This window comes from Aulonocara sp. 'chitande type north' Nkhata Bay, linkage group LG18 (genome assembly GCF_057382095.1).
Source record: "Aulonocara sp. 'chitande type north' Nkhata Bay isolate Kocher_YH1m ecotype deep benthic linkage group LG18, A_spYH_male_GT1.1, whole genome shotgun sequence".
NCBI classification, from domain to species: Eukaryota; Metazoa; Chordata; class Actinopteri; order Cichliformes; family Cichlidae; genus Aulonocara; species Aulonocara sp. 'chitande type north' Nkhata Bay.
The window spans coordinates 2,280,845-2,420,229 of record NC_141361.1 but is presented as its reverse complement, the minus strand read 5'-3'; the positions used below and the strand labels follow the sequence as shown (position 1 = coordinate 2,420,229).

The 139,385-nt window shown below is 42.6% G+C and overlaps 5 protein-coding genes and 2 pseudogenes across 6 annotated transcripts; 6 read left to right on the top strand and 1 right to left on the bottom strand.

The window, feature by feature from the left end:
• The first annotated feature begins 9,127 nt into the window (after positions 1 to 9,127).
• Positions 9,128 to 12,370, top strand: LOC147307611 (uncharacterized). The gene has a single exon (XM_086271570.1). It carries the CDS (start codon positions 9,128 to 9,130, stop codon positions 12,368 to 12,370), a length of 3,243 nt encoding a protein of 1,080 aa, XP_086127696.1.
• A 13,790-nt stretch (positions 12,371 to 26,160) lies between these two features.
• Positions 26,161 to 26,922, top strand: LOC147307610 (uncharacterized; the record flags this gene model as incomplete). The annotated part of the gene is made up of 1 exon (XM_086271568.1): positions 26,161 to 26,922. A coding segment is annotated over one exon (762 nt), but the record flags the coding sequence as incomplete, so codon positions are not given.
• On the bottom strand, positions 26,211 to 31,015 carry LOC147307609 (G2/M phase-specific E3 ubiquitin-protein ligase-like). Its single transcript, XM_086271733.1, has 8 exons — positions 30,680 to 31,015; positions 30,301 to 30,436; positions 29,608 to 30,101; positions 29,116 to 29,426; positions 28,829 to 29,004; positions 28,309 to 28,481; positions 27,913 to 28,127; positions 26,211 to 27,650 (listed from the first exon to the last, which is right to left on the bottom strand). Exons 1-8 carry the CDS (start codon positions 30,886 to 30,888, stop codon positions 27,391 to 27,393), a joined length of 1,974 nt encoding a protein of 657 aa, XP_086127859.1. The 5' UTR covers positions 30,889 to 31,015; the 3' UTR covers positions 26,211 to 27,390.
• A 5,465-nt stretch (positions 31,016 to 36,480) lies between these two features.
• LOC147307607 (uncharacterized) lies at positions 36,481 to 81,798 on the top strand. The gene is made up of 3 exons (XM_086271678.1): positions 36,481 to 36,570; positions 72,242 to 72,354; positions 76,583 to 81,798. The coding sequence occupies exons 2-3, from the start codon at positions 72,255 to 72,257 to the stop codon at positions 79,930 to 79,932; spliced, it is 3,450 nt and encodes a 1,149-aa protein (XP_086127804.1). The 5' UTR covers positions 36,481 to 36,570; positions 72,242 to 72,254; the 3' UTR covers positions 79,933 to 81,798.
• On the top strand, positions 49,124 to 66,060 carry LOC147307608 (cytolytic toxin-alpha-like). The gene is made up of 3 exons (XM_086271954.1): positions 49,124 to 49,227; positions 54,723 to 54,832; positions 63,317 to 66,060. The coding sequence occupies exons 2-3, from the start codon at positions 54,736 to 54,738 to the stop codon at positions 65,761 to 65,763; spliced, it is 2,544 nt and encodes an 847-aa protein (XP_086128080.1). The 5' UTR covers positions 49,124 to 49,227; positions 54,723 to 54,735; the 3' UTR covers positions 65,764 to 66,060.
• A 5,533-nt stretch (positions 81,799 to 87,331) lies between the features above and the next one.
• LOC147307606 (cytolytic toxin-alpha-like) lies at positions 87,332 to 110,733 on the top strand (annotated as a pseudogene). The gene is made up of 5 exons (XR_015126025.1): positions 87,332 to 87,595; positions 87,692 to 87,769; positions 90,434 to 90,489; positions 91,625 to 91,737; positions 108,065 to 110,733. The product of XR_015126025.1 is annotated as a cytolytic toxin-alpha-like (transcript).
• Positions 110,734 to 113,054: 2,321 nt separating this feature from the next.
• LOC147307605 (uncharacterized) lies at positions 113,055 to 127,716 on the top strand (annotated as a pseudogene).
• Positions 127,717 to 139,385: the final 11,669 nt, after the last annotated feature.

Sequence of the window (139,385 nt, the reverse complement as noted above, 5' to 3'; positions counted from 1 at the left end):
GGCAGAAATACTATGCCTTAGTAGTAATACTATGACATAAAAGATATACTATGGTTTTGCAGACATACTATGATTTTGCACAAATACCATGATTTGGCACAAATGCTATGATTTAGCAGAAATACTATGATTGGGTACAAATACTATGATTTGGCAATAATACTGCATTTTAACACAACTACTGAGATTTGATTGAAATACTATGATTTAGAAGAAATACTATTACTCCATACAAATACGATGCTTTGGGACAAATACTATGTTTTGGTTCCAATACTATGATGTTCAACAAATACTATGATTTGGCACAAGTACTATGATTTAGTACAAATACTATGATTTGGCAGAAATACTATGCCTTAGTAGTAATACTATGACATAAAAGATATACTATGGTTTTGCAGACATACTATGATTTTGCACAAATACCATGATTTGGCACAAATGCTATGATTTAGCAGAAATACTATGATTGGGTAGAAATACTATGATTTGGCAATAATACTGCGTTTTAACAACAACTACTGAGATTTGATTGAAATACTATGATTTAGAAGAAATACTATGACTCCATACAAATACGATGCTTTGGCACAAATACTGTGATTTGGCAGAAATACTATGACTTAGTAGTAATACTGTAACATAACAGATTTCCTAAAAAAAACTATGAAATTGCAGTAATTCTATGACTTGGCAGAGATACTACGTTTTAGTACAAATACTATAACAATGCAGAAATACTATGACTTAGTAGTAATACTATAACATAACAGTTCAATGTTCTTGCACAAATACCACAATATGGCAGAAATACTATGTTTTACCACAAATACTGTGATTTGGTATAAATACTGCGATTTGGCACACATACTATGATTTGGCAGAAATACTATGCCTTAGTAGTAATACTATAACATAAGAGATATACTATGGTTTTGCAGACATACTATGTTTTTGCACAAATACCATGATTTGGCACAAATGCTATGATTTAGCAGAAATACTATGATTGGGTATAAATACTATGATTGGGCAGAAGTACCATGTTTCAGTACAAATACTATGATTTGGCAGGAATACTCTGGTTTAGCAGAAATACTCTGATACATAATACAGTGATATTACAGTATACAAATTCACACAAATACTATGATTTGGCAGAAATACTATGACTTAGTAGTAATACTATAACATAACAGATTTCCTAAAAAAACTATGAAATTGCAGTAATTCTATGAATTGGCAGAGATACTACGTTTTAGCACAAATACTATAACAACGCAGAAATACTATGACTGAGTAGTAATACTATAACATAACAGTTCAATGTTCTTGCACAAATACCACAATATGGCAGAAATACTATGTTTTAGCACAAATACTGTGATTTGGTATAAATACTATGATTTGGCACACATACTATATTCCGCAGATACACTATAACATAACAGATATTCTACAACTTAGTAGTAATACTATAACATAACAGAATTATTATTTGGGCACAAATACCACGATTTGGCAAAAATGCCATGATTCAGCACAAATATGATGACATGGCAAAAATACTATGATTGGGTACAAATACTATGATTTGGCAATAATACTGCATTTTAACACAACTACTGAGATTTGATTGAAATACTATGATTTAGAAGAAATACTATGACTCCATACAAATACGATGCTTTGGGACAAATACTATGTTTTGGTTCCAATACTATGATGTGCAACAAATACTATGATTTGGCACAAGTACTATGATTTAGTACAAATACTATGATTTGGCAGAAATACTCTGATTTAGCAGAAGTACTATCTTTTGGTAGAAATTCCTGCTAAAAGGTAGTATTTCTGCGTTTTAGCATAAATACTGTAATTTGGCATAAATACTATGATTTGGCATAAATACTATGCCTTAGTAGTAATACTATAACATAAGAGATATACTATGGTTTTGCAGACATACTATGTTTTTGCACAAATACCATGATTTGGCACAAATGCTGTGATTTGGCACAAGTACTATGATTTAGTACAAATACTATGATTTGGCACAAGTACTAAGATGTAGTAGAAGTACTTTGCTTTAGCAGAAATACTATGATTGAGGAGTAATACTTAAACATAGGAGAAATACTGATACACAGACACACATACACAGACAGTAAAGGGAACAGGAGCTGTTGAGTCTGGGCTTGGTATATGTAGGTCAGTTAAATTAGCTGCACCTGCTGTAGTCAGCCCTTACACACACAGACACAGAGAGAGGTGTGAGTTTTCTTCAGTGTATTTCTGACATTCAGGATTCCCCTCGAACAAATGGCCATAATTTCCTAACCGTAGAGGCTAGAACGGTCATTCAGACATCGTTTTGTTCAGAAGAGATGGGGGAATCTTCAGGTCTTCTTAATTCAGAGATAAAATATAAATTATTAAAGATATATGACTTGTAATACACTGTAACTGTGTAGAGGCGAAGCAAAAACTGCCTTGACTTGCTCTCAAACAACCTTTGGTAACTCTAAATCTATATGGAGCATCAAAATCATTCTTTCACCGTAAGAAACAGCAGGCTTTGGTGAACAGTCATGGAAATTTTCAGGGCTCTGTGGAAATCCATCGAAAAGATATGATGAGAGAAAAAAGTGCCTCATTTCCAGAATTTGAAATCTGATGAAATCTGAGCGAGGGACAAATTTCCACCCCTCAATCAAGTCTAACTCATCTCAGAACGGTAATAGGTGAGAAAATAATTCTTGAATTGTGAGCATCAGGAGTGTCTGAAGATATACAGGGACAAGCCTTATGTCTTAACTCCGCTTCATTAAGGAGATATGACAATTTGAAAATGCCTCTCATTACAGAAATCCAGCGGTGATTTTGAACAAACTCTCCATTGAGTTTATATGGAGAGTTTTCACACTTTGTGTTACTCTGAGGAGATTTGCAAAATATCTATGAGTCCCACAACAATGATAGGGGCATTTTCTGAAAGCCAGCAAAAATACCTACGTTTTGATGTATAATTTGTGGGGCTTGAGTGGAAATTGAGCGAGTAGCAAGAAGTTGTTTGGACATGAAGAGAAAATTCAAACAGTTTCACTGTCCCCTCTGAGTTAATTGCATAGCAACCATAGCAACGCATGTATTTTCTGAAAAATCACAATTTTGCCACTAAAGACTTAAAGAGAGATAAGATGAAAACGGTAGAAGATCTGAAAAAGCTGAATCACACAGGAATAGCCCAATAATTTGAGAACGTTTTAAAGTTTGAATGGAGTTTCTAGGTGAAAGTATGAGGCAGTAGTTAAGTTTCAAAGACAAGAAAGTTTTAGCAGAATTGTGGAAGTTTCCCATTCATTTCAATGGGACAAATTAAAGGAAAAAAGTGTAATATTTTAAAAAGTATAATAGTAATAAACACCAAAAGTCATAGCCGGCATTAGCAGAAAGAGCAGAACAGTTTAGAGTTTGAATGGTGAAAATAGCACAAAAATTGTGGAAGTAGATCCACGGCGAAAAGTGTACGGAAACACCCGGAATAATAAAGAATAAAGAGAAACAGGAACTCAATAGTGTGGATGCCTATTAAGGCATCCACACAATAAAGAAGAAAGAGAAACAGGATCTCAATAGTGTGGATGCCTGTTAAGGCATCCACACAACTAGCTGCTGTAATCAATGTGCAACTGACAGGGCCTAAAGATAACATAAAGATAAGAACATCTTCCCTGATCCTCATGAGTAAAGTCAGTCACTATTAAAACTAGAAAAATTTGCATTTCCTGCGAAAATGCAGTGTGGATGCCTTAACGGCTGAAGATATCTGCTGAAAAAAGCTGAAAAAGTTGAAACAAAAAAAAAAAAAAAAAAAGATGCCCTGAGCAGGATTCGAACCTGGCCCTCCTGGTCAAAGGGCAGCTATTTAGCTCACTGAGCCAAACACTTTCTCACAAAGAAAAGGTGGAGAGATTGACAATTGTGCTAGCAGAATTTGGGCAAAAAAAACGGGGTGAAAATTCTGCTGAAAAGAGTTCAATCAGCAGAATTTCTGCTGAAAAGAGGTGAATGAGCAGAATTCTGCTGAAAAGAGGTTTTTTCTGAAAACAGCAGAAAAAACTGAAAATTATACTGAAAAGAGTTGAATGAGCAGAATTCTGCTGAAAAGAGGTTTTTGCTGAAAAAGAGCTGAAAAAGTTTGGATTTGTGCTGAAAAGGGGTTAAAAAAACTGAAAATTTTGCTGAAAAGGGGTGAAAAAAATGAAATTTGTGTTGAAAAGAGTTTAAAAAAAGTTTAACTGTTAAGTGAAAGAAATGTTGCCATAAGCTGGATTTGAACCCAGGCCTCCCAGTCTGAGAACGGATGCTTATCTCACTGAGCTAAAACAGAGCTCAGCCCATCATGCAAAATCAGTGACCACATTGATAATGTGTTCCATTCATTTCAATGGTCAAAAGTCATAACACACATCAGCAGAAATAGCAGAATTTTTTAAAGTTTAAACATAGTATTTCTACTAAAACTTAGTATTTATACTAAATAATATTTTTTTCCTGCCAAATCATAGCATTTGTGCTGGAACACAGAAAGTTCCACCAAATCATACAATTTGTACTAAAACATTATTTATGATTTAGCAGAAACATTGGGACTTGGTAGAAATACTATGATTTACATGAAATACTTTGACTTAGCAGAAGTACTACAATCTAGGAAAAAAGTACTAAAGCATAGCAGAAATTCTATCATTGAGCAGAATTACTAGGATTTAGAAGAAATACTAAGATTTGGCACAAACACTGATGTGGCTCAAGAACCTTTATTGTGCAGTTATACTATGATTTGGAAGAAATACTATACTTTGGCACAAATACTATGATTTGGAAGAAATACTATGTTTTAGCACAAATACTATGATTTGGCTCAAATACTATAACTATCCTCGGTCAGAAGGAGAGGCTGACATCCAGGGATTAGATTACCACAGGTGGAGTTTATTGCGGTCAGATGGATGGTACAGGGAGGTATGGCATACAGTAGGAGGATGTGGAGAGGTGACATGGTGTGGTTTCTATGATTAAGAACAGGGTATGCATTACAACATGCATACAGATTAAAGATTAAGAAAACTGGTAACAAATTCCTCCACTACAAATCAGTCTGATGCCACTTTTTACAGGGTTCCCGTTTACTAAGGCACTACCCAAAAGGCGCCACAAGAGGGCACTCCAACACAAGAGATGACCTATTTACACTGATGCACTTAGTAAACAGCCCCTACTTAGCCACTACATAATACAGTGATATTACAGTATACAAATTCACACAAATACTATGATTTGGCAGAAATACTATGACTGAGTAGTAATACTATAACATAACAGATTTCCTAAAAAAAAACTATGAAATTGCATTCATTCTATGACTTGGCAGAGATACTACGTTTTAGCACAAATACTATAACAACGCAGAAATACTATGACTTAGTAGTAATACTATAACATAACAGTTCAATGTTCTTGCACAAATACCACAATATGTTTTAGCAAAAATACTGTGATTTGGTGTAAATACTACGATTTGGCACACATACTATATTCCGCAGATACACTATAACATAACAGATATTCTACGACTTAGTAGTAATACTATAACATAACAGAATTATTAATTGGGCACAAATACCACGATTTGGCAAAAATACTATGATTGGGTACAAATACTATGATTTGGCAATAATACTGCATTTTAACACAACTACTGAGATTTGATTGAAATACTATGATTTAGAAGAAATACTATTACTCAATACAAATACGATGCTTTGGGACAAATACTATGTTTTGGTTCCAATACTATGATGTTCAACAAATACTATGATTTGGCACAAGTACTATGATTTAGTACAAATACTATGATTTGGCAGAAATACTATGCCTTAGTAGTAATACTATAACATAAGAGATATACTATGGTTTTGCAGACATACTATGTTTTTGCACAAATACCATGATTTGGCACAAATGCTATGATTTAGCAGAAATACTATGATTGGGTACAAATACTATGATTTGGCAATAATACTGCGTTTTAACAACAACTACTGAGATTTGATTGAAATACTATGATTTAGAAGAAATACTATGACTCCATGCAAATACGATGCTTTGGCACAAATACTATGATTTGGCAGAAATACTATGACTTAGTAGTAATACTATAACATAACAGATTTCCTAAAAAAAAACTATGAAATTGCAGTAATTCTATGACTTGGCAGAGATACTACGTTTTAGTACAAATACTATAACAATGCAGAAATACTATGACTTAGTAGTAATACTATAACATAACAGTTCAATGTTCTTGCACAAATACCACAATATGGCAGAAATACTATGTTTTACCACAAATACTGTGATTTGGTATAAATACTGCGATTTGGCACACATACTATGATTTGGCAGAAATACTATGCCTTAGTAGTAATACTATAACATAAGAGATATACTATGGTTTTGCAGACATACTATGTTTTTGCACAAATACCATGATTTGGCACAAATGCTATGATTTAGCAGAAATACTATGATTGGGTATAAATACTATGATTTGGCACAAGTACTATGATTTAGTACAAATACTATGATTGGGCAGAAGTACCATGTTTCAGTACAAATACTATGATTTGGCAGAAATACTCTGGTTTAGCAGAAATACTCTGATTTAGCAGAAGTACTATCTTTTGGTAGAAATTCCTGCTAAAAGGTACTATTTCTGCGTTTTAGCAGAAATACTGTAATTTGGCATAAATACTATAATTTGGGATAAATACTATGATTTGGCACATATATTATAAAATAACAGAAATATTTGGCCCCAAAACCATGATTTTATCACAAATACCATGATTTTGCAAAAATACTATGAATTGGCAGAAATACTATGATTTAGCAGAAGTACTAAGATGTAGTAGAAGTACTTTGCTTTAGCAGAAATACTATGATTGAGGAGTAATACCTAAACATAGGAGAAATATTGATACACAGACACACATACACAGACAGTAAAGGGAACAGGAGCTGTTGAGAGTCTGGGCTTGGTATATGTAGGTCAGTTAAATTAGCTGCACCTGCTGTAGTCAGCCCTTACACACACAGACACAGAGAGAGGTGTGAGTTTTCTTCAGTGTATTTCTGACATTCAGGATTCCCCTCGAACAAATGGCCATAATTTCCTAACCGTAGAGGCTAGAACGGTCATTCAGGCATCGTTTTATTCAGAAGAGATGGGGGAATCTTCAGGTCTTCATAATTCAGAGATAAAACATAAATTATTAAAGATATATGACTTGTAATACACTGTAACTGAGTAGAGGCGAAGCAAAAACTGCATTGACTTGCGCTCAAACAACCTTTGGTAACTCTAAATCTATATGGAGCATCAAAATCATTCTTTCACCGTAAGAAACAGCAGGCTTTGGTGAACAGTCATGGAAATTTTCAGGGCTCTGTGGAAATCCATCAAAAAGATATGACGAGAGAAAAAAGTGGTTCATTTCCAGAGATTGAAATCTGATGAAATCTGAGCGAGGGACAAATTTCCTACCCTCAAACAAGTCCAACTCATTTCAGAACGGTAATAGGTGAGAAAGAAATTCTTGAATTGTGAGCGTCAGGAGTGTCTGAACATATACGGGGACAAGCCTCATGTCTTAACTTCGCTTCGTTAAGGAGATATGACAATTTGAAAATGCCTCTCATTAGAGAAATCCAGCGGTGATTTTGAACAAACTCTCCATTGAGTTTATATGGAGAGTTTTCTGACTTTGTGTTACTCTGAGGAGATTTGCAAAATATCTATGAGTCCCACAACAATGATAGTGACATTTTCTGAAAGCCAGCAAAAATACCTACGTTTTGATGTATAATTTGTGGGGCTTGAGTGGAAATTGAGCGAGTAGCAAGAAGTTGTTTGGACATGAAGAGAAAATTCAAACAGTTTCACTGTCCCCTCTGAGTTAATTGCATAGCAACCATAGCAACGCATGTATTTTCTGAAAAATCACAATTTTGCAACTGAAAACTCAAAGAGGGATAAGATTAAAACGGTAGAAGATCTGAAAAAGCTGAATCATACAGGAATAGCCAAATCATTTGAGAACATTTTAAAGTTTGAATGGAGTTTCTAGGTGAAAGTATGAGGCAGTAGTTAAGTTTCAAAGACAAGAAAGTTTTAGCAGAATTGTGGAAGTTTCCCATTCATTTCAATGGGACAAATTAAAGGAAAAAAGTGTAATATTTTAAAAAGTATAATAGTAAGAAACACCAAAAGTCATAGCCGGCATTAGCAGAAAGAGCAGAACAGTTTAGAGTTTGAACGGTGAAAATAGCACAAAAATTGTGGAAGTAGATCCACGGCGAAAAGTGTACGGAAACACCCGGAATAATAAAGAATAAAGAGAAACAGGAACTCAATAGTGTGGATGCCTATTAAGGCATCCACACAACAAGTTGGCAGCCATGATGCAACACCTGGAAATCCGCACCAACTCTTAGAGCGCTTTTCCATTTGGAGCTACTCAGGTTGGCTTGAGTCGACTCAGTCTTTACGATTTCATCATTAGCTGGTAATACCTGGTACCAGATACTTTTTTTGTACCAACTGCATGTCACTGATTGGCTGATCAGTGACATGTAGTCTTTTGACAGCGGCGTCACTAAATTAGTTATTAGAACGTTTCCCTCACGAAAATCCAAACTGCCATTTTTGACATTATTACTGTCATTATCTTAAATACTGAAAACTCAGATGCAGAGCCTGAACTCTTCATCTGAAAGAACTCAGTTAATCTGGTTCATCCAGACAAACAAAATATTTGTGCTTCATTTACTATTTTGATTTCATTTTGGTGAATAAAGAAAAAGAGATGAAAAACAAAACAAGGAAAATCATGAAATCAACAGCAAAAGTTTGACAAGTTTGCTCATAGAAAGACACCGCTCTGTGTATTTATTTTAAAATTCACATTTTTTAAAATCATTTTTTAACATTTATTTTAGAATTTGATTTAATTGATGGAGTCCTGGTAGTACTTTTGTTGCTTCTTCTTTTGCAGGAATGACTCTGTGGGATCGTGATGACCTGATGAAAGATGTTGGAGAAAGACCGCAGACCTCTAATGATTTTGAAATTGTTGCATCTGAATCAATTTCAGACAAATCTTCAGCTCTAAATGTTGATGCTTCACTGAAGGCAAGTTTCCTGGGTGGACTGGTTCAGGTTGATGGATCTGCCAAATATCTGAATGATAGTAAATCTTCCAGAAATCAGGCCAGAGTAACACTGAAGTACAAGGCAACCACAAAGATCCAGGAGCTGTCCATGAATCATCTTGGAAGAGGAAACGTGAAGCATCCATATGTTTTTGATCAAGGCTTAGCAACACATGTAGTCACAGCTATTCTTTATGGAGCACAAGCTTTCTTTGTGTTTGACCGTGAAGTTTCTGAACATGAAGATCATCAAGATGTTCAGGGCAACTTGAAGGTGATCATCAAGAAGATTCCCTTACTTTCTGTAGAGGGTGAAGGTTCCCTGAAGATGGAAGACAAGGACAAAGAAAGTGTTCATAAATTCTCCTGTAAATTTTATGGAGACTTCTGTCTTCCAAAACCACCAATAACCTTTCAAGATGCAATAACAGTCTACCAAAGCCTGCCAGGATTACTGGGAGACAAAGCTGTACCAGTGAAGGTCTGGCTGCTGCCACTGACAGCTTTAGATTCTTCTGCTGCTAAACTCGTCCGTCAGATCAGTACAGGATTAGTTCAAGAAGCACAGACAGTCCTGGAGGACTTCAGTGAGGTGGAAATGAGGAACAATGATGTACTGGGAACCAGCACTGCACAGCAGTTCCCACAGATTGGTAAAAAGCTTAAAAGTTTCAAAGAAATGTGCTCTGAGTTCAAGCTGGAATTCCAACAGACTTTGGCCAAGAAGCTTCCATCAATCCGAGGAGGAGGAGAAGAGGAAGCTGAGCTTGCAGAGATCCTGAAGAAGAGACATTCTTCACCTTTCAGCAGCAAAAACCTGAACGAGTGGATGGACTGTAAAGAGAGAGAAATCAGTATCTTAAAATCTGTCACCAAAAAGATGAAAAACACCAAAATCATCGCATCTAAAAATCATCTGTATGAAGAAGAGCATGTTGTGTGTTTTGTTTTCACCTCTCTGGGAAAGGATGAACCATACCTCTCAGCTTTATCAAGATACTTAAGAGGAAAAACCAACCCAGACCTTCAAGATCCTCACACTTATGATGTAGAGAAGGAACAATGGTACGCCTCAAAAGAAGTAACGGCTGAAATGAGGAGGAAAGCAAAACTCTTCAGTGATTTTGCAGAGGCCAACGAGGAGAACAAGAACATGAAGTTCCTGACAGTGGGGTTAACTAATGAGACACAGGAAGGTTCCAGCATCTACCTTTATGAAGGTGGATTTACTGTCAGTGAGAACTTTGAGCCTCCTTCAAAGCCTGAAACTCTGACAGCAGCTGACATAAACCACAACAGTGTGACACTGAAGATTTCTCCACCCAGATTTGGAGCAGAGAACATCACCTCCTACTCTGTTGAGTACTGTGTCAGTGGAGAGGATGGATGGCAGCAGAAGACAGAAGCAAAGGCTGAAGAAGTCACAGTGAGAGATCTGAAGCCAAACACAGAGTATGTGCTCAGATGCAGAGCAGTGACCTCAGCAGGTGTCGGGCCGGCTAATAAAGTTTCTATTAAAACTTTACCCTGCAGCCCTCCTGGAAAACCTCAAGCTCAGCCATATTCAAGTGAGATATCAGTGAGCTGGGAGAAACCAGCTGAGCTCGGAGAGGATGTGCAGATATTGGGTTACATGGTGGAGTATTCAAAAACAGATGAAAATGAGGAAGCTCTGCAGTGGAACCAAACACAGTCAGCAGGTGAAAAGGTGATCCTTTCAGGTCTCCAGACAGAGACAGAATATGCAGTCAGGGTCAGATGTGATTGTGGTTCAGCTGGAAGAAGCAAAGAAAGCATCACTGTTAAAGTCTGCACAACATTTAACCGCCTCGCTGAACTTCTCAGGATTAAAAGTAAAAAGATCAAATCTGATTCCCCCTCAGTTTACAAACTGCCTCTGACAGAAGAACACATGAACATAGATGGATGCAGGAAGTTTAACTTTGGAGAAGAAAGCACGAGGCAGAATCGTACAATAATGCTTTTTGGAGCGACAGGATCAGGAAAGTCCACTCTGATCGATGGGATGATCAACTACATTGTTGGTGTCGAGTGGGAGGACAGTTTCAGGTTTAAATTCATTAATGAGGATCAGCCAACATCACGAGCTCACAGTCAGACCTCTGAAGTCACTGTTTACAAAATCAACCACCAGGATGGATTTCAAATCCCGTTCTCTCTGACCATTATTGACACTCCAGGCTTTGGAGATACAAGAGGCATAGAAAGAGGCAGAGAGATCACAGAGCAGCTACGTAATCTCTTCACTTCCTCACATGGTGTCAGTGAAATCGATGCTGTGTGTTTTGTAGCTCAGGCTGCTTTAGCACGAATCACACCAACACAGAACTATGTGTTTGATTCAGTGCTCTCAATCTTTGGCAAAGATGTGGCAGAAAACATCAGGATCCTGGTGACAATTGCAGACGGTCAGCGACCTCCAGTTCTAGAGGCGATCAATGCTGCAGGAGTCCCATGTCCTAAAACAAAAGACGGACTGCCGGCTCACTTCAAATTCAATAATTCAGCACTTTTACCAAACAACAGATCAGCCGAACGAGACAGAATGAGTGATGATGATGAAGAAGGTGAATTTGATCAGATGTTTTGGAAAATGGGGACAAAAAGCATGAAAAGGTTTTTTGCTGCTCTGAATAAAATAGAAACTAAAAGCTTGACACTGACAAAGGAAGTCCTCAGAGAAAGAAAGCAGCTCGAGAATCTGCAGGAGCAGGTGAAACTTGGGTTAGCCAAGCTTGAGAAGATAAAAGAGATGAGTGATAAACTTAACTATCGAGCAGGGAGTTGGCGATACCCGGGAATGCAGAACATATTTGCTGTAAAACCTCAGGCTCAATATGAAGTGATGAAACTGATAAAGAAATCTTCCAAGTGTCTGAACAGACTCAAAGAGATAGCACTGAAGGCAAACCCTCTGTCCACTCCAGAGTACATCGACATGCTTATGGAAGGAGAGAAATCTGAGGGCAAAGAAGGCTGGAAGAGACGAGTTGAGTCTCTGATGGAGATGAAAGGAAAAGCAGAGCTCATGGCTGAAATAGAGCAAGGAGAGAAACTCCTTCACTGAACATTCATGTGATCACAAAGAAGAACAAAGAAAAGGTCGAGACCAGTTTGAACTGAGATGATAAAGATCTGAACTCAGTCGATGAAGACAAACGACACGTAAAAAATCTCATATTCACTGTTTGCTGCCTGATAAGATCTCATTTTGAACTGATTTATCTTTAACATAGAAGTGTGATTATATTTTATTGGACTTTACAATGTTCAACTTTTTACTTTTTGTTTTCCGCATATTTTATATTCTTTAACTTTGATCTAATATTAAGTTTATTTTCTCAGTGACTCCTGATGTTGATGTTTATGGAGTTTTTATTGTGTTGATTTTTATGCTTTTATTAAAAAAGTGTAATTTTACTTTTTGTTTACTTTCCTGTAATTTTTCTGTAATTTAGTTGCTTCATAAAACACAGTAAATGTTTATCAGCTATCAGGGCGCTGCTAGGATCAGAGCTTTGAGGGTGCTGAGCACCCAGAGAGCTGACCAGCCAGGCAACAAACTTTACTCGGAGGAGTTTGAGACCGTCTCTGTCAGTCCCTGCATCCTTAAATGTCTCCAGTTGTCCTGAGTTCTCTCTGACTGTCTCCTTGGTGCATTTAAACCCCTGTTCCTCCCTGTCCTCGTCGTCTGTTGTCTTCGTCTCCGTTATCAGGCATCATAATTTTACCATCTCTGTGCAAGTCTGCAAATTTCTTTATTAAACCATAAGATTCTTAAATTCATCAAGTCTCTCTGTGCCTCGGTCCTCGTCACAAAACATGACATCACTGTTTTGTACATTTTAACACAATTTAATCCCACATTTTGAAAAGTCTGTAACAAAACCATCAAATCTGATAAAGGTTATTTAAATGCTGCAAAAGAAGAATGGATTGGAATAAAAAATATACAAATCCTAACCTAATAAAGGTTATCTTATCTTATCTTATCTTAATTACTGGGAGAATAATGAATGATGCTCACAGTGAGTAAAAAGTAAACTGAGTGCATTTTTGGACAGAGATTCACTTTTCATGTGTGTGTATAATAGGTACATAATAGGTACACGGGTACATAAAAATAACTGCAAAAACAGAAGAATCCTTGAAATCTACGAATGTACAAAATAATGATAAAAGAATTATAGAAATGGAGGAACCTCTGCCTTTGGTACAATCTCTACAATGTATGAAAAGATCTTTACTGCAGATTCTACTATGGCTCTGCACAGTTTGTATTTTATTTTAACCAATGTGACTTTTCATTTTAGAAACAGATTTCAATTTTGTGTTGTAAGATTTATGAGTTTCATGCTTTCATAGTGCTACTTGGGAGAGCTTGACATTTTCTCAGTCACTGTAAAAAGTGTGAGAAACACTGATAAGTGTATGTGTGCTTTTGGAAAACATTTAAAGCTGCTGCACAGAATCTTTGAAACAAGCTTAAAACATTTTTAGAATATAAACAGAGCTTTAATATCAGACATAAAATTGCAGAATAAAATACATATGGCAGATAAACCCATACTACAAATAATGATATCAGCTTGGAAAGAAGTAATAAAAATTGGTGGTTTGGAAAATGCCTCTAAGGTTTTAAGATGGTGTGCATATGATTCAGATTTTATTCCAAATCAATATGATAATAGATTCAAAAACTGGATTTCAAAAGGTATAACCAATTATTATTCATTTGTCCATAAGGGTGCATTTCAAAGCTTTGAATCTTTAAGGAGCAAACATGACTTGGGATCTGATGCTTTTTTTAGATATCTACAGATCAGAAATTATTTTAATCAAAACTTAAAAGTGAACCTAAACGAATTACAATTTGTAGAAACATTCTTATTACTAACCAAATCTGAAGTGCAGAGTAAAATTATTTCTAAACTATATAACAGCATCCGGCGATGTAAAAATGACAGCACTCTGTATGTTAAAGCGAAGTGGGAAAAGGAGGGTAATTTGACAATTACAGACAAGTGTTGGGCTCACGCATGCGAGATACAGTGGGCTACCACTGGGTCTAATGTTTGGCGTGAATTTAGCTGGAAAAACATTTTGAGATTTTTCATTACCCCTGCTCAACAAAGATATCGAGGAATTGGTGATAAATGTTGGAGATGTGGGGGAGACGTAGCTAACCATTTCCACATCTTTTGGGACTGTAAAGTTATTCGCCAGTATTGGTCTCTAATCCATGATCATTTACAAAATGTTTTTTCATTTGTTTTTCCTTCCTTTTGAGACCATGTTTTTGTGCAATGCACCAGTGGATAAACTGAATTCCAACGACAGAAGACTCCTGTATATCCTTCTGGCCGCAAGTAAAAAGCCTCTTACGAGAAGATGGCTTAAGCCTGAACCACCAACGATAGAAGACTGGATCCATTCTGTACAAGTGTCATTTTCTCTTAAACTTCAGAGGGATACCGTCTACGGAATATGGTCTAAATGGACAGACTATGTTAAGCATATGAGGTGTGATTTTGCGTATGATGTTACAACCCTGAGTACTACGTAAACCTACCTGCCTCCTAACCCTAGTTTTTTTTGTTTTGGTTTTTTTTTTGTTGTTGTTTTTTTGGGTTTTTTTTGTTTTTTTCTTCTTTTCTTTTCTCTTCTTTTTTTGTCTTCTTTATTTTTCAATTATAAGTTAAAATGTGACAGCAAAGAAAATGTAAAAAGGTAATAATAAGATAATAATAAAGATAATAATAAAAAAAAAGAATATAAACAGAGCATCTGCTTCTCTCTACAGCTCCTCACTCCACCAGGGCTGTTTGGCACTTGGACCATCCCAGCCTTGCTGTATTGGTCTATTTGATTCGCCTTTGCTTTTATTGTTTATTTTATTTTATTTTCACTTGCTACACACGGGACAGACTTGACTGGGGAAAAGAAAAGGGAGAAAGAAAGAGGGAAAGAAAAACAGTGGGGAAGAGGAACAAAACAAACAGACAAAAAATATACATATCAATCACCTGGATCAGCTGTTGAGAAAGAAAAAAGAGAAAACAAGCAAAGAAAACGAGAGCAACATAATAAACAACATCACGATGAACTATGGGAATATGACAGTAAATACTAAATATTAAACATTATTGTGCAGCACGTAAGATCGACAGCGCACAGTGTGCTTTGAGGTAGGAGCCAAAAAGGGTGTAGTTTGTGTGTGTGAGCACCCGTGTGTACACCTGTGAGCATGAGTGCGCTTGTGTTTAACAGGTTCCTTCATGTAATGATCTGCTAGAGCAGACCTTCCCAAAGTGTGGGGCCCGCCCCCTAGGGGGGGAGCAGAGCCATTGCAGGTGGGGCGCAGAATGAAAAGGGGGGAAAAAACAAAACGCTTGGACACTGCTATCACCGGGCGCCCACAGAAACGCAAAGCAGGAGATGAAACATCGTTGAATATGTTTCCAAACCAACTTCATTCTAAGCCAAAGACTAGAAAATATGGTGAAGCAAATCTTCCCTTTGGTTTCACCTGCACAAGAGCCGAGGTAGGTCTTATTAAAACCCGATCCTTTTGTCCCCGCGATAGAACAGAGAAAACCCGACTCATAGTGGTCAAAACATTTATATTTCTTTTTATTCAATCATCTTCCAGAAGAGAGAGACAGAGAGAGAGCCCTGCACAGCCCCAAAGCTAGTTGCAGAAACTCTAACATTAGAATTTAAAAACGTCTCACATATAGGTGTTATTTTGGTACTTTACACGTCACACAGTTTCGATACAAACACTCCTTATATGGTACAAGTTCCTCTTTTCTGTCTGGCTTCCTGTATTTATTAATATACTTGTATAGCTCTACACTAACTTCCTGCTTTTCAGTCTGGCTGAGCACTTAGTTTATGAGTCTAAAGGGGCCTTGCTGTACAAACCTTCATTATTAAAGTACATAAAACAATATAATAAGAAAATAAGCCTTAAAATCTATATTTAAATCTCAACATCATATAACCAAAAGGCTTTGAATAAATAATAGTAGATAGGTCTGGAATGATTTTCACAAAGCCTTCTTAAGAAGAATATTTCTTATATAGGACCAATGTTCCCTCTAAGCTGCGCTGGCTCGGTCTCTGCGCACACAAAATCTGCGTTGCGCACAAAAAGTGAAGCCACGTTAATGACAACGTGCACAACCATTGGAGATGTGAGCAGGACAGACGGAACAACTGATGGGAAAAGTGTGGACTTTATACCAGTTTTTAAACTGTGTTGATCGGCCACGTAAAACCAGAGTTATGATAAAATATCTGCAATGTTTGTTTTTCTTCCTGAATACTGTCGTTGTTTATATTTACTGCGGGAAGAAACGGTAAAAACGCCTGTGAGCAAAGACACCCCCCCCCCTCCCAGCCTTTCCTATTGGTGGAAAAATGCACCATGTGGACCAATCAAAACAGGATATGGCAACATGGCATTTAGTTGTTTAGGGAGGGGGAAGTTTTAGGAGTGACGGCGTGTTTGAGATGTGAGAGATTTGCAATGTTTAGCACAAATCTTGTGTAGTTAGTGTGTAGTTAGTGTGTAGTTAGTGTGTAGTTAGTGTGTAGTTAGTGTGTAGTTAGTGTGTAGTTAGTGTGTAGTTAGTGTGTAGTGTAGTCAGTAGTTTTGTTGTGTGTCAGAACAATGAGGCGACTGCTGAGTGTTACAGGTGTTACAGCAGTGACACATCTGCTGCTGTCAGGCCTGCAGGTATCAGGCTGTTGTTCTCCTTCATCTCATAGTGGACAGGAATTATTTTTGGAGCGGCACAAATAATTTGTGTGGCATCAGATTTGATGCAGAACAGCTGATTGTTCTGTAAATAGTTTGAAATGTTTATTTGAAAAACGCCTTGGCTGCATTTTCAGGTAAACAGCTGCAAAAAACTTTGTTGTTTGCATAACAAGGAAACATTGATTCTCAGCCAGGCCAAGTGTGTTTACTATATTTGTTAAAGACGGGTTGTTTACAACGTTTTGGCAGCAAAGACGGGCAGAGAGGCTCCCAGGTGCATCTTTAGCAGGGTCAGGTTTATTTAACCCTATGCTTGGACTTGTCACCGTGGCCATAACATGATCAGAGGTTACTTATTGACCCTAACAACTACATTTCAAACAGTACTGATCAACAGGTGCTCATACAACAAGTGGCACAGACTTTATTAATATATTTGTAAATAATATTTGACCTAAATATATGAGGTGCCGTAAGGGACATTATTACTGAAACGCTCTCACACACACTACTGAAACGCTCTCACACACACTACTGAAATGCTCTCACACACACTACTGAAACGCTCTCACACACACTACTGAAATTTTACCTCTCACACACACTACTGAAACGCTCTCACACACACTACTGAAACGCTCTCACACACACTACTGAAACGCTCTCACACACACTACTGAAATGCTCTCACACACACTACTGAAACGCTCTCACACACACTACTGAAATTTTACCTCTCACACACACTACTGAAATGCTCTCACACACACTACTGAAACGCTCTCACACACACTACTGAAACGCTCTCACACACACTACTGAAACGCTCTCACACACACTACTGAAATGCTCTCACACACACTACTGAAACGCTCTCACACACACTACTGAAATTTTACCTCTCACACACACTACTGAAACGCTCTCACACACACTACTGAAACGCTCTCACACACACTACTGAAATTTTACCTCTCACACACACTACTGAAACGCTCTCACACACACTACTGAAACGCTCTCACACACACTACTGAAATGCTCTCACACACACTACTGAAACGCTCTCACACACACTACTGAAATTTTACCTCTCACACACACTACTGAAATGCTCTCACACACACTACTGAAACGCTCTCACACACACTACTGAAATGCTCTCACACACACTACTGAAACGCTCTCACACACACTACTGAAACGCTCACACACACACTACTGAAATGCTCTCACACACACTACTGAAACGCTCTCACACACACTACTGAAATTTTACCTCTCACACACACTACTGAAACGCTCTCACACACACTACTGAAACGCTCTCACACACACTACTGAAACGCTCTCACACACACTACTGAAACGCTCTCACACACACTACTGAAATTTTACCTCTCACACACACTACTGAAACACTCTCACACACACTACTGAAATTTTACCTCTCACACACACTACTGAAACGCTCTCACACACACTACTGAAATTTTACCTCTCACACACACTACTGAAACGCTCTCACACACACTACTGAAATTTTACCTCTCACACACACTACTGAAACGCTCTCACACACACTACTGAAACGCTCTCACACACACTACTGAAACGCTCTCACACACACTACTGAAATGCTCTCACACACACTACTGAAACGCTCTCACAGACACTACTGAAACGCTCTCACACACACTACTGAAACGCTCTCACACACACTACTGAAACGCTCTCACACACACTACTGAAACGCTCTCACACACACTACTGAAATTTTACCTCTCACACACACTACTGAAACGCTCTCACACACACTACTGAAATTTTACCTCTCACACACACTACTGAAACGCTCTCACACACACTACTGAAATTTTACCTCTCACACACACTACTGAAACGCTCTCACACACACTACTGAAACGCTCTCACACACACTACTGAAACGCTCTCACACACACTACTGAAATTTTACCTCTCACACACACTACTGAAACGCTCTCACACACACTACTGAAACGCTCTCACACACACTACTGAAACGCTCTCACACACACTACTGAAATTTTACCTCTCACACACACTACTGAAACGCTCTCACACACACTACTGAAATTTTACCTCTCACACACACTACTGAAATGCTCTCACACACACTACTGAAACGCTCTCACACACACTACTGAAACGCTCTCACACACACTACTGAAACGCTCTCACACACACTACTGAAATGCTCTCACACACACTACTGAAACGCTCTCACACACACTACTGAAATTTTACCTCTCACACACACTACTGAAACGCTCTCACACACACTACTGAAACGCTCTCACACACACTACTGAAATTTTACCTCTCACACACACTACTGAAACGCTCTCACACACACTACTGAAACGCTCTCACACACACTACTGAAATGCTCTCACACACACTACTGAAACGCTCTCACACACACTACTGAAATTTTACCTCTCACACATACTACTGAAATGCTCTCACACACACTACTGAAACGCTCTCACACACACTACTGAAATTTTACCTCTCACACACACTACTGAAACGCTCTCACACACACTACTGAAATTTTACCTCTCACACACACTACTGAAACGCTCTCACACACACTACTGAAACGCTCTCACACACACTACTGAAACGCTCTCACACACACTACTGAAATTTTACCTCTCACACACACTACTGAAACGCTCTCACACACACTACTGAAACGCTCTCACACACACTACTGAAACGCTCTCACACACACTACTGAAATTTTACCTCTCACACACACTACTGAAACGCTCTCACACACACTACTGAAATTTTACCTCTCACACACACTACTGAAATGCTCTCACACACACTACTGAAACGCTCTCACACACACTACTGAAACGCTCTCACACACACTACTGAAACGCTCTCACACACACTACTGAAACGCTCTCACACACACTACTGAAACGCTCTCACACACACTACTGAAATTTTACCTCTCACACACACTACTGAAACGCTCTCACACACACTACTGAAACGCTCTCACACACACTACTGAAATTTTACCTCTCACACACACTACTGAAACGCTCTCACACACACTACTGAAACGCTCTCACACACACTACTGAAACGCTCTCACACACACTACTGAAATTTTACCTCTCACACACACTACTGAAACGCTCTCACACACACTACTGAAATTTTACCTCTCACACACACTACTGAAATGCTCTCACACACACTACTGAAACGCTCTCACACACACTACTGAAACGCTCTCACACACACTACTGAAACGCTCTCACACACACTACTGAAATGCTCTCACACACACTACTGAAACGCTCTCACACACACTACTGAAATTTTACCTCTCACACACACTACTGAAACGCTCTCACACACACTACTGAAACGCTCTCACACACACTACTGAAATTTTACCTCTCACACACACTACTGAAACGCTCTCACACACACTACTGAAACGCTCTCACACACACTACTGAAATGCTCTCACACACACTACTGAAACGCTCTCACACACACTACTGAAATTTTACCTCTCACACATACTACTGAAATGCTCTCACACACACTACTGAAACGCTCTCACACACACTACTGAAATTTTACCTCTCACACACACTACTGAAACGCTCTCACACACACTACTGAAAGTTTACCTCTCACACACACTACTGAAACGCTCTCACACACACTACTGAAACGCTCTCACACACACTACTGAAACGCTCTCACACACACTACTGAAATTTTACCTCTCACACACACTACTGAAACGCTCTCACACACACTACTGAAACGCTCTCACACACACTACTGAAACGCTCTCACACACACTACTGAAATTTTACCTCTCACACACACTACTGAAACGCTCTCACACACACTACTGAAATTTTACCTCTCACACACACTACTGAAATGCTCTCACACACACTACTGAAACGCTCTCACACACACTACTGAAACGCTCTCACACACACTACTGAAACGCTCTCACACACACTACTGAAACGCTCTCACACACACTACTGAAACGCTCTCACACACACTACTGAAATTTTACCTCTCACACACACTACTGAAACGCTCTCACACACACTACTGAAACGCTCTCACACACACTACTGAAATGCTCTCACACACAATACTGAAACGCTCTCACACACACTACTGAAATTTTACCTCTCACACATACTACTGAAATGCTCTCACACACACTACTGAAACGCTCTCACACACACTACTGAAATGCTCTCACACACACTACTGAAACGCTCTCACACACACTACTGAAACGCTCACACACACACTACTGAAATGCTCTCACACACACTACTGAAACGCTCTCACACACACTACTGAAATTTTACCTCTCACACACACTACTGAAACGCTCTCACACACACTACTGAAACGCTCTCACACACACTACTGAAACGCTCTCACACACACTACTGAAATGCTCTCACACACACTACTGAAACGCTCTCACACACACTACTGAAATGCTCTCACACACACTACTGAAACGCTCTCACACACACTACTGAAATTTTACCTCTCACACACACTACTGAAACGCTCTCACACACACTACTGAAATTTTACCTCTCACACACACTACTGAAACGCTCTCACACACACTACTGAAATTTTACCTCTCACACACACTACTGAAACGCTCTCACACACACTACTGAAATTTTACCTCTCACACACACTACTGAAACGCTCTCACACACACTACTGAAACGCTCTCACACACACTACTGAAACGCTCTCACACACACTACTGAAATGCTCTCACACACACTACTGAAACGCTCTCACACACACTACTGAAACGCTCTCACAGACACTACTGAAACGCTCTCACACACACTACTGAAACGCTCTCACACACACTACTGAAACGCTCTCACACACACTACTGAAATTTTACCTCTCACACACACTACTGAAACGCTCTCACACACACTACTGAAATTTTACCTCTCACACACACTACTGAAACGCTCTCACACACACTACTGAAACGCTCTCACACACACTACTGAAACGCTCTCACACACACTACTGAAACGCTCTCACACACACTACTGAAATGCTCTCACACACACTACTGAAATGCTCTCACACACACTACTGAAACGCTCTCACACACACTACTGAAATGCTCTCACACACACTACTGAAATGCTCTCACACACACTACTGAAACGCTCTCACACACACTACTGAAACGCTCTCACACACACTACTGAAACGCTCTCACACACACTACTGAAACGCTCTCACACACACTACTGAAATGCTCTCACACACACTACTGAAATGCTCTCACACACACTACTGAAATGCTCTCACACACACTACTGAAACGCTCTCACACACACTACTGAAATGCTCTCACACACACTACTGAAATGCTCTCACACACACTACTGAAACGCTCTCACACACACTACTGAAATGCTCTCACACACACTACTGAAACGCTCTCACACACACTACTGAAACGCTCTCACACACACTACTGAAATGCTCTCACACACACTACTGAAACGCTCTCACACACACTACTGAAACGCTCTCACACACACTACTGAAACGCTCTCACACACACTACTGAAATTTTACCTCTCACACACACTACTGAAACGCTCTCACACACACTACTGAAATTTTACCTCTCACACACACTACTGAAACGCTCTCACACACACTACTGAAACGCTCTCACACACACTACTGAAATGCTCTCACACACACTACTGAAATGCTCTCACACACACTACTGAAATGCTCTCACACACACTACTGAAACGCTCTCACACACACTACTGAAATGCTCTCACACACACTACTGAAATGCTCTCACACACACTACTGAAACGCTCTCACACACACTACTGAAATGCTCTCACACACACTACTGAAATGCTCTCACACACACTACTGAAACGCTCTCACACACACTACTGAAACGCTCTCACACACACTACTGAAACGCTCTCACACACACTACTGAAACGCTCTCACACACACTACTGAAATGCTCTCACACACACTACTGAAATGCTCTCACACACACTACTGAAATGCTCTCACACACACTACTGAAACGCTCTCACACACACTACTGAAATGCTCTCACACACACTACTGAAATGCTCTCACACACACTACTGAAACGCTCTCACACACACTACTGAAATGCTCTCACACACACTACTGAAACGCTCTCACACACACTACTGAAACGCTCTCACACACACTACTGAAATGCTCTCACACACACTACTGAAACGCTCTCACACACACTACTGAAACGCTCTCACACACACTACTGAAACGCTCTCACACACACTAATGAAAACCAAGAGGATTTCAATTGAACAGGAAGGCATTTTAGCTGCACAGGAAGGTGAGGAAAAACAAATAACACATTAATGCACAGCTAACACCGCGGTGACGTCGACAACAGTCTGTTAGAGGTATAATTGAAAAATATTTTGCCTTCATCAGTGACTATCCAAACATTGTTGTAGGGTAGCAGCCTATTGCAACAAGTCGGGGCATCCTGGCTATGCTAGCTGCCCGTATAATCTGGAAAGACTGTGTCTGACAGTACCTCATCTACAATGAAATTACATCAGATCCTTGTCATTTTTTACATACTTTCTTTGTTTTTTGAGGTGAGAACCAATGAAGAAGATGTTGAAAGATTTTTTACTTGTGCTCTGCAATGTATTGGGGCGCTCCAAAATGAAAATTCGGACAATATCAGACAAGAGCGGCTTTATAGAGAGCTAGATGATCATACACGAACTCTATCAGAATTTCTTGCTGCTGTATCTCGATATGATCCCAATAATAGGGTTGCCACCAACCTACTACAATCCTTGTATAGATGCTTTTGCAGCTTGCTACATGAATATGATGCTAGACAGAGATCTGCTTATGTGACCCACAGATTGTTACCCCCAACCACCTTGAGTGGTCATCCAGGTCGGCCACGATACACTATATCTGCTGAACAGATTTCTCACTTTGTTTCCATTGGTATGACATGGCAGAGAATTGCATCATGCTTTGGAATAAGTCGAAGAACCCTGTACAGACACAGACAAACTTTGGGAGTTGAGCCATTAAGCTATGTGGATATTTCAAATCAAGAACTGAATGGCCTTGTGACGGATATCCTACAGAACACTCCAAATGCAGGGGAAGTATACATTCTTGGAAGTCTGAGATCTCGTGGCTTAAGAGTTCAACGTTGGAGGGTCAGACAAAGTCTACAGGAAGTGGATCCTATTGGACGTGCATTTAGACGTCGTCATGCGATAAGGCGAAGGATCTATAGTGTTCAGGCCCCCAACCACTTATGGTAAGTTCACTGGTTTGAAACAAATGATCAGGCCTTGTGTTTAAAAGTATTAACACAATACATCAAAATTAATGGTCCTTCATTCAAAACATTACTGAAGTTAATCTATATGATCAGCATAAGATAATAATAATAAAAAAATAACAATAACCAAAAAAACTGAAATTGATATAAGTATGTTAAATATTTGGGGGATTCATAGTACATCAATTTAGATGTTGTCTAATGTATATACTGTTGAGTTGTTTAATCCTTTATTTTACATCACAATTTTAATCTCTAACATCAATTGTGCCAGGTAAACGTAGTGTGGAAAAAGACATTTTATGCCACTGTGTGTATGTGTGTGCACGTGTGTAGGGCTGGGTATCGTCACTGATTTCTAGAATCGATTCAATTCCGATTCACAAGGTCCCAAATCGATTCGATCCACGATTCGATTTAATTCGATTCGATTCGATTTAAATCTGGGAAATTTTGACAGTCAGAAGTATAATTCAGATCAGAACATTTACATATTTTTGTATCTATAAAAAGGAAGCTGACACTCGCAAGACTTTATCCAAGGTGTGAGCATCACAGCAGATGCCTTTGTGTCAAAGTAGCTGAGGATAAAACACAGAAAAACATGAAGGTTTTCCTGGCCTGGGATTTTATAAAAATATTCTGCAGTACATCAAAAACGAAAGAAAACCATTAATTAATGAACATTACCTCTGACGTTACAGCGGTTTTATTAGACACACGGCTAAGCATTTTGCATTTTGAATAATTTTAAAAAGTTTCAATTTGTTCAGTATTGAACAGCAGAAATGAGGTTTTCTTTTCGGAAGAATGTAAAAGGGAAAAAAACAGCGGCCGACAGCGCTGTAAGCAACAGTAGACTTGTGCGTAACAAGCAAGCGAATAATGAAGAAAGCGAAACTGTTCGGGGGGGGGGGGGGGAGAGGGGGGGAGGGAGAGAGGGAGAGAGAGAGAGCTGCGCATCGCAATGGAAGCAAAACAGTAAAAGAGTGAATTCATGACGATGTTTATGTGAAGCGTTTGGATCTTCTTTTGCTGCTGGTTCGGTCAATATTGTTTGGAGAGAGATCAAACTAACAGCTTTAGAATCAGCGCATAAAGGGCGTGAACACAAAGCGCGGACCCGGATCAGCGAGCTGTCGGCTTTCAGCCCCGACTGTGAGAAAGGCGACATCTAACTGATTCTGATCCGCGGGTCGCGCTGTGTGTTTAAGTCTATGTGCAGAATCCCTGTACCTGCTCTCATTTACTGTTTGGTGGTTCTTGAAATTTTGTGAGATGTCACCAGAGATTCTGGCATTTCGGACAAAATAAATTTATATTAAAAAATCGATTCAGGATTTTAATGAATCGATTTTACGTTATCCAAGCCAGAATCGATTTTAATCGATGAATCGATTATAAAAACCCACCCCTACGTGTGTGTGTGTGTGTGTGTGTGTGTGTGTGTGTGTGTGTGTGTGTGTGTGTGTGTGTGTGTGTGTGAGAGAGACAGAGGTGTGCTGTTGTTGAAGTAAATGTACAAAATGAAACCTCTAGTTTTTGTTTAAGTACAGGGTCAGGAATTCACTACTAAATAATATGAACAAACATGTGGAACTGTAGTAATGCTTTCTGATCTCTCAACAGGCATTTTGACGGCAACCACAAATTGATTAGATGGCGCTTGGTCCTGCATGGCTGTGTTGATGGCTTCAGCCGAACTATCATATACTTACGTTGCTTATCCAATAACAGAGCCTCAAGTGTCTTGTCATTATTTTTGGAAGGAATACAAAACTTTGGTTTGCCCTTAAGGGTCAGGTGTGATCATGGTATGGAAAATATACAGGTTGCTCGTTTTATGTTACAGAGAAGAGGAGTAGGCAGTGTTATTACAGGTGTTTCAGTACATAACCAAAGAATTGAAAGACTGTGGGCAGAACTCAACAGAGTTGTATCAAGACACTTTATAAATATCTTTAACTTTATGGAAGAACAGGGTATGTTGGATTCACTGAATGAGCTACATCTTTTTTGTCTGCATTATGTTTATTTGCCAAGGATTGAAAGAGCATTAACAGAATTTGTCAATCAGTGGAACAACCATGGTCTCTCTACACAAGGAGGACAGACCCCTCTTCAGCTGTGGCATACAGGTGTCACAAACAATGTGGGAATCCTGTCGTTTATAAATGACATTTTTCATGTTGATAACTATTATGGCGTTGATGAAGAAGGGCCATTACCAGAACTTCAAACAAACAATAATGTCAATATTCCAGCTATTGACATCAACATAAATGAGACTGCAATGAACATAATTCAACAAGTGAATCCATTAGAAAATGATGGAAATCATGGAATAGATGTGTTTTCTTCACTTTTACACCTTCTACATTAAATAAAATATTTTGCAAAAAATAAAAAAAGATATATAAAAAAAACATTTCAGAAAACATATGTGATCGAAACTAACATATTGAAACCATTTTCTTTAAAATGATAAAATGACAGCTCTGTTGTCAAACAGAAACTGACACAGGCAGAAGAATAAACAGACACAAAGACAACCAAATCAAAAACCGATGGACATACACATGAAATGAGTAAAGTGACACAAATTTTGTATATTCAAACTCAACAATCTAAATTAACTTCTGACGTGCTGTTAAACAATTGGTATCTACCTGTATGAATCCTGAAGAACAATCACTTCTTGTCAAATTGATGTCTTAAAACATCAATTTGACTGAAGCAGGTAAATTTGGAAATATTAAAACCTTAACAAGTTAATACTCAATACTCACTTTGAATCAAAAGAGAGACCAATACAAAAGAGAAACACGCAAACTCCTCCAGCATAATGTGTTCATACCCTGCCAAAGCCGTAAGTGTTACCTAATGCAAAATCAAACTTCTCCTTGAACAGCTGGTATGAAACATGCAGTGGCAGCCTAATGCAGTTAACACACGTGTTGGCAAGAGGGAAAATTGGTGTAGAAGAGAAGTCATCGTCTCCTCTATGAATGAACTCAATCGAGGGTGCTGGGGAAAAGCCAATAGGTGGCACCGCAGTTGCTCCAGTTGCAAAGGCCAATATCTTCTGTAATTTGGAAGGTCCTTCTTCTTCTGCATAAAACAGAGAAGGAAAAAAGTGTTAAAAGGTTATTTCATTTGGCCAACATAAATTGTCAGTGAGTACAAATCTAAAGCAAGAATCTTAATGACTGTTATTGCAATGACTATAGAGCATGCTTTTCATCTTTCAATAACAACCAAGAGGGTAATGTGGTGTTATTGTTATATGAGTATGTCATTTAAAATAAAGATTTCAGAAATGCTAACCTATAAATCGTTACATCTATTTATTGTGCACTAAAGTGACAATTACCTTCTGCATCTTGGAGATAGTCTCTCCAGAAGGTAACAACTGTCTCCTCAGCAGCTCTTCTGTTGCTTCCTTCTGGAGATAGATGAATGTTGAAAAGATCATCCACCTGGTCAGCAGTCAGCATATGTGGCTCATAGCAGAACAGCAGGCGAAAACTGTCTGGATGCCTCCTCATTTTCTCGAGAACCCCAAGAGTTTTCAGACCTTCACAAAATCTGGATAAACAGCACAAAGAAATTTTATTCAATAATTCTGCAATTTCATGCTTCTAAGTTAATTGTATATTATCAATTTGGCACAATCAGTTATACTAGGTTATTAACTGGCCATTTTGATTAATAGGTAAGATTTTTATCACATTTTAATTAATCTGAAAAACACAGAATACCAAAATACCTTTGAAATGGACCTTGAACCCTGTGGATGACCTGAAACATGACAATATCATGTACCAGCAGATCCCTGTCTCTTAGTGAACGCATAGGCCTCAGGCATCCTGCATTGGCCAAGTAATCAAGCAGAGGCTCTTTTGACTTTTCAAGGTCCTCAAGGGTTGTACTTTGAGATATCTAGCATCACAAAGAGCAGAGGAAGGGCTTGTTATGGAAGTTACTCAGTAGTCTTATAACCTATTAGAAGGAACCCAGCCACCAGTGGTCTACACAATCACAATATGCCCGCGCGTACATTGGAAGTCAAATGACTACACATATTTTTTTAATATGTTTACAATGTGCTTAAAAAAATGATAAAATATACTCTTTCGTCTACCCTTATCTACTGAATCTTAGTTTAATATAAACTTGGCATTCAGCAATGGCCAGACTGATCCGGATAAACATTCCCTGCAAAAGAAAACTGGAACACAAACTATTTTCAATTCACTATAAGATTTATAAAATAAACATATAGAGACCTTTCGGACTTTTTCAAAGAGTTCCAGGTCAGCTATGTCTTCCAGGGCTGGATTTGCTGAATTTCCAACCAGAAGGGAAAATACTGTTGGTGACAGAAAGTTAGGTGGTGGACCACCATGTACCAAGCTCACTGCAATGGCTCTCCCAGAGATGTAGTACCAGTCCCCTCTGAGAGCTGCAAAGCAACAGAATAAAAGGAAAAGCAAAATTGTCAGTAATGTTGCCTGTAAAAATAAATATCAGTTAAACAGTTCCCACTATTAATCTTAGAAAAATAGGTAATTACCAGTACTGTCAAGAGCCAAGTTCTTGCAGTTTTCTTTCCCCTCAAACATGGCTGACCTGGCAATGGTGTCCATCAATAGTCTCAAGAATTCCCTCCTTGGCCCACCTAAATCAACCCCTTCCTCATTTTTCCCCATATCATCTGAGAATTTCACACAGATCATCAAGTTGGGATCATAAGATAGCCTTTGAAAACCACGCAAGGCTCCCTCCCACACAGCAGAGCGATTTATATTAAATTTGCACTGCTGTTTTGTGCTAATTTTGCTTGATAGTTCCAGCAGTATCTCTTGAACAGGGACTTTTTCTGCACTAAAAAAAGAAAATAAAACAGAAAATAAAATATATCAGCCATGTAGTCATGTTACAGAATTTGAGAATATGTGTCACACTGATCATAGAGAGTTAAAGCTTTAAAGGTTTATATTGATTTGACAATTCTGGAAAGCCCAAATTATGTCTCAAACTCAAATTCTGTATGTTTGTTACTCACATCTGATTCTCCAAGCTCGCAATTATAGCTTGATTTAAATCCTCATCATCTGAAGAATCGCCAGAAAGCGATGCCACGAGAGTTAAATATGAAGAATAATCTTCATCATTAACGCTCATGGCAGGGATGTCTTCACTTCTTGCATTGAAATCTCTGCTGTGACTGCTTGTGCTAGGTTTGTCATCACTTCTTGCCATGTAGCCTTCATCACAAATGCTGTTCCCATCACTTCCTTGCTTTGCTCGTTGCCTTTTACCAACACTCCTTCGAATACAGTTGGTCCCAGTATCATCTTCTTCATCACTGCTAGTGCCAGGGTTATCACCTTTAACATGACTTCTTAACCTTGTAGTGACTTGGCTGCTCATGTCTTGTTGGATTTTTGAACTATCAACTTCAAAACAATCATTGTCACTGTCCTTATCAGTTGCACAACTGCTTAATGCTGATTTGGAGCTGATGTGGGAAGGATCTTTGTCTTCATCTGATTCACTCTTCAACAGAAAAAGACCAAAAACATATATCAAAAGCAAGTAATTATAGCTTATCTTAAAAAGATTAAAATAAGAAATATCCATATTGATTGCTCCCAAACACTTGTTTTAAATAAATATATTCTATTTTGTTAGAAGCCCAATTGTTGACATGTTTTTTCCCAAATCATGATTACTTTTCATTCTTTTAGTAACTTACTAAAAGTGTCCTTGATGGCCTTACATAGAGGGCTTTGGTTTTAAAAACCTTTAGGATCAGCATCCCATTCAGCTCCTGACCAACTTGGAGCTTTGGAGACACCAGCTTATTGCCACAAGCCATTAGAAACTCGAGGCTACAAAAAATAAATAGGGACAACAGCAATTGCTAATTAGTTAAATATTTTAAGTATTAGTTAAATATTTTATTATATATTGTTCTGTTTGTGTGTATGCTTTTATGACTTAAATTCTACTGGTATAGTCATATGTTTTTATAATGATGAATGATATTTTAAACTTCTTTACTTTGGTATATTATCTTTAAGTACAAGTCATTACATGAATACACACAGTAACAATAAACAATAGTATTTTACCTGACATCCTCTGGAAGGCGTTCACCAAAGCTTTCCTTGAGGTGTTTCACGACAGTTTGGTTGTCCCAGGTCTTCTGGAATTCAAAAGCACTGAGGATGTGCCCATGTTTGTGTAACCATAATTTTGAACCTTGTTTGCACACTACTCCCCATGATGGAGTTGGAAGTAGTATAACATCTTTGTTGAAATGGTCATGCTGCTGGGCCATAGCTCTGAAATATAAATATTAGATACCATAAACAACAGCAAGTGATAACTAATAATACTGAGATGCAGACAGCAGAACACTATCCAAACCCCTACACAGAATGCTTTCATAGACAAAATTGTTGTAGTTAGGCAAACATAAGGGTTAATTTTATATACTTTTTTTTATACTTTTCCGAGAATACGTGCTTCTTTTGTGGTTCGGACTCCTTCTGACATTTCTTTGGAGGTGGAGGAAAACCAAAGTAATTCCTTAAAGGAGCTTCTTCGACATCTTTAAGAGTTCTAAACAAATGTCTGTCCTCCTCCAGAAAATCCTATGTACGCAAACACGCGTTGCAACTTCTTATCTTGTGCGTGTCTTTTGTTTTGACAGCGAATGCGCACCTGCGGACCACTTATGTGCAGCCCTGGTTATTTAGCTCGTCATTGCAGCCACAGAAATTCTTTTGTCCATGAAACCATAAAGCTGCACTTTCTTTTTGCCTTATAGTCTGATTTGTCATAACTTTTGCATTTTGTGGTAAGCTTTTCTTTGGCTGTCACTTCTTCACCCTGACCTGTCTTATTTGGCTCAGCAGAACTAAAATATAAATCCTGCTGCTTTTACACACACACACACACACACACACACACACACACACACACACACACACACACACACACACACACACACATAACGCTCAGCGATTCTCTGCGCGATCAACCTCTCACATGTTTAAGCTGCGGGAGATTTCACTTGTCATGTTTGCATAGTAAGCTAACGATTGATAAGACGATGTCAGAGGAATTGGTGCGCAAATTATCATCACTCACCAATCAGTGCTGTCGCTCTCTATACACAGTTCGCGTGATTGCAAAGTGAAAGCAAAAAACAAGCGCAAATTCAAACGCGATTTCAATATGTCACATATTGACAGTGGCTCACCGATGCCAATGACATAATTACCCAGCTACATTTCCGAAAGAATGCAAAAGCATAGACATATATTTTTCCTTCCTACGATAGCCCGACGGGCAGGGCAGAGATAGATTTTGGTAGCCTGGAAAAATCGCTAGCCCCGGGACGTCGGGTTTCAGTAGTGTGTGTGAGAGCGTTTCAGTAGTGTGTGTGAGAGGTAAAATTTCAGTAGTGTGTGTGAGAGCGTTTCAGTAGTGTGTGTGAGAGCATTTCAGTAGTGTGTGTGAGAGCGTTTCAGTAGTGTGTGTGAGAGCGTTTCAGTAGTGTGTGTGAGAGCGTTTCAGTAGTGTGTGTGAGAGCATTTCAGTAGTGTGTGTGAGAGCGTTTCAGTAGTGTGTGTGAGAGCATTTCAGTAGTGTGTGTGAGAGCGTTTCAGTAGTGTGTGTGAGAGCATTTCAGTAGTGTGTGTGAGAGCGTTTCAGTAGTGTGTGTGAGAGCATTTCAGTAGTGTGTGTGAGAGCGTTTCAGTAGTGTGTGTGAGAGCGTTTCAGTAGTGTGTGTGAGAGCGTTTCAGTAGTGTGTGTGAGAGGTAAAATTTCAGTAGTGTGTGTGAGAGCGTTTCAGTAGTGTGTGTGAGAGCGTTTCAGTAGTGTGTGTAAGAGGTAAAATTTCAGTAGTGTGTGTGAGAGCGTTTCAGTAGTGTGTGTGAGAGGTAAAATTTCAGTAGTGTCTGTGAGAGCATTTCAGTAGTGTGTGTGAGAGCGTTTCAGCAGTGTGTGTGAGAGCATTTCAGTAGTGTGTGTGAGAGCATTTCAGTAGTGTGTGTGAGAGCGTTTCAGTAGTGTGTGTGAGAGCATTTCAGTAGTGTGTGTGAGAGCATTTCAGTAGTGTGTGTAAGAGGTAAAATTTCAGTAGTGTGTGTGAGAGCGTTTCAGTAGTGTGTGTGAGAGCATTTCAGTAGTGTGTGTAAGAGGTAAAATTTCAGTAGTGTGTGTGAGAGCGTTTCAGTAGTGTGTGTGAGAGCGTTTCAGCAGTGTGTGTGAGAGCGTTTCAGTAGTGTGTGTGAGAGGTAAAATTTCAGTAGTGTGTGTGAGAGGTAAAATTTCAGTAGTGTCTGTGAGAGCATTTCAGTAGTGTGTGTGAGAGCGTTTCAGCAGTGTGTGTGAGAGCGTTTCAGTAGTGTGTGTGAGAGGTAAAATTTCAGTAGTGTCTGTGAGAGCATTTCAGTAGTGTCTGTGAGAGCATTTCAGTAGTGTGTGTGAGAGCGTTTCAGCAGTGTGTGTGAGAGCGTTTCAGTAGTGTGTGTGAGAGCGTTTCAGTAGTGTGTGTGAGAGCGTTTCAGTAGTGTGTGTGAGAGCGTTTCAGTAGTGTGTGTGAGAGGTAAAATTTCAGTAGTGTGTGTGAGAGCGTTTCAGTAGTGTGTTTGAGAGCGTTTCAGTAGTGTCTGTGAGAGCATTTCAGTAGTGTGTGTGAGAGCATTTCAGTAGTGTGTGTGAGAGCATTTCAGTAGTGTGTGTGAGAGCATTTCAGTAGTGTGTGTGAGAGCGTTTCAGTAGTGTCTGTGAGAGCATTTCAGTAGTGTGTGTGAGAGCATTTCAGTAGTGTGTGTGAGAGCGTTTCAGTAGTGTGTGTGAGAGCATTTCAGTAGTGTGTGTGAGAGCGTTTCAGTAGTGTGTGTGAGAGCGTTTCAGTAGTGTGTGTGAGAGCGTTTCAGTAATAATGTCCCTTACGGCACCTCGTATAAATGGGTCTTGTGATTTGAAGATTTAGGTTAGATGCGTATCACAGTGGTTCCATTATATAAACACTCCGGTGTAGGTGTATATAGTGTATACGAGTATATATAATTACATAGTATATATGTGAGTATATGTCCAGTGTATACAGGTATATATGCCATAAAAACATTCCACAACATGGGGATATCACCGGGTAAACGCCAGAAAGTTCTTAATATTTTATTGGTCAAGAGAAAGAAGAATGCAGACTGTGTTTAAATCAACCTCACAAATGTCACAGATCAGTCAGTAGGGCTCCTGAAAAGTCTGTGACACATCTGTGTGAACATCACCAGTTAATTTGGAACACTGGTCCCCTGACACAGAGTAATGTAGTGTACAAACAACCTCTTGCAAAAACAGCTGGCAGAACATAGAAGAGCTCATTGGTCCAGGACTCCACAGTCTATTCACACCTACAGGCTAAAATTCAAGTGTTGCAGCAGCTCAGGATTACAAATAAATCTTCCCAAGTTCAAAATTAAAAAGTTAAAGTTACAAGTCTAAAACAGCAAATACATGTGTGTATATTCATATAAAACTGAACTTTAAATTGAAAAGAGTATGAGAAAGTTTCAAGAATGAGACATGTATATGTATGAACTAAGCATGAATAAATTTAAACTGCCATAATACAGTGTGGGTGCTTAAGCTGTTCTCAAAAGTCTTTTTCTTTCCTTTTTGTAAATCCTGTATAACAAGTGTGACTTGTGGTTCTCCCTGTTTACAGAGGAAGCAGGTCACACATTCCTGAGAAATCAGTCCCTCCTCTCTGTATGTCCTATAAAAGCCAAAGGCGGGCAAAGTTTGTTCCTTACAGAGACGTCAGAGGCAGAACAACCTGAGAGACCAACTCCTGTGTGCAGTGAGTACTGTGGTTACATATTTTATTTGCTTTCTGACTGTAGTTATCTTTTGAATAAAAGCTTAATCAGTATTCATATCAAGTCAGTTTTTTTTTTCTTATAACAGAAAACAGTTGAAACCTTTAATTTTCTTACTAAAAATCATTTACCTTCATCAGCTTTTTCAAATAATCTCACTTTGTCAAATCACATTTTGACGCTATATAAATAAAATTGAATTGAACCTTCTGTGAATGGTACTCATGGCCACTGAAAACACAACAGAGTCAGCTGTTACTAACTAACTACTACTAACCCAAGTTGCCTACCGATGCATCCATCAGAGCATGAATGTGTGTGTGAATGTTAGTTAAGAAGCACTAGCTAACAGCTTAGGAAAAAGTGCTTGTGCAAATGGGAGTGATTGGATGAATGTACGAGTTCTGTAAAGCGCTTTGAGTGCACATGATAGAGTAGAAAAGCGCTATAAAAGAACCAGTCCATTTTCCATTTATCAAAATCTCATCTTTAAGGTCTCACATTCACAGGCAGAGTTAGACCTAGATCTGCCTTCTAAGTTCTCTGCTGTTTTTCTGCAGTTTGAACCTGGGAATTTTTCAGTCTTAAAGGAAGCAATCGACCATTTAAGACCTTATAATACTGATGGATGTCTCTGTCCCACTGCAGCCTTTGCTTAACCGGTCTTTAACATCATGTAGACAGTTAACACAGACCTTTCTCACCCTAAACGAAAATAAGACTGAAGTTATTGTTTGTGGAAGTGATGCCCCTTTGGATAAGTTAACTGATACGTTCGGTCCTCTTGCTTGTCATCACTTCCACACTGTAAGAAATGTCAGTGTTTTTAGATAGATCTTCAAATTAGAGAAACAAGTGTCCACAGTTGTCGAAATCAGTTTTTATCAGTTATGTGAAATTGCCAAAGCGAAGCCTCATCTTCCTCCTAAAGACCTAGTAAAACATTTATGACTTCATCACCTCTAGACTGGACTACTGCAATTCTCTCTACTTTGGTCTTTAACACTCATCTCTCCATCACTTGCAGTTCGCCCAAAATGCTGCTGCATGTCTTCCAACAGGTGTTAGAAAGTCTGAACTCATCACTCCAGTTTTAGCAAATTTACACTGGCTCCCTGTAAAATATTGTATTGATTTTAAGATGCTTTTACTTACTTTCGAAGTTTTAAATGATCTGGCGAGCAGTTACTTAAGCAAATTCCTCAACATATATAACCGCAATAGAGCACTGAGATCTTAGTACAGCCCAATAAAGGAGATGGGGCCTTCACAGCTGCAGCACCTAGACTCTGGAACATCTGCCACTCAATATTTGTACTTAAGAGTCTATACAGCGTTTCAAATCGCGTTTAAAACTCACTTTTTATGCTGGCTTTTGATTCAAGTTTGAGTTCCATCAGGTTTGTTTTATGTTCGTTTTGTTTTTATGTTAAATATGTTGTCATTGAAGAAACTGTTTTTACCAGAGACCAGACTGCATCAAATTTATTGTTCTGAATATTTCCAGTTTTGTTTTTGGAGGAACTAAATCTGCAGGTTTCACCAGAGAAGCTTCTGTAACTGGTCATTAACAGCTCTGTGGGAGTCAAGGTGGTGGAACGATATCGCAGACGTTCAATTTCAGAATTGTTACGAACCAACAGGATACACATGCAGCCCATGCAATAATGTTACTTTAAAATGTTTCCACCTCAAAGGGCCGAGAGAAGCTCAATAGGTGAAATTTTATATAAATCGTTTTCTGAAGCAGTTGAAACATAGTAAGAACTGAAATATATTTAAGAACTAATTCAACAATACTTTATAAGTAAATACTTCACACATATAATTTAATTGGTGTTCCTTAAATACAGTCTTAGTAACATGAATAACCTCAACTTGCTCTCACAGATTTATTTGTGTCCATCGTTGTTAGTGCACGTCCATGTTTTCTAACATGTGGAAGGTCCTGAGTGTGAAACCAGCTGCTCTGTTTGTAAATTTTTTTTCTCTGGTTTTCCCTCCTGGTTAAAGCTGCAGCATAAAGCTCAGACTATTTCTGAGAAATCAGAGTTCTTCCTGACCTTCCCAAAGGAACAATAGCTGGTGGAGTGTGTTCCTGTCAGGGACTTCATTCTGCTGTGAGTATGTGGTTTGACTTGTTTTGTTTGTTTTAGATCTTCCTGATTCCTCATTGCTAAGATTTTTTTTTAATATTTTTGTTGTGAGTCACAAGGCATTTTCAGGTTATTTCCTGTTCAGACATTTTTTTAATATAATTTGCATATTACGTTCGTACCACAAAACTATATCAGCCAAATGAACTCCGAGCTGCTGTTTTATAAAAGAAATGTCCATCAGCTGTAGAGACGCTGTAGCTTAAACTGCCTGTTGTCATTCTTACAGTTTCAAATACTGTCTCTCTCAATCTCGGTGTGGCTGTAACTCAGGAGGTCACCGACTAATCCGCAGGTCTGCATGCCAAATATTCTTGGGCAACATCAAGTTGCTCTCCAATGCATCCACTGGAGTATGAATGTTAGATAGAAAATACTTGCATAGAAAAAAAGTGCTTGTGCGAGCAGGTGAATGAGACAAGTTGTGCAAAGCACTTTCAGTGCTCAGAATACAAAGTGCTGTATAAGAACCAGTCTGTTGGCAACCTTGTGGTTTAGAAGAATCAGAATCAGAAAGGGTTTTATTGCCAAATGTTGAGCAGGTTTACAACATTAGGAAATTGCTGCGGTGCTTCAGTGCAAACATACTGTCATAAATTACGTTTAAATAGACATGAAAATAAAAATAAGAATAAGAATTAAAAGTGCTAAGTAGATAGATATATACATGATATATACATGAGTGCAGGTGGTGATCAGTGCCAAACATGGAATGATGCAGTGAACACAGCGTAGGGTCATGTGTTAGTGGTGGGAACAGTCATACGGTTATTGTTCATGTGTCCGACAGCAGAGGGGAAGAAACTGTTCTTATGGCGAGAGGTTCTGGTGCGAATGGACCGGAGCCTCCTGCCTGAGGGGAGCAGGTCAAACAGACTGTGTCCAGGGTGAGAAGGGTCAGCTGAGATCCGAGCTGCACGCCGCAGTGTCCTGGAGGTGTACAGGTCCTGCAGAGATGGGAGTCTGCAGCCAATCACCTTCTCAGCAGAGCGCACAACACGCTGCAGTCTCTGTTTGTCCCTGATAGTGGCTCCAGCGTACCACACGGTGATGGAGGAGGTGAGGATGGACTCGATGATTGCAGTGTAGAACTGCATCATCGTCCGTGTTGGCAGGTTGAATTTCTTCAGCTGCCTCAGGAAGTACATCCTCTGCTGGGCTTTCTTAATGACGGAGGTGATGGTGGGCTCCCACTTCAGGTCCTGGGTGATGGTGGTACCCAGGAAGCGGAATGAGTCCACAGAGGTGATGGGGGTGTCAGTCAGGATGATGGGGGGGAGTGGAGCTGTGTGCTTCCTGAAGTCCACAATAATCTCCACTGTCTTCTGGGCATTCAGCACCAGGTTGTTGTGGCTGCACCAGGACACCAGACGTTCAACCTCCCTCCTGTAGGCAGACTCGTCCCCGTCAGAGATGAGCCCAATAACGGTGGTGTCATCTGCAAACTTGATTAGCTTGACAGACTGGTGGGTGGAGGTGCAGCAGTTGGTGTACAGGGAGAAGAGCAGAGGAGAAAGAACACAGCCCTGAGGGGAGCCGGTGCTGATGGTCCGGGAGTCTGAGACATTCTTTCCCAGCCTCACGTGCTGCTTCCTGTCCGTCAGGAAGTCAGTGATCCACCGGCAGATGAATCACTGACTTAGACCACTGAAGCTTCAGCTTTCTGTCTTCTCACCAATGAGAGGAGCAGTGTGAGCGAGAGTGACTCACACTCTCCTTTGATTACATTTACTGGACTATTGTTATATTATTGTGTATGATATGTTCGCATCAGTGTTGAAAAGATATGCACATTATATATTTGTTTTTATTATATAGGTTTTTATTTGTTTAAATACTAATGACAATGAAGTGACCAGTGCTGTCAGCGTTGATCTCATCAAAATGACGTTAACCCCATAACCACATTAACGCGGCAAATCTCCGGTAGCTCGTAAACGCGTGAGCACCATGCAGCCCTACGCATGGGGCGATCCACGTCAACTTGCTTACGGATATTTGCCGCGTTAATGCGGTTATGGGGTTAACGTCATTTTGATGAGATCAACGCTGACAGCAATAGTTTATACACCAGAGGGTCTGATTGTTGGGTTTTCTCTGTATTATTCTGGTCTTTACTGTACAATGTAAAGCACTTTGAAGTAACTGTTGTTGTGATTTCGTGCTATATAAAATAAACTCGATTTCATTAAAAAATATTTAGATTAACAGTTTTCTGGAAATGACCTACTGCCAACGTACGATACTCGTGAAGAAAAACTATACAAAATGTGTTTAGAAGCATTTCAAATGAAGCTTTGCAGTAGATGTGGATCAATAAAGAGTTTTAATGCCTGAACCTGCAGCTGTTTGCTTTCCAGTGGATCCACAGCTGTGCAGGATCACCATCTACTGATGTAATAAGGTTTTATCTTAATATTGTCGTGGTTTTAGGCAAGGATTCAAGCGACACCTTGTAGAGCACTCAAACTCCGACCTTTATTGTCTACTTCCTGTTTCAGAACCCCCTTTCACAATAAAACAGGTTATACTCAAACAGATTACACCACATCCTCCTTTCGCTGAAAACATCAAACTTACAGGAACATTTACAGCATATATGAAAACTGTACTCTCTTTTTTTTTCTTAGAACCTTTCATAGAAACTTTTCTTTCTCTTCAACCTTTTTTCCTTTACTTTTAAACCCATGTTTTTCTTTTTTGTTTTGTTTATTTTCACAAGTCCAGTCTTTGTGGTTTTTTGACAACCCTGCCAGCCCTAGTTCTGACAGGACCTGGGTCTTCTGTCTTAGGAGTCAGAGTTGTAGTCGCCGATAGGTTTGAAGCAGGCAGGGCGTTCTCTGTTGGACTGAGAGGCGTAATTGGGGTTTGTAACTTTGGTGTGGCATCTGGCAATGGCTGGAGGTGATGCCTATTTCTCCTGATGGCTCCTGAAGGGGTCTCGACAATGTATGAGCGGGGTGTGGAGTGAGAGGAGATGACAGTCCCTTCACGCCTAGTGTCTGTAATCCACACTGGTTGTCCCGGTGAGAGTGGAGGAAGTTCTGTCACACGATGTCTCCTGTTGTACGCAACACTGTCCTTCATCACTCTCTCTCTCACTTTTGTCAACACTGTAGCCTTGTTGGGCAGGCTGGGATTGAGCAAAGAAGGAAGCTGGGGAACTGACGTGCGCAGTCTTTGTCCCATTAGTAGTTGCGCAGGGCTATATCCATTAGCCAATGGGGTTGCTCTGTAAGCTAGAAGTGCAAGATATAGATCTTTTGTTTTCTTTAGCAGACTTTTCACAGTTTGGACATGACGCTCAGCCTCACCATTGCTTTGTGCAAATCTTGGACTGCTTGTTACATGTCTGAACCCATAAGCTGCTCCAAAGTCTTTGAACTGTTGGCTTGAAAACTGAGGTCCATTGTCACTGTAGAGAAACTCTGGAATCCCATGTCTGGAAAAGATTGATTTTAGATGCACTATAACATCCTCCGATCTTGTGGGAGTAAGTTTGGCTATTTCCACAAATTTAGAGTAGTAGTCCACCAGAAGCACATAGTTGCTGTTGTTAAACGTAAAAAGGTCTGCTCCAACTTTTTGCCATGGTCTCTCAGGGAGTTGGCTTGGCATTAAGGGTTGCAGGAAGCATCTGCAGACAGTTTTAACTCTTTGTTTGGGTCATAGAGTGCAAGAATGGGAGTTGACGTCAGATCGCCTTTCAGCTGATTGAACGCTTTTTGCTGTGCGCAGCTCCAAACCCACTGATTTTTCTTCGAGAGCAGGTCTCTTAGGGGCTTGTCTTTTTCGGCCAGTCCTGGGATGAATTTGCCTAATTGGTTAAGCATCCCGAGAAAGCTGCGCACTTCACTGGCGTTTGACGGCTCTTTCATTGCTGTGATCGCTCTAATTTTGTCTGGGTCTGGCTGTACTCCCTCCGCAGACAAAACGTGTCCGAGGAACTTCACTTCCTGTTTGCTAAGGTCACATTTCTCCAGGTTTAGTGTGACACCGGCCTCTTGGAGTTTATTGAGCACTATGTGCAGCCTGGCGTTGTGCTCCTGCTGATCCTGTCCCCAAATGAGGATGTCATCCATGTGACAAACCACACCTGGCAGCCCATTAAGGATCACTGACTGTTATGGCCCGTCTAGGCGCGGCCAGACCACAACATAAAGGGTGATCCATCCCCGTCCAACCCCAAGCAGCACGTCACACACTTACTATTTTGTGACAGTGATTTATTTACAATAGGTGCGGTTAAACAAAGGAAGGGAGCATATCATAGCTTCAGGGTGAACCCAAGGCCAAAACAACAAACAAAAGTAGCCTATCTCAGGAGTAAACGAAACTTACCTACTCAAAGGAACTAAACAAAACGACAATCACTTTCCTCCCTACCTAACAAAAACAGGAGAAAACTGATCAACCAAAAAGGCGGTCCACCCCTACATGCTCTTACATTACATAATACGTCGATACAGTGACCGGTCTGCCGGCTGGGTTGGGCCGAGGATGAATGACTGGGCGGTCCCTGGCGGGCTCTTCTTATCCGCTGTTTCCCAGTCCTCAGCCAATCGGTGTGAGCCATCCACCCTGGATGCACCAATCCCGGAGGAGCACCTGGATACTCAAATCCACACACAATTATGGTCACAGTCGTAACACTGACATTCTACGCTGAAAATGTTCTGGGGCTGACGCTATTCCAAAGGGAAGTCTGTTAAAGTGGAAGCGCCCAAAGGGTGTAATGAATGTTGTGTAGTGTGCTGACACTGGTGACAATGGAACCTGCCAGAAGCCTCTGTTTGCATCTAACTTACTGAAGACTTTTGCTCCCGCCAGGGATCCAAGTGTCTGTTCAACCGAAGGCAGGATGTACTTTTCTCTGCACACTGCTTCATTGAGGTGGGTGAGGTCAACACAAATACGCACAGAGTCGTTTTTTGTTGGCACTGGGACCATACCTGCACACCATTCTGTTGGTTCTTCAACTCTGCTGATTACTCCCATGAACTCCATTCTTTCCAGTTCCCGTTTCACCTTTCCTAACAAAGGGATGGGGACCCGTCTTGGTGCGGCCAGGGAAGAAGGCACAGCATTGGGTTTCAACTTAATCGTATAAGGTTGTTGCATTAAACCTAATCCCTGACACAGCTTTGGGTAGTTCTCATTCAACACATTCATGTCAATACTGTCAGCTCTACACACAAGGTTCAGCTTGACACTTGTTGGCCTGCTTAACAGTGCTATGTGCAAATCTTTGATAATGTAGACATTTTCCTGTATTTCCTGTTCACCTTTGCAAATTGTTTCTCTGCTCATACCCAACACATCAAGTGGAGTACCACCTGGACCAAACAATGGTCTATCTGGTTTACATAACTCTGTCTCATTTTGGTTTATGCAGTAATACATCTGGGCTGGGATAACAGAGACGTCAGCTCCTGTGTCCATCTTAAATCTAACTTTGTGGTTTCTGATAGTAAGGTCTGCATACCAAGGATCTGAACCTGCGTCTACAGAACCAAGAAACACGGGTGTATCATCACTTTTCTCTGTTTCTGTCACATGCACAGATTTAACAGATTTACACACTTTACTGAAGTGTCCTCTTTTACCACATGAGTGACATGTTGCATCTTTTGCTGGGCATTGTCCTTTACCATGCGCAGGGGTTTTCCCACACCTGTAGCATGATCTCCCATTTGGTGTTTTGTCCTTTGTTGTGCATTTACGTTCTCTTCGGGGTTTGAATGTTGAATGCCTTTGTTCCCTGTGCTTCGCTGTCACAGCATCTATTTCCATCTTATTTTCCCCTCTGATGTCTGTCTGTTGTTTTTTGATGACTTCAGACTGCCGGGCCTGATTAACCGCTTTCTCCAATGTCAAATCTCTGTCGATTTGAAGTCTCTCCGCTAAGCTGATGTCCCTCAGACCCACGACGAGGCGATCTCTTATTAACTCATCGTGCAGTGCACCATAACTGCAGTTTTCAGCTAAAGCATAAAGTGCGGTGACAAACGAGTCAACAGTCTCATTAGCTTGCTGTGTTCTTTGATTAAAGCGGGCTCTCTCATAGATAATGTTTTTCCTGGGAACAAAGTACGTATCCAAAGTGTCTCTTACAAAGGCAGCAGTACAAAGCAGTATGTCCGATAAAGGTTGCCCTCGGAGGATATCATCTGCTTCATCCCCCATGCAGTAGATGAGTGTGTTCACCTGGTTAGCCTCTGAGCTAAGGTGCAGGTTGCTTGCAAGTCGAAATCTTTCAAACCTCCTTATCCACTTTTCCCATTGCTGTGGCTTTGAGAAATCAAACAGCTCGGGAGGCTGGATGGTGAATGTGGCATTCGGGGGTAAGTTGGCGTTAGCATTATAGCTGCCGTTAGCTTGCTGGTGGGGCGGTGACGTGCGAGGCTGTGTAGCTGTTGCGCTAGCTCCCGCTTCTTCGTCCGACATCTTATCGTCTGGAGGAAAAACTCTTTACCGCTCCCAAAGCCGCTTGCTGTCACTCCCCGATGACAAGGCTCTTACTGCAATCCCACTTCTGACACCAAGTCGTGGTTTTAGGCAAGGATTCAAGCGACACCTTGTAGAGCACTCAAACTCCGACCTTTATTGTCTACTTCCTGTTTCAGAACCCCCTTTCACAATAAAACAGGTTATACTCAAACAGATTACACCACAAGTATGTAAATATATAAGAGGTGTTATTGACAGTCATAAACAGAAACAGTTTGTTTCCGTAAAACTGAACGTGCAGCATTTTACAACCTACTACACTGTCACTGTCTCACCCAGGAGGTGCCAGGTGGAACTATTCCAGATGTTGTCAGTTATAGTAATGGGTATAAAAACAAACAGCTGGACAGCAGAAGAACCAGAAAAACATCCTCAAAATTTTTCTGTGTTTTCCAGGTTAGACTGAAGAATGGACGGTACATCAGGTGAGATGGAGGTGGCAGCGCTCGGTCGGCCTTTCAGCGTCGGGATGCTGTACGACTGTCGCAGTGACTCGCTCGTCACTGGTAAGAATTCACATGTAAAAATTCTTTATGCATCACAAACTTTCGTTTTTTAAAGCCAGTCGACTGTAGAATAATATATATATAAGTCTGGCCTAAGTCTTCTGTTGATGACGGCAGCAGTCCAGGACTTGAGTTAATTTTCTTTAAGTTCCACAGAAGAATTGGTTACATCAGAGCTTGCCAGGCTTAATCCAAATGCAGTGCAGCCATACGTGAACTTACAGTTGTAGAAGATACGGTATATGTGACTATGAGCATGGTTTTCTGGAAACAGAAACAGGCAATTCTGTAATCAGTAGAGTCAAAAGTAACTAAGAAACAATCACAACACATCATCTACTCAACACAGAGGTATTTAACAATGTCCACAAGGGGTCACTGTAGACCATAAAGACCATCAGCTGAAGCAGCAGATGTGAGCCCAAACAGGTTCCCATCACTCCAGCCTTTCTGCCAGTAAAAGTAGCCACGCCCCTAACTCCAGTATCAGATACGTGTTATAAAATAATTCTCCGGTAGCTCGTAAACGCGTGAGCACCATGCAGCCCTACGCATGGGGCGATCCACGTCAACTTGCTTACGGATATTTGCCGCGTTAATGCGGTTATGGGGTTAACGTCATTTTGATGAGATCAACGCTGACAGCAATAGTTTATACACCAGAGGGTCTGATTGTTGGGTTTTCTCTGTATTATTCTGGTCTTTACTGTACAATGTAAAGCACTTTGAAGTAACTGTTGTTGTGATTTCGTGCTATATAAAATAAACTCGATTTCATTAAAAAATATTTAGATTAACAGTTTTCTGGAAATGACCTACTGCCAACGCACGATACTCGTGAAGAAAAACTATACAAAATGTGTTTAGAAGCATTTCAAATGAAGCTTTGCAGTAGATGTGGATCAATAAAGAGTTTTAATGCCTGAACCTGCAGCTGTTTGCTTTCCAGTGGATCCACAGCTGTGCAGGATCACCATCTACTGATGTAATAAGGTTTTATCTTAATATTGTCGTGGTTTTAGGCAAGGATTCAAGCGACACCTTGTAGAGCACTCAAACTCCGACCTTTATTGTCTACTTCCTGTTTCAGAACCCCCTTTCACAATAAAACAGGTTATACTCAAACAGATTACACCACATCCTCCTTTCGCTGAAAACATCAAACTTACAGGAACATTTACAGCATATATGAAAACTGTACTCTCTTTTTTTTTCTTAGAACCTTTCATAGAAACTTTTCTTTCTCTTCAACCTTTTTTCCTTTACTTTTAAACCCATGTTTTTCTTTTTTGTTTTGTTTATTTTCACAAGTCCAGTCTTTGTGGTTTTTTGACAACCCTGCCAGCCCTAGTTCTGACAGGACCTGGGTCTTCTGTCTTAGGAGTCAGAGTTGTAGTCGCCGATAGGTTTGAAGCAGGCAGGGCGTTCTCTGTTGGACTGAGAGGCGTAATTGGGGTTTGTAACTTTGGTGTGGCATCTGGCAATGGCTGGAGGTGATGCCTATTTCTCCTGATGGCTCCTGAAGGGGTCTCGACAATGTATGAGCGGGGTGTGGAGTGAGAGGAGATGACAGTCCCTTCACGCCTAGTGTCTGTAATCCACACTGGTTGTCCCGGTGAGAGTGGAGGAAGTTCTGTCACACGATGTCTCCTGTTGTACGCAACACTGTCCTTCATCACTCTCTCTCTCACTTTTGTCAACACTGTAGCCTTGTTGGGCAGGCTGGGATTGAGCAAAGAAGGAAGCTGGGGAACTGACGTGCGCAGTCTTTGTCCCATTAGTAGTTGCGCAGGGCTATATCCATTAGCCAATGGGGTTGCTCTGTAAGCTAGAAGTGCAAGATATAGATCTTTTGTTTTCTTTAGCAGACTTTTCACAGTTTGGACATGACGCTCAGCCTCACCATTGCTTTGTGCAAATCTTGGACTGCTTGTTACATGTCTGAACCCATAAGCTGCTCCAAAGTCTTTGAACTGTTGGCTTGAAAACTGAGGTCCATTGTCACTGTAGAGAAACTCTGGAATCCCATGTCTGGAAAAGATTGATTTTAGATGCACTATAACATCCTCCGATCTTGTGGGAGTAAGTTTGGCTATTTCCACAAATTTAGAGTAGTAGTCCACCAGAAGCACATAGTTGCTGTTGTTAAACGTAAAAAGGTCTGCTCCAACTTTTTGCCATGGTCTCTCAGGGAGTTGGCTTGGCATTAAGGGTTGCAGGAAGCATCTGCAGACAGTTTTAACTCTTTGTTTGGGTCATAGAGTGCAAGAATGGGAGTTGACGTCAGATCGCCTTTCAGCTGATTGAACGCTTTTTGCTGTGCGCAGCTCCAAACCCACTGATTTTTCTTCGAGAGCAGGTCTCTTAGGGGCTTGTCTTTTTCGGCCAGTCCTGGGATGAATTTGCCTAATTGGTTAAGCATCCCGAGAAAGCTGCGCACTTCACTGGCGTTTGACGGCTCTTTCATTGCTGTGATCGCTCTAATTTTGTCTGGGTCTGGCTGTACTCCCTCCGCAGACAAAACGTGTCCGAGGAACTTCACTTCCTGTTTGCTAAGGTCACATTTCTCCAGGTTTAGTGTGACACCGGCCTCTTGGAGTTTATTGAGCACTATGTGCAGCCTGGCGTTGTGCTCCTGCTGATCCTGTCCCCAAATGAGGATGTCATCCATGTGACAAACCACACCTGGCAGCCCATTAAGGATCACTGACTGTTATGGCCCGTCTAGGCGCGGCCAGACCACAACATAAAGGGTGATCCATCCCCGTCCAACCCCAAGCAGCACGTCACACACTTACTATTTTGTGACAGTGATTTATTTACAATAGGTGCGGTTAAACAAAGGAAGGGAGCATATCATAGCTTCAGGGTGAACCCAAGGCCAAAACAACAAACAAAAGTAGCCTATCTCAGGAGTAAACGAAACTTACCTACTCAAAGGAACTAAACAAAACGACAATCACTTTCCTCCCTACCTAACAAAAACAGGAGAAAACTGATCAACCAAAAAGGCGGTCCACCCCTACATGCTCTTACATTACATAATACGTCGATACAGTGACCGGTCTGCCGGCTGGGTTGGGCCGAGGATGAATGACTGGGCGGTCCCTGGCGGGCTCTTCTTATCCGCTGTTTCCCAGTCCTCAGCCAATCGGTGTGAGCCATCCACCCTGGATGCACCAATCCCGGAGGAGCACCTGGATACTCAAATCCACACACAATTATGGTCACAGTCGTAACACTGACATTCTACGCTGAAAATGTTCTGGGGCTGACGCTATTCCAAAGGGAAGTCTGTTAAAGTGGAAGCGCCCAAAGGGTGTAATGAATGTTGTGTAGTGTGCTGACACTGGTGACAATGGAACCTGCCAGAAGCCTCTGTTTGCATCTAACTTACTGAAGACTTTTGCTCCCGCCAGGGATCCAAGTGTCTGTTCAACCGAAGGCAGGATGTACTTTTCTCTGCACACTGCTTCATTGAGGTGGGTGAGGTCAACACAAATACGCACAGAGTCGTTTTTTGTTGGCACTGGGACCATACCTGCACACCATTCTGTTGGTTCTTCAACTCTGCTGATTACTCCCATGAACTCCATTCTTTCCAGTTCCCGTTTCACCTTTCCTAACAAAGGGATGGGGACCCGTCTTGGTGCGGCCAGGGAAGAAGGCACAGCATTGGGTTTCAACTTAATCGTATAAGGTTGTTGCATTAAACCTAATCCCTGACACAGCTTTGGGTAGTTCTCATTCAACACATTCATGTCAATACTGTCAGCTCTACACACAAGGTTCAGCTTGACACTTGTTGGCCTGCTTAACAGTGCTATGTGCAAATCTTTGATAATGTAGACATTTTCCTGTATTTCCTGTTCACCTTTGCAAATTGTTTCTCTGCTCATACCCAACACATCAAGTGGAGTACCACCTGGACCAAACAATGGTCTATCTGGTTTACATAACTCTGTCTCATTTTGGTTTATGCAGTAATACATCTGGGCTGGGATAACAGAGACGTCAGCTCCTGTGTCCATCTTAAATCTAACTTTGTGGTTTCTGATAGTAAGGTCTGCATACCAAGGATCTGAACCTGCGTCTACAGAACCAAGAAACACGGGTGTATCATCACTTTTCTCTGTTTCTGTCACATGCACAGATTTAACAGATTTACACACTTTACTGAAGTGTCCTCTTTTACCACATGAGTGACATGTTGCATCTTTTGCTGGGCATTGTCCTTTACCATGCGCAGGGGTTTTCCCACACCTGTAGCATGATCTCCCATTTGGTGTTTTGTCCTTTGTTGTGCATTTACGTTCTCTTCGGGGTTTGAATGTTGAATGCCTTTGTTCCCTGTGCTTCGCTGTCACAGCATCTATTTCCATCTTATTTTCCCCTCTGATGTCTGTCTGTTGTTTTTTGATGACTTCAGACTGCCGGGCCTGATTAACCGCTTTCTCCAATGTCAAATCTCTGTCGATTTGAAGTCTCTCCGCTAAGCTGATGTCCCTCAGACCCACGACGAGGCGATCTCTTATTAACTCATCGTGCAGTGCACCATAACTGCAGTTTTCAGCTAAAGCATAAAGTGCGGTGACAAACGAGTCAACAGTCTCATTAGCTTGCTGTGTTCTTTGATTAAAGCGGGCTCTCTCATAGATAATGTTTTTCCTGGGAACAAAGTACGTATCCAAAGTGTCTCTTACAAAGGCAGCAGTACAAAGCAGTATGTCCGATAAAGGTTGCCCTCGGAGGATATCATCTGCTTCATCCCCCATGCAGTAGATGAGTGTGTTCACCTGGTTAGCCTCTGAGCTAAGGTGCAGGTTGCTTGCAAGTCGAAATCTTTCAAACCTCCTTATCCACTTTTCCCATTGCTGTGGCTTTGAGAAATCAAACAGCTCGGGAGGCTGGATGGTGAATGTGGCATTCGGGGGTAAGTTGGCGTTAGCATTATAGCTGCCGTTAGCTTGCTGGTGGGGCGGTGACGTGCGAGGCTGTGTAGCTGTTGCGCTAGCTCCCGCTTCTTCGTCCGACATCTTATCGTCTGGAGGAAAAACTCTTTACCGCTCCCAAAGCCGCTTGCTGTCACTCCCCGATGACAAGGCTCTTACTGCAATCCCACTTCTGACACCAAGTCGTGGTTTTAGGCAAGGATTCAAGCGACACCTTGTAGAGCACTCAAACTCCGACCTTTATTGTCTACTTCCTGTTTCAGAACCCCCTTTCACAATAAAACAGGTTATACTCAAACAGATTACACCACAAGTATGTAAATATATAAGAGGTGTTATTGACAGTCATAAACAGAAACAGTTTGTTTCCGTAAAACTGAACGTGCAGCATTTTACAACCTACTACACTGTCACTGTCTCACCCAGGAGGTGCCAGGTGGAACTATTCCAGATGTTGTCAGTTATAGTAATGGGTATAAAAACAAACAGCTGGACAGCAGAAGAACCAGAAAAACATCCTCAAAATTTTTCTGTGTTTTCCAGGTTAGACTGAAGAATGGACGGTACATCAGGTGAGATGGAGGTGGCAGCGCTCGGTCGGCCTTTCAGCGTCGGGATGCTGTACGACTGTCGCAGTGACTCGCTCGTCACTGGTAAGAATTCACATGTAAAAATTCTTTATGCATCACAAACTTTCGTTTTTTAAAGCCAGTCGACTGTAGAATAATATATATATAAGTCTGGCCTAAGTCTTCTGTTGATGACGGCAGCAGTCCAGGACTTGAGTTAATTTTCTTTAAGTTCCACAGAAGAATTGGTTACATCAGAGCTTGCCAGGCTTAATCCAAATGCAGTGCAGCCATACGTGAACTTACAGTTGTAGAAGATACGGTATATGTGACTATGAGCATGGTTTTCTGGAAACAGAAACAGGCAATTCTGTAATCAGTAGAGTCAAAAGTAACTAAGAAACAATCACAACACATCATCTACTCAACACAGAGGTATTTAACAATGTCCACAAGGGGTCACTGTAGACCATAAAGACCATCAGCTGAAGCAGCAGATGTGAGCCCAAACAGGTTCCCATCACTCCAGCCTTTCTGCCAGTAAAAGTAGCCACGCCCCTAACTCCAGTATCAGATACGTGTTATAAAATAATTCTCCGGTAGCTCGTAAACGCGTGAGCACCATGCAGCCCTACGCATGGGGCGATCCACGTCAACTTGCTTACGGATATTTGCCGCGTTAATGCGGTTATGGGGTTAACGTCATTTTGATGAGATCAACGCTGACAGCAATAGTTTATACACCAGAGGGTCTGATTGTTGGGTTTTCTCTGTATTATTCTGGTCTTTACTGTACAATGTAAAGCACTTTGAAGTAACTGTTGTTGTGATTTCGTGCTATATAAAATAAACTCGATTTCATTAAAAAATATTTAGATTAACAGTTTTCTGGAAATGACCTACTGCCAACGTACGATACTCGTGAAGAAAAACTATACAAAATGTGTTTAGAAGCATTTCAAATGAAGCTTTGCAGTAGATGTGGATCAATAAAGAGTTTTAATGCCTGAACCTGCAGCTGTTTGCTTTCCAGTGGATCCACAGCTGTGCAGGATCACCATCTACTGATGTAATAAGGTTTTATCTTAATATTGTCGTGGTTTTAGGCAAGGATTCAAGCGACACCTTGTAGAGCACTCAAACTCCGACCTTTATTGTCTACTTCCTGTTTCAGAACCCCCTTTCACAATAAAACAGGTTATACTCAAACAGATTACACCACATCCTCCTTTCGCTGAAAACATCAAACTTACAGGAACATTTACAGCATATATGAAAACTGTACTCTCTTTTTTTTTCTTAGAACCTTTCATAGAAACTTTTCTTTCTCTTCAACCTTTTTTCCTTTACTTTTAAACCCATGTTTTTCTTTTTTGTTTTGTTTATTTTCACAAGTCCAGTCTTTGTGGTTTTTTGACAACCCTGCCAGCCCTAGTTCTGACAGGACCTGGGTCTTCTGTCTTAGGAGTCAGAGTTGTAGTCGCCGATAGGTTTGAAGCAGGCAGGGCGTTCTCTGTTGGACTGAGAGGCGTAATTGGGGTTTGTAACTTTGGTGTGGCATCTGGCAATGGCTGGAGGTGATGCCTATTTCTCCTGATGGCTCCTGAAGGGGTCTCGACAATGTATGAGCGGGGTGTGGAGTGAGAGGAGATGACAGTCCCTTCACGCCTAGTGTCTGTAATCCACACTGGTTGTCCCGGTGAGAGTGGAGGAAGTTCTGTCACACGATGTCTCCTGTTGTACGCAACACTGTCCTTCATCACTCTCTCTCTCACTTTTGTCAACACTGTAGCCTTGTTGGGCAGGCTGGGATTGAGCAAAGAAGGAAGCTGGGGAACTGACGTGCGCAGTCTTTGTCCCATTAGTAGTTGCGCAGGGCTATATCCATTAGCCAATGGGGTTGCTCTGTAAGCTAGAAGTGCAAGATATAGATCTTTTGTTTTCTTTAGCAGACTTTTCACAGTTTGGACATGACGCTCAGCCTCACCATTGCTTTGTGCAAATCTTGGACTGCTTGTTACATGTCTGAACCCATAAGCTGCTCCAAAGTCTTTGAACTGTTGGCTTGAAAACTGAGGTCCATTGTCACTGTAGAGAAACTCTGGAATCCCATGTCTGGAAAAGATTGATTTTAGATGCACTATAACATCCTCCGATCTTGTGGGAGTAAGTTTGGCTATTTCCACAAATTTAGAGTAGTAGTCCACCAGAAGCACATAGTTGCTGTTGTTAAACGTAAAAAGGTCTGCTCCAACTTTTTGCCATGGTCTCTCAGGGAGTTGGCTTGGCATTAAGGGTTGCAGGAAGCATCTGCAGACAGTTTTAACTCTTTGTTTGGGTCATAGAGTGCAAGAATGGGAGTTGACGTCAGATCGCCTTTCAGCTGATTGAACGCTTTTTGCTGTGCGCAGCTCCAAACCCACTGATTTTTCTTCGAGAGCAGGTCTCTTAGGGGCTTGTCTTTTTCGGCCAGTCCTGGGATGAATTTGCCTAATTGGTTAAGCATCCCGAGAAAGCTGCGCACTTCACTGGCGTTTGACGGCTCTTTCATTGCTGTGATCGCTCTAATTTTGTCTGGGTCTGGCTGTACTCCCTCCGCAGACAAAACGTGTCCGAGGAACTTCACTTCCTGTTTGCTAAGGTCACATTTCTCCAGGTTTAGTGTGACACCGGCCTCTTGGAGTTTATTGAGCACTATGTGCAGCCTGGCGTTGTGCTCCTGCTGATCCTGTCCCCAAATGAGGATGTCATCCATGTGACAAACCACACCTGGCAGCCCATTAAGGATCACTGACTGTTATGGCCCGTCTAGGCGCGGCCAGACCACAACATAAAGGGTGATCCATCCCCGTCCAACCCCAAGCAGCACGTCACACACTTACTATTTTGTGACAGTGATTTATTTACAATAGGTGCGGTTAAACAAAGGAAGGGAGCATATCATAGCTTCAGGGTGAACCCAAGGCCAAAACAACAAACAAAAGTAGCCTATCTCAGGAGTAAACGAAACTTACCTACTCAAAGGAACTAAACAAAACGACAATCACTTTCCTCCCTACCTAACAAAAACAGGAGAAAACTGATCAACCAAAAAGGCGGTCCACCCCTACATGCTCTTACATTACATAATACGTCGATACAGTGACCGGTCTGCCGGCTGGGTTGGGCCGAGGATGAATGACTGGGCGGTCCCTGGCGGGCTCTTCTTATCCGCTGTTTCCCAGTCCTCAGCCAATCGGTGTGAGCCATCCACCCTGGATGCACCAATCCCGGAGGAGCACCTGGATACTCAAATCCACACACAATTATGGTCACAGTCGTAACACTGACATTCTACGCTGAAAATGTTCTGGGGCTGACGCTATTCCAAAGGGAAGTCTGTTAAAGTGGAAGCGCCCAAAGGGTGTAATGAATGTTGTGTAGTGTGCTGACACTGGTGACAATGGAACCTGCCAGAAGCCTCTGTTTGCATCTAACTTACTGAAGACTTTTGCTCCCGCCAGGGATCCAAGTGTCTGTTCAACCGAAGGCAGGATGTACTTTTCTCTGCACACTGCTTCATTGAGGTGGGTGAGGTCAACACAAATACGCACAGAGTCGTTTTTTGTTGGCACTGGGACCATACCTGCACACCATTCTGTTGGTTCTTCAACTCTGCTGATTACTCCCATGAACTCCATTCTTTCCAGTTCCCGTTTCACCTTTCCTAACAAAGGGATGGGGACCCGTCTTGGTGCGGCCAGGGAAGAAGGCACAGCATTGGGTTTCAACTTAATCGTATAAGGTTGTTGCATTAAACCTAATCCCTGACACAGCTTTGGGTAGTTCTCATTCAACACATTCATGTCAATACTGTCAGCTCTACACACAAGGTTCAGCTTGACACTTGTTGGCCTGCTTAACAGTGCTATGTGCAAATCTTTGATAATGTAGACATTTTCCTGTATTTCCTGTTCACCTTTGCAAATTGTTTCTCTGCTCATACCCAACACATCAAGTGGAGTACCACCTGGACCAAACAATGGTCTATCTGGTTTACATAACTCTGTCTCATTTTGGTTTATGCAGTAATACATCTGGGCTGGGATAACAGAGACGTCAGCTCCTGTGTCCATCTTAAATCTAACTTTGTGGTTTCTGATAGTAAGGTCTGCATACCAAGGATCTGAACCTGCGTCTACAGAACCAAGAAACACGGGTGTATCATCACTTTTCTCTGTTTCTGTCACATGCACAGATTTAACAGATTTACACACTTTACTGAAGTGTCCTCTTTTACCACATGAGTGACATGTTGCATCTTTTGCTGGGCATTGTCCTTTACCATGCGCAGGGGTTTTCCCACACCTGTAGCATGATCTCCCATTTGGTGTTTTGTCCTTTGTTGTGCATTTACGTTCTCTTCGGGGTTTGAATGTTGAATGCCTTTGTTCCCTGTGCTTCGCTGTCACAGCATCTATTTCCATCTTATTTTCCCCTCTGATGTCTGTCTGTTGTTTTTTGATGACTTCAGACTGCCGGGCCTGATTAACCGCTTTCTCCAATGTCAAATCTCTGTCGATTTGAAGTCTCTCCGCTAAGCTGATGTCCCTCAGACCCACGACGAGGCGATCTCTTATTAACTCATCGTGCAGTGCACCATAACTGCAGTTTTCAGCTAAAGCATAAAGTGCGGTGACAAACGAGTCAACAGTCTCATTAGCTTGCTGTGTTCTTTGATTAAAGCGGGCTCTCTCATAGATAATGTTTTTCCTGGGAACAAAGTACGTATCCAAAGTGTCTCTTACAAAGGCAGCAGTACAAAGCAGTATGTCCGATAAAGGTTGCCCTCGGAGGATATCATCTGCTTCATCCCCCATGCAGTAGATGAGTGTGTTCACCTGGTTAGCCTCTGAGCTAAGGTGCAGGTTGCTTGCAAGTCGAAATCTTTCAAACCTCCTTATCCACTTTTCCCATTGCTGTGGCTTTGAGAAATCAAACAGCTCGGGAGGCTGGATGGTGAATGTGGCATTCGGGGGTAAGTTGGCGTTAGCATTATAGCTGCCGTTAGCTTGCTGGTGGGGCGGTGACGTGCGAGGCTGTGTAGCTGTTGCGCTAGCTCCCGCTTCTTCGTCCGACATCTTATCGTCTGGAGGAAAAACTCTTTACCGCTCCCAAAGCCGCTTGCTGTCACTCCCCGATGACAAGGCTCTTACTGCAATCCCACTTCTGACACCAAGTCGTGGTTTTAGGCAAGGATTCAAGCGACACCTTGTAGAGCACTCAAACTCCGACCTTTATTGTCTACTTCCTGTTTCAGAACCCCCTTTCACAATAAAACAGGTTATACTCAAACAGATTACACCACAAGTATGTAAATATATAAGAGGTGTTATTGACAGTCATAAACAGAAACAGTTTGTTTCCGTAAAACTGAACGTGCAGCATTTTACAACCTACTACACTGTCACTGTCTCACCCAGGAGGTGCCAGGTGGAACTATTCCAGATGTTGTCAGTTATAGTAATGGGTATAAAAACAAACAGCTGGACAGCAGAAGAACCAGAAAAACATCCTCAAAATTTTTCTGTGTTTTCCAGGTTAGACTGAAGAATGGACGGTACATCAGGTGAGATGGAGGTGGCAGCGCTCGGTCGGCCTTTCAGCGTCGGGATGCTGTACGACTGTCGCAGTGACTCGCTCGTCACTGGTAAGAATTCACATGTAAAAATTCTTTATGCATCACAAACTTTCGTTTTTTAAAGCCAGTCGACTGTAGAATAATATATATATAAGTCTGGCCTAAGTCTTCTGTTGATGACGGCAGCAGTCCAGGACTTGAGTTAATTTTCTTTAAGTTCCACAGAAGAATTGGTTACATCAGAGCTTGCCAGGCTTAATCCAAATGCAGTGCAGCCATACGTGAACTTACAGTTGTAGAAGATACGGTATATGTGACTATGAGCATGGTTTTCTGGAAACAGAAACAGGCAATTCTGTAATCAGTAGAGTCAAAAGTAACTAAGAAACAATCACAACACATCATCTACTCAACACAGAGGTATTTAACAATGTCCACAAGGGGTCACTGTAGACCATAAAGACCATCAGCTGAAGCAGCAGATGTGAGCCCAAACAGGTTCCCATCACTCCAGCCTTTCTGCCAGTAAAAGTAGCCACGCCCCTAACTCCAGTATCAGATACGTGTTATAAAATAATTCACCCGTGGCTACTTTTACTACGGACAATACCTACAACCACGATTACCGACACTAACAAGCTGATCTACAATACAATACTAATAACCAATAAAACAAAGTAATAACAAACCAACAAACACGAAAACACCAGACATTATGATACAGACTTATAGTTTGTTTTTCCTCGGTGCGCCTGCTCGCTGCTGAAGTCAAAGTAAACTTTATTGTCATCTCCGCTACATACAGTCCAGTAGATAGAGAGACGAGACGACGAGGCTCCAGTTACAGCAGTGCAAGTAAACAAACAATATATATAAGAAGAGTAAGAAAATAAATATACACTTTAGGACTCGGGGTAAAGGGATCAATAACAATTTAAAATGTATAATTTATAGTTTGATGATTTAAAGTCTCACACACAACCCGTGGAAAGGGGAGGGGGCCCTGCTGCTTCCAAATAGAGCACATTTCATTCATACTGTTGTAAATCCAAGCTCATTATGGATTAATGATTTGAATCCTGGGTTCAAAGCCATCAGGTGCTCAGTTTAGAAAAAAGAGAAAAGAAGAGGAGGAGAAACGAGCAAAAGATGCAGGTAAGCAGATGTGTGATTGGATAATGGCAGCTCATCCTGAAACAATCAGAATCAGAATACTTTATTAATCCCTAAGCAAATTATGTGAGTTACAGTTGCTCCAAGAAGATATGGTAAAAATAGCAACAGTAACAGACTAAGCTCCAAACAATACATTATGTTACAGATTTTAATATTAATTAGTCATTGTCAGTTGTTGATTTGTCCTGTTCTCATTGTGTGACGAGTTATGATGGCTGTCTGGTAGCTGTTTGCATACTGTAACATTCACAAGAACCAGACGGTTGGGTCTCAGTTTGTCCGTTTATTAGGCACATAAGCAAGCGGGTTGCTAACTCAGGGGAGAGCGCCCTCGTGCTACACCTCTCTTCAGCCTGGCACACACACATAACACCGAACAACCAGGTCCCCCCTCCCCTTCCTCTACACCACCCTCCCTACTTCCTGCAGCACAACCAAACATGAATCTTAAAGGAACAACAACAGTGTGCAGAGATAACCAACATGTCACTGTACAATAACACTTAACCATCGTTACACTGCCCCCCCAGCAATAAGTTCCTCGTCCCCGAGGGAACGACACAGTCTCTGAGGCGGGGTGGTAGCCTACGTTCCCTCCTTGACCTCCTGAGCCCCTGAGGTGGACGCGGAGCTTCGGGGCTTTGGGGTGAAGAGTCCGAGGGAGGGGAACGCAGCCCCGGTCGGGGGCCCCTCTGAGCAGGGTCATGGACGCTCTGTACACGTCCCTCTGGAAAGGAGGGGAGGGACTGCCCTCTGTAGGGGGTCATCCGGTCTCTGTGCAGCGCTACTATCCTCCCCCTAGGAGGCAACTGCACCCTGTAAACAACTTCCCCCACTCGCTCTAGGACGCTGCAAGGCCCCACCCAGCTGCTATCCAGTTTAGGACACCGTCCCTTCCTCCTCTTTGGGCTGTAGACCCACACCAGCTCCCCAGCACGGAAGTGCCTCCCCTTAGTGGTGATGTCGTAATTCCTCTTTTGGCGCAGGCCTGCCTTCGCCAGCTGCTCTCGGGCGTAGGAATGTGCAGAATCCAGCCGGTCCTGCAGCTTCCTTGCGTAGTCCCGGCCCGGTGGTGCCTCTGGCGCGTCCGGGGGCTTCCCAAAAGCCAACTCTGCAGGAGTTCTCAGCTCTCTCCCTAACATGAGCAGGGCAGGCGTACATTGGGTGGAGTCCTGCACTGCTGACCTGTAGGCCATGAGGGTAAGGGGAAGATGGTAATCCCAGTCCCGTTGGTGTTCTGAGGTAAGGATGGCTAGCTGCTGGGCCAGCGTCCTGTTAAACCTTTCCACCAGCCCATCGCTTTGGGGGTGAAGTGGGGTGGTGCGGGTCTTCTTAATCCCAAGGCGTTCACACATGGCAGCAAATACCTTGGACTCAAAGTTACGCCCCTGGTCACTGTGGAGGATCTCTGCTGTTCCAAAGCGGCTGAACATCCCCTCCACTAATACATCAGCGACAGTCTCAGCCTCCTGATCTGGGATGGCATATGCTTCCGGCCACTTGGTAAAATATTCCATGGCCACAAGAACATAGCGGTTTCCTCTGTCTGTGCGAGGAAATGGGCCCATGACGTCCACAGCTACTCGCTCCATTGGGGCTCCTGCTGGTTGCTGCTGAAGCTGAGCCCGGGACTGGTCCTGTGGCCCTTTGTGTGAGGAACATGCATCACAGCTGCGGCAAAAGTCCTCCACATCCCTCCGCTGTTGACCCCAGTAATAGCCCTGGCGGAGGCGGCGGAGAGTCTTGGAGACCCCAAAGTGGCCGGAGCCAGTGCTCCCATGGCAGGCTTCCAGCACAGCTGACCTCAGCGACCTTGGCACCACAACCTGCCACCTCTCCTCCCCCGTGGCAGGATCCTTCCAGGTACACTCCAACACCCCCTCCTTCAGCCTGAGAGCTGCAAACTTGGCCCACAGCCCCCTGGTACAGATGGAAAACCCAGTGACCTCATCCCAAAGGGGTTGCTCCCCCTTCTCCAGCCACTGCAGGACCGGCAGCAGGTCCGTGTCTTGTTCCTGCCATGCCCTCCACTCCGCTGCATCCACCACCAGAAGAGCCCTGCAGGCGAGCTGTGCTGCTCCGTCTATTGTCGTGAGTTCCCGCTTTATTTCCTCTCGCTTCTCACAGTAACGGCAGCCAGCTGCAGCACATGGGCGGCGAGAGAGGGCATCTGCGTTAGAATGGTGCGTCCCTGCTCTGTGCTCCACAGTGAAATTGAAGGCTTGGAGCTCCTCCAGCCAGCGAGCCACCTGTCCCTCTGGCTCCCTGAAAGACATCAGCCACTGAAGGGCAGCATGATCAGTTCTGATAACAAATGCTGTGCCGCACAGGTAGTACTTAAAGTGTCTCACCCCCGCCACCACAGCCAACAGCTCTCGTCGTGTGACACAGTAGCGCCGCTCACTCCTGTTCAGGACCCGGCTGAAGTACGCCACCACCTTCTCCCCTTTCGGCCCAACCTGCGACAACACCGCTCCCAGCCCCACATTACTTGCGTCAGTGTCCAGGACAAAAGGCAGGGTGGGGTCAGGGGGGGGCAAGGACTGGGGACTCTGTCAGCGATCTGCGGAGGGTGTCGAACGCCTGCTGACAGTCCTGGGTCCAGATGAAGTCACGGTCCTTCTGCAGCAGGTGGAAGAGTGGTGCGGTTATGGAGGAAAAGCCCTTCACAAACCTCCTGTAATAAGACGCCAGTCCTAGGAAGCTTTTGAGCTGTTTCTGGTCTGCTGGTGTGGGCCACTCGGTAATGGTGTGAATTTTTTCCTCCAAAGTGCTGATGCCCTCACGACCCAGCTTGTGGCCCAGAAACTCCACCTCCCTCCTCATGAAGTGGCACTTGTCGGGATGCAGCTTCAGGCCTGCAGCCGCCACCCTCTCCAACACTTGTCTCAGGGCATCCAGGGCAGCATCAAAGGAGCCCCCGTGCACTAGAAGATCATCCAGGTAAACCAGACACCATTGCCGTGGGACGCCAGCCAGCACACTGTCCATAAGCCTCTCGAAGGTCGCAGGAGCGTTGCAAAGACCAAAGCTCAGGACTTTGAACTGCCATAGTCCCCTGTTAGTGCAGAAGGCTGTCTTCGGTCTGGATTCCGGGGACAGTGGCACCTGCCAGTAGCCACTCCGCAGGTCCAGGGTGGAGAACCAGGAGGACCCGGCTACTAAGTCGAGAGACTCATCAATCCTGGGAAGGGGGTAAGAGTCCTTCTTCGTCACTTTGTTGAGTGGTCTGTAGTCCACACAGAAACGCATCCTAGGACTTTTTTTCTTAGGCACCATCACCACCGCGGAGGCCCACGGGCTATCAGATGGCTCTATGATGCCCGCCTTCATCATTTCACACAACTCTCTGTCCGCAGCCTCCTGATGAGCCAGGGGCAGGCGGCGGGGGCGCACTTTAATAGGCTGGGCATCCCCGGTCTCAATGATGTGCTCTACCAAGTGTGTCAAGCCAACACCACTTTCTTTCAGGGCAAAAATGTCACTAAACTCTTTTAGTACCTGCCATAGACTCTCTTCCTGCTGTGGAGTCAGCCCCTCACAGTTCTTTGACCAGATACTCCTCACTGCTGAGAGCCTCTCCTCCTCCTCCGCCCGCTGTTCTGCTGGCGGGTCTGTAGGGGTCTCTGCGGTGGAGGTGGACGCCGCGGCAGATGCTGTGCAGACCGGGGGAGGAATAAGCGGCACCTTCTTCCCATCAGGGAGTACGAGGAATCCTTTGCCTAAGTCCAGTACACCACCAATGGCTCGTAAAAAATCCAGCCCAAGGATGCAGGCGTCCTGCACGTCAGCCACCCAGGCAGCATAAGACACACCGAGGTCCCCCACCTTGAACTGGAACACTCCCCTCCCTCTCATTGGGGCCAGATCACCGGTCACAGTCTTAAGTTGCACATTAGTCGGTTGCACAGCAGCTCCGGTTGGGACAACATCGGGTCGGACCAGCGTTGCATTGGACCCCGTGTCCAGCAGGGCCGTACAGGACACCCCCGCAATCGTCACTGGAACATGGCAAAAGCCGTCAACCTGGGTCCAGCCCACAGCGATGGCCGCACCGGGTGGAGGTGGTGTGGGGATGTCGTTCTCCCAGGCCCGTGTACTTCCACCTACACGGGCCCGTGGGCGTTTCCCTGAACCGCTGCAAGCTTGGGGCACTGCCTGATGAGGTGTCCGACTTGTCCACATCCCCAACTGCACAGGCCCGCTGGCATCTCCATCTGTTCCACAGGTGCTGACACAGCCCTCACCACGTGTGCGTCATCAGCGCCCCCAGAGGATCCTGCAAGCATCTCCCTCTCCAACGCTAGCTCCAGGGCTGCACTGAGTGTGGCCGGCTGAGCAAGCTGAGTTTGCATACGGAGCTCTTTAGGGCTCAGGGCCTGCAGGAACTGGTCCCGAGCTAACTCCGCCTGCACTGATGGTGGCATGCTGTCATACGCCCTCCGGCAAAGGCACTCGACTTCATGGGCCAAAATGCGGAGGGGCTCACCTGGCAATCTGCGTCTGTTGTGGAACTCCGACCTCAGCAGCACTGGTTGGTTATACTGCCCGAAGCGCCTCTGAAGTGCTCCGACCAGAGCATTATAATCTCCCCTCTGCTCCTCGGTCAGCAGCAGCAGGCATGCAGCTGCATCCTCACACGGCACAAAGCCAATTGGAGAGCTTTATGTTCCTCAGACCAGCCAGCTGCAACAGCTAACAGCTCGAACTGTGCGATAAACACTTCCCATGGCGTCTTGCCGCTGAACTTAGGCGTTTTTATATTCGCTGCAGCTTGCTGGGCGCCGCCATGTTTGTTTACATCACGTGACGGCGCGCCAAGCGAGGTCGACTCCTTCCCGCCGGAATCGCGGCCGCTGTGCGAACAGTTCCCGAGCCTAGTCAAACCTGGAGAAAATCCAGCCTCGGCAGACAGCCGCAGCGCCGTTTCCCTCACTCCATGGGCGGGCGCGCGCGGACGAACCTCCCTCTCCTCCCTCTCCTCCGTCTCCTTCTTAATCCTGCCCGGCAACATCCTCGTCTCGTAACGGCAAGCGTCGCCAGCAACAGGGTGTCGGGCGTTCTGGGGTTCTTTTTTCTTTCTTCACTTCTGACACCAATGTAACATTCACAAGAACCAGACGGTTGGGGTCTCAGTTTGTCCGTTTATTAGGCACATAAGCAAGCGGGTTGCTAACTCAGGGGAGAGCGCCCTCGTGCTACACCTCTCTTCAGCCTGGCACACACACATAACACCAAACAACCAGGTCCCCCCTCCCCTTCCTCCACACCACCCTCCCTACTTCCTGCAGCACAACCAAACATGAATCTTAAAGGAACAACAACAGTGTGCAGAGATAACCAACATGTCACTGTACAATAACACTTAACCATCGTTACAATACAATGCATACTCTCTCTCTCTTCATATGTGTGTGTGTGTTTCTCTGGTGAAATTCAGTATGGTTCCGACAAAAGTTCTATGTTAACCCTCTGGGGTCCAGGGTATAATTGGCTGTTTTTGACTACTTTTAATTTTACCTCTATATTTCACCTTTAAAATATGTTTTTCTTGCCTTGTTTGGTATCATTGTTTTCAGCACAACCTCAAATATCTGAAATTTGAGTTATTTTTTCATTTTAGTATACTATATTAGCACAGTTGATCTAAACTCAGACAGGAAATTCAAAATCCGAGTAAAAAAAAGTTATATTTTTTACTGTAAAACCCACAAACATGTTTAACGAATCATTTTCATAGCTTGAAATGCAAATAGAAATTGTACATTTCTAAAAAATTATGCACAAGTTTTGCAAACAACAAAGTTATATGGTACTATTTACCTAAAAATGCAGCCAAGACCTCAGGCGTTTTTTATATAACCATTTAAATCTATTTACAGAACAATCAGCTGTGCTGCATCAAAGAAGAAGGCACACAAATTATTTGTGCCAGTCCAAAAAATGTAGTTTGTGTTCAGTATAAGACAGAGGAGAACAGCACAGGCCTAAACCCTGCAGGTCTGACAGCAGGAGGTGCATCAGTCCAGTTTTCCATGTTGGAACAGCGTTTACACTGGAATCTGCCTTTGACGGCTTTTTTAGAGCAAATATGAAATTCAGCAGTATAACTGACACACAATACAAAACAATAACTACACAACACACTAACTACAGCCTCCAAACACGCTAAACATCACTAATGTCTCACATAGTGATACCCGCTTTCCGTTGTGGGTGTCACTCCTAAAAACTTCCCCTTCTCCCTAAACAACCAACTGGCGCGCCAGAGGGAGTCTTCGCCCAGGGCGCCAAACAGGCTAGAACCGTCACTGTCTGTTGGGACTAACTCCCTTTTGGAGCCTTGTGGCACCCAGAGGAACTGTAGTGTTTAACATTTCCAAGTTTCAGCTCCACAGGTTGCCTCGTGGTTTTAACTGCACCCAGTTGTGTTAAAGTGATCCGGACTGTTCCTTTGTCCTGCTAATTTTTATTTTTACAATTCTCAAAGAAGGTTCAAACTGAGCCTTCAAACAGAATTAAAACCTGCTGCTTGCTCAAAGTTGTTGGATTCTAGCAGATTAGTGTTTGAAGTCCTCTGGAAACAGCCAAGGTTTTATTATTCCTGCTTCTGACTTCTATTTATGCCTTTTTGTAAAAGAAAAAACAAAACAAAAACAAGCTCTAACTAGCTGCTGTAATCAATGTGCAACTGACAGGGCCTAAAGCTAAGATAAAGATAAGAACATCTTCCCTGATCCTCATGAGTAAAGTCAGTCACTATTAAAACAAGTTGGCAGCCATGATGCAACACCTGGAAACCCGCTCCAACTCTTAGAGCGCTTTTCCATTTGTAGCTACTCAGGTTGGCTTGAGTCGACTCAGTCTTTACGATTTCATCATTAGCTGGTAATACCTGGTACCAGATACTTTTTTAGTACCAACTGCATGTCACTGATTGGCTGATCAGTGACATGCAGTCTTTTGACAGTGGCGTCACTAAATTAGTTATTAGAACGTTTCCCTCACGAAAATCCAAGCTGCCATTTTTGATATTATTACTGTCATTATCTTAAATACTGAAAACTCAGATGCAGAGCCTGAACTCTTCATCTGAAAGAACTCAGTTAATCTGGTTCATCCAGACAAACAAAATATTTGTGCTTCATTTACTATTTTGATTTCATTTTGGTGAATAAAGAAAAAGAGATGAAAAACAAAACAAGGAAAATCATGAAATCAACAGCAAAAGTTTGACAAGTTTGCTCATAGAAAGACACCGCTCTGTGTATTTATTTTAAAATTCACATTTTTTAAAATCATTTTTTAACATTTATTTTAGAATTTGATTTAATTGATGGAGTCCTGGTAGTACTTTTGTTGCTTCTTCTTTTGCAGGAATGACTCTGTGGGATCGTGATGACCTGATGAAAGATGTTGGAGAAAGACCGCAGGCCTCTAATGATTTTGAAATTGTTGCATCTGAATCAATTTCAGACAAATCTTCAGCTCTAAATGTTGATGCTTCACTGAAGGCAAGTTTCCTGGGTGGACTGGTTCAGGTTGATGGATCTGCCAAATATCTGAATGATAGTAAATCTTCCAGAAATCAGGCCAGAGTAACACTGAAGTACAAGGCAACCACAAAGATCCAGGAGCTGTCCATGAATCATCTTGGAAGAGGAAACGTGAAGCATCCATATGTTTTTGATCAAGGCTTAGCAACACATGTAGTCACAGCTATTCTTTATGGAGCACAAGCTTTCTTTGTGTTTGACCGTGAAGTTTCTGAACAGGAAAATCATCAAGATGTTCAGGGCAACTTGAAGGTGATCATCAAGAAGATTCCCTTACTTTCTGTAGAGGGTGAAGGTTCCCTGAAGATGGAAGAGAAGGACAAAGAAAGTGTTCATAAATTCTCCTGCAGGTTTTATGGAGACTTCTGTCTTCCAAAACCACCAACAACCTTTCAAGGTGCAGTAGAAGTCTACCAAAGCCTGCCAGGATTACTGGGAGACAAAGCTGTACCAGTGAAGGTCTGGCTGCTGCCACTGACAGCTTTAGATTCTTCTGCTGCTAAACTCGTCCGTCAGATCAGTATAGGATTAGTTCAAGAAGCACAGACAGTCCTGGAGGACTTCAGTGAGGTGGAAATGAGGTACAATGATGTACTGGGAACCAGCACTGCACAGCAGTTCCCACAGATTGGTAAAAAGCTTAAAAGTTTCAAAGAAATGTGCTCTGAGTTCAAGCTGGAATTCCAACAAACTTTGGCCAAGAAGCTTCCATCAATCCGAGGAGGAGGAGAAGAGGAAGCTGAGCTTGCAGAGATCCTGAAGAAGAGACATTCTTCACCTTTCAGCAGCAAAAGCCTGAACGAGTGGATGGACTGTAAAGAGAGAGAAATCTACACTTTAATGTCTTTTACCAGGATGATGAAAAACACCAAAATCATCTCGTCTCAAAATGATCTGTACAAGGAAAGTCTGAGTGCAGAGCATGTTGTGTGTTTTGTTTTCACCTCTCTGGGAAAGGATGAACCGTACCTCTCAGCTTTATCAAGATACTTAAAAGGAAAAACCAACCCAGACCTTCAAGATCCTCACACTCATGATGTAGAGAAGGAACAATGGTACGCCTCAAAAGAAGTAACGGCTGAAATGAGGAGGAAAGCAAAACTCTTCAGTGATTTTGCAGAGGCCAACAAGAAGAACAAGAACATTAGGTTCCTGACAGTGGGGTTAACTAATGAAACACAGGAAGGTTCCAGCATCCACCTTTATGAAGGTGGATTTGCTGTCAGTGAGAACTTTGAGCCTCCTTCAAAGCCTGAAACTCTGACAGCAGCTGACATAAACCACAACAGTGTGACACTGAAGATTTCTCCACCCAGATTTGGAGCAGAGAACATCACCTCCTACTCTGTTGAGTACTGTGTCAGTGGAGAGGATGGATGGCAGCAGAAGACAGAAGCAAAGGCTGAAGAAGTCACAGTGAGAGATCTGAAGCCAAACACAGAGTATGTGTTCAGATGCAGAGCAGTGACCTCAGCAGGTGTCGGGCCGGATAATCAAGTTTCTATTAAAACAACTTCAAGCTTGACACTGACAAAGGAAGTCCTCAGAGAAAGAAAGCAGCTCGAGATTTCAGTTGAGAATCTGCAGGAACAGGTTAAACTTGGGTTACGCAAGCTTGAGGAGATAAAAGAGACAATTGAGACATTTAAAGAACATGAAGCAGAGATAAAGAGACATGAGAACTTTGAATTTGAAGTTACTGTCAAAAAGCCTGTTCAGGAGGACATTTCTGGGACTGGAAACTACAGCACCAACTGTCAGCAGTGTCATGTCACCTGTCACTATCCCTGTCCCATAGCAAATGATGCAGATAAAAGAAAGTGCACAGCAATGGGACCAGATGGATACTGTACTCAGTGTCCAGGCAAATGTATTTGGAATGTACACTTTAATCAGAAGTACAGATGGGGCTATAAGGACATTAGAGAGAAAAGAACACTAAAGGAGCTGAAAGAAAAGTATGAGAGAGCCACAGGGGAGAAGATGACTGTTCAGAAAGTGATTGATAAACTGAAGGCTGAGTACGACTGTTTGCATGCTGAGGTGATGAAACTGATGGAGAGATCTGCCAAGTGTCTGAACAGACTCAAAGAGATAGCACTGAAGCCCAACCCTCTGTCCACTCCAGAGTACATCGACATGCTTATTGAAGGAGAGAAATCTGAGGCTAAACCAGGCTGGAAGCAACGAGTTCAGTCTCTGACGTCCATGAAGGAAAAAGCAGAGCTCATGGCTAAAATAGAGCAAGGAGAGAAACTCCTTCACTGAACATTCATGTGATCACAAAGAAGAACAAAGAAAAGGTCGAGACCAGTTTGAACTGAGACGATAAAGATCTGAACTCAGTCGACAAAGACAAACAACACGTAAAAACCCTCATATTTACTGTTTGCTGCCTGATAAGATCTCATTTTAAACTGATTTATCTTTAACATAGAAGTGTGATTATATTTTATTGGACATTAAAATGTTCAACTTTTTACTTTTTCCTTTCAGCTTCTTTATATTCTTTACGTTTGATCTAATATTAAGTTTATTTTCTCAGTGACTCCTGATGTTGATGTTTATGGAGTTTTTATTGTGTTGATTTTTATGCTTTTATTAAAAAAGTATAATTTTAATTTTTGTTTACTTTCCTGGATTTTTCTGTTGCTTCATAAAACACAGCAAATGTTTATCACACATATGAGAGCAGCTGTTTTATCCTCTGTGTGAGGGGATGTAGTTTTACTAACTCAGACGTGTCATTTACACATTTACAGCTTCATTTTCATTTGCTTCCTGAGCACTCGTGCTGCCGGTGTGTTAGCTTTATCTAAGTAAAACCCTTTGCTGGAACAAAGAGACGATCCACTGCAGGGGCAAAACAGCGGTCCACCTAAAGAAAAGGCTCTTATACTCAAACAGATACAGATGTGTCTGCCGTACCATATATCAGAAAGAGAAGATACAACCTCTCTCATGACCCTCGGATGTATGTGAGGTATGTCAGAACACTCTGGAAAAGGAGTGAACGTCCTCCCATCTCATAGCACACAGAGTCTTACTAAGGATGAGACCTTCTATCAGTATGCAAACAGTTATAGACTCTAAGCATATATGATTATGTTTCTAAGTACAAATGTCAATTCTAAAATCTCACTGTGACACAGCGTTTGTTCACAGTTAAACATTTATTCAGCCAGTCCTGTCATTAAGTTGTGTTTGATTAAACAGAGACATGAATCCCTTTGTTGTCGTGTCAGGAGCTGCACACTGTGGTGACCTGTTGTGACAGGAAGCAGCTGGAAGTCACTTTATTAAGATCAGAATTCAGCGAGCTGATTGGTCCATATTCTCTCATTTGTTAGCAGGTGTCCTGATGCTTTTAAAGTAATAATTTGATCTCTGATTCATTAATAATTACTCGAACCTGCTGGATTAGCTTTAAGATCATGGTCACATGATCATGAGTTTGTGAGTGTAATGTTCTCATTAACATAAAAAGCTGACCTGCAGGATGATTTTGGTGAACAGGCCTCTCAGTCAGCATCACTGATCTGCTTCAGTCTGACTGCTGAGCTGGAAAAAAGCCGAACCTGAAGATTTTATTCTTCATCTTAAACATGTCAGCTCATCAGATAATGCCTGCATGCTTCTACACTGTCTGCTGTTTGAAAACAGATTTCACTGCATTTAATACCAACTTGAAGTTAAATGTGACTGAACAACATCAGAGGTAGAAGAAACACAGAGAGCTGTGGTCTGAAGACAGATGAACACAGCGTGTGAGAAATTGTAATCTTTACAAAAAAGTTCCAGTAACTGTTTAGGAATTACAGACATTTTTATACACAGTCCCTCATTTTCAGATACTCTAAACTGACTAACAAGTAGTTTGATAATTATGATTTGATCAACTGGTCCTGAATCCAATTGACACCCTCTTCTCAACGAGAAGCCTGAGGTTGGGGGAGCCCGACTATCCTGGAGGGACATTCCCTGCCAGATACATGATGGACAGGTGGAGGAACTGGAGGGTCATGTGCCTGGCGGGACGGTCGATCTAGGACAGGACGAGTATCTACCTTTTTGGAACCATGATAACAGGGTTCTTGCTGATCTTAGCTGGCTTGGACCTGTGTGATGGACCGAGTTGAAAACAGGAGGAGTCACAGGAATTATTTGAAAAATAGGGTTGGCATTTAAACCAAAAATTATATTTACAAAAGTAATAAATGTTGAGCTCATAAAAGAGGTAAAAGAAACAAAACTCAACTCATGTAAAACCACAACTTAACAAACCAACTGACTGCCCAAACAAACATAACTGACCTAAACAGGAAATGACACACAAGGGTATATCTAATGGCTGATCAGACCACTATGACACATGAGGGGTAACTAAACAAAACACAACTGTAAACAAGAAACAATGCAGTACAGTCTGGTTTGATAATAAACTAAACACCAAAAAAGAAAATCATTAAGCCCTAAACTCAAATATTTAATTAAGGGCAACTACTTTGTTTTTACATTAAAGAAAACACACACTCTCCCCCTTCAGCAGGAAGCGGTGGTGCAGTCCAATTATCCCTGTTGCATTTAATGCTTTCACACCCTGGCCACCACATTTTGTCTGGCAGCGACTTCAGAGTGTGGCCATGGGTTTGTCCATCACAACCACCTTTCTGATGATCACCATCATCCCATGAGGCAAGCATGGAGCTCCAGACCGAGAGCGGCTGATGGTCATTTGATATTTCTTCCATTACTAAATAATCACACCAACAGTTGTCACCTTCTCACCGAGCTTCCTGCTGATGTCTAGTAGAACGTTCCTGGCTTCTTCAGGTCTACGGTCTTATCTGACATCCTCTGACAGATTTATGGTCAGATTTATAGATGTCAAACTGTGAGTGTTAAAAAACATTTCCTGAAGATGAAAGTTGAATTTCAATGTTTTTTTTCTCTTTGTGCTCCAATCTGTTCAGTAATGTTTAATTAATGTGCTTGTTAATATTACTTGAACGTTGTCTCGTCTGTCATGATCAGTAGCAGCAGCTGCAGTGTGTTGGTGCCACAAGGGGGCAGCAGAGTTTACAGCCGCAGATATCAGACCGTTTGCGGTTGGAGTTGTTTCCTCTCAGAGACCAAGAGGCAGACGACAGAACAACTTCAGAGGATCGACGAGCTCTGCTGTGAGTACACTGTGAGTCATCATGATGAATGATAAATGATCCAGGTTGATCAGTTAAAGAGGCATTTCAGTCAGACAGACTGTCCGTCGTCATTCAGGGAGTGAAACGCTTTCATTCCGTCAGTGTTTTATAACCAGCGAGTGAAACTGAAAGCGAGTGCTGCCATTAATCAGCTCAGATAAAACAGGACGACCACACAGTAATGGAGTTTATTTATTTAATCCCAAATGTGGGATGACTGTGTCACTAATGTGTGAGTGTGGATGATAGTCTGTGGAAAACAAAAAGCAAACAGAAACCGAAACAAACAAACTGCTGGGGAGGAGAGATGGAGAAGGTTACAGGGTGTGGTCCAGCAGTCAGATTTCCTCAGGAAAGACGATAGCTGAGTGGTCAGAGCACGCTTTGAATAGTCCAAAAATTACCTCGTACCTCCTTCTCCTTAACATTTTTTCTTCATCACAGTGGGAAACATTACAAGGTCAAGGAAAGGTATTAAGGAGGATTTTTAAGGACTTAAAAACGAGAAGGAACTACAGTGACAGAAGATGGACTACAAAATGTGCATCTCACTCTGTGTTCTTCAATTTATATGTTATTACCACTCACAACTATATTAAAAAAAAATCATGGTAGCAAACAAAGTTATAGTTGAGTCATATAACACTGAGATTTATGTAATTGTATAATAAGGGCCCAAAAACTGCAGGTAATAATATGGAAATCCAGCCCGGTAGTAAGGTGGTAATAGTTCGGCAGCAAGGCAGAAACAAGAACGTAATAATGTGATAATTACTGGTGGAGGACATGTTTTCTGTAGGCTACCTGTTCATTTTTCTTTAGCTTTATTTATATTAATGTACACATCTCCAGTTATCCTCTGCTGCTGAGACAGTCAAATTAAGTTCTTCAAATAAGGTTCTTGGGAAATGATCTGGAACATTGTGCAACCTCATCAAATGGGACTGGATCATAACAGTTCGATGTGAAGGAATGCAGAGTGATCAGCTACTCTGTGGATTTGGAGCAGAAATGTCCCGAGCTCCTCACAGGAAGATTACAAAATGTGCACATCGACAAAGCAGATGGTCTAGTTCATACAAACACAGCAGCGGTCCCCAACCCCCGGGCCCCGGACCGGTACCGGGCCGCGAGAGTTGAGGCTCATACTGCACAGAAAAAATAAATAACTTACATTAATTTCATTTTATTTATTATCTGACTCTGAACAGTGTTTTATTTTGAAAAAGACTGAATTCTCTCATTTACTTCCGTCTATGACTGACTCTTGACGCATGTCAAGATACATTAGTAGCTAATATTAAACCTCCAAGCTAGCAAAATGAGTAAAAAACAGATGTCTTTGGAGGGTTTCTTTGCAAAGGGAAAAAGGCCCAGTGAGGAGGCAGAAGAAGAGTGTATGACAACCACTAAGAAAAAGAAAGCTGTATTTAACAGACAATAACAAAATACCTACTTGAAATATGGATTTATCGCGACAGGCGATTCCCACGCACCAAGCCCGCTCTGCATAATATGCAGCGACCGGCTCTCCAATGAAGCAATGAAGCCTTCAAAACTGCTTCGTCACTTGGAGATCAAGCACCCAACATTAAAAAACAAGCCTTTGGAGTATTTTGAAAGAAAAAAGCGGGAACAACAGGGACAGAAGCAATTACTGAGGGCCTCCACAACAACAAATACAGGTGCACTGAGAGCATCATACTTGGTGGCTAACCGTATTGCTAAGGCTAAAAAGTCATTCACTATTGGTGAAGAATTGATCCTTCCTGCCACTAAAGACATTTGCTGTGAACTTTTTGGGGAGGTGGCGGCTGAAAGGATAGCACAGGTGCCTCTGTCGGCTAGCACTGTTACTCATCGCATTGATGAAATAGCAGAGGACGCTGAGACACAGTTGTTGGAGAAAATTAATACATCACCATGGTACGCTTTGCAGGTTGATGACTCTACAGATGTGGACAATAAGGCAATACTACTTGTTTATGTGCGATGCCTTTATCAGGAGGATGCTGCTAATAAAGTTACACAATTACACAGTGAATTCGCGTGTAATATTATATTTACAAAATACCACAGTTTTTGTCTTGGTCGTATCATTTTATTTTGTTGTATTTATCCGTGACACCTGCCGGTCCGTGAAAATATTGTCTGACATTAAACCGGTCCGTGACGCAAAAAAGGTTGGGGACCGCTGCTGTACAGTGCAGCGAGGAATGCTCAGACCTCTACATCGGAGAGACCAAACAGCCACTTCACAAGCGCATGGCACAACATAGAAGAGCCACCTCCACAGGACAAGACTCAGCTGTCCATATGCATCTAAAGGTCAAAGGTCACTCTTTCGAGGATGCCAATGTTCACATTTTGGACAGAGAGGACAGATGGTTTGAAAGAGGAGTGAAAGAAGCATCTATGTCCACTGTGAGCGACCATCTTTGAACAGAGGCGGGGCTTTCGACACCAACTCTCTGCCATCTATAATCCAGTTTTGAGTTCCCTCCCCAGACGCCTTAACGCCCACTCACATCCTGGGCCATCTGACCTCAGGAAATCACATGATTAGGTGGGGCCAGGTTTCACAATGAACACACCCGAAACTCTGGCTGATTGTGACCCACACCCAGTTTCACACCTTGGCTCATGTGATTAGAGGATCATCAGGGGGTCCTTTTGTCCCTCTGTGGGGGGTCACTCCCACTAGGTTTATATCTGGGACTCTCCACCATTTGACCTTAGAACTGAAGAAGCTTCTCAGGTTAGAGGTGAAACGTCTTCAAGTAACTTAAAGAAGTCCAGACGCTTTTCTTTCCAAGCTCCTTAGGTTACAAACAACAGTACACATGGGCACCACCTGTAACCTGACAGTGTTACTTTGAAATATTTTTTAATAATTACGTCAAAGGCTGAGAGAATCCGAAAGCTAAAAGGTGGAAATCTTATAAGAATTAATTTTCTAAAGCAGTTAAAACTCAGTAAGAACTAAAATATGTTTAAGAATTAATTCAACAATATTTTATAACACATAACGTTTAATCAACAGTCCTTAAATACAAACACAGCAACATGAATAACTTTGATGTTTTTTCTTACAGATTCTTGTGTCCATAGTGGTTAGTGTTGTTCTCTAACATGTGGAAGGTCCTACTGTTTTTGGTTTTGTATATGAATTAATTTATTTATAATTAATTATACAATTAATTTAGTTTAATTAATCAATAAAGAGTTTTAATGCCTGAAACTGCAGCTGTTTGCTTTCCAGTGTCCACAGCTGTGCAGGATCACCATCTACTGATGTAATAAGGTTTTATCTTAGTATGTAAATGTATAAGAGGTGTTATTGACAGTTATAAACAGAAACAGTTTGTTTCCGTAAAACTGAACATGCAGCATTTTACAACCTACTACACTGTCTTTGTCTCACCCAGGAGGTGCCAGGTGGAACTATTCCAGATGTTGTCAGTTATAGTAATGGGTATAAAAACAAACAGCTGGACAGCAGAAGAACCAGAAAAACATCCTCAAACTTTTTCGATGTTTTCCAGGTTAGACTGAAGGATGGACGGTACATCGGGCGGTGTGATGGAGGTGGCAGCGCTCGGTCGGCCTTTCAGCGTCGGGATGCTGTACGACTGTCGCAGTGACGCGCTCGTCCCTGGTAAGAATTCACATGTAAAGATTCTTGATGCATCACAAACTTTCATTTTTTAAAGCCAGTCGACTGTAGAATATATAGATATATATAGATATATATATATATATATATATATATATATATAGATATATATATAGACTTCAGTTCAGCATTCAATACAATCCACCCCTCACAACTCATCAGGAAACTGACAGACCTGGGTATCAGTTCCCTCATCTGCAAATGGTTACTGGACTTCCTGACCAACCGCCCCCAACATGTCCGGCTGGATAACCACTGCTCATCTACCATCACGATGAACACCGGTGTACCACAAGGCTGTGTGATGAGCCCTTTCCTCTACTCCCTCTTCACCCACGACTGCAGACCTGCTGATGGTTCCAACACCATCATTAAGTTTGCAGATGACACCACGGTGACTGGCCTCATCAGTGACAACGATGAGGCCGCCTACAGGGAGGAGGTGGATCGTCTGGCTGAGTGGTGCGACACAAACAACCTGCTGCTTAACACCGAGAAGACCAAGGAGCTCATCGTGGACTACAGGAGGAATGCTGACCCACATCCACCCATCCACATTAAGGGGACGGCTGTGGAGCGTGTGAGCAGCTTCAAGTTCCTGGGAGTCCACATCTCCGAGGATCTCACCTGGACGACCAACTGCTCCAAGCTGGTCAAGAAGGCTCACCAGCGCCTCTTCTTCTTGAGGACTCTGAGGAAGAACCACCTGTCCTCAGACATCCTGGTGAACTTCTATCGTTGCACCATCGAGAGCATCCTGACCAACTGTATAACAGTCTGGTACGGGAACTGCTCTGCCTCGGACCGGAAGGCGTTGCAGAGGGTCGTGAAAACTGCCCAGCGCATCGCCGGAGCACCACTTCCTGCCATAAAAGACATCTACAGGAAGCGGTGTCTGAAAAGGGCTGGGAAAATCATCAAAGACCCCAGTCACCCATCACATGGACTCTTCACCCTCCTGCCCTCTGGGAGGCGCCACAGGAGCCTCCGGACTAAGACCACCAGGTACCGGAACAGCTTCTTCCCCACAGCTGTCAGACTCCTGAACTCTGCCTCCTGACATCTGACCCACGTTAACTCATGGACTGAACATACACACACCCACAATGGACAACTGTACCCTCAAACACACAATAATAACATGGACTGAACCACCACTCACAACCACCAGCACTTTATATACCTCTGTAGAAATTATCCACACCCTCACTTATCTTAACTGCACTACTGTATAGCTCTGTGTAAATAATCATTCTGTACATTCGATAATCTTTAATCCTACAACTGTTTACAACTTGCATAGTTCCCATTTCTGTATAGCTGTATATCTCAGATTTCTGTAAAATTATTTATTTCATATTCTGTATAGTTTTTCATATTTATATCCTGTTCATATCCTGTACATAGCTTGTACTCACTACAGCCTGTACATACTGATAGTTATAGAATATTCACAACATACTTCATACCGTGTACATTATAACATACCATAATAGACCCATTTCTGTAATATACTCACATATCTATATTATTGCTAATATATATTGTAATATATCTATATCACTAAAGCACTTCTGGATGGATGCAAACTGCATTTCGTTGCCCTGTACCTGTGCATGTGCAATGACAATAAAGTTGAATTCTATTCTATTCTATTCTATTCTATTCTATTCTATATATATACATATATGTATATACATATATGTATATGTATACATATACATGTATATATATATATGTGTGTATATATATATGTGTATATATATGTGTGTATATATATATGTGTATATATATATGTATATGTATATATATATGTATATGTGTATATATATATGTATATGTGTATATATATATGTGTATGTGTATATATATATGTGTGTATGTATATGTATATATATGTGTGTATGTGTATATATATGTGTGTATGTGTATATATATATGTATATATATGTGTATATGTATATATATATGTATATATATGTGTATATGTATATATATATGTATATATATGTGTATATGTGTATATATATGTGTGTATGTATATATATACATACACACACACACTAGGGGTGCAACGATATTCGTATCGATATTGAACCGTTCGATACAGTGCTTTCGGTTCAGTACGCATATGTATTGAACAATACAAAATTTGTAATTTATTTTATCAACTTTCCTTCTGACGATGCTGTCTGTGTTGAGCGCTCAGTGAATCTGCGTTCGACTACTCCGACTAGGCTCGACAGTGCAGCCTAGGCGGAGTAGTCGAACGCAGATCCACTGAGCGCTCAACACAGACAGCATCGTCAGAAGGAAGAGCGCAGGGCAAGCTAGCGAGACAGACGTTAAGCTCTCCTTGCAACATGGACCTCCCCCACCCTCATTCAGATCTGGCGTTTGGAATTATTTTGGTTTTCATGTGACGTATGACCCTGAAGGTAAGCGAGTCATGGACTAAAGTAAAACAGTATGTTGGATGTGCCACGCAATGCTCAATTACATGGGTGGGAACTAGTGTGTTAGCGCAGTTAGCTCGTTAACGTGTTGGCCGTCCAGCCCCATGCACGGGGCGATCGGCGGTAGCTCGTTAACGGAGATTTGCCGTGTTGTGGCGTTAAGGTCATTTCAACGAGATTAACGCTGACAGCACTAGTGGGAACACAACGAATATGACTGCACATTTACGCCGACATCATCCTAGTGCAAAGACAAGTGGAAGAAGAAAAAAAACAAGCAAGCATGCTACTAACTTTAGCCAAGTCATTTAGACCGCTGTTAGCACATGATTCTCCTTATGGGGACCTGATATGTTTAATATGCTGCTGAGAATATAGCCCAGAAGAAGCGTATAGTATAGCTTTTATTTTGGAAAGAGCCATTTCTCTGTAATAAACTCTGTTTTCCAAAGATGAGTGATTCCTCAATCAGATACAGGGCTCGCAATATCGCTAGCCCGACGTCCTGGGGCTAGCGATTTTTTCCAGTCGGGCTACCAAAATCTATCTCTGCCCTGCCCGTAGGGCTATTGTAGGAAGGAAAAATATATGTCAATGCTTTTGCATTCTTTCGGAAATGTAGCTGGGTAATTATGTCATTGGCATCGGTGAGCCACTGTCAATATGTGACATATTGAAATCGCGTTTGAATTTGCGCTTGTTTTTTTGCTTTCACTTTGCAATCGTGCGAACTGTGTATAGAGAGCGACAGCACTGATCTGTGAGTGATGATAATTTGTGCACCAATTCCTCTGACATCGTCTTATTAATCGTTAGCTTACTACGCAAACATGACAAGTGAAATCTCCCGCAGCTTAAACATGTGAGAGGTTGATCGCGCAGAGAATCGCTGAGCTTATGTGAGTCCGTGTGTAAAAGCAGCAGGATATATATTTCAGTTCTGCTGAGCCAAATAAGACAGGTCAGGGTGAAGAAGTGACAGCCAAAGAAAAGCTTACCACAAAACGGAGAAGTTATGACAAATCAGACTATAAGGCAAAAAGAAAGTGCAGCTTTATGGTTTCATGGACAAAAGAATTTCTGTGGCTGCAATATGACGAGCTAAATAACCAGGGCTGCACATAAGTGGTCCGCAGGTGCGCATTCGCTGTCAAAATAAAAACACGCACAAGGGTTAGGGTTAAATTTAAAAACTGTACTTTTGAGTTAAAATATATATTTCTAATTTTAATAAATGACAAATTAAAAAGGCATTAGCTGGTAATACCTGGTACCAGATACTTTTTTAGTACCAACTGCATGTCACTGATTGGCTGATCAGTGACATGCAGTCTTTTGACAGTGGCGTCACTAAATTAGTTATTAGAACGTTTCCCTCACGAAAATCCAAACTGCCATTTTTGATATTATTACTGTCATTATCTTAAATACTGAAAACTCAGATGCAGAGCCTGAACTCTTCATCTGAAAGAACTCAGTTAATCTGGTTCATCCAGACAAACAAAAGATTTGTGCTTCATTTACTATTTTTATTTCATTTTGGTGAATATCACAAAAAGAGATGAAAAAAAAAACAAGGATAGTCATGAAAAAAATCAACAGCAAAAGTTTGACAAGTTTGCTCATGGAAACACACCGCTCTGTGTATTTATTTTAAAATTCACATTTTTTAAAATAATTTTTTAACATTTATTTTAGAGTGTGATTTAATTGATGGAGTCCTGGTAGTACTTTTGTTGCTTCTTCTTTTACAGGAATGACTCTGTGGGATCGTGATGACCTGAAGAAAGATGTTGGAGAAAGACCGCAGGCCTCTAATGATTTTGAAATTGTTGCATCTGAATCAATTTCAGACAAATCTTCAGCTCTAAATGTTGATGCTTCACTGAAGGCAAGTTTCCTGGGTGGACTGGTTCAGGTTGATGGATCTGCCAAATATCTGAATGATAGTAAATCTTCCAGAAATCAGGCCAGAGTAACACTGAAGTACAAGGCAACCACAAAGATCCAGGAGCTGTCCATGAATCATCTTGGAAGAGGAAACGTGAAGCATCCATATGTTTTTGATCAAGGCTTAGCAACACATGTAGTCACAGCTATTCTTTATGGAGCACAAGCTTTCTTTGTGTTTGACCGTGAAGTTTCTGAACATGAAGATCATCAAGATGTTCAGGGCAACTTGAAGGTGACCATCAAGAAGATTCCAAAATGTGCTATAGGAGGTGAAGGTTCCCTGAAGATGGAAGACAAGGACAAAGAAAGTATTCATAAATTCTCCTGCAGGTTTTATGGAGACTTCTGTCTTCCAAAACCACCAACAACCTTTCAAGATGCAGCAGAAGTCTACCAAAGCCTGCCAGGATTACTGGGAGACAAAGCTGTACCAGTGAAGGTCTGGCTGCTGCCACTGACAGCTTTAGATTCTTCTGCTGCTCAACTCGTCCGTCAGATCAGTACAGGATTAGTTCAAGAAGCACAGACAGTCCTGGAGGACTTCAGTGAGCTGGAAATGAGGTCCAATGATGTACTGAGAACCAGCATTGCACAGCAGTTCCCACAGATTGGTAAGAAAATGAAAACTTTCAAAGAAATGTGCTCTGAGTTCAAGCTGGAATTCCAACAGACTTTGGCCAAGAAACTTCCATCAATCCGAGGAGGAGGAGAAGAGGAAGCTGAGCTTGCAGAGATCCTGAAGAAGAGACATTCTTCACCTTTCAGCAGCAAAAACCTGAACGAGTGGATGGACTGTAAAGAGAGAGAAATCAGAATCTTAAAATCTGTCACCAAAAACATGAAAAACACCACAATCATCTCATCTGAAAATCATCTGTACGAAGAAGAGCATGTTGTGTGTTTTGTTTTCACCTCTCTGGGAAAGGATGAACCGTACCTCTCAGCTTTATCAAGATACTTAAAAGGAAAAACCAACCCAGACCTTCAAGATCCTCACACTCATGATGTAGAGAAGGAACAATGGTACGCCTCAAAAGAAGTAACAGATGAAATGAGGAGGAAAGCAAAACTCTTCAGTGATTTTGCAGAGGCCAACAAGAAGAACAAGAACATGAAGTTCCTGACAGTGGGGTTAACTAATGAGACACAGGAAGGTTCCAGCATCCACCTTTATGAAGGTGGATTTACTGTCAGTGAGAACTTTGAGCCTCCTTCAAAGCCTGAAACTGTGACAGCAGCTGACATAAACCACAACAGTGTGACACTGAAGATTTCTCCACCCAGATTTGGAGCAGAGAACATCACCTCCTACTCTGTTGAGTACTGTGTCAGTGGAGAGGATGGATGGCAGCAGAAGACAGAAGCAAAGGCTGAAGAAGTCACAGTGAGAGATCTGAAGCCAAACACAGAGTATGTGTTCAGATGCAGAGCAGTGACCTCAGCAGGTGTCGGGCCGGATAATCAAGTTTCTATTAAAACAACTTCAAGTGGCAGAAACAAAGAAACATGTTTGGCAGAAAAACTGAGAGATAAAAGTGAAAAGATCAAATCTGATTCTCCCTCAGTTTACAAACTGCCTCTGACAGAAGAACACATGAACATAGATGGATGCAGGAAGTTTGACTTTGGAGAAGAAAGCACGAGGCAGAATCGTACAATAATGCTTTTTGGAGCGACTGGATCAGGAAAGTCCACTCTGATCGATGGGATGATCAACTACATTGTTGGTGTCGAGTGGGAGGACAGTTTCAGGTTTAAGTTAGTTGATGAGGATCAGTCAACATCACAAGCTCACAGTCAGACCTCTGAAGTCACTGTTTACAAAATCAACCACCAGGATGGATTTCAAATTCCGTTCTCTCTGACCATTATTGACACTCCAGGCTTTGGAGATACAAGAGGCATAGAAAGAGACAGAGAGATCACAGAGCAGCTACGTAATCTCTTCACTGCTCAGCACGGTGTCACTGACATTGATGCTGTGTGTTTTGTAGCAACAGCTTCTTTAGCACGACTCAGAGCAACACAGAAATACGTGTTTGATTCAGTGCTCTCAATCTTTGGCAAAGATGTGGCAGAAAACATCAGGATCCTGGTGACATTCACAAACAGCCAACGTCCTCCAGTTCTAGACGCAGTAAAAGCTTCAGGTGTCCCATGTCCTAAAACAAAAGACGGGCTGCCGGTTCACTTCAAGTTCAATGATTCAGCCTTGTTTGCAGAAAACACATGTGTCAAAAAACGCACAGATGATGCTGTTGATGACAATTACAATGACGATGAAGAACAATATAATCATGATGAACATAATGCTGATATTAGCTTTAATGAGATGTTTTGGAACATGGGGACGAAAAGCATGGAGATATTTTTTGCTGCTCTGAATGTGATTCAAACTAAAAGCTTGACACTGACACAGGAGGTCCTCAGAGGAAGAAAGCAGCTCGAGGATTCAGTGGAAGATTTGCAGGAGCAGATTAAACTTGGATTAGCCAGGTATGAAGAGTTAGAAAACACAAGACAAAAACTTGGTGAACACGGGGAAGAAATCAACAGAAATAATAACCCTGAGTTTACAGTCGCTGTCATGAAGCCTTATAAAGCTCGTATTTCTGGTACAGGAAACTTCATCATCAACTGTCAGCAGTGTCATGTCACCTGTTACTATCCCTCCTCCACATCCAGGGATTCAGTAAAGGAAGGCTGTGAAAAAGCTGCATCACGTGGATTCTGCATCAAGTGTCCAGGCAAATGTCACATTAATGTACATTTTTTACAGAAGTACAGTTGGGAGTATCAGAGAGTCAGAGAGAAACAAACAGTGAAAGAGCTGAAAGAAAAATATCCAAAAACCAACAAAGATCAGACAGTTGTTGAAGGACTGACATCAAACCTGTGGGATGAAAAGCGTCATCTGCGAAATGAGGTGAAGACACTACTGCAGAAATCTGCTGAGTGTCTGGACAGACTGAGAGAGATATCAGTGAAGCCAAACCCTCTCTTCACTGAAGAGTACATCGAGCTGCTTATTAACGGAGAAAGATCAGAGACCAAACAAGGCTGGGAGGAACGAGTTGGAGCACTGAGAGACATACAAGGAAGGGGCGGTTTTAGTTTTTTCAAAAGTTTTGAAGCTTTAAAACCTTTTTAGTCGTTTCAGACTATTTTTTAACAAGTAAATGGCCTGCATTTGTATAGCGCTTTTCTAGTCCCTAAGGACTAGTGCTTTACACAACCAGTCATCCACCCATTCACACACACATTCACACACTGGTGATGGCAGCTACATTGTAGCCACAGCCACCCTGGGGCGCACTGACAGAGGCGAGGCTGCCGGACACTGGCGCCACCGGGCCCTCTGACCACCACCAGTAGGCAACGGGTGAAGTGTCTTGCCCAAGGACACAACGACCGAGACTGTCCAAGCCGGGGCTCGAACCGGCAACCTTCCGATTACAAGGCGAACTCCCAACTCTTGAGCCACGATCGCCCTGTTTTATGTCACATTATGTCAGATAGTTTCAGCTCTGCATGAACACTGAACCCTGCATGTGCTGTAATAGGAAAGTGAACTAATACAAATTCAGCTGTTCTCCTAAAATAGTAAAACATACTGACAGCACAAACATGAGAGTTTGGATCAAATTCCTTCACAATAAGAGTCTGTGATTTTCCCAAGTAGATTTCCACAAACACAATTAATTCGTCCTAAAGTTAAAAAAAGATCAAATATAAACACTGCAAAGTTTAAGAATAGTGAAAGAGTATAAAGAGTTATTTACAGCGCTGTATATTTTCTTAGCAGTGGGCAAAAAAGAGATGATGGAAAATGAAAAGTATGGACAGAAAATTACATTTGCAAATGTTTACATGATAAAACATATCTACAGTAAGCAATAGGGCTGGGTATCGTCACTGATTTCTAGTATTGATTTGATTCGCTTTGAAGCGGGGAAATTTTGCCTCAGACAGTGAGAAATATTATAATTCAGATCATGCATCAGTACATTTCCATATTTTTATGTCTATAAAAAGGAAGCTGACACTTGTGAGACTTTATCAAAGGTGTGAGCATCACAGCAGAGGCCTTTGTGTCAAAGTAGTTGAGGATAAAACCCAGAAAAACATGAAGGTGATTTTCCTGGCCTGGGATTTTATAAAAATATTCTGCAGTAGATCGAAAACAAAAGAAAACCATTAATCAACATATGAACATTACCTGATGCTGCTGAAGTGAAGCAGAGCAAAGTTACAGAGGTTTTTATTAGAGACACAGCGGAGAGTTTTCTCTTCGGAAGTAAGTAAAAGGAAAAAAAGCGTCCGACAGCCTGTAAACAACGGTAGACTTGTGCGTAACAAGCAAGCAAATAATGAAGAAAAGAGATTTTTAGACGGGAAACTGTTCTTGAAGTAGAGAGAGAGCTGTGCATGAAGTGTGATTTTATTTCGTGGCAAAACAAAAGTCAGAGTGAATTCATGACGATGTTTATGTGAAGTGTAGTTTGGATCTTCTTTTGCTGCTGGTTCGGTCAATATTGTTTGGAGAGACATCAAACTAACAGCTTTAGAATCAGCACATAAAGGGCGTGAACACAAAGCGTGGACCCGCCGACAGATCAGAGTCAGCGAGCTGTCGGCTTTCAGCCCCGACCGTGTCCGTGCCGTCGGTGAGAAAGTCACATCTCACGGACTCTGATCCGCGGGTCCGAGCTTTGTGTTTACGTCTTTGTGCAGAAGCCGTGTTCCTGCTCTCATTTACTGTTTCAGCTGTTTGGGGTTTGTTGAAATTTTGTGAGGTTTCACCAGAGATTCTGGCGTTTCGCGCAAAATAAATTTATATTAAAAAATCGATTCAGGATTTTAAAGAATCGATTTCACGTTATCCAAGCCAGAATCGATTTTAATCGATAAATCGATAATCAAAACCCAGCCCTAGTAAGCAAAGACCTGCTGCGTAAGTGTAATAAAATCTGTTTTTGTGAGCATGTCTTTATTATTGTTTTAATTTTTTTCTCTTACCTACAAGTTTCTGTCTGTTGCATTAATATATTTTCTGTTCTGTGTGAAAAACATTAAGCTGATTTCAAACAATAAAAAGTCAGAGTTGTTTTATTTGATTTCCATAGTTGAGTTTTTCCTTCTGAGGTTTCAGTCGTCACAGCTGCAGCATGATCCAACGTGTCTCTGACTGTGGGGCAGGAAGGTGCATCTGATATCTGGAACTAATTTAAGTCATTATGATATTTTTTTTTTTGGAGGGGGGGGGGGGGGGGTTCAGTACTAATAGTAAAATTCTAAATGTTTTTTATGTTCAACAACTGATAAAAATTTGTGGTGTGAACTTTTTTCAAATACTGTGACATGGCAGAAAAATCCCCAAGGATCACAGAAATAGGTGCAGAGTTTATCATCCACACAAGATCAGCTGATCTGTCTGAGAACCTGGAGGATAAAGTTTTACAAAGTCCTGCAAAGGTTTCACTTTTAGAGCTGCAGGTTCTACAGCTGTGATCACTGTGCAGTGCATGCTGGTCAACTGTATCTGTGGTCACAGGAATGTAGTCAGTGATGGCCTGAAAGATGAAACTGGCTGCAGTTTGTGGATTGCACTGAAACCACAACCTCACAGCATGATGGGATGATGACAGAGCCGGCCTGATGTCATCAGATGCTGCATTTAAAAATTATGATCAGCTGATTAAATGCTGTGAACAGTTATTACCTTGGAAGAAGTATTGTTGTTTCTCAAGGAAATAAAAAAGAGCTCATAAACTGTGCACATCATTGTTAAATATACTGGTAGTGTGGTAACATTGGACTTCTGATTTATTACTGATTTAGTAACACAATCTTATATTTAACATTTTATTACATCATCATAAACAGCTGCAGATTAACAGTGATGGGAATAACGGCGTTTTTCAGTAACGAGTAATCTAACTAATTTCTATTAATATCGTTACAACGCCGTTAGAGTTACTAAGAAGAAATGCGGTCGCATTACTATTTTTCAGCAAACAGACGGTTGAAGCTGTGTTCAGCTTACCGCACCTTATATCAGTTGCGCGGAAGTAGCTGTAAGTAGGGCTGCTCAATTAATCGAATTTTAATCACGATTACGATCCTGGCTTTCAACGAATGTGAGTGAAGTTGGCCCCCCCACCTTCTTCAAATCAAACAAAAGTGGTATCAAACGTTTGTGCTACGTTTGTGCTGCTAAAATTGTCGTTTGTGCTGCTTCTGTTTTAAAGATATTAATGAAAATGTAAAGGTCAAAAGGTCAACCAGCCCCCCCACATTACCCAAATCAAACAAAATTGATGTCAAACGTTTGTGCTGGTTTGTGCTGCTAAAATTTTTGTTTGTGCCACTATTATTTTAAAGATATTAACAAAAATTTCTATTCAATTCAATTCAATTCAATTTTATTTATATAGCGCCAAATCACAACAAAAGTCACCTCAAGGCGCTTCATAGACTTGGCACCCGGAGGTGTAGCAAGTAGAGCTTCCTCTTCGGTTCTCTCTGGAGAAGCTGGATTAGCAGAGGCTCCAGGGGAAGCTAAGGGGTCCTGAGAAGGTACCTCCATTGTAGCAGGGCTAATTAAGATACCCAACTCGATTAACCCCTCCAACAAAGCCTGCTTAAGATCCTTCTTCACTCCATGTTTTGGTACGGAAAGTTTATACTGGGCAGCAATACTTAACAAGTCATCTTTGCGACACAAGTCAATTTTTTCAACGCTAGGTTGATTAACAAAATCAAGCAGGTCAAAACTCATCTTCAACCACAACCATGAAACGTAACCACCCTAAAATCACGACACACTTTCATTAATTTAGGTTGTCCACAGCATAAAAATATCCCGGACGAGCCCCCACTTGTGTTACGTCCCCCCCACCATGGTGGAGGCAAAGATAGGAAGGAGACAGCAACACTGGACAACCACAATCAATGAAGGAGGAAGACAACAGAACAGTTAAGAATCAGGCAGGATTTATTGGTTGCTTGCCTTGATAGTCAAACTTAACAAAAGAAAAGAGGTGGGGGAGGAGGACTGGGCGGTTGATCCAAATCAAAGAAATTAATAAAACAAAAAGAGGTCGATAGCTTCCAGGGCCTAACTGAAACAAAAAATGCAAAACAAAAAGCCTACCTAGCTACTCGACAAAAGGTCAGTGAAAACATACAAGAGTGGTACCAACCGCATAACCTAGTGTGACTAACAGTTTAAAACCTGCAACCAGTGTATAGGGTACCCCAGCTTACCTGTCCAGCCTCCCACCACACACAATACAAAGAAGCCTGTTCACAAATGTTTGTCATAAAGCAGCAGCCACCAGCTGGCCAGGGAGCTGCTCATTTGTAGTGATCCTCGGAGAGTGATTGGCCACCTGTGCCCAGACCAGTCAATAGACACATGCCAATCAACTTTGAACTGGCCAATAGGTGGAGGCTTGACACCTGAAAGATAAAAAGTACACCAAAAGCAAAGCCACATCTCTTGGCACGTAACAAGCATCCTTCCCCTGAATTCGGACACAGCATATATAATTTCCTCTTTGTCCTCTTCTGTTTTACTGGCAGTTGGCAATAGACCCTGTGCACGAGAAAATGCTAACTTCCTGGTTTGAGACCGGATGTGGGGTTGTACATTTCCGGTAGCTTTACTTTGTAGTCAATCGCTACTGCGAAGATATACTCCAAAATCATATCCAAAACTGGAAAACGGAAAGATCGTGTTAAGTTACAAAGAGCAGAAGGTGGGAACACTCACCACTGTTGTGTCATAAAAAATCTTATGATCAATTTTGACGTTTAAAGAGTTTAGATCGATCAGTTGTTTACATCCCTCAACACAAGCAGAACTGCATCACTGCAGCAGAAGACACATCGTCCACACTCAGAAGCACATCTCTGTATAGTGACTGGTCTCATGATCTAAACAGGCAAATGTTCAGCATTCAAACTACAGGTGAACAATAGTCAAACCAGATGTTTCCCCGTTATGTCGAGATCAGCTAGTCAAGTACACACCTACACAGCATGTTAACAAACCGTGAAAAAAGCCACACAAAAAATGAACGACTGCTGGTAAGGGTTTCTATACATTAGTATTTACGAAGGGTATGTTGTGACTTACCTTCAAAATTACAGCGGTCCCTCGCTATAACGCAGTTCACCTTTCACCTCGCTGTTTCACGGATTTTTTAGTGCATGCTTCTTTTTTTTTTTACGTCACATTGTGTCCTGATCGCTGCAGACGATCTCCTCCATGACGTCTCTCCTGTACAGTACAGAATCGCTGCATCGATGCTAGCAGTGTGACTCTGAAGTGCAGTACTGTATGTCCACGAAACGCTTTGCACCGTCAAAAAATAAAATTGGCGACTTGGTTTCACCTATCGCTGGTTATTTTTAGAACATAACACCTGCGATAAACGAGGGACAGCTGAGAAATATAACATTTGAATCCCTTTATTCTTTTGCCCTGAGGCGCGGGGAAAAATATCGACAAGTCGATGAACATCATTTACAGATATATTGGGTAAATGCCCGAGACATCTATAGAAATGTAAATCGCCGCTTGATTCATTCATTTGCTTAACTTGTTTTGAACCGTAACCAAGGCACGAATAGGACACCGGAAACAAAGCTCCCCACAGGAGTAGCATATGCTAACGTGCACATAGTCTATTCATTTAATTAGAGGAAGAAGTACTGCCCTCTATTGGAAGAGAATGTAATTGTTCTGTCTATTATTCACGGCAGTCGCTTAGAGTACTAATCAGGTGAAACCAGATAATCTTCCACGGCATACCTGATCATTTCTCACGGCACAACTCTGTGGCACGGCACAGTGGTTGGGAAACACTGTCTTAGAGGACAAGAAGCAGAAGTCTGTATTTCCATTTCAGCTGCTGAGTTGGAGAGTGGAAGCAGAAAAATGCCCATCACCTTATTAAGAGGTGCCCAGCAGGTATAGTGCGTCATAAGTTGTGTGGATGAGGACCCTTATGCAAATTCACAGGCAGACAGAATTCCTCGGTTTATCCAGGCTGTTTCCAGGCTGTACAAAAAGGAAAATGATGTAGCCAGTTAAGAGAAACTGCGAGCAGCATTCAGCTTGAAGAGCGCAGTCAACCTCGAGAGCATGAAACTGCAGCAGAGCTCACAAAGCAGACACTCTCGACTGCACGATGGCTTCTTTGTGCACGTGTTTCGAGCAAACCCAAAAACAGTATATCAGCACAAACACCTCATACCATCTGTCAGCACGGCGGTGGAGGGTCACTGAGTTGATACTGAACTCTTCCATATATCAAATTATTCTAGATTCAAATGTGAGGCCATCTAACTAAACTGAGTGATCGACAGGATTATGAGCCAAAGCACAGCAGCAGATCTCCAAAAGAACAGCTTAAAAAAAGTGCCAATGAGTTGCAGCGGCCCAAAGTCCAGACCTCATCCTGTTCACCTGGCCGAACGTTGTCAGACTGAAGAAGTCCCACACAGTTCTTAGTACTCAGTTATTGTGTCTCTAGCAGGATGGTTTGTGGATCTCCAGCTGTCTCACGGGCACTTTCCTGCTAACTGTGTCAAACGTTCAGTTATTCCTCAGCCTTTTTTAGTGTTAATGGTCCCTGCAATAAATGTGGTTTTCTTTGTTGATGTCAGGTTTAAAGGATTACACGCTGCTACACTTGTGGATGAACTGTGTTCATATTATTGATGTCTGTCTTTGGAAAAAGAGACTGAAATCTCAGTGAAATTACATGTTCACATAAATAACATAACATTAATGTAATATACTAGAACATTTAGCTCAAGGCCTCGGAGAACAAAAGAACAGCCTCAAAGAGGCACAATCATGACTGCAGGCTTGTAGTCTGGTTTATCAGCGTGAACATTAGACACGTTTATTTCACAGGCCACACACTGCTCAGGGAAATGAGCCTGATGCTCTTCTGCTTTTCCACAAAAGTATGCTGAATTAGCGGTTATCACTTCCTGTCAGTGATGTAGCCAAGACCGACAATCATCACTAATTACTACAGAAGCTTAGGAAACCAGGAGGCCTGCAACTCTTATTCCAATAAAGTTGGGATGCTGCGTAAAAACTAAATAACAAGAGTGAAATGATTTCCAAATGTCCTAAACCCGATTTAGATTCACAAAAGCTGCTGGACTTTGTCCCAATCTGATATCAGCTGCTCAGCAGTCCTGGGTGTTCGTTCGTGTATTTTTGTTTCATGATGCTTCAGATGTTTTCAGTTGATGAAAAGTCTGGATAGTTTAGCATCCACAGTCTTTTACCAAAAGCCATGCTGTAGTCATAGCTGCAGTTTAGCATCACCCCTGAAAAAGATCTGAGATGTCTGAGTCTGAGTTGGTGCATATGTTGCTCTAAAAGCTGTAAATAAGTTTCAGTATTGATTGATTTCCAGATTCCACAGCCTCTGATGCACTCCATACTCTCAGAGATTCAGGTGTTTGAGCTGATTGCTGATAACAAGCCAAATGGTCCCTCTCCTCTTTAGTCTAGAGGACCTGGCAGCCATGTTTTCCACTCAGTCCATTTTAAATGAACTTTGTCCCAGAGAAGACAGGCGTGTTTCTGGATCATGCTCACATGTGGCTTCTTCTTTGCATGGAGCCTTAAATCTGAATCTTTTGATGATACAGTTTCATGTTCAAAGTCACTTAAATGACTTCTCTTCTTTTTCAGCTCATAGAGGGGAAGAGTTTTTATCCACCTGCTGTCATGTAAGCAGAGCCTCAGAGAGCTGTGAGCATGACTGCAGGCTCGTACTGTGGGTTTCCTGCCTGCACACTGAACACGTATTTTCACAGGTCACACATGAATCTGAGAAACGAGCCTGAAGCTCTTCTGCTTTTTCTTCTTGCAGTGAAGGTTTTTTGTCCTCACAGTGAATATAAAAGAGAACGAAGAGCAGAGACCTCAGAGGATCACACAGCTGTCTACTGTAAGTACACCGACGCTGCTTCACTTTATGTTTTTGTCTTGATTACTGTGGTGGAGAAAATTTAAATAACTTAAAGTAACAGGTGCAGTTACAGCAGGGACTGTTTCCTATTACTTAACAATTAAGAAAGTGCAAAACAATCTAAAAGTCACACTGAATCTAAATGTTATGTTTCAGAGTTTTAGATTCATCATTTTCTTTTTATTACAATTGTCACGGTCCTGGGTCTTTGGCCCAGGGTTTTGAGTTTTGGACTGTTGCTTCAGAACTCTAGTTATTATTATTTATATTTGTTGTTTATATCATAGTTTGCAGTAACTTTGTTTTCGACTGATTGAACTAGCAGCAGTGAGAACATCTGACTCACATCTGACCAAGCAATGAGTTATTTGACACCCTAAAACAAACATGTTGTGTTTGTTTGTTGATATTTTGCTGATATTTTCTAAAATCTATAAGCTGATTAATAGTTCAGACTGACCAAGTTTTATCTTAGTCAGGCTTGTGGGCAGTTCTCTTTATACTCAGTAGATGGTATTTTTATACAGTTTGTATCAATACAGAAAGCAGGGGAACCGTTCCCATCAGAAACATCCCTTATCCCCAACAGCATCATCATCAAAACATAGTAAATTAAAGGAATCAATCCAAATCACAAGAAGATAAAAAGGCAGGTCAAATTATTCTGAGGTCACAATGACAACAATGCACAGATGGGAGTGAAAAGTCCTTCTGGGAACCTAAACGACAGTTTCAGTAAAGACCAAATTCACAGCAGATCAGCTGGTAAAAAAACAAACAGACAGGATAGCTCTGAATCATATTCAAACATTCTTAAAGAGACATGTCTGTCTCTTTAATGGCTGCATTTTCACACAAATTTCTATTTGTTTCGTAACAGACACTGACTGATACTACAGAGCAAAAATAAACAAAAATAAACTTCTCCCAGTAAATAGAATACTTTCAGTATTGTTTCTACTCAGTCCAAGCAGTTTCTTTCTAATTCACACACACATTCATTCAGTGCTTCTACTTAACTTTCACATACTCACACAGGTACTATCCATCCTTCTATTTTCTTTCGCTTATCCAATTCAGGGTTGCTGGAATCGACCCCAGCTGCCATAAAGCGAGAGATGTGCTAGAACCTGGACAGGTCGCCAGTCTGTCGCAGGGCTCACACAGATCATACAAAATAAGGATTAACCCTCTGGGGTCCAGGGTATAATTGGCCGTTTTTGACTACTTTTGATTTTACCTCTATATTTCACCTTTAAAATATGTTTTTCTTGCCTTGTTTGGTATCATTATTTTCAGCACAACCTCAAATATCTGAAATTTGAGTTATTTTTTCATTTGGTATACTATATTAGCACAGTTGATCTAAATTCAGACAAAAAATTCAAAATCCGAGTAGAAAAAAGTTATATTTTTTACTGTAAAACCCACAAACATGTTTAACGAATCATTTTCACAACTTGAAATGCAAATAGAAATTGTACATTTCTAAAAATTATGCACAAGTTTTGCAAACAACAAAGTTATATGGTACTATTTACCTAAAAATGCAGCCAAGGCCTCGGGCGTTTTTTATATAACCATTTAAATCTATTTACTGAACAATCAGGTGTGCTGCATCAAAGAAGAAGGCACACAAATTATTTGTGCCAGTCCAAAATATGTAGTTTGTGTTCAGTATAAGACAGAGGAGAACAGCACAGGCCTAAACCTGCAGGTCTGACAGCAGGAGGCGCATCAGTCCAGTTTTCCATGTGGGAACAGCGTTTACACTGGAATCTGCCTTTGACGGCTTTTTGAGAGCAAATATGAATTCAGCAGTCTAACTGACACACAATACAAAACAATAACTACACAACAAACTAACTACAGCCTCCAAACACGCTAAACGTCACTAATGTCTCACATATGAAAACTCACTCTCTCTCTTTCTTTCGCTCGCCCGCTTTCCGTCGCGGGTGTCACTCCTAAAAACTTCCCCTTCTCCCTAAACAACCAAATGTCACATGTTGCCATATCATTTTTTTTTATTGGCTGACATGGTAAACTCTAACACCAATAGGGAATGGGTGTTTTTTCTTTTTTCACTCGCAAGCGAGAGTGTTTGCTAGCGATGTCTGTAGAAAACGCCGTTTTTACCGTTCTTCCCGCTGTAAACGCCACTGTTTTGTTCAGAAAAAAAACATCGCGTGTATTTTTTATCATAACTCTGGTTTTACGTGGCCCATCGACTCTGACGTGCTGCATCTTGTAGCTGTGTCGTCTTAAATTGGTCATGTGATTTTGACGCGCCGGCGCGTCCAGCGACCCCAGAGGGTTAAGCATAATTTGCATTAAACTGTGAGCATACTAAAGACCATACTAAAAATGTTTGATTCATCTAAATACTGGAAATGGAAAGTCCAACAAATACAAATATCATAAAGCTGATAAAATACCCGTGTCCACACCTGTCAGTGACAATGTGCCTCTTTATTAAATACCAACAGTAGCTTTTAAAAAACAACAACAACATTTGTTGCTGCAGACAATGAGCAGATCTGTCCCATAGTGTGGACTAAATATAAAACCAAGCCTGATGAATATCACTTAGCAACGATTTTCACAGATGTTTGACCTCACAACCTTTGTTCTTACTCTCAGGTGGCAATTTTATGAAGCTGTTTCAGCACGACTGAGGACATAAATTCATTTTAATAGTAAGTAACTATATGGAGTAAACTTGTAATAACAACTGTGAAATCTCATAGCAACTGCTGGTCGCTAGAGAAACAATGTTTATTCCCCAACCAGTAAAAGAGTGTTTGCTGCAGGTTGTTGCAACAAGAGTACTGCACAAAAAACATCCCTGCAATTGCTTTGGTCACCAGCAGATTACCATAGTTGCTCTTAGTTTGCATAAAAGACATCATCTGTTTTGGTAGTGAAATTGTTTAAATGTATTTGCAACCAATTTCAACAGCAAGCTCACATTTTCAATGAGTCAGGAAATACACATTTTCCCTACCAAAATAAACTACACTGTTTTTTTGTTTTTGTTTTTAAACGGGAAATGAGTAAACTAAGAAAACCTTAAATGGTCAAAAGTGATGTGGTTTCTAGTTTGGTCGTCCTCAAGGACAAACAACGAAAAACATAAACAGCAACAGATGTTATGGTCCTGAGTCTGGTGACTCAGTGCTGTTGATTATTAATATTCTTTGATTCAGTTAGTTTCTCATTATATCTTTTGATGTCTAGTTCTTTGCTTTCTAGTTCTCTGCTTTTGCCTCTATGCCTCCCCTGTGTTACACATCCCTCATCTAGTTTCTTGTCTAGCGTCTCCTTGTCAAGTCCACGTCTCTGTGCCTGTCTCCTGTTTCCTCTTTTATTTTGACAGTCTCACGTCCTTTCTTAATGTTTTCAGTTTTGCTTCCTTTCCATCTCATTATGTCACATTAGTCCCAGCTGAGTTTCCCATTCCCTCGTTACTCCCTGGTGTAATTAAGCCCAGTGTTTCCCTATGTCCGTTGTCACGTCGTACCCTCTCAGTGCTGTGTGTTTCTGCCGTGCTCTTGGTTCACATTGTTGCTTCTTGTCAGTTCCTAGTTTCTAGCTTCTGTGTTTCTATGTTTCTAGTTTCCTGAGTTCTTAGTTGTCTAGTTTCTAGTTGTGTTTTGTTCCTTGTATTTAGTGTTCAAGTTTATGCAGTGCAATAAAAGCTGCCTCCTTTCGTTCATCCCTCTGTGTCCTGAGTCCTGCATTTGGGTCCTACATCCTGCCTGCCACAAAGTGTCACATGACAACAGTAAAGTGAGAACAGAAAACTGACAAACTGTTTCTGATTACTTCCAGTTCATACTGAGCCATGGACTCTAAATCTGGTGATACAATGGAGTTGGCAGCACTTGGCCGGCCGTTTGGCCTGGGGATGCTGTATGACTGCCGAAGCGATAAACTTGTCCCTGGTAAGATTTCACCTTTCACCAGATTTAACCTGTCACATCTGAAGTTTCAGTATTTGAAGCTATTTTAAATTCTTTTGCTTTTGTAATCGATTTAGGTAGCACAGTGGTTAGCACTGTTAGCTTACAGCAAGAAGGTCCTAAATTTGAATCCATGAGGTTAGGTGAACTGATTATTCTAAATTGTTAATGGGTGTGAATAGTTGTCTGTCTCTCTGTGTTAGCCCTGCGACAGACTGGCGACCTTTCCAGTGTGAACCCCACCCCTTACCCTATGACAGCCATCACTCCAGCTGTCCACTAACTCCAGTATCACATACATGATATCAAATAATTCACTGTGCAATTGATCTGAAGGGAGACTCTGTCCACAGAGACCAAAACAGTTCTTATAGTAGGCATTAAACATGATTTTAACATAGGAAAGTTGGACGTGTGTGTGTGTGTGTGTGTGTGTGTGTGTGTGTATATATATATATATATACACCCACACACACACACACATTCTGCACCACATCTCTGTGCGTTCATCATTTGTTTGAAGCCAGCTCACCTCCTGGTACTACTTTTCCGAGAATACGCGCTTCTTTTGTGGTTCGGACTCCTTCTGACATTTCTTTGGAGGTGGAGGAAAACCAAAGTAATTGCTTAAAGGAGCTTCTTCGACATCTTTAAGAGTTCTAAACAAATGTCTGTCCTCCTCCTGAAAATCTTATGTACACAAACACGCATTGCAACTTCTTATCTTGTGCGTGTTTTTTATTTTGACAGCGAATGCGCACCTGCGGACCACTTATGTGCAGCCCTGGTTATATAGCTCATCATATTGCAGCCACAGAAATTCTTTTGTCCATGAAACCATAAAGCTGCACTTTCTTTTTGCCTTATAGTCTGATTTGTCATAACTTCTCCGTTTTGTGGTAAGCTTTTCTTTGGCTGTCACTTCTTCACCCTGACCTGTCTTATTTGGCTCAGCAGAACTGAAATATATATCCTGCTGCTTTTACACACGCACTCACATAAGCTCAGCGATTCTCTGCGCGATCAACCTCTCACATGTTTAAGCTGCGGGAGATTTCACTTGTCATGTTTGCATAGTAAGCTAACAATTAATAAGACGATGTCAGAGGAATTGGTGCGCAAATTATCACCACTCACCAATCAGTGCTGTCGCTCTCTATACACAGGTCGCGCGATTGCAAAGTGAAAGCAAAAAAACAAGCGCAAATTCAAACACGATTTCAATATGTCACATATTGACAGTGGCTCACCGATGCCAATGACATAATTACCCAGCTACATTCCCGATAGAATGCAAAAGCATTGACATATATTTTTCCTTCCTACGATAGGCCGACGGGCAGGGCAGAGTAGGGCTGCTCGATTATGGAAAAAATGATAATCCTGATTATTTTCACTGAAATTGAGATCTCGATTATTTGACGATATTTATTTAACCCTTTAAGACCTACCATAGAACCAAGTCCGCCAGAGCTTATATTATTTTTTTACATGTTGTAGAGCCATTTGTGGGAGCATTTCAAGTTGCTATACATCAATACAACTGTTATAGCCCATATTTTAATAATATGTATGCATTAAGTCCATAGTAACTACATTAATTGCAAAAAAGTGCAATAAACTACAAAAAAATTGAAAGTCATTTTTGTTGTTTTTACATATATTTCTACTTAGAGAAATTTAAGAGGCTTATCCCTCAAAACTTTAAATACAAAAAAGTTGCAAAAAATAGTTTACAACAACAGGAAATTTATTTTGAGTATCTTCATAGTTTTATTTTGGAGATACACCAATTTTTATATACTGCAGGAAAAACAAAAAAAAAAACAATCCTATGATGCAAATTTGCAAAGAAAGCAGCAGGTGCATCAAAATAAACTATTTCCAGCAGTGCAATTCGAGTTCTAAGCATCCCAGCAACTATTCAGAAAAGTCAAACATGACTTATAAAAACACCAGTATAGTCTTTTAAGGCCTACAAGTAAAAAACTACATTTTCTGCGAAAATGACGTAACTTCCGGTTTCGGGCAGGAAATGGCGGACATGCGATAGTTCGCGCTGACGTTTGTTTCTTTTTCTTTTTTTTTTTTTGCCTGTCCCATTTGGTTCTTTAGCCATCAGAATTGTTGTCTGAAGACCAACAAGGATACCCAATGGATTTACTTTGCCAAATGGATCTTCGTGGCATTGCCGTATTGGTCCATTTGGTCGATCTTTGTTTTTATTATTTATTATATTTTATTTTCAGATGTTACAGACGGGACAGACATCAGTGAGGGATAGGAAAGGGAGAAAGAAAGAGGAAGGAAAGGAAAAACAGAAGGGGAGAGGGACAGTGAGAAAGGGGGGGAGAAAAAAAATAAAAATCTCCTGGATCACCTGTTGAGAGAAGAATAGAAGACAAGCAAAAAAAACAAAAAAAAAAGCAACATACTAAACACAACACCATCGCATTAATCTAGCTAAGTGTAAACAGCAGTAAATACTAAATATTCAATGTTGTTGTGCAGCACGCAGGACAGATGTGCTTCGAAGTAGTAGCCAAGAAAGGTGTAATTTAAGTCTATGAGCAGTGAACACCCGTGTGCATACCTGTGTGGATCAGCGCGCTTGTATTCCAAAGGTTTCTCCATGTAACGATCTGCTAGGGAGTGTGGGGGGGCCACAGCCCCGTCCTCCAGGGTATGAAGCAGGTATGGAGGAGATCAAAACTCCAGACATCCAGAGGCCCCCAGAACACAAGAGACCATGGAAAACCAACAGAGGGGCAGCTGCGCCACTGTCCCAACAAGAGCTGAGGAGAGTCCCAGATGAGGGTTCACTCAGCAGCCGCGGAGCAGAAGCCAGGGGGAGTTGCAGTGACGCGCCCGTGAGCTCCGCCGGCAGCCAGCTGTGCCTGAGTGACCGAGCCCCAGGCCGAGAGGCCGGGGGCACCCCACCTCCGAAGTGGTCCGAGCGAGCCCCAGGTTCCAGGCCCCGATAAGCGGCCGCCAAGGAGTGAGCCGGTGTGTACCCGGACGCCCACCCCCAGACACAAAGAACCACCAATGCACCGACACCTGAGGGAGTCCGCCACCGGCAGGGGAAGTGGTGGTGGGTGGAGATAGGCCTCCAAACCTTGGAGGGCCTGAGGTGTCCCCAGAGAGGTGGCGTCTGATACCCAACCTGACATATAGACACAGACATACAGGCACACACAGACACAAACATCCATTCCCACCCTCATGCTCTCATATGCACTCACTCCACACTCAACCAACGTGGAGACAGACATAAAGAGACGCTGTACACACAATCACACTCCCCAAGCGTACTCTACAAACCGGGTCTAGGTACCCTTGCCCCTGGAGGGGGGAACTGCACCCAGACCCAGGTGGTGTTACCCTTTTCCCTGCGGTGGGGAAAGGCAGACCACCCCGACTCCGTAGCAGCAGGGAGGCCCCACACTCCAGACCGCAGTCGGACGGCCAACTCCTCCTCCTAGTCCTAGCCCTCCCGCTCCAGCAGGCCGCAGAGAATGGGGGTGGGAGAAGACTCCAATCCTCCCTCCACCCGCTCATTGTAGTGTTGATGCATGTGTGTTCTAAGGTGCAATTAAAACCCAGGAGGGCATGGAGCTACCTGCCAAGGAGCAGCAGGTAAGCGCATGGTCCCTCCTGCTAGCCCTCAATGTCTACGTGTATTTAAAATTGAGAGGTGGGCAACGACGCCAGGGGTGGGGTGTACACCCTGATGGTACTTTGGACTCCGTGATTGTGCCCACCCCCAAGATCCTATATGTATGTGTAATGAGAGTGTGAATAATGTGAATGTCTAAGTTGTGGGATAAAATTGAGGCAGAGGCAGCCGGAAGGGGACAGAGGGGGGGTAGCCTCCTCTGCACCCTGGTGACATACCCCTACTCCAAGGCCCTGCATGTGTGGGTGGTTGTGGTGGAGCGGGAAGAGGGAGGCAGCTGGAGATGGGGAGGGAAGGAAGGGAGGGGCAGGTAACCCCTCCCTGGGGCCAGCTCCCCCGCTGACCCCAGTAGGCACTCCCACACTCCGCGACCCGCCAGGGAAAGAGGGCCCAGGCCCATCCAGACCGGGGCCCAGTGCAGCAGCGCCTCCCGGCCCCACAGAGCCCGGGACAGTTCACCCAACCCCACCACAGAGAAAACTGCACCCACCCCACCATCCACTCATCTTCCAGACTACATAAGACAGTAAACGCCCAGGCTGAGATCTTCCTCCACCTCTCCTGTATCTCCCCCTCCTGCAGAGAGAGTCCCTGAAGAGAGGAAAGCTCCTGCAGATGTGACCATCTCCCCCACCAGTTGAAGAGCCCCCCAGGTGGCTCGACGCACCGGCGGCACCCTGCTCCAGGGCTGGGCCCCCATGCACCCACCCGCCCACAACCCCGGCAACACACCAACCAGGACCCAAGCCCCCGAGGCCCGGCCCGGGCCCCAGCCCGGAGATGGAGCGCCCCCAGAACCTCACGCCCATCCCGGACCCACCCAGGGGCAGCCAGGCTACCAGGTCAGTAACCCACGTCCGTCAGCACAGACCCTCCCCTAGCCCCGCTGCACGCAGCCGCGAGGAAACAGTCACCTGAGAGCCAACAGAGCCCCCAACCGGACATGACCGCTACCCCGGGTTGAGCCCCCCAAGGAAGATGCCTCCGGGGAACCCCCCGACGCCCTAAGCCTGTCCCTACCCCCACACCAATCACAACAGTGAAGGCGGGACCAAACTATGACCCCCCACCCCCACTAGGTGATGGAGCTGATAAAAGGAGCCCAGAGCAATTGATCTGATGTGGTGGCAGAGGCTGTATCAAGACTAATGTAATCTAATAGATAATTTCTATATTGGTTAGAATTAAGATTATTTTTATTTTTCCAGTTCATGAGGACTGTTTTCTTGGCTATGCATAGGGCAGTGAAGATCATATGGGCTATATTCTTTTCTGAAGTGACATTATCTAAGCTGCCCAACAAACACACTAAGGGGGAAGTTGGAATGTTACATTTCAGACACTTTGATAAGTCTTCACATATCTCGCGCCAAAACTTTTGCACTGGTGGACAGAACCAAAGAGCGTGGATGTAATTGTCTGGTGTATTGCCTTGACAGTGTGAGCAGTTGTTGGAAGATGTAAAGCCCATCTTGAACATCCGATGACCTGTATAGTGCACTCTATGAAGTATTTTGTATTGTATTAATTGCAGACTGGGATTTCTAATTAATTTAAAGGTTTTTAAGCAAATCTCAGACCAGAAGTTTTGGTCTAAGCTGACTGATAAATCTGCTTCCCACTTTGCAATAGGAAGGGATATTGATTCATCTGTTTTAGAAAGTGTTCTGTATATTTTAGATAATAATTTGGGGGTTTTAAGAGTAAGAAAATGTGCCGCACTTGGTGGTGTTTGTAATTCAACTTGACTGAGGTTAAATTTCTTTTTTACTATGGATTTAATTTGTTGATATTCTAAAAATCTTTTCTTGTTGATCCCATATTGTGTAACTAGTCCGTCAAATGGGATAAATTCTGTTCCCTCTAATATATGTTCTAAGTATTTAATTCCTTTACAACTCCATTCTGGGAAATTAATCATATTATTGTTTTGTAATATGTCAGGGTTATTCCAGATAGGTGTACGTTTGCATGGAATTAATGAAGACTGTTATTTTTAGAAACTCCCACCATGCTGTCAGAGAAAAGCTGATGTTGATACTTTTAAAGCATTCATGTCTTTTGATGTTTGAGCTAATAAATGGTAGGTCTGAAATCTCTAGATCCTTGCATAGTGCCTGTTCAACATCTAGCCAGGGCTCAACTAAGAAGGTATGTTTTGACCATTCTGAGATGAACTGAAGCCTGTTGGCTAAGAAGTATTGGTAAAAATTAGGCAGATCTAATCCTCCTCTATCCTTGGTTCTTTGTAGCGTTTTTAAGCTGATACGTGGGGGTTTATCTTTCCAAAGGAATTTGGAAATATATGAATCCAGAGATCTGAACCAATCTTGTGATGGTTTGTTAGGGATCATCAAAAATAAGTAATTTATTTTTGGCAAGATCATCATTTTTATAGTGGCGACCCTTCCCATGAGTGATATGGGTAAAGATTTCCATCTAGTCAGATCGCCTTCTACTTTCTTTAGAAGTGGGATGTGGTTTAATTTAGTTAAGTCTGAAAGCTTAGGAGAGACATTAATACCTAAATATTTAATATTTCCGGATTGCAGTGGGGCAGAGGAAGAATTATGGAAGGAGCAGTTAATGGGGAGAACTGTAGATTTTGGCCAGTTAATTGAATAATCTGAAACTCTTGAAAACCAGTTTATTAGAGTAATTACCTCAGAGAGGTTGGTTTGTGTGTTTTGCAGAAAAAGCAACACATCATCCGCATAGAGACTGATTTTATGTTCTATGTTCTTACATTTTATGCCCTTAATTGTTGTAGCCTGTCTAAATGTTGCTGCTAGAGGTTCGATAAAAATTGCAAAAAGTGAGGGGGAGAGTGGGCATCCCTGTCTGGTGCCCCTCAGGAGACAGAAGCTGGAGGATGTCTGGTCATTTGTTCTGATACGAGCTGTTGGGGAATTGTATAATATTCTTATCCAGTTTATGAAAGAGTTTCCAAAACCAAATTTGTGTAAAGTTGCGAATAAAAATTTCCAGTTAACTCTGTCAAATGCTTTTTCTGCATCTAGAGATAATATTATGGTTTCGATGTTTTTATCGTATGAGTAGTCTATTAAATTAAGTAATCTACGAGTGTTTGTTGAGGAGTGCCGACCTTTTATGAAACCAGTTTGGTCAGGATGAATTAAGAGGGGGGTCATTTTCTCTAATCTCTTTGAGAGAGCTTTGCAGATTATTTTAAGGTCTACATTTAAAAGAGAAATTGGACGATAGCTTGAGGGAAATAGAGGGTCTTTGCCTGGTTTTAGCAGGAGACTAATGTTGGCAGAATTCATATTTGGTGGTAGTCTGCCATTTTCCTCGATTTCCTGCAACATGCTGTGGAATACTGGTGCCAAAATTGTCCAGAATTCTTTGTAGAATTCTGCAGGGAAACCGTCTGGACCTGGGGCCTTATTATTGGGCATACTTATCAGGGCTTCCTGGAGTTCACTTGGCGTCAGTGGCGAATCCAATTCCATTGCTTGACTGTCTAGTAATTTTGGAAGAGTTACGTTGTCAAGAAACAGATCAATTTCATTTTTAGATGGGTTTATTTGTGGTGAGTATAAAGTTTCATAGAAATCCCTAAAAATGTTGTTTATTCTTCCAGGATCATATATTGTGTTCCCCGATAAATCTTTAGCAGCACATATAGTTGTTTTTTCTTTATTTATTTTTAAGTGGTGAGCTAGAAATCGACCTGATTTGTTACTGTGTTCAAATTTCTGCAAGCGAAGTCTTTGTATAAGGAATTGTGTTTTTTTATTAATAATTTCATTTAATTCTAGTTTTGTTTTGCATATTTTGTTCAATGTTTCCTGATCTTGGTGGGACGCGTAGGCTTCTTCTAGTGATTTGATGTTTTTTTCTAATTCCTGAATATTTTTGTTTTCTTCTTTCTTTTTGTGTGATGAGAAAGAAATTATTTTACCTCTCATCACAGCTTTCCCTGCTTCCCATAGAACAGAAGCAGATATTCCGGGAGTGTCATTAAAGTCTAAATATGAAGTCCATTCCTTTTTAAAAAATTTAATAAAGTCTTCATCTTTAAGTAGTGATATATTAAATCTCCAGTTTTTTCTTGGCGTAGTGTTATTCTTGTGTATTAGTGTTAAGGATACGGGAGCATGATCGCTGACAGCTATAGGATGAATCTCAGTGTCTGAAATGTCACACAGCAGTGAGCTGCTGACCAAAAAATAATCCAGACGAGAGTAAGAGTGATGAACATGCGAGAAAAAAGTATATTCCTTACTGGTGGGGTGAAGAGAGCGCCATGCATCGCAAAGACCAAAGTCGTTCATATACTGTTTGATTATATTTGTGGACTGCCAATTGCACTGAGTTCCTGTTGTGTTGAGCCTATCCATGTCTTCATTTAGTCCAAGGTTGAGGTCACCGCCAAGAATGAGTGTGCAATCAAGGTGTTCAGAGAGTGCACTAAAAAATCCGTGAAAGAATGAGGGTTCATCAACATTTGGACCATATATACTTACAATACATAGTTTTTTGTTCAATATTGATAGTTTAATAATTAGAAATCTACCCTCTGGATCTATAACTGTATCGAGTACTGTAAAATTAAAATTTTTATGTATTAAAATTGCTACTCCCCGTTGTCTAGAATTATAACAGGCTGCAAACACGTTAGGAAACTCAGGTGTTTTAAGTTCATTTAAACCTGTGGCAGGTCTGTGAGTTTCTTGTAATAAAACAACATCTGCCTGTAGTTTTTTAAGCTGGTTAAATATCTTTAACCTCTTTCCTCTGGAGCCAGCTCCATTTACATTCCATGTGACAAACCTCAGCATGCCCATAATTGTGTGTGTATGTCTAATGATGTACGCTGGGTGTTTCGTTTAGACAGGTGGAGAGAATATGGAAACATCCCTTGTTTATAAATAGAAAGAGAAAAAGAAGTGTGGTGAGAGACTCCATAAGTCTGACTATGTGTGTGAATATTCACTAATATGAACAAGCGTGGCTTGCTTATGTGTCCTGCAAGTCTGTGCGTGCTGTGAGGCTGTTGTGGATGTGCTGCCGTTGAGCTGATGTGTTTGCGTGATCGTGTTGTGAAAATATGGAGAAATAGAGGGTGTTGTTTGTAGGTGAGTGGGGAAGTAGGTGACCACAGCAGTGAAAGACAAGAGAAAGAAAGAAACCACATGAACTGTGAGCAACAACAACAAAAAAGAAACGAAACGGAAACATTCCAATTAAAGCAATGACGGAGGGTGACGGTGTTATATCTGCTATGACATCATATTGATATTACTAGCTTAAACTCATGTTAAAAGAGAAAGTGTGAATGAATAAGAAAAGAGTGTAGCGGGTTCTTATCTGGAGTGCAGTCAATATAACCACGGTGTGGTGCCGAGGTCGCGGTAAAGCTGTCCGTCCACGTAGAGCCGGTCCACGGCGATGACAGCACGGGAGCCTTTCTGTATAAAGCTACGTCGAACTGGGAACAGGACCTTGCGTCGTTCCAGGATCTCTTTGGGGAACTGGTCGTTCACGCTGAAGTCCGTTCCTTTCAGCTCTCTGCCGCGACTCTTCACCTGTTCCTTCTGTTTGAATTGACTGAATTTGGCCACAATAGGCCGTGGTCTCCCGGTCCGCGACCGCGCGCCCCCCAAGCGATGCACTCTATCGAAATCGATGTTCTTTACGGTGTCCTCCGGCAGCTTCAGGTGGATTTTAATGAAGCTTTTCACCGTTGCCTCCGCGTCCTCTCCGGCAGATTCTGGAATACCAGAAAACACAAGATTATCTCTCATGCTACGGGCTTGTAGATCAATAACGGACTCTTTTATTTTTTTATTTTCAATGTTTAGCTGGGTCACGTTATCGGTGAGAGATTTGACCGACTCCCGTAGCGTGGCATTTTCAGCAGCAAGCGTTTCCACCTGCTGCTGGCTGAATTCCAGGGATTCTCTCAGAGATTTAAATTCCCGGTGTAAAATCTCCACCGGGGACAACCTCGCATCGAAACTGGACAATCGCTTGTCGATTGACTCCAGGATGTCGACGATATCTTTGCCGGCAGGCGATGTTGTGCCGGGGGAGTCTGCCTGGCGACATCTCTTCGATGACGGTGTCTCAATTTTGGCCGGGGAAGATGCACTCTGGGCCTTATGCATTACTAAATCTTGGAAAAAGCGGTCGATGTAATCTTGGAGAGCGTCTAAACTCACCTGGATCACCTGTTGAGAAACAAGGGGAAACAAGCAGAAGAAAAAAAAAGAGCAGCATAATAAACAACATCACGATGATCTATGTGAATATAACAGTAAATACTAAATATTTGGGGCGACCGTGGCTCAGGGGGTTGGGAAGCGTATCTGTAACCGGAAGGTTGCTGGTTCGATCCCCGGGCTCTCTGTCCTGGTCGTTGTGTCCCTGGGCAAGACACTTCACCTACCGCCTACTGGTGATGGCCAGAGGGGCCGATGGTGCGATATGGCAGCCTCGCTTCTGTCAGTCTGCCCCAGGGCAGCTGTGGCTACAACCGTAGCTGCCTCCACCAGTGTGTGAATGTGAGAGTGAATGAATAGTGGCATTGTAAAGCGCTTTGGGTGCCTTGAAAAGCGCTATATAAATCCACTCCATTATTATTATTGTTTTCTTTAATTTAAAAACAAAGTATTTGTACTTAGTTAAATATTGAGTTTAGGGTTTAATGGTTTTTGATTTTCTTCTTTGGTGTTTAGTTTATTAACAAACCAGACTGTACTGCTTGTTTGTTATTTACAATTGTGTTTTGTTTAGTTATTCCTTGTGTGTCATTTCATGTTTAGGTCAGTTATGTTTGTTTGGGCAGTCATTTGGTTTGTTACGTTTCAGTTCTTGCTTCAGTTGAGTTTTGTTTATTTGACCTCTTTTATGAGCTCAACATTTATTACTTTTGTAAATATAATTTTTGGTTTAAATGACAACCCTATTTTTCAAATAATTCCTGTGACTCCTCCTGTTTTCAACTCAGTCCATCACACCCAACAATAACAATTACGGGTAAAGACCAAGGTTTATGGTTATTGTTAATGAGTAAAGGTCAGGTGGAGTTTGTCCCTTGCAGAGATTATAAAAGCAGAAAGCACAGGATGAGGTCAGAGGATCCCACAGCTTTCTCCTGTGAGTACACCAAGGTTTTCTTTTTGTCTCCAGGTGGAAATGCATATATGGACTTAGCTCTGGGTCCGTTATGTATTATAATAATGGACAAACTACTAATGCATATTGAACTGTATTCTAGGAGCCAATGAACTGATGCTACAGTTACAGTAATGTGTTGTCTTCTTATGTTAAAAGTAGAGGAGAGGCTTTTAAGATTGAAGATGCTTTAGAGTGCAGAATGTAAGAAGTTAAATGCTAATAAAGCAAAGTTAAAGGAAAAACATTAATCTGTAGGTCAACAGTGCACATGTTTAAACAGACACATAAACAGGATGGCAGCTTTATACAATGTATCATCGATTGTCATGAATTGATTAATGTGGAATTTCTTACTAAATATATAAGTTGGGCAATAAGAAAATAATTTAATATTATCTGCATAACCTGTGTATTAATTATGAGAACAAGGTGAAGCATAAAAATTTAGGACACGAAAGCAAAAGTATCTCTCTCAGGCTTATCACATCCAACTCTCTTATCAGAGTTCCTCCCCAACAATAACAATTAAGGGTAAACACCAAGGTTAAAAAATAAAGCAGTAAAGTTGTGTAAGGCAAATAACTTTCCACTGACAGCATACTATTTTTATTTTAATATCTAACTCAAACTGAGGACTTAGCTCTCCAGCCACAGTCAGTACTCCAAGTACTGTACTGTACAGTACTGTACAGTACTGTACAGTACTTTTCAGTACTGTACTGTACAGTACTGTACAGTACAGTACTGTACAGTACTGTACAGTACTGAAAAGTACTGTAACAGTACTGTACAGTACTGTTACAGTACTGTACAGTACTGTACAGTACAGTACAGTACTGTACAGTACTGTACAGTACTGAAAAGTACTGTAACAGTAACTTTTTTACCAACACAAGCAAATTTTTATCCAACGCACACAGCTTGAACTGAGAAATGAAATGTTACTTTTATATAAATGAGAACTTCAACTGGCAGGAAATGTACTGAAAGCTGACATACAAATAGAATTTTCTTAGGCTCTTCTCATTTAAAGGGAGCTAATTAGAATTATTAAACAATATATTAGATGTTTACAATAATAATTTTATTAAGAGTAAGTTAGTAAAGCATTTTTCTTTTAAATCTCACATTAAACCCTTATTAACTAGGACAGTTAATGAAGTGTAAGAAACCAAATTTAAGAATGACTGACAAACACTTGGTCTGAATACTAACCCGAAGTCTGTTTCAAAGATGAAGTAAAAGTACTGCAAAAAGATCGTAGCCCTGAAGAAATATTTTGTGAAGGAGCGGAGCATCAACCAAATTCAGTAAATTTGTAGCAGGACAAAGAGAAATGAGTTAAATATGCTAAGATTAAAGAGTGTGAGGATGGTTAGTAGTACGAATGAGAACATGAACAAACAGAAGAGAAACAAACTAACAAGCTGTTCATTTGGTCCTGTTCAGACTGAGCCATGGACTCTGAATCTGGCAGTACGATGGAGGTGGCGGCACTCGGCCGGCCTTTCAGTCTTGGGATGCTGTATGACTGCCGCAAAGACTCACTAATCCCAGGTAAGAATTCAATATATAGATTATACAGATATATTTTTTCCAGAAAAGAAAAAAGTGACATGACAACATAGTTAGCCAAGAAATACTTTGCAGCTTTGTTGAACAAATCAGGTGCTGATAAAATACCAAGTGTCTGCTAGTTCAGGTACAGTGGGAGAAAAGAAGTCAGTGGGGAACAAGAAAGTATCAGCATGGGACAAAATTTATAATATGAGCAGAGGGGTGGGCCTGCTGGAACATAATGTAGTGATGCTCTGCCATTTTTATCCAGAAGTAAAATATGGAGTGCTGAAATGTAGTTCTCACTTTAAAAATATTTCATGCAAGAAAGTTAACAAAAACAATATTTAGTAACAGTCTGTGCCAACACAAAACCACAGAACATACACACACAAAAAAAATCTACTGTTGGCATTTACCAAAGAGGCACTCAATCAGTTTTGTGGGGGAAGTAGTTGATGACGCATTTTGCCCATGGAAGTCCTTTGGGTGATTTAACAATCCACCTAATGATATACAAAGATGCAATCGGTTCATTTCAATAATTACTAAAAGCTGCTCAAATTAGTGGCTCAGAAACAAGCAGCCAATGAGGAAGCAAATTATGTCCAAACAAAATAATATAGTCAAACAGGTTTTACATGTTTCTCTCTGAAAACAGTGTGGCAGTTAAATGAGACGACGCTGAAGAAGAGTCAGTATGATTTTGAGATGAAGGATAACTCTTCTGTTAGAAAGATTGTGTGAGGTCCTGAGGACTGAGATACAGGTGGGTGCAGAATTTATCCAGATTAGAGCTGCATTATTACAAACTATTCCACCATATAGGCCTGAAATCAGACAACCTGTAGGATGTGCAGAAAAATATCAAACATTATTTACCTTCAAACGCTGAGCCCCCCCTTTGTTAATGAGCACAGTTACTGTGCAGTGTGTAATTATGCAAGTTGTGCTTGTTTTTCTGCAGGTTGTGAGGTGTCAGGAACTTATTAGTTGATGTTATGTATTTCAGACATTTAACTGATAAAACTCAGTTTAATTAACAGCTGCATTTTGACATTTTAGTATGGTATGTAATCTGTGTGCAGAAATCCAGCTAAAAACCTGAAACACACTTTAGTTCAGTTCAAGTTACAATATAATCCGAGTATTATCCCTGAGGAGCAGAAGAGGACTTATCTCTAAACACTCATTGTGAGGATGGAGTGAAGAGTTACAGGACTTAAAGCTGTGACCCATCACACTTATACACCAACTATCACAAACCCCACAATCAAAATAATATGTGCTTCTTTCAGCATCAAAAGTTAGCATTACACTTAGTAAACCTTAGAAAATCATGTTTGTGTGACTGAATTAAATATTCTCCTTTAATGCTGTGAAAGAGAAATCCTTTCAAATACAAAGCAGTAAGGTCAGCCACCAAAACATCCGTGTCTACGTCTTTCTGTTTTAAAACTGACACTGTGCCTCTTCCTTAAGGCAAAGGACATGGATGCAGTTACTTTTATAGATCATGTGCATTTGTAGGAGTTTTTCTTTCAGAGCCAACAGGAATATAAAATACAAAATGCATGCAGGTAATCACAGTATTTTAGAGACGTTGGATTTACAGTATTTAACATTTCATAATCAACACAAGTGAAATGATCCAGAACACCGCAAAACACCATGGATCACATTCATGTAGTTTGTTTTTCGTCCTGCAAATCTGTAATATACAACATTCAAATGTCAGTTAAGTTGCTACAATTAATCTAATTTTATTAAAGTTAATTGAAAGTCTTTTTATTTATTTTTTTCAAGGAAAACTTCTGTCTGTTTGTTTTTGTTTGTTTTTTTCTCCATTTAGTTTTTGCACCAAAATGTGATTCAGTTTAATAACAGATCATTGGTTAACAGAATCTTTCAAAGTTTACTAGTGTTTTGTTGATTAGTTGTAGAGATGAGGGGAATATATATGTGTTGTGAAGTTTCCCAAACAGGAAGGAAATTCTAGATATGTTTGAATGTTCCTCAGAATATACGCAGTTTAGTTGGATTGGAAGACTTTTTTTTAAAGAGACAAATCAAATATCTCCACCTCGTCCCCTCAGCTTTAACCTTCCTGCCTTGTCTCCACTTTTCCTTTGAGAAAGGCACAACACTACACTGCTGGTTGGACCTATGAATATCTGTATGGGAAATGTGCCCCATTATTCAGATCCAGCGATCCCAAAGCTGCTTTCTGCAAAAACATACTAGAACAGTAAATCCTATTTGTCAGCTGGTGAGACAGTTCATCCCATCCCAGTAATTATGCTAGCCTTTTTTTTTAAACTTCCACTCCAGATCTTGATTGCTGAAAGCTGTGGAGCAAAACATTTACTTCAAAGATTTTATTTTGTCAAATAATAAAAATTAACAACTTACTGGATCCTGACCCTCCTGTTTTTACTCATTCAAGCTTCTCTCATGTTCATCCACTTAAGTCACATGAAGTTGAAGATTTAGCAAAAATATGAGATATTTTTCCTTCCTATATTTTGTGCTGTTTTCGTTGCTTTTCTATGAAATACCTTGAATGAAAACATGGACACTGGCATCCTCAAAGGAGTGAACTTTGTCCTTTGGAGATGGTCTTGTCTCATCGAGGTGGCTCTTCACGTTTTGGACAGAGAAGACAGATAGTTTGAAAGAGGAGTAAATGAAGCCATCTATGTCCACTGTGAGCGACCATCTTTGAACAGAGGGCGGGGCTTACAACACCAACTCTCTGCCATCTATAATCCAGCTCTGAGGTCTTTCCCAGACGCCTTAACGCCCACTCACATCCTGGGCCATCTGACTTCAGGAAATCATGTGATGGGGTGGGTTCAGGTTGAGCTCACCCGAAACCCTGGCTGATTGTGACTCACACCCATTTTTACACCTTGACTTGTGTGATTACGTAGAGGATCATTAGGGGGTCCATGTCCCTATCAGGTGGTGGGGGGGATACTCCCACAGGGCTTAAATCTGGGACTCTCCACCATTTGACCTTAGAACTGAAGAAGCTTCTCGGATGAGAGGTGGAACGTCTTCAAGCAACTTAAAGAAGTCCAGACGCTTTTCTTTCCAAGCTCCTTAGACAACTGTGTACTATGTACTTTTTAAAAATAAATTATATTATTTAGGAACGTTTAAAAGGGAGGCTGTGGATAAGATGGAGGAGTGAATCTTTTGTTAGACTGGTGAATCGATCCCCAGATCCTCTAGCTCACACGATATTTCAGTGTAAAACTTTCTTGCTGTTGAGGTTAAACTACATAGAACAGAAACGACTGAGATCTCAGCTGTTGCTGTGCTGTTACCCATGAAAAAAGATCACTCTGCCTATAATATGTTTAAGGAGTTGATAAAGGAACTGTATTATGAACTGACTCAGGATTTATGGACAAGAGAGATTAGACAGACGTGGTTTATAAGGTTCCAAATTATCAGCACTGGTGATTATACATCATGAAGAGACTGTTGCAATAATTTTATTATCTATAATGATCTCCGTGTTTTGATTCTTCAGGAAGCTGAACTTGAGTTCTACTTCTTTTAAATACTGTTTAAAAAATACATGTGTATTAATATTACTCCCACTGCACTTTATTTATACAATAATAATAACAATAATAATAATAATAATAATAATAATGGCAACCTTATGGTATTTTAGTGTATATAGTGACAATTTGTACACGGTGTAGTATTTTGGCTTTTTTTCTTCTCATCTTTTTTTTTCTGTTTTCATTTTCCTAGTGTGGGATTACATAAACTCTGTCTATGTCGTCACAGGAATGACTCTGTGGGACCGTAATGATCTCAAAGAACATGTATCAGAGGGACCACACTTATTTTAGGGTGTGGTTTAATCAATGGAGTCCTGGTAGTAAAATTTTCCTTCTTCTTTTACAGGATTGACTCTGTGGGATTGTGATGACCTGATGAAAGATGTTGGAGAAAGACCGCAGGCCTCTAATGATTTTGAAATTGTTGCATCTGAATCAATTTCAGACAAATCTTCAGCTCTAAATGTTGATGCTTCACTGAAGGCAAGTTTCCTGGGTGGACTGGTTCAGGTTGATGGATCTGCCAAATATCTGAATGATAGTAAATCTTCCAGAAATCAGGCCAGAGTAACACTGAAGTACAAGGCAACCACAAAGTTCCAGGAGCTGTCCATGAATCATCTTGGAAGAGGAAACGTGAAGCATCCATATGTTTTTGATCAAGGCTTAGCAACACATGTAGTCACAGCTATTCTTTATGGAGCACAAGCTTTCTTTGTGTTTGACCGTGAAGTTTCTGAACATGAAGATCATCAAGATGTTCAGGGCAACTTGAAGGTGATCATCAAGAAGATTCCCTTACTTTCTGTAGAGGGTGAAGGTTCCCTGAAGATGGAAGAGAAGGACAAAGAAAGTGTTCATAAATTCTCCTGCAGGTTTTATGGAGACTTCTGTCTTCCAAAACCACCAACAACCTTTCAAGGTGCAGTAGAAGTCTACCAAAGCCTGCCAGGATTACTGGGAGACAAAGCTGTACCAGTGAAGGTCTGGCTGCTGCCACTGACAGCTTTAGATTCTTCTGCTGCTAAACTCGTCCGTCAGATCAGTACAGGATTAGTTCAAGAAGCACAGACAGTCCTGGAGGACTTCAGTGAGCTGGAAATGAGGTACAATGATGTACTGGGAACCAGCACTGCACAGCAGTTCCCACAGATTGGTAAAAAGCTTAAAAGTTTCAAAGAAATGTGCTCTGAGTTCAAGCTGGAATTCCAACAAACTTTGGCCAAGAAACTTCCATCAATCCGAGGAGGAGGAGAAGAGGAAGCTGAGCTTGCAGAGATCCTGAAGAAGAGACATTCTTCACCTTTCAGCAGCAAAAACCTGAACGAGTGGATGGACTGTAAAAAGAGAGAAGTTGACACATTAATGTCTTTTACCAGGATGATGAAAAACACCAAAATCATCTCGTCTCAAAATGATCTGTACAAGGAAAGTCTGAGTGCAGAGCATGTTGTGTGTTTTGTTTTCACCTCTCTGGGAAAGGATGAACCGTACCTCTCAGCTTTATCAAGATACTTAAAAGGGACAAACCAACAAAGAAACCAACCAAACCTCCTGGTTAGTCTGTTCAGTTTCACTTTTAATGTTTTCCACCAAAAATCTCACACTCCAACCAACCCAGACCTTCAAGATCCTCACACTCATGATGTAGAGAAGGAACAATGGTACGCCTCAAAAGAAGTAACAGATGAAATGAGGAGAAAAGCAAAACTCTTCAGTGATTTTGCAGAGGCCAACAAGGAGAACAAGAACATGAAGTTCCTGACAGTGGGGTTAACTAATGAGACCCAGGAAGGTTCCAGCATCCACCTTTATGAAGGTGGATTTGCTGTCAGTGAGAACTTTGAGCCTCCTTCAAAGCCTGAAACTGTGACAGCAGCTGACATAAACCACAACAGTGTGACACTGAAGATTTCTCCACCCAGATTTGGAGCAGAGAACATCACCTCCTACTCTGTTGAGTACTGTGTCAGTGGAGAGGATGGATGGCAGCAGAAGACAGAAGCAAAGGCTGAAGAAGTCACAGTGAGAGATCTGAAGCCAAACACAGAGTATGTGTTCAGATGCAGAGCAGTGACCTCAGCAGGTGTCGGCCCGGATAATCAAGTTTCTATTAAAACAGCTTCAAGTGGCAGAAACAACAAAAGCTTGCTGATGACCAAAGAAGTCTTAAAGGAGCGCAAACAGCTTGAAACAGCCATTGAAGGTTTGCAGCCACAAGTTAGAACTGCATTAGCAAAGCTTGAAGAAATTAAGACAACCAAAGAAAAGATCAAAGAGTATGAAGCAGTCATAACTTCAAATGAAAACTTTGAGATTGAGGTGGATGTTATTAAACCAGTCCAAAAACCAATCACAGAGAAAGGAGCATTCATCACCAACTGCCAGAAATGTTCAATAACATGTCACTACCCATGTGCAATAGCACAAGATAGTGAGAAACGTGGCTGTGCATCAATGGATATGAACGGGATGTGCACTGTCTGTCCTGGAAAATGCATTTGGAGTGTGCATTTCAATCAGACATACAGCTGGGAGTATGTTCAAGTGAAAGAGAAGCATACAGTGCAAGAGCTGAAAAGCAAGTATGAAACAGCTAATAAAGAAAAGATGACTGTTCAGGAACTGATTGAGAGGCAGGAAGAAGAGATTGTTCACCTTCAGGACATGATGGTGTCCCTCACGGATCAGTCAGCTCAGTGTATAACTTGACTGCAAGAGATCAGCCTGAGGCCAAACCCTCTGACCACCCCAGAGTACATTGACATGATGATTGAGGGAGAAAGATCAGAGGCCAAAGAGGGTTACCAGGCTCGAATCAAATCTTTGGAGGCAATGAAGGAGAGGGCAAATCTTATCTCCAAGGTAACGCGACGAGACAAACTTGCAAAAACGGAGGAGGAATTATCTGAAGAAAGAAAGGAGAAGACGGAAAAGCAAGGCTTTGCTAAGAAAGTTCTAAATTTCTTTGAATATTCAGGTTAATATTACGAAGGTCTACAGATATGTCAGCAGTGTTATGAGGATTAAACAATTTAAAGCAGCTTGATAAAAAGTTCTGAATATGTAAAATAAAAAGGCCAGCTCTTCAAGCTGTTAAGATTCTTTCATTGTAATCTCCCAACAATCATTAAATTAAACCAGAATCTATGAGCAGATTGTTTCTTGTCTATGTGGAAAATTTTCTTTTTAACATGTTTAATGATCTCTGACAGCTGGACCACTGCTGCCAGATGTTTTTTTATTTATTGTCAAAATATTTCAGTATAATCAGTCTTTGTCTTAATTACAGGTCATTTCTGTTCTGCCAGTTTGATGTATTTAAGTTCACCAAGGTACGGTGGCTGGGAAATGCAAAGCGCAACAAATTAAAAAACGGCAACAAATTAAAAATCCACAACAAATTAAAAATCCGCAAAAAATTAAAAAACCGCAACAAATTAAAAATCCTTGACGGAAATGGATTGTCTGAAATACCGGAAGTGACACAACGATTAGCCTAATAGGGCTTTTGGACAGTGATGTCACGAGAGGGGGCGTGGCCAGGATTTTTGGTTGAGGCGCCATGTTTCTGGGCCGAACAATGCGCTAGCGAAAGAGGAGCCAAAGTACACGGATAACACCAGCTATGGTTCGTACTTGCTGTGTGGTCGGTTGTAAAGTTCAATCGCACGACCGGCAAGGTAATAAGGTTGAAAATGGTTTATCTTTTCATTCTTTCCCCACCTGGAAGCAACATGAGGCAGCTCTTGTATTGGATATCTTTATTCTCTTCCCCCTCCTGCCCCCCCCCCTCCTCCTCTTTCTTAAATAGATAATTATCATATCTGATATCATATCTCACAGTACAATAATATTGAATGGGTTGCATTGTTGTATTTTGTCATGTTTCTCAGGTCTTTGTCTGAATTTCTACGAACATTATTGCTAAGGATTGTCTTATTGCATTGGAGTCACACTGGGTTAAATATGTACACTTGGGTTTTAAGGGGTATTTATTATTTTCTTCTTTTTTTTTTTTGGGTTGTATGGAAGCCCCAAACGCAATTTCATTGTTCTTGACAATGACAATAAATAAATACTACTACTATGTTACCAAAAGAAGGTGTCTAGTGTGACCAGGAGATATTTTATTTTGTATTCTTATAATCAGCTATCATTGATTAATCATTTACCATTGTTGAATCAGTGGACAGAATAATCTTTGAATCACATCTATGTTACTTTGAGCAAATATTAATGCACACAGATGATCAGTACTTGGACACCGGCCTGTCTGCGTTCAGTTCTGCACGTACGCCGGCCTGTAACAACACACACACACACTTAATAAGAACAGAAAGGTCGTCTTAGGACAGTCTCTCTGAGAGCTACACTATCACAAAATGCACAATGTATTACACACTTGTTTTTCTCTAAAGTAGCATATGATGTCCATATAAGGAGAACTTTTTGAGTGCGAGGAACTGTTATCATTGCCAGCAAGGTCTAACTGTGTGACGTCATAATGACTATAAAGCTTTCTGTCTTTGTGCAAACGAAGAAGAAGTCCGGCTCTTCCCACACTGTAATGTGTGTTTTAATAAATGATCTGTGCTGACCCAAACTATATCCCAGTCGTAGTCTCTTCCTCAAAATCCGAACCATGACACTAGTTGTCATGGTCCTGGGCCATGTGGGCCCAGTATTCTTAGTTCTTTGTATTTTTGTATTTCGTTCCTTATTTTAGGCCGTGTTTTCTGAGTTGCCCTCTTGTGTTGTTCCCTTAGTGTTTTCCATTCGTGGCTTTTGCCCCCTGTGTGCCCCTCTGTGTATCTGTGAGCCCTCGTCTCTCCTTATGTTTTATTCCATGTTTCCCCAGCCCACTATGCCCGTGCTCTCTCTCTCTCCTCCTGTTTGCACCTCTGTGTACTTCCTGTTTTACTTTGACAGTCTCCCGTCAGTGTTGTTTACTCCTGCCATGTCTTGTTATGTTTATCTGTGTCAGCTGTGTTCCCATGTGTGGCCACTTCCCCTGATCATCCCTCTTGTGTATTTGGTCTCTGTGTTTCATGTAGTCTGTGTCGCGTCGTCTGTGTTATCTCCCCTACCCCTTGTCATAGTTCCCCAGCCTCAACTAGTCCTAGTTTGTACCTTGTTTAGCCATAGTTTTCCCAGTCTATGTTCGGGTTTTCCCTCAGTTCCTTTGCTGCCTTGTTCCTTATGTTTTTGGCCCTAAATAAAGGCTCGCCTTCTGTTAAGTCCGGTTTTGTGTCCTCACCTCTGTTTGCTCTTGGGTCCTCCACTCACTCCACACGGTCTGCCCCGGCGGTCCGTGACAGTACGACGCGACCAGTATGGACCCAGCGACACAGAGAAGGGAGGTCGTTCAGACAGTGGAAGCGCTATGCTGTCAGTGGATGCAGCGTTCCGGGGAGGAGGATACGGAGGAGTTGCTTCACCCATTGCGGGTGAGCGTAACCGTGTTCCCCTGGCTGTGGGAGGCGCTACCCCCCCTGATTTCTGATTACCTCCGCACCATCCTCCAACCCCGTCCTCAGGAGCAGGCGCCCAGCGCACGGGCCACGTCACCACCGTTCCGCTGTCACGCAACTTCCCCATCACCGCCTCCACCATCTTGCGGCTCCGGGGTGATTAAAGTTGGCTCACTGAGACTCGGACGCAACCTGGGGTCGCTACCATCCATTCCTTCGTACACGAGCCGCTCACCCTCGCCGTTTCGTTCGGACTTCGCTTCTCCAGCCTCCTTTCTGGCACGGATGTGGTCGGAGGATGAGGAGCCAGCCGTCACAGCTATCAATGTTGTGTCAACAGCCGCTGCTAGGAGGAAGCGGCGCCTTCGTCGCCGCCGCACGTCAGCGCAGCCAGAGTCCGGGGTGTCGTCAGAGCAGTCGCCTGGGCCGGAACCGCTGGCCGAAGCCGCCTCCGAGTCCGTGTCAACAGTGATTTTCGGCTCTGAGGAGATGTCCCCACAAATCACTGCCCAGGACATCGCTGAACGGGAGCAGGTGGTTCTCGCGGAGCTGGAGGAGAAGCTCCGGTGGAAGCCGTGGCTGACCCCCGACTGTGAGCAAGTCTTTCGGGGAACGCGCCTCGCTCTTGGGGGCCCGCGGAGCTGTCAGGGCCTGCCCCCTTTCACTTCCCCTGCAACCGGAGCTTCCGTCACCGCATTGCCTTCAGGGAAGAGGCGACGGCGACGTCACCGTGGCGCCGCGCGGCAGCTGGCGGTTGTGGAGGGTCTCGTTTCATCTCGTGCCCCTTCCGAAATGGAGGTGAGTGACTGTGCTTTTGCTCCACGTGCTTTTGCTCCACTGCTGAACTACTGCCTTGCGGGCTCAGCCATAAGAGAGGCGATCGTATCAAAGAGCCAGAGTCCGTGCAAATATCTGTTTTACCAGCCAAGACTAAAGAGACTGTAAATGGACCAGCTGATAGTAATACTACGAGCTGCAAGACTGAAATTGAACAGCTAGAGAGGCCCCCCAAGGGTTGTAGAGTGTCTCAACATGAATGTTTAGCGTTTCCATGTGTGACCTGTGTTAACCACCACTCAATCACTGATGATGAGTCTGGGGGCATTCTTGTTGCTGAAAATGTGAGCAAAACTGAGCGTGACCCATTAAGTGGGGTTTCCAGGAATTGTGATGTAGAAGCTCTTCATGTGGCCGTACAAGCGCCAACAGAAACCCTGCCAGTGTCATGTAGCGCGGATGGCAGGGCTGTGTCTACCTGTTCTGAGGGAGCAGATAAGGAAATCCGATACCATGTTAATGATTTAGAGAAACCAGAGACTGTTTCCTGTGTGGCTTATATAACTGAGCCTTTTGACTCCCAGTTGAATGCGTCTGAGAATGGTGACCATGAACCCACTCTAGTTGGTGAGGACGCCATTGTGAATTCTAGGCATGGGAACTTAGACCCAGAAATTAACCCTCCTCCATTCCGTGAGGGCAGGGCACCTGTTTCCACCTCTGCCAGGAGTAATTCAGTCCAGGACCTGAGACCAGGTGGCGAACTGATAAACAGTGAGTACATGGGCACGTTAGCCAAGAAGGTGTATTGTGTGTCAGAATATGCTCGGCCTGAGACAGTCATGACTCATGCTAGAGGGTCTATGGATAACCTGGACTGTGTTCTGGATGCTGTGAGAGATAAGGAAACTGTGTTTAGCTCCACAGCGAGGGCAGCCAAGGGCAGCAGAAGCCACGTTAATGGCTTAAAAGGACAAAGTTCTGTTTCAGGTGTTGCTCCCTCAGCCACGCCCCATGAAGCTAATGATCCCAAGGCTGAGTTTGAAGTGCAGTCTACTTTGGTTTTCTGTGACATGACGAATAACATTGTATGTGTTACTGATCGTGACACTGGAAACGTACCCCTAGGCAATATTTCCGCTGGCAGCCATGTGGAGGTCGTCCATGTGACCAAGTTTTCTCACATTAAACCTGAGACAATGAACTCTGAGTTTAAAGATTCTAAGACTGTTGACTCAGGAGACGTTGTGTTCTCAGAGTCTAACGCCGGTACTGTGAACATTAAAAGCGTTCACTTTCTTGACCCCTGTTTGAAGATTGCAGGTGCTAAGGACAGTTCTTCACCTGCCCTCTCAGAGCGTGGAGTTATGTCCCAGCGGTCCGTTTCGCCACAGGCTTCAGCCCAGCTAGCAGCGCAGCTCCCTGCCCAGTTCGCAGCCCGACCTGCATCCACTGCTGGATGCCCGGGTGTGCCAGGCCGGCACCCCGCAGCGACACCGCTGCTTCCTGCCACGCCAGCTGGAGGGCCCGAGGAGCCCGTTCAGCCTCCTGTCTCCGCTGGAGGGTCCGAGGGGCCCGTTCAGCCTCATGCCTCGTCGGCTGTACGGGCTGCTTCTCAGCCTGCTAAGGATGGCGTGAACTTTCTCTCCGCCTCAGACTGCCTTCTGCTTCAGCCGTCTCTTCCAGCTGGAGGGCCCGAGGAGCCCGTTCAGCCTCCTGTCTCCGCTGGAGGGTCCAAGGGGCCCGTTCAGCCTCATGCCACGTCTGCTGTACAGGTTGCTTCTCGGCCTGCTAGGAATGGCGTGAGCTTTCTCTCCGCCTCAGACTGCCTTCTGCTTCAGCCGTCTCTTCCTGCTGGAGGGCCCGAGGAGCACGTCCAGCCTCCTTCCACGTCGGCTGGGGGGCCCGAGGAGCCCGTCCAGCACCATGCCACGTCAGCTGGAGGGCCCGAGAGGCCCGTCCAGCCTCACGCCTCGTCAGCTGGAGGGCCCGAGGAGCCCGTCCAGCAACATGCCACGTCTGCTGGGGGGCTTGAGCCGCCCATCCAGCCTCACGCCTCGTCAGCTGGAGGGCCCGAGGAGCCCATCCAGCCTCATGCCTCGTCAGCTGGAGGGCCCGAGGAGCCCATCCAGCCTCATGCCTCGTCAGCTGGAGGGCCCGAGGAGCCCATCCAGCCTCATGCCACGTCAGCTGGAGGGCCCGAGGAGCCCATCCAGCCTCATGCCTCGTCAGCTGGAGGGCCCGAGGAGCCCATCCAGCCTCATGCCTCGTCAGCTGGAGGGCCCGAGGAGCCCATCCAGCCTCATGCCACGTCTGCTGGGGGGCCCGAGCCGCCCATCCAGCCACCTTCGGCTTCTGCATCTGCTTCGTCTGCTGCAGCTCCGGCCTGTGCTTCGTCTGCTGCAGCTCCGGCCTGTGCTTCGTCTGCTGCAGCTCCGGCCTGTGCTTCGTCTGCTGCAGCTCCGGCCTGTGCTTCGTCAGCTGCAGCCTCAGAGCCTTCATCCTCGCCCGGCCCGGCCTCTGCATCAGCTGCTCCTGCTCCGCCTGGTCCGGCTCCGGCTTCAGCCTCAGAGTCTTCAGCCTCGTCTGGTCCGGCCTCATCGGAGTCTTCAGCCTCGTCTGGTCCTGTGTCCACCGGGCCTCAGCCAGTGCGCCTGACACTGGTGCGCCGCCGCTGCCTTCCGTGCGGCCGGCCCCCTGGACTGCTCCGTCGTCTCCTTCGTCGCCGCCGCTGCCTTCCGCGCGGCCGGCCCCCTGAACTGCTCCGTCGTCTCCTTCGTCGCCGCCGCTGCCTTCCGCGCGGCCGGCCCCCTGAACTGCTCCGTCGTCTCCTTCGTCGCCGCCGCCATTGCCTTCCGCACGGCCGGCCTCCGGACCAACTCTGCCACCTGTGCCACCCGCCTGGTCGGCCCCCCCACCGTGTGACCCGTGTACTCTTGTGCCTGTGGGCTCTGGGTCGGCCCCCTGAACCTTATTTGGACTACGGTCATGTGCTCCTGTGTTTTCTGTTGTTTGTTTTTTGTTTCCCGTCCTGATCCCTCCGTCCTGGTCCCCCGCCTCCCGCCCTGGGTGGGGTGTTTTCTGTTTTTGTTTTGTTTCTCGGGTTTGGGCTGTCGGGAGCCGGCCCTTTAGGGGGGGGTGATGTCATGGTCCTGGGCCATGTGGGCCCAGTATTCTTAGTTCTTTGTATTTTTGTATTTCGTTCCTTATTTTAGGCCGTGTTTTCTGAGTTGCCCTCTTGTGTTGTTCCCTTAGTGTTTTCCATTCGTGGCTTTTGCCCCCTGTGTGCCCCTCTGTGTATCTGTGAGCCCTCGTCTCTCCTTATGTTTTATTCCATGTTTCCCCAGCCCACTATGCCCGTGCTCTCTCTCTCTCCTCCTGTTTGCACCTCTGTGTACTTCCTGTTTTACTTTGACAGTCTCCCGTCAGTGTTGTTTACTCCTGCCATGTCTTGTTATGTTTATCTGTGTCAGCTGTGTTCCCATGTGTGGCCACTTCCCCTGATCATCCCTCTTGTGTATTTGGTCTCTGTGTTTCATGTAGTCTGTGTCGCGTCGTCTGTGTTATCTCCCCTACCCCTTGTCATAGTTCCCCAGCCTCAACTAGTCCTAGTTTGTACCTTGTTTAGCCATAGTTTTCCCAGTCTATGTTCGGGTTTTCCCTCAGTTCCTTTGCTGCCTTGTTCCTTATGTTTTTGGCCCTAAATAAAGGCTCGCCTTCTGTTAAGTCCGGTTTTGTGTCCTCACCTCTGTTTGCTCTTGGGTCCTCCACTCACTCCACACGGTCTGCCCCGGCGGTCCGTGACACTAGTCTGGATAGCAGCTGTGAAACCAGCTGATATCCAGTTCTCTTCCATCTCCAAATATCTGTTGGTGTGCTCCAGACATTTTCATTCCGGTAAGTTATAGATATGTTCATATCACTCTTTATCCGGTCTTTAAGTCTGACATCGCTAGCCGTGTCTGGGCTCGAACTCCGCTGCAGGTCCATGAATCACACGATCACCGTGGCATCACTGAGTGTTAAAAAACTATCTAAAGTCTTTCATCTGTAATAAAATGATCAGCGTTCTGCTCTACCATGTGTAACAATTGAGTTTATCATCCAGGCATCCATGAAAACGAAATTAGCAGGAAGTTAGCTCGCTAGATTCCATCTAAATACAATATAGCATGTCCTAACTGAGGGATTTTGGAAACAAATTTAAACATACAGCTCTGTTATCACTGTGGACCCGTATGAAATAAGGAAGTGTAGTGGAAACCCAGACGACCACTGTGACCTCGTTGTGTGGACACAGAGAGACCTTGCTGTGATGCGCATCTTCCCTGATGTGGATTTCTGGGAACCGCGTTTAAACCAAGCACAAGACTTCTTTCTTAAAGTGTGCCTTCCTGAACTTGTTGGGAAATACTTTTCCAAACAACGTGCTGCTCTAAATAGCCTGTAATGTTTCATTTTGTGGTTCAAGATTGGAGCCAGCTGTGTGTTGCCATGTAAATAGTTTGCATTTCATTTTTATGTACTTGCTAAGTACATGTGAACAGATCAAGAATAAATATATATATATATATATATATATATATATATATATATATATATATATATATATATATATATATATACTATTCTTTTCTGTTTTATTGAAACCACTTCACACAAAGTACAATTATTTACAATGAACTACACATGCAACACAACAGTTTTATGAATACTCAACAAGAGCAGGTTTCATTTGGCCCTGGTTTGACAACCACACTGGGGCACATATTCACCAAAACACAGCAAACCTTAACAATCTTATCAAGCAGTGTTGTGTCTTCACCCTCACATGATAAGAGTAATCGGATTGGCATTGTAGTTTCTAGCATTTGGAAATTGTTGCGCAAACTACCTATTACTCGCTCAACATGAATTCTCAGGTGGGCAATTGCTCTCGTTTGTTCAAAGTCCCTTGCATCAAGTTGACAGTAGCCTTTTGTCAGTTTCTTCGATATTGGCAGGAAATCTTTGACAGTGTTGAAGAGGGAGATTAAGACAGCATAACAATGTAGTCCAGTGTAATATCTTACTTTTTCAGTATCATCCTTTAAGAAATGTTCATTCAGCTCTGTCTTTTGCAACTGTGATTGAAGCAGTCTGTTCTCCTCCAACAGCCGGTTTATTTCTGCTCTGCCCTGTTCATTGCACACACAATCCTTCGTCTGCCCTTTAGCTTCCGTGATGCTGTCTGTCCGATCACCACTGTCCACATTTGCAGCTGGTACCTCAACCTCCACTTGTCCAACACAACTGCTGTCCACTGCCTCCATGACATTGTGATTTTGTTGTTGGTCTTATGTCATATCTTCATCGATCACTTCTGACTTCCTGACGGACAGGAAACAGCATGTGAGGCTGGGAAAGAATGTCTCGGACTCCCGGACCATCAGCACCGGCTCCCCTCAGGGCTGTGTTCTTTCTCCTCTGCTCTTCTCCCTGTACACCAACTGCTGCACCTCCACCCACCAGTCTGTCAAGCTAATCAAGTTTGCAGATGACACCACCGTTATTGGACTCATCTCGGACGGGGATGAGTCTGCCTACAGGAGGGAGGTTGAACGTCTGGTGTCCTGGTGCAGCCACAACAACCTGGTGCTGAATGCCCAGAAGACAGTGGAGATTATTGTGGACTTCAGGAAGCACACAGCTCCACTCCCCTCATCATCCTGACTGACACCCTCATCACCTCTGTGGACTCATTCCGCTTCCTGGGTACCACCATCACCCAGGACCTGAAGTGGGAGCCCACCATCACCTCCGTCATTAAGAAAGCCCAGCAGAGGATGTACTTCCTGAGGCAGCTGAAGAAATTCAACCTGCCAACACGGACGATGATGCAGTTCTACACTGCAATCATCGAGTCCATCCTCACCTCCTCCATCACCGTGTGGTACGCTGGAGCCACTATCAGGGACAAACAGAGACTGCAGCGTGTTGTGCGCTCTGCTGAGAAGGTGATTGGCTGCAGACTCCCATCTCTGCAGGACCTGTACACCTCCAGGACACTGCGGCGTGCAGCCCGGATCTCAGCTGACCCTTCTCACCCTGGACACAGTCTGTTTGACCTGCTCCCCTCAGGCAGGAGGCTCCGGTCCATTCGCACCAGAACCTCTCGCCATAAGAACAGTTTCTTCCCCTCTGCTGTCAGACACATGAACAATAACCATATGACTGTTCCCACCACTAACACATGACCCTACGCTGTGTCACTGCATCATTCCATGTTTGGCACTGATCACCACCTGCACTCATGTATATATCATGTATATATCTATCTACTTAGCACTTTTAATTCTTATTCTTATTTTTATTTTCATGTCTATTTAAGCTTAATTTATGACACTGTTTGCACTGAAGCACCGCAGCAATTTCCTAATGTTGTAAACCTGCTCAACATTTGGCAATAAAACCCTTTCTGATTCTGATTCTGATTCTGAACGGGGCACACCTTCAGACTCTGCAGCTGCATAGCGAAAGCCTGTAAGATAAAATTAGACATAAGGTAAATGTACACCAATATTCCAATGACAGGTGTGTGATTCATCTGGAAGTTATGTGCGGATTAGTGTACAGTGATAGCAATTTAGTATATTTTTAGAGGGGGGGGGGGGTTGTTTACCTCCGATGGGTGCTCTTTTTCGCTTCCGTTGCGTATGCCTTGAGTGCCGGTCCGAGTCTGATACAGGTATGTCGTCGTGCCCCATGTGCAGTGTTGGTGCCCAGTCTGGATTTGTTACATCCATTTCATATGCTGGTTTGCCTGTAATAATGCCAAATCATAAGCTACTCAGTCGACATGACGTGGTTCTGCAGCATCACACATTAGCATGTTTTATCTCATTATCTATGACCTCAGCACATTGAAAATAACACTAAAAGCCTTTCAAGAGTGATATGAATTAATTTAGAACTCACCGGAAAGAAAATGCCATGAGCAAACCAAAAAAAGCTGGGGATTGCAGAGAACTCGATATCCGCTCGTCTCACCGCTGCAATTGACTATGTGCACGTTAGCATATGCTACTTCCAGTGCGGAAACTCCTGTGGGGAGCTTTGTTTCCGGTGTCCTATTCGCGCCTGGTTTACGGTCCAAAACAAGTTAAGCAAATGAATGAATCAAGCGGAGATTTACATTTCTATAGATGTCTTGGGCATTTACCCAACATATCTGTAAATGATGTTCATCGACTTGTCGATATCTTTCCCCCCGCGCCTCAGAGCAAAAGAGAAAAGGGATTCAAATGTTATATTTCTCAGCTGTCCCTCGTTTATCGCGGGTGTTATGTTCTAAAAAATAACCAGCGAGAGGTAAAATCAAGTAGCCAATTTTATTTTTTGACAGTGCAAAACATTTCGTGGACATCGTGGACATACAGTACTGCACTTCAGAGTCACACTGCTAGCATCGATCCAGCGATTCTGTACTGTACAGGAGAGACGTCACGGAGGAGATCGTCTGCAGCAATCAGGACACAATGTGACGTAAAAAAAGAATGCAAACTTGCACTAAAAAATCCATGAAACAGCGAGGTGAAAGGTGAACCGCGTTATAGCGAGGGACCGCTGTAATTTTGAAGGTAAGTCACAACATACCCTTCGTAAATACTAATGTACAGAAACCCTTACCAGCAATCATTCATTTTTTGTGTGGCTTTTTTCACGGTTTGTTAACATGCTGTGCAGGTGTGTATAGGGATGGGTACCGGTGTCCGGTGCCATGATGGCACCGGTTCTGACATAAACGGTAGTAACCAGACCGAAAAGCAGCGCACATTTCGGTGCTTTATTTCGGTGCTTTTTTTTCCTGAGCTGGGATACACTTCTAGCCAATCATTTTACGTTTCCGAGGATAGTAGGCGGGGCCAGGTACAGAGCTACAGATTAAAAATGCCCAAGGCGAAGCGGTCAAAGTCTGGCTGTACTTCACAGCAAAGTATGCAAACTCAGCAGCAACAAGTGCTTTAAGCTGATACTGTCAAAGGAGGTAACACCTCAAATCCGATGAAACACCTGGCGACGCATAGCGTTTTTTTTAAAAGCCCAGAAAAAGTGGAAAACAGTTAAACATGAGAGGGTTTAAGTTTGTGTTTTTTCCATTGTTTAAGCACTGCTTCCAGCCAAGAGTGATACCATATATGCCCCATAGCTACAGAAAGGCTAACATTGTTATCTTTTTACAAAAAACAGCTGAACATGAGAGGTTTTTGGACCAATTTTGTGTTCTCCATTCTTTAAGCACCGGTTTGAGCACCGGCACAGTTTCAAAAGTACCGATTTGGCACCGGTATCGGATAAAACCTAAACGATACCCATCCCTAGGTGTGTACTTGACTAGCTGATCTCGACATAACGAGGAAACATCTGGTTTGACTATTGTTCACCTGTAGTTTGAATGCTGAACATTTGCCTGTTTAGATCATGAGACCAGTCACTATACAGAGATGTGCTTCTGAATGTGGACGAGGTGTCTTCTGCTGCAGTGATGCAGTTCTGCTTGTGTTGAGTGATGTAAACAACTGATCGATCTAAACTCTTTAAACGTCAAAATTGATCATAAGATTTTTTATGACACAACAGCAGTGAGTGTTCCCACCTTCTGCTCTTTGCAACTTAACACAATCTTTCCATTTTCGAGTTTTGGACATGATTTTGGAGTATATCTTCGCAGTAGCGATTGACCGCAAAGTAAAGCTACCGGAAATGCACAACCCCACATCCGGTCTCAAACCAGGAAGTTAGCATTTTCTCGTGCACATAGTCAATCCAAGCCTGACGTCTTTGTTTAGTAATATCGGATACATGGGATCCCTCACGTTGCCTCCAGGATGGAAAACGATTAAAGAGAGAGAGCCCATTATCCAGCTTCTTGCCTTCATGATCGTGAGATCTAACGTTGCAACTGACAACACAACACGTATGATCCACAGCTGAAATGGTATCCTTTGTCTGGCCTACTCTCATGGCGGAAGGGGGCGTGGCCCATCTCAAAAGCCCTATACTTAGCGCCAAAATTGGGGAACAGTTTACCCCCCCCCCCCCCCCCCCCATATGCACCATTGACTCTGTGGCCTCTTTTAAAAAACAGCAGAATCTTGTGTAATATGTTGTTTTTGTCAGATGTATTTTTATTTTCCTGTAAAGCACTTTGTAGTAGATTTCTCTCTGAAAAAAAATGGTGTATAAATAAATGTTACTTACTTACACTGAACCTTACCTTCTGCTTACATATGAATTCTGGCCTTTATTAATTAATAATTTTTTTGTTTTCTGCTCAAATTTGACATAAAATTTTAAGATTGGAATTCAACAGTCTTACGGGCCTCATACTGTCACATTTGTTAGATGGTTTCCCTTTTAAGGTACCAGGATCTGTAACTGTAATATAATTACTTACTGAATAGAAGTGATTTAATTTTTTCTGTTTAATTTTCCATTCGTCATTTTGTTGTCGATAAAAATATTTATTTCCCCTTAAATGGCACTTTATTTATGAGGAAAATTTTCTCTGACAGTGCCAAACAGCTTTTTCTGCCACTGACTCCTGTGTGGTGTAATTTATTGACTTGAATGATTGTCTTTTGAAATATAATTGACAATTTTACAAATTATTCATTTAACAAAAAGAAGTCTCAGTAGCATGTGGAAGAGCCATAGACAGCCACAGTAGCCTGCAACCTCCTTCTCATGCTGGTCACCAGCCTGGGCGCACACTATTGTGCAATAGCATCCCCATTCCCCATTCTGCAGTCAGGATAGAATTCTCTGTGTCTTCTCCACACTTTGACCCTGTGATCCAATTGCAATAGGCAGAATGTACTGTTTATAAGGTTGGGGAAACCTGCAGTCAGCTGAGACTGAAGAAGTCATTTGGATGAGTAACGAAACGTTTCTCTCACTAAAAACGCTACGTCCAGATGAACAGAATCAACCTTTTGGAATCTTGGAGTGATTTTTGACCAGGATATGTCCTTCAATGCACGTAAGCCTGCTTTCTTCCATTTGTTAGCCAACTAACGGAGTTGCTGAAAGGTGCGACAAAGAAGGTGCATAAGAAATACAGCAAGCTGTCCATACCTGAGGCCTTGGAAACTGCCAAGCAAAGACTCACAGCCTTGGCCAGCCGCTTGAGGAGGTACACCAGAGAGATAGAGGGCAGGAGAATAAACCAGCTGTTCTCCACAGAACCAGCAAAGGTGTACTCTCAGTGGTAAGGGAACAATAATAATAATAAGAGAACAGCACCACCAAGGCTGGAGACGGAGCAATACTGGAAGAGCATATGGGAGAAGGACGCAACCCATAACGGCAATGCTCAGTGGCTAGTGGATCTGAGGGCAGACCACAGTGACCTCCCTGAACAGGGTCCAGTAAGCATCACAGTGGCAGATATCCAAGAAAGGGTCTCCAGTATGAAGAGTTGGACAGCACCAGGGCCCAGGCATCATATCAGCTAAGATGAACAGGCACATGGGTCAATACATGAGCGGGACACAGAAAGGGATTGGCAAGAATACCAGAGGCGCAAAACACCAGCTACTGGTAGACAGAACAATCAGCCAAGACTGCAAGACCAGACTGACCAACCTGTGCACTGCCTGGATTGATTACAAGAAGGCCTATGACTCAATGCCCCACAGCTGGATACTGGAATGCCTAGAATTGTACAAGATCAATGGGACCCTAAGAGCCTTCATTAGGAACTCAATGGGGATGTGGCGTACAACACTAGAGGCCAACTCCAAGCCCATAGCACAAGTCACCATCAAGTGCGGGATCTACCAATGAGATGCTCTGTCCCCACTGCTGTTCTGCATAGGCCTGAACCCCCTCTAATGATTTCGAAATTGTTGCATCTGAATCGATTTCTGGCAAATCTTCAGCTCTTAATGTTGATGCTTCACTGAAGGCAAGTTTCTTAGGTGGGCTGGTTCAGGTTGATGGATCTGCCAAATATCTGAATGATAGTAAATCTTAAAGAAATCAGGCCAGAGTAACACTGAAGTACAAGGCAACCACAAAGTTCCAGCAGCTGTCCATGAATCATCTTGGAACAAAAAATGTGAAGCATCCATATGTTTTTGATCAAGGCTTAGCAACACATGTAGTCACAGCTATTCTTTATGGAGCACAAGCTTTCTTTGTGTTTGACCGTGAAGTTTCTGAACACGAAGATCATCAAGATGTTCAGGGTAACTTGAACGTGACCATCAAGAAGATTCCCTTACTTTCTATAGAGGGTGAAGGTTCCCTGAAGATGGAAGAGAAGGACAAAGAAAGTGTTCATAAATTCTTCTGCAGGTTTTATGGAGACTTCTGTCTTCCAAAACCACCAACAACCTTTCAAGATGCAGTAGAAGTCTACCAAAGCCTGCCAGGATTACTGGGAGACAAATCTGTACCAGTGAAGGTCTGGCTGCTGCCACTGACAGCTTTAGATTCTTCTGCTGCTGAACTCGTTCGTTAGATCAGTACAAGATTAGTTCAAGAAGCACAGACAGTCCTGGAGGACTTCAGTGCACTGGAGATGAGGAGCAATGATGTACTGGGAACCAGCACTGCACAGCAGTTCCCACAGATTGAAAGATTTAATTTTTTTGCCAAAGGAATGTGCTCTGAGTTCAAGCTGGAATTCCAACAAACTTTGGCCAAGAAACTTCCATCAATCCGAGGAGGAGGAGAAGAGGAAGCTGAGCTTGCAGAGATCCTGAAGAAGAGACTTTCTTCACCTTTCAGCAGCAAAAACCTGAACGAGTGGATGGACTGTAAAGAGAGAGAAGTTGACACTTTAATGTCTTTTACCAGGATGATGGAAAACACCAAAATCATCTCGTCTCAAAATGATCTGTACAAGGAAAGTCTGAGTGCAGAGCATGTTGTGTGTTTTGTTTTCACCTCTCTGGGAAAGGATGAACTGTGACAGCAGCTGACATAAACCACAACAGTGTGACACTGAAGATTTCTCCACCCAGGTTTGGAGCAGAGAACATCACCTCCTACTCTGTTGAGTACTGTGTCAGTGGAGAGGATGGATGGCAGCAGAAGACAGAAGCAAAGGCTGAAGAAGTCACAGTGAGAGATCTGAAGCCAAACACAGAGTATGTGTTCAGATGCAGAGCAGTGACCTCAGCAGGTGTCGGCCCGGATAATCAAGTTTCTATTAAAACAACTTCAAGTGGCAGAAACAAAGAAACATGTTTGGCAGAAGAGAGATAGAAGTGAAAAGATCAAATCTGATTCCCCTTCAGTTTACAAACTGCCTCTGACAGAAGAACACACGAACATAGATGGATGCAGGAAGTTTAACTTTGGAGAAGAAATCACGAGGCAGAATCGTACAATAATGCTTCTTGGAGTGACAGGATCAGGAAAGTCCACTCTGATCGATGGGATGATCAACTACATTGTTGGTGTAGAGTGGGAGGACAGTTTCAGGTTTAAATTCATTAATGAGGATCAGTCAACATCACGAGCTCACAGTCAGACCTCTGAAGTCACTGTTTACAAAATCAACCACCAGGATGGATTTCAAATCCCGTTCTCTTTGACCATTATTGACACTCCAGGCTTTGGAGATACAAGAGGCATAGAAAGAGACAGAGAGATCACAGAGCAGCTACGTAATCTCTTCTCTGCTCAGCACGGTGTCACTGACATCGATGCTGTGTGTTTTGTAGCTCAGGCTGGTTTAGCACAACTCACAGCAACACAGAAATATGTGTTTGATTCAGTGCTCTCAATCTTTGGCAAAGATGTGGCAGAAAACATCAGGATCCTGGTGACATTCACAAACAGCCAACGTCCTCCAGTTCTAGACGCAGTAAAAGCTTCAGGTGTCCCATGTCCTAAAACAAAAGACGGGCTGCCGGTTCACTTCAAGTTCAATGATTCAGCCTTGTTTGCAGAAAACACATGTGTCAAAAAACGCACAGATGATGCTGTTGATGACAATTACAATGACGATGAAGAACAATATAATCATGATGAACATAATGCTGATATTAGCTTTAATGAGATGTTTTGGAACATGGGGACGAAAAGCATGGAGATATTTTTTGCTGCTCTGAATGTGATTCAAACTAAAAGCTTGACACTGACACAGGAGGTCCTCAGAGAAAGAAAGCAGCTCGAGGATTCAGTGGAAGATTTGCAGGAGCAGATTAAACTTGGATTAGCCAAGCTTGAAGAGTTAAAAAACACAAGACAAAAACTTCGTGAACACGGGGAAGAAATCAACAGAAATAAGAACCCTGAGTTTACAGTCGCTGTCATGAAGCCTTATAAAGCTCGTATTTCTGGTAAAGGAAACTTCCTCATCAACTGTCAGCAGTGTCATGTCACCTGTTACTATCCCTCCTCCACATCCAGGGATTCAGTAAAGGAAGGCTGTGAAAAAGCTGCATCACGTGGATTCTGCATCAAGTGTCCAGGCAAATGTCACATTAATGTACATTTTTTACAGAAGTACAGTTGGGAGTATCAGAGAGTCAGAGAGAAACAAACAGTGAAAGAGCTGAAAGAAAAATATCCAAAAACCAACAACGATCAGACAGTTGTTGAAGGACTGACATCAAACCTGTGGGATGAAAAGCGTCATCTGCGAAATGAGGTGAAGACACTACTGCAGAGATCTGCTCAGTGTCTGGACAGACTGAGAGAGATATCAGTGAAGCCAAAACCTCTCTCCACTGAAGAGTACTTCAAGCTGCTTATTATTGGAGAAAGATCCGAGACCAAACAAGGCTGGGAGGAACGAGTTGGAGCACTGAGAAACATAGAAGGAAGGGCGGTTTTAGTCGTCTCAGACTACATTTATTTAAGAGGTAAATGGCTTGTATTTGTATAGCGCTTTTCTCGTCCCTAAGGACTAGTGCTTTACACACCCATTCACACACACATTCACACACTGGTGATGGCAAGCTACATTGTAGCCACAGCCACCCTGGGGCGCACTGACAGAGGCGAGGCTGCCGGACACTGGCGCCACCGGGTCCTCTGACCACCACCAGTAGGCAACGGGTGAAGTGTCTTGCCCAAGGACACAACGACCGAGACTGTCCAAGCCGGGGCTCGAACTTACCTACAAGTTTCTGTCAGTTGCATTAATATATTTTCTGTTCTATGTGAAAAACATTAAGCTGATTTCAAACAATAAAAAGTCAGAGTTGTGTTATTTGCTTTCTATAGTTGAGTTTTTCCTTCTGAGGTTTCAGTCGTCACAGCTGCAGCATGATCCAATGTTTCTCTGACTGTGGGGCAGGAAGGTGCATCTGATATCTGGAACTAATTGAATTCATTATGTTTATGTATTTCATTGTGTGTAAAAGGGCTATGGAAATAACAATTTATCTTATTTCTTAGGTGTTTTCAACCTCTGATGCCACGCTGACGGCGTATGCGGCCAAACGGAAGAAGACAGTCTATATTCTTAGCAGCATGCACAGCGTGGTTCAGACTGATAACACTACCAAAAGGAAGCCAAACACTGTCACCCTTTACAACAAAACAAAGTGTGGCGTGGATGTGATGGACCAGATGGTTCGGGAGTACACTGTCCGCAGAGGAACACGGCGCTGGCCAGTTGCCGTGTTCTACAACATGATTGACATGGCAGCACTGAATGCACATGTGCTGTATCAAGCATGCACCGGGACGAAGGAAAGACGGGTGGACTTCCTGGTGGAGCTTGCACGAGAGCTGGCTCACTCTCATGTAGCTGAGAAGAAGGCAAGAAAAGAACAGTTGCTTCGGACACAACCCTCCACACCTAGCCCTGGAAAAAGAGCCACGTGTCAGGTCAAACACAACTGCAAGAACAATCATGCCACTGTGCGATGTGTTCGCTGCTACAGATACACATGTGGTAAATGCAGACTACAGATACCATGGCAGTGCCAGGATTGTGAGTGATTGCTGAAAATGTTGTAATGTACTCACTCACTTTTTATTATTATTTGTAAATATGTGTGCAAATGGTTGGTTTTTTGTACTGTTTTTATCAATAAATCTCAGCAACAGAGGACATACACCCATGTGTGTTGATTTCTCCCTAAGATGGCAAACTGAAACACTCCAAGTGGGTGACTTTTGGAGATTTATTTCCCTGGATGATTGAGAATGCATCAAGACGAACACAAAAGGAAGTGCACAGCTTTTAGCAGCTCCCCCACCCCCTCATTCACACACCCCCACTCCCCTCCCTCCAGAATTCCCAGGTAACAACCTAATTTACATATGAATGACTAGACAATTTAGCTTCCACTTGGCTGAAGCTAAAGCCTAGCTAAAAGCCTACCAGCCATTTGGAAGGCGGGTTTTAAAGGTAGAAAAGCCAAATGGCTGCTCTCCGGGGGTTTAAGTGATAACCCAATTGTATATACATAACACTATTTATTACATATTACTTTATAAAACTGGCTTGTATATTTGTACATTTTATATATTTTTTCTCTATTAATACTGTCAATGTGTATTTTAGTGTGCATGCGCCAACCAGCATGCGGCTTGTTGCAGTTGGTCTTGCTTTTTCTCATTAGTTTAGCTTTTTTTGTCTTACTTATTCTTTTCCCTTACTTGTACTTTCATCCGTTTATTATCTTACCCTCAATCATGTGGTTTGAGAGAGCTTTTGTTCTGCTGGTGGCCGCGGAACTGTTACTTTTATCAAGGAACAGGACTGCGGCACAACTCCTACATACTACACGGACTGTTTACTCCAAAGATCAGCTGATTGCCGGCACGATCGCCAGCCAGACCCACAGACGTACCAGCTGAAATTTGAAGAAAAACACATCAGGGATGCAGAGGTCAAGGACAGAAAAGAAGAAAGAAGGAGACGGTGAGACAGTGGTGGCTCAAAGCGAGGAGCAGGTACAGACTGTGTCTACCGTCTATCGTAATGGGAAATGTGCGATTGTTAATAAATAAAATCGATGAGCTCTCAGCGCTGGTATGGAGTCGGAGGGAATACCGGGAGTGTAGCCTGATATTTTTCACTGAATCATGGATGCACCGAGACATTCCCGAAAATAACGCATCCGTGGAAGGCTTCCACACTGTTTGGCCTGACAGGGACAGCATCGCTAGCGGTAAGCGGAAAGGAGGTGGGCACATAACAATTAAAGAAAGGATTTGTTGCCCGGACATTAAACTGTGTGCTGTAGGACTCAGGCCGTATTATTTACCCAGGGAATTCTTTCACGTCATCTTGGTGGCTGTTTACGTCCCTCCCTAACCCCACAGCTGCATGTGACACTATCCACTCTCCCATAGCCCAGTTACAGACTCAGCACCCGAGTGCCTTCTTTGTGATCTCGGGTGACTTCAACCATGTCACACTTGACAATACACTACCAACATTCAGACAATATGTGGCTTGTACCACAGGGGGGAGAGAATCCTAGGCTTACTGTATGCTAAAGCTAAGGATGCATACAGCTCCTCTTCCTTCCCCCCACTTGGAAGGTCAGATCACAACCTGATTCACCTGATAATAAGGAGGGAACCTGTGACCACGAGGAGCATTAGGAGGTGGTCATAGGACGCCTTAGCGGAACTACAGGGCTGTTTCGAGGTGACCGACTGGGAAACATTTTGTGAGCCTCACACCGAGGACATCAATGGGCTTACTGAGTGTATCACAGACTACATAACTTTCTGCACCGACTCCATTGTTCCAGCTCAGACTGTCCATTGTTTCCCAAATAACAAGCCGTGGGTGACTAAGGACATCAAAGCCCTCCTCAACAACAAGAAGAGGGCTTTCAGAGGGGGCAATAAAGAGGAGGCGAGGAAGGTCCAGGTGTTACTAAAGGACAAGATCAGAGAGGAAGCTGGAGTGGAAACTCCAGCAGAACACAATGAGAGAGGTGTGGAATGGCATGAAGACCATCACTGGATTCAGGCCAACCAACAGCAGGGGAGCTGAGGGAGGTGAGAACAGAGCCAACGAGTTGAATTTGTTTTTCAACATATTTGACACTGCAGTGACTGCTCACACCCCCACAACCTCGACTGTAGTCAGCCTGGAATCCAGAGCCACACCACTGTGCCAGCCTCTCTCTCCAAATAGACATCACTTTTACTGCAGACCAGGTTCAGATGCAAATGAAGAGACTCCACTCAGGGAAGTTTTGTGGATTCTTCCATAAACTGTTCATGCTAAGTCTGAGTATGCAGAGGGTCCCAGTGCTGTGGAAGACATCATGCCTCGTCCCTGTACCAAAAACGCCACGCCCCAGTGGCCCCCAGGACTACAGGCCTGGGGGCCACTGGCCACTGACCTCCCACATCATGAAGACCCTGGAAAGGCTCATCCTGGACCAGCTCCGACCCATTTTCAGACCACATCTGGATCCCCTTCAGTTCGCTTACCAGCCCCGTCTCGGAACCAAGGACGCCATCATCTACCTGCTTAATCATGTCTACACCCATCTGGACCAGCCGGCACTGTGAGGGTCCCCTTTTTTTTTTTTACCTTTCCAGTGCTTTCAACACCATCAGGCCAAACCTCCTGGGAGATAAGCTGACAGCAATGCAGGTGGATGCTTCTCTGGGGTCCTGGATTGTTGATTACCTGACAGGAAGACCACAATACATGCGTCTTCAATGTTATGTGTCTGGTTGGATGCATCAGCAGGGATGATGAGACAGAGTACCGGGCTGTGGTCGACTCCTTTGTCACGTGGTGTGAGCATAATCATCTGCAGCTAAACGTGGCAAAGACCAAGGAACTGATCGTGGACTTCAGGAAGACCAGGAAACACTTGACCCCTGTTTCAATCCAGGGGGTCAGTGTGGACATTGTGGATTAATATAAATACCTTGGAGTACACAGACAATAAACTGGACTGGGCTAAAAACACACAGCACTTTACAGAAAGGGCCAGAGTTGTCTCTATTTTTTGAGGTGACTGAGGTCCTTCAACATCTGCCAGAAAATTCTCAGGATTTTCTATGCGTCTGTTGTGGCCAGTGCTTACCTCTATGCTGTTGCATGCTGGGGGAGCAGGCTGAGGGTTGCTGATGCTAACAGACTCAATAAACTCATCCATAAGGCCAGTAATGTTGTGGGGATGGAGCTGGACTCCCTTAAGGTGGAGTCAGAGAGGTGGATGTTGTCCAAAATAAGGACAATGTTGGATAATTCCTCCCACCCACTCCATGACATGCTGGTCAGTCACAGGAGCTCGTTCAGTGAGAGACTGAGATTACCGAAAAGCACCACTGAACAAAATGGGAAATCATTCCTGCCTGTGGCCATCTCCCTGTACAACTCATCCACTTAACACATTGTATACTGCAATAGTTACACCCTATTTGCATAAGTCATGTATATATTATGTCTGCCTGTGAATTTGCATTGGTCCTCATTGTGGTCCTCATTAGGGCTGCCACGATTAGTCGACTAGTCACGATTACGTCGACTATCAAAATCGTCGACGACTGATTTAATAGTCGACGCGTCGTTGGAAGCTTTGAGATCCCAAAAGACGCAGGAATAAGTAGTAGGATTTAAGAGTGTAATAACGGACTGAAACAGAAGATGGCAGCACCGCATGTACAAGGATGCCAGCTGCCGTTAAACCCCGAAGAAGAAGAAGCTGTGTCCCAGAATTCATAGCGCAGCCCTGCTCAGTTTCCAACAATGGCGGCAGCTAGTTAGTTTTAATATTACTCTTATTATTCTTTCTGGGTCACAAAATGAACGTTTAACATATTTTCAGGCGAGAATGTAGCTGTGTAAACCTCAAATATCTGCTCAGTTTATCAAGACACCGCATATTTTCAAAAGTGCTCCGACATTTTCAGAGACGTCTGTTACCCACTAGCTCGATAGCTAGCCGGGGGCTAGGCTAACTAGAGCCGTGAGAACACCGGACTCCCGGCAAATCGTTTTCAAACCCACCGCCGTCTTTCGCTACTCAGGTTAAATATATATAAGTCACTTAGATAACTTAAAAATGTTATTGTTTGGCTTTTTTCAGTATTTTATTTGTTCCTGAGTAAATCGGTTTGGCTGAGATTAAAGTTATAGTTTTTACACAGCTGAATAAACGTCAAGCAGACAGCTGATTATCAGAAGTGTGAGATGCTTGAGAATTTACTCCGGTGTCCTGTTATATTTTAGATAGCAAGGAGTTTATTAAACTTCACCGAAACAATCTGCAAATTTCATTAAACTTTAATAAACTATCATCTTGTCTTTATTTTTAGTTAGCACAGACCTTAAACACTTAAAGCTGTAAGCTAATGATAGTTATATAAGAGCAGATGCTGCTGGTGCAATTGGCTGTACGTTTTATGTCCAATGGATGATGATCTGATTAGTCGACTAATCGCAAAAATAATCGGTGACTAGTCGACTATCAAAATAATCATTTGTGGCAGCCCTAGTCCTCATCCACACACCTTATGACACACTATACCTGCCGGGCACCTCTTGGCAAGGTGATGGGCATTTTTCTGCCGTAGAATATGATGTAACACTATAGATCAACTTAGCTCAGAATATATAAAGCATATAAACAATTACAGCAATATGATGAAACAAACACAGCAGTGCTACTGATCCAAAATACTCAAAGCTTCATAGAACTGAAACCAACATTTATTTTTAGCTCCATTCTGCTGCTGATACAGACTTTAGGTTTCTGAACATTAAACTTGTTGCTGCCTTTCATAGTGTGTAACTTGAAGGCCCTGAGTACTTCCTCCCACACTGAAAACACTGGGATGATAACATTATTTGAACATTACCTAATAAGACTGATTCAGCACAGACAATTAGTTATGTTAAACGTTGCTAGCAGTCCTTCACAAACAGGGAACAGTCTGTCTATTCTCTCCATCTGTCAGCTGCTGCTGGCTCTTCCTCCTCCTCTTCCTCACACACTGCTGAGTTTGTCCTGGTGGATCATCAGGGGTGCAAAGCCTCACAGATGATGTGCAGCAGTGGGTCCCTCAGTCTGTCCTCACTCTGGACACTTGCAGTCATCACACATGGAAATCAAATGTGTGATAAGCTGCAGGATTCAAACACAAGTGTGACTTATAAACACATGTTCATACTTTTATTCCACAATCAGAGTGAAAGAAACAGAGAGAGAGTGCAGGACAGACAGACAGGTGACAGTCTCAGGTGTACACACTGCTACAAACAGGAGGATTTAGTGTTTGTGTTATTACGAGTGTAAACAAGAAGAGTTCCAAATGGTGCAGTGGACACATGTGTGACTGCTGTGATTAAAGCATCTTTCTTTCAGCTTAACGAGTGAACCGTCAGCTTGTTCAAACACATGTTAAAGTCTGTTTGGCTCGACACCACCGAACAGAAGCAGCAATATAACACAGCTAACATTAACAGTGCAGTGAATCCTGCTTGTGCCGTGATGTTCAGGACTGCAAACCGAGCAGCATCACTGACTTTCAGCTTGTTGTGTTTGTGGATATATGACTGACTTTAATTATCCACAAAATCATCACATTCTCTGTACGATTAAGGTCGACTATTGAACGGCGTATATTTTACAGTAATCGGCCTTAAAATGCGGCCTTCAAGGCTGCAGACCCTGAATTGGGATACAGCCATAGTCATGCTGCAAGTGAGACAACGTAGCATGTTATAAGATGGTGAAAGCCCTCTTAGGGGACTTTCAGAATCAGAATCAGAATCAGAATCAGAATGGGTTTATTGCCAGATGTTGAGGTTTACAACATTAGGAAATTGCTGCGGTGCTTCAGTGCAAACAGTAAGAATTAAAGTGCTATGTAGAAAGAAAGATATGTGCATGAGATATACATGAGATATATACATGAGAATAAGAATTATGAGTGCTACGTAGAAAGATATATACATGAGTGCAGGTGGTGATCAGTGCCAGACATGAAATGATGCAGTGACACAGCGTAGGGTCATGTGTTAGTGGCGGGGACAGTCATGTGGTTATTGTTCATGTGTCTAACAGCAGAGGGGAAGAAACTGTTCTTGTGGCGAGAGGTTCTGGTGCGAATGGACCGGAGCCTCCTGCCTGAGGGGAGCAGGTCAAACAGACTGTGTCCAGGGTGAGAAGGGTCAGCTGAGATCCGGGCTGCACGCCGCAGTGTCCTGGAGGTGTACAGGTCCTGCAGAGATGGGAGTCTGCAGCCAATCACCTTCTCAGCAGAGCGCACAACACGCTGCAGTCTCTGTTTGTCCCTGATAGTGGCTCCAGCGTACCACACGGTGATGGAGGAGGTGAGGATGGACTCGATGATTGCAGTGTAGAATTGCATCATCGTCCGTGTTGGCAGGTTGAATTTCTTCAGCTGCCTCAGGAAGTACATCCTCTGCTGGGCTTTCTTGATGACAGAGGTGATGGTGGGCTCCCACTTCAGGTCCTGGGTGATGGTGGTACCCAGGAAGCGGAATGAGTCCACAGAGGTGATGGGGGTGTCAGTCAGGATGATGGGGGGGAGTGGGGCTGTGTGCTTCCTGAAGTCCACAATAATCTCCACTGTCTTCTGGGCATTCAGCACCAGGTTGTTGTGGCTGCACCAGGACACCAGACGTTCAACCTCCCTCCTGTAGGCAGACTCATCCCCGTCAGAGATGAGCCCAATGACGGTGGTGTCATCTGCGAACTTGATTAGCTTGACAGACTGGTGGGTGGAGGTGCAGCAGTTGGTGTACAGGGAGAAGAGCAGAGGAGAAAGAACACAGCCCTGAGGGGAGCCGGTGCTGATGGTCCGGGAGTCCGAGACATTCTTCCCCAGCCTCACGTGCTGCTTCCTGTCCGTCAGGAAGTCAGTGATCCACCGGCAGATGGGATCAGGCACATTCATCTGGGAAAGCTTGCCTCGGAGATGGTCTGGAAGGATGGTGTTGAAGGCAGAGCTGAAGTCCACAAACAGGATCCTGGCGTAGGTTCCTGGGGAGTCCAGATGCTGCAGGATGAAGTGTAGGGCCATGTTGATGGCGTCGTCTACAGACCTGTTGGCTCTATATGCAAACTGCAGGGGGTCCAGGAGGGGGGCCGTGAGGGTCTTGAGATGGGAGAGAACTAGGCGCTCAAATGACTTCATGACCACAGATGTCAGAGCCACGGGTCTGTAGTCATTTAGTCCAGTGATCCTAGGTTTCTTGGGGACAGGGATTATGGTAGAGGACTTGAAGCAGGCAGGCACATGACATGCCTGCAGTGAGGAGTTGAAGATGCCAGAAAACACTGGGGCCAGCTCGTGATTGCACCATTGCTCGATTTCACCATGATTGCAGCCATCCCCCAACTCTCTGTGAATGCTACTCATGGCCATTGATCAGTGGTCTTTGATCAGTGGTTGTTGATCAATGGTCATGAGAATTTGCATAATCATGATGAAGTAACTGACCTCCCAGCTCATTGTTACTTCAGTGGGCTGGTTTCAGTCATTATGCAGGTGTCTTGTTTATAGGTTTGGGGAAACCTGCAGTTAGCTGAGACTGAAGAAGTCACTTGGATGAGTGACAAAACCTTTCTCCCACTGAAAACGTTACATCCAGATGAACAGAATCAACTTTTGGAGATTTAGTACCTGGATGATTGAGAATGCATCAAGATGAATTAACTATGAATTATTAATTAACTAATGAAATGCCTCTAACTTCACAACAAGAAAAAACTGCCTTTATTGAACTTTCTTTTAAAATGAGCAATCCAGAAACTCTAAAACAAACAAATCAAATCAAACCACATGTACTCACAGCAGAAGGAACAGAAACACAGTCCACAGTCCAACAGCTATTGTTCCTTCAGGAAGGTCAGGAAGCACTCTGATTTGTCAGAAATGGTCTGAGTTTTATGCTGCAGCTTTAACCAGGAGGGAAAACCAGAGAAAAAGACCTTTACAAGCAGAACTGCTTATCTGAAGCTTTATAATCAGTTTAGCTCTTGTTTTCTTGGTGTACTGAAGAGAAAAAGCCCAGAAAACTGAAAACATCAAATGAACTTGATTCAATATGTTTAAGAGCTTCTCATGTTTTGGCTGCTGTTATTGAATTATGTGACATGCTTCTATCACAGTATTACATCCATTATTAAAGACCTGCTGGTTTCACACTCAGGACCTTCCACATGCTAGAAAACATGGAAGTGCACTAACAGTGATGGACACAAATAAATCTGTGAGAGCATATCGAAGTTATTCATGTTACTAAGGCTGTATTTAAGGAATGCCAATTAAATCATTTGTGTGAAGTATTTACTTATAAAGTATTGTTGAATGAATTCTTAAATATATTTCAGTTCTTACTGAGTCTCAACTCCTTCAGAAAACTGATTCATATAAAACTGCAACCGCTTTAGCTTCCCTCGGCCCTTTGAGGTGAAAACATTTTAAAGTAACATTATTGCATGGGTTGCATGTGTATCCTGCGATATCATTCCACCACCGTGACTAAAACAGAACTGTTAATGAGAAGTTATAGTGCTTCTCTGGTGAAAGCTGCAGATCATTCCTACAAAAACAAAACTGGAAACACTCAGAATAATAAAGTTTCCTTTTGTTCATGATTGCAGTCATGATTCAGTGATCAAGCCTGTGGTAAAATCAATTTCAGTGTTTGTTTTTGTTTTGTTATACCTTATGTTACGGCCGGTCGAGGGGACCTGACCGCAACAATAGGAATGATCCATCCCCTGCTTAACCCCAAGCAGCACATCACACCATAAGTTAAAATATGAAATGGTTTATTTAGAGACACAAAACAAAAATGGGTTTCACAGGAGTCACTCAGGCTTTGGGGTGGATCCACGCCAAAAAACAAACAAAAGGAAACTAACTCAGGGGAGCGACTGCTTACCTAGCCCCAAAGAAACATAACCAAACAACAATCACTTATCTCCCTGACAAACTAAACATGAGAAAAGTGTGCCCAACTGAAAAGACGATCCACCCCTACTTCCTCCTGGATTCACAAAGCAGCCCCAGCCGGTTGGGGTAAAGCCGAGGATGGGTGGTTGCCATCCTCAACCGCGCCATCTTATACTCTGCCTCCAGAGCTGCATCCAATCCTGGCACACCATCTTTGGGATCCACCACTCCTGGAGGCACACCTGCACACTGACATTTACATGTCAGAACCCCAGCCCATGACAGTAGCTGTAACACTTACTTCAAAAAAAAAAAAAATTGAGGTATGGATGAAAAAAAAGAAAAAACTGCAGCCCAACGATCGAGGTAACAATGATGGGTTTTTTTCATAATTGTGGGAAATCTAGTCTTCTAATGACAATATGTGTAAAACACTCTTTCTTTGCAAAAAAGTAAATCCATAATAACAAGTCTTACTAAATCTGTTGCTGGCAAAGAATCACTTACAATATTTTAATGCATGCTCAGTCATCCAGGTAAGTAAATCCCAAAAGGTTGATTCTATTCATCTGGACGTAGCATTTTCAGTCGGAGAAGTGTTTCATTATCATCTAAGTGACTTCTTTAGTCTCATCTTTTTCTTTTCTTCCCAACTTGACATTTGTCAAATATAAGAAGGTGCCTAAAAAAAGGAGAGTTAGTTGATCCAGGAGAGAAGGACAACTGCTACCTAAGTGAAAACCCTTAGTGATCCCATATGTGTCAGGAATATCGGAACAGTTGAGACTCATTTGGCACTTTTGGCTCTCAAAAAAACTCTTTTGGCTCTGATGGAGGCAGTCGCATCCTTCTCCCTCTCCCTCCCTTATCTTTCCTGCTTGGCTTCTCATGTCTTTTGTCTAGTCTCGTCTCACTCTAACCCTCAACGAGTCTCTAAAACCTAAAGAATTATGGATTTGATCAACTGGTCCCGTAACAAACTTGACACCCTCTTCTCGACGAGAAGCCTGGGCTTGGGAAAGCCTGATTATCCTGCGGAGATGTTTGCTGCTGGATACTCGATGTTCAGCTGCGTCGTCAACACGTTCTCACTCCCAACTCGTCAAACGTGTGACACATGGTCAGGCTCCCTCTGCTTCACTTATCGACATGCCGGGTATCCCCCTCGCGTCGAGAATTGACGTGCAGAGTCCTCTTATTGAATACTATAGAGCTCCCTAAACGTTGTTTATTGACGACAAGAGAGTGCGGTGGAAGAGCCTGTTGTCCGTATATTTATATATTTCCAAAATCACATTGTAGTGACGTATACAGAACACACTAAATTAATAATGTAAACAACTACCTGAGAAACAGCAGATAAATTAATTATAGGCTGTTACTTTTGTGTCGTTTATTGCATTTATGGAGGGAGTGATGTATGCTGGGTAATGGCACAGCTAGCGACTGGGTGACTTTATTCACCCGCTTCGGATGTTATCAGTCCATACAATGGGCGTTATTAGCAGAAATCAGTCCCATAGATGTGAGCCAGCATGGGCCATCTCC

Excerpts from the sequence above, each read along its gene's own strand:
- LOC147307607 (XM_086271678.1), top strand. The coding sequence starts at position 72,255 with ATGGACGGTACATCGGGCGGTGTGATGGAGGTGGCAGCGCTCGGTCGG. Across the intron at positions 72,355-76,582 it reads CAGTGACGCGCTCGTCCCTG|GAATGACTCTGTGGGATCGT; the intron begins GTAAGAATTCAC and ends CTTCTTTTACAG.
- LOC147307608 (XM_086271954.1), top strand. The coding sequence starts at position 54,736 with ATGGACGGTACATCAGGTGAGATGGAGGTGGCAGCGCTCGGTCGGCCT. Across the intron at positions 54,833-63,316 it reads CAGTGACTCGCTCGTCACTG|GAATGACTCTGTGGGATCGT; the intron begins GTAAGAATTCAC and ends CTTCTTTTGCAG.
- LOC147307611 (XM_086271570.1), top strand. The coding sequence starts at position 9,128 with ATGACTCTGTGGGATCGTGATGACCTGATGAAAGATGTTGGAGAAAGA.
- LOC147307609 (XM_086271733.1), bottom strand. The coding sequence starts at position 30,888 with ATGGCCCAGCAGCATGACCATTTCAACAAAGATGTTATACTACTTCCA. Across the intron at positions 30,102-30,300 it reads GGCCATCAAGGACACTTTTA|AGTGAATCAGATGAAGACAA; the intron begins GTAAGTTACTAA and ends TTTCTGTTGAAG. Across the intron at positions 28,128-28,308 it reads GTTCAAGGTCCATTTCAAAG|ATTTTGTGAAGGTCTGAAAA; the intron begins GTATTTTGGTAT and ends CTGTTTATCCAG.